The following is a 144179-nucleotide window of genomic DNA, read 5'->3' as shown; positions in this document are numbered from 1 at the left end:
TCCCCGATTCACGCCCGGTATTAGAGACCACCGCCCCAAATCGCCTTCTATATCTGTTACTTAGGGCTCCTGCCCACGGATGCTGCGGTATCTAAGGTGGGTGTCTGCACCGCGGCTCCGCAGCAAATGGCGCCGAACCATACTATGGGGAATCGCCTCTTCCTGCACACGTGCGCAAACCAGTTGCAGTTTCTTAAGCAGAGGAAAAATCGCAGCTCGCTCCATCCTTGTGCGAAGTCAATGGAAGCCGTCCGATCTGCGGCCCTCCTGCAATCACATCGCGGAACGGTCGCGGATTCTGCGTCATCATTAAAGCATGAGTATATATCGGTACCGAGCGTGTCCGCCGGCGCGCTGTGCGCAGAGATGAAGAATGAAAGTAACAGGTATGCGCGGACGCCGCTGCGGGATTCCACATGCGGAGTGCGGCACCGCTGCGTCCAGGCGGCCTTGCTGGGACTGGCACCTTTACAGTCATGGCGGAAATCCTGCGCCATTCAGATTCTGACTGATTCCAGCCTTTCAGAGACAGCCGGGACCTAACGGGAGCGCGTACAGATACTTCAAAGCGCCGCTGGCGTACCAAGGATGTTACTCGCTGCCCAAACCCGAAACCGCTACTGAGCGCTGCCACCTCTGCTGGTCAGGTGATGCAGAAGTGGGCTACCTGTCACATCACCTGACCAGTGGAGGCGGTGGCACTCCGAGTGCAGGCCGTGAGCGGCGCTCTTGGTTAGGCAGCGGCGTTTTAAGTATCGTTAGCTTCTCCTGCCCAGTACTCGCGGTAGCGGGAAGGCTGAAGATTCGCGGCACTGCTGCAGATTTGGATGCCTTTTTAATGTGGAAATGCTGCGGATTTTGCCGTGTAAACGCACCCTGTACTAGTAATTCCACAGCGATACGGAACGCTGCGGCTGCCCGCGCAATTGTACCACGTCCTGCTGAGTCCATCACTTCAGTTGTGCTACTGAGGCGAGGAGCGCACCACCGCGTCTGTTACGGGATTCCCGCCTGGGAGTTGTTAGGTGCGCAGGTTTGCTCGTGTGGGCTCAGGTTTGGCGGTACCAGAAGTTGTGCGGGCACAGGGGGTACTGGCGGGCGATGCCCAGCGGATGTGCTGATAGAGGAGCCTGCTAAGCAATGCTGATGACTGTGTGATCAGGGGCCACGCTGGCAAGGAAGGGAGGTTGATAAGTTATTTGTCTCTTAACCCTTCTGTAGCTGGGTAACCCTGCATCGTTCTACTGCACCCCCCCAAATAAAAACCAGCAGGCCAGCTACCCTGTTTTCCTGAAAATAAGACCTAACATGATTTTCCAGGATTTTTGAGGATGCTTGAAATATAAGCCCTACTCCAAAATTAAGCCCTGCTCACAGTTAATTAAAAAAGGCAATTTAAATAGTGTCCAGGCAGCTCTACATGTGCAAAAGTTAAATCTTTTAGAACAAAAATTCATGTAAGACACTGCCTTATTTTCAGGGAAACCGGGTATGTCACAAATGAAGTTTGATCTGGCCTTCTTCACCTGCGTTACGGTCTGACCGGTGTCTCCTATGCAGGAGGTGAATGGCCCCCATCCCAGAGGATGTCAGCCCGCTTTCCACACACCCTGAAAGGCACGCTGAACGGCTGACATCTGATCGCAGTGCAGATTTGGGCAGCGGCTGCGGTTCTGCATGCAGTAGGTGGCGGGCACTTACCTTGCTCCCAGCCGGATCTCCTGCCAGTCTCTCAGAATTCAAGGTGACTGTTTGGATGTAGATGGGCAGATCTCGCGTCTCCTCCGCTCGCCCCGCACCTTCCGGGCCTTTCCATTGGGGTCTCCATGCAGGAAAGCAATCTGTGCGTTAGAGGAGGCGCTGGCGGAGCAGATATTGGGAGCTGATCGCCCGGCAGGTCTAGGGTAACGCAGATGGGAGATAAGCAGGCTGGTTTCGTCTTCTGACTGAAAGCTTATCTTTTATATCGCTTACACTGGAAGGAGGAGAGGATCTTATCTGGGTTGAAACAGAGGGGAAGAGAAGGGAAAAAGAATCAGAACCAGAACCGCGGGGTCCGGGGGGATCGGATCGCTTCTAACACCCCAGGGCCGGACAGAGTAATCACATGATAAGCTTAGATACCCCAGCTGTATATTATTACATTAGTGGCTGATACTGTGTATTGAATACTGTATCTAATCCTCTTATGTGTGATACTGTGTGCCAAGCTCTAGTATCTAATCCTATCCTGTGTGATACAGTCTGCTGAACCGTGTATCTAATCCTATCCTGTGTGATACTGTCTGCTGAGCTGTGTTTCTAATACTATCATGTGTGATACTGTCTGCTGAGCTGTGTATCTAATCCTATCCTGTGTGATACTGTCTGTTGAGCTGTTGTATCTAATCCTATCCTGTGTGATACAGTCTGCTGAGCTGTGTATCCAATCCTATCATGTGCGATACACACTGCTGAGCTATGTATCTAATCTTATAATGTCTGATACACTCTTCTGAGCTGTGTATCCAATCCTGTCATGTGTGATACACTGTGATGAGCTGTGTATCTAATCATATCCTGGGTGATACACTCTGCTGAGCTGTGTATCCAATCCGATCATGTGTGGTACACTCTGCTGAGCTGTGTATCCAATCCGATCATGTGTGGTACACTCTGCTGAACTGTGTATCCAATCCAGTCATGTGTGATGCACTCTGCTGAGCTATGTATCTAAGCCCACTGAATGTTATACTATCTGCTGAGCTGTGTATCAAATCCCATCATGTGTGATACACTCTTCTGAGCTGTGTATCCAATCCTGTCATGTGTGATACACTCTGCTGAGCTATGTATCTAAGGCCACTGAATGTTATACTATCTGCTGAGCTGCGTATCCAATCCTGTCATGTGCGATACACTCTGCTGAGCTGCGTATCCAATCCTGACATGTGCGATACACTCTGCTGAGCTGCGTATCCAATCCTGACACGTGTGATACACTCTGCTGAGCTGTGTTTCTAATCCTATCCTGTGTAATACACTCTGCTGAGCTGTGTATCCAATCCTATCTCGTGCGATACACACTGCTGAGATATGTATCTAATCTTATCATGTCTGATACACTCTTCTGAGCTGTGTATCCAATCCTGTCATGTGTGATACAGTCCGCTGAGCTGTGTATCTTATCCTATCCTGTGTGATACACTCTGCTGAGCTGTGTATCCAATCCTGTCATCTGTGATACACTCTGCTGAGCTGTGTATCTAATCCTGTCATGTGTGATACTGACTGCTGAGCCTGTATCTAATCCTTCCATGTGTGATACTGTCTGCTGAGCTGTGTATCTAATCCTGTCATGTGTGATACACTCTGCTGAGCTGTGTATCTTATCCTATCCTGTGTGATACACTCTGCTGAGCTGTGTATCTTATCCTATCCTGTGTGATACACTCTGCTGAGCTGTGTATCCAATCCTATCTTGTGTGATATACTCTGCTGGGCCGTGTATCTAATCCCATCATGTGTGATACACTCTGCTGAGCTGTGTATCCAATCCTGTCATGTGTGATACACTCTGCTGAGCTGTGTATCTTATCCTATCATGTGTGATACACTCTGCTGAGCTGTGTATCCAATCCTATCTTGTGTGATATACTCTGCTGAGCCGTGTATCTAATCTTATCATGTCTGATACACTCTGCTGAGCTGTGTATCTAATCCTGTCATGTGTGATACTGACTGCTGAGCTGTGTATCTAAGTCTATAGCCTGTGATACAGGGCTGCACTGCACCCAGTCGGTTTGTAGCGCTGCAGCTGACAGTGATTGTGGCACTGGCTCAGGTGAGGATGATGAGAGTGCTTGTCTGCAAGAACTCCATTTACAGCCTGGTAGTTATTAGTTATGGCGTCGCGGGGACGTTTGCTACATCTGTAGTTCGCGCTCCGGTATGGCGTCCGTCCCGCTTCCGCGTGGTGACAGCGCAGCCTGGATTTTACAAGGGCAGCGGGATTTGTAGAGCGCTGACTCCCGGGTGCCCATCAAAGGCGTCTGTCATTACCGCCCGCAGTTACCTGGAGTTCAGCCTTTAATATTAATGGCCAGTGAAAGCCGAACTGGTTCAGTGCAAGGTGTGAAATGAGTGCGGACAGCGCTGTCACCGGCGGGCGCGGACACGGAGGAGCGCGGGTTACACGTGTCCTGCCAATAGGAGACAAAGTGGAAAGGATACAGCTCTTCATCATATAAATATGTATATCGGCTGGGCGCAGCGGCCGCACCCCGCCGGGCGAGCGCTGTACCCCCATGCATCACACACATATAGGTACACGAAGGACAGCAGGTAAAGCCGCCCGCCGCCTTCTGGACAAATCATCCACTTCTTCTCTTCCATCCGCCGCTTCGGGTCGTATTTTCAGTCATCCAAGATGGCAGACACAATCCTGGGACAACCTAACCCCACAGTGCAGAGATAGTGCAAGACTGCTCTCTGATTGGCCAGAGCCTCTAATGTGATCACCACTAACCAATCAGAGAGCAGCGCAAATCTGCGTTGGATAGTTAGAAAATTGTTGCAGCCATTTTGGATAGCTAAAAATGGAGGTCCGGAGCAGCAGATTGGAGGGCCGACAGAAGAACCCTTGTTTTAATAACCTGTAGATCCTCTTTATCAGCAGTCACATCCACCAAATGTTTCCTGTAGCTACAAATAAGATCTGTACAATGTTGAAGAGGAATTTTGGACCCTTCCTGTAAGTATTTCTGGGATGCCTTGTATGAACAGCCACAACATCCCCGCAGTGATAAGGTCAGGACTCGGCTATTCAAAAACACAAATCACTTTGTTTTCCACCATTCTTCAGTAGATTACTTGTGTGCTTCGGGTTGTTGTCTTGTTGCATCACCCAATGTCTCTTCAGCTTGAGGTGCTGGACGGCCGCCCTCACATCCTCCTGTAAGATGTTATCATCCACTCTAAAAAGGCATTGTTCCCTCAATGATCAAGAGGGTTCGAGGCCCTGAGAAGTAAAGCCAATCCAAACCATAATGCTCCCTCCACCATAGCCCCAAACCATGGAGTCATCTCCACCATAGCCCCAAACCATAGTCATCTCCACCATAGCCCCAAACCATAGAGTCATCCCCACCATAGCCCCAAACCATGGAGTCATCCCCACCATAGCCCCAAACCATAGAGGCATCCCCACCATAGCCCCAAACCATAGATGCATCCCCACCATAGCCCCAAACCATAGAGTCATCCCCACCTTAGCCCCAAACCATGGAGTCATCCCCACCATAGCCCCAAACCATGGAGCCATCCCCACCATAGCTCCAAACCATAGAGTCATCCCCACCATAGCCCCAAACCATAGAGTCATCCCCACCATAGCCCCAAACCATGGAGTCATCCCCACCATAGCCCCAAACCATGGAGTCATCTCCACCATAGCCCCCAAACCATGGAGTCATCTCCACCATAGCCCCAAACCATAGAGTCATCTCCACCATAGCCCCAAACCATAGAGTCATCTCCACCATAGCCCCCAAACCATAGAGTCATCTCCACCATAGCCCCAAACCATGGAGTCATCTCCACCATAGCCCCAAACCATAGAGTCATCCCCACCATAGCCCCCAAACCATAGAGTCATCCCCACCATAGCCCCAAATCATGGAGTCATCCCCACCATAGCCCCAAACCATGGAGTCATCTCCACCATAGCCCCAAACCATGGAGTCATCTTCACTATAGCCCCAAACCATAGAGTCATCCCCACCATAGCCCCAAACCATGGAGTCATCTCCACCATAGCCCCAAACCATGGAGTCTATTAGACAGTTGCGGAGCCGTGCAAGACGTGATGAAGCCTTATTATTGGAGTGATGTTCAGATATTGTTCGCCATGATTAATACATTTCATGGCGTCCAAATGAAATCTGGTAATAAATACAAGGATGACGTGCGGCAGTGATCGCGATATCTATGCGTCTGCGGACCGCTAAAGAAGGGCCATGTGATGAAGTCCGGCTAGATATATACGACCCCCGCAGATATCCTGTATGCAGTAATGACCCTGTTGGTGACGCCGCGTCCCCTGTGTCTCCGCTCTTCGCACTATCATTGTGGAAAACTGTAGATCATCCAACAAGTCGGAGGGGAGAGACAAGTGTGACTGCCCCCCCCCCTCCGCCCCCACCCCGCCGCAGCCCCTGTCCCCCTGTAATGCATCTCCAGGGACCTTTTCAGAAATAAGCCTTCTGGCTCAAGGCGACGGCCTACAAATCACTTCTCAGCCTCTTCCTGTGCCGGCCTGCTGGAGACTCCTGTTGTTGTTGGCAGGGAGCCCTCGGCAGCAAGAATCCCCCCACATGCAGACCCCCCAGCAAATATCTGCCGCCTCCCCAATACAGCCATGAGGACACCTCTGAGAGAAATACCCTGCAGAGCAGAGATTGCTTATCCTGATGGGAGACGCTCTGCAGAGGACGAAGTTATGAGCCTAAAAGAGAGAATGTGCAGAATGAAGATGAAGAGCGAAATCTGCAGGCGGCTATAAACCTGCAGCACGGGAGGAGCAATGCGCCAGTACGAATAGACTGCCCTACTTAATACTACTGAGAATGCCGCCTATCCATCACCGGAGAGCAGCGGTGACATCACTGAGAATGCCGCCTATCCATCACCGGAGAGCAGCGGTGACATCACTGAGAATGCCGCCTATTCATCACCGGACAGCAGCGGTGACATCACTGAGAATGCCGCCTGTCCATCACTGGAGAGCAGCGGTGACATCACTGAGAATGCCGCCTATCCATCATTAGAGAACAGCGGTGACATCACTGAGAATGCCGCCTATCCATCACTATAGAGCAGCGGTGACATCACTGAGAATGCCACCTATCCATCACTAGAGATCAGCGGTGACATCACTGAGAATGCCGCCTATCCATCACTAGAGAACAGCGGTGACATCACTGAGAATGCCGCCTATCCATCACTAGAGAGCAACGGTGACATCACTGAGAATAACGCCTATCCATCACTAGAGAGCAGCGGTGACATCACTGAGAATGCTGCCTATCCATCACTAGAGAACAGCGGTGACATTACTGAGAATGCCGCCTATCCATCACTAGAGAGCAGCGGTGACATCACTGAGAATGCTGCCTATCCATCACTAGAGAACAGCGGTGACATTACTGAGAATGCCGCCTATCCATCACTAGAGAACAGCGGTGACATTACTGAGAATGCCGCCTATCCATCACTAGAGAGCAGCGGTGACATCACTGAGAATGCCGCCTATCCATCACTAGAGAGCAGCGGTGACATCACTGAGAATACCGCCTATTCATCACCGGAGAGCAGCGGTGACATCACTGAGAATGCCGCCTATCCATCACTAGAGAACAGCGGTGACATCACTGAGAATGCCGCCTATCCATCACTAGAGAGCAGCAGCGACATCACTGAGAATGCCGCCTATCCATCACTAAAGAACAGCAGGACATCACTGAGAATGCCACCTATCCATCACTAGAGAGCAGTGGTGACATCACTGAGAATGCCGCCTGTCCATCACTAGAGAGCAGCGGTGACATCACTGAGAATGCTGCCTATCCATCACTAGAGAGCAGCGGTGACATCACTGAGAATGCTGCCTATCCATCACTAGAGAACAGCGGTGACATTACTGAGAATGCCGCCTATCCATCACTAGAGAACAGCGGTGACATTACTGAGAATGCCGCCTATCCATCACTAGAGAGCAGCGGTGACATCACTGAGAATGCCGCCTATCCATCACTAGAGAGCAGCGGTGACATCACTGAGAATACCGCCTATTCATCACCGGAGAGCAGCGGTGACATCACTGAGAATGCCGCCTATCCATCACTAGAGAACAGCGGTGACATCACTGAGAATGCCACCTATCCATCACTAGAGAGCAGCGGTGACATCACTGAGAATGCCGCCTATCCATCACTAGAGAGCAGCAGCGACATCACTGAGAATGCCGCCTATCCATCACTAAAGAACAGCAGGACATCACTGAGAATGCCACCTATCCATCACTAGAGAGCAGTGGTGACATCACTGAGAATGCCGCCTGTCCATCACTAGAGAGCAGCGGTGACATCACTGAAAATGCCACCTATCCATCACTAGAGAGCAGCGGTGACATCACTGAGAATGCCGCCTATCCATCACTAGAGAGCAGCGGTGACATCACTGAGAATGCTGCCTATCCATCACTAGAGAACAGCGGTGACATTACTGAGAATGCCGCCTATCCATCACTAGAGAACAGCGGTGACATTACTGAGAATGCCGCCTATCCATCACTAGAGAGCAGCGGTGACATCACTGAGAATGCCGCCTATCCATCACTAGAGAGCAGCGGTGACATCACTGAGAATACCGCCTATTCATCACCGGAGAGCAGCGGTGACATCACTGAGAATGCCGCCTATCCATCACTAGAGAACAGCGGTGACATCACTGAGAATGCCGCCTATCCATCACTAAAGAACAGCAGGACATCACTGAGAACGCCGCCTGTCCATCACTAGAGAGCAGCGGTGACATTACTGAGAATGCCACCTATCCATCACTAGAGAGCAGCGGTGACATCACTGAGAATGCCGCCTATCCATCACTAGAGAGCAGCGGTGACATCACTGAGAATGCCGCCTATCCATCACTAGAGAGCAGCGGTGACATCACTGAGAATGCTGCCTATCCATCACTAGAGAGCAGCGGTGACATCACTGAGAATGCCGCCTATCCATCACTAGAGAGCAGCGGTGACATCAGTGAGAGACTATTAGATGGGCATTAGGTGGTACTCTCCTTCGTCCCCACCCCCTTGCGGCCTTCAATGCCCCCTGATTTATTGGGTGTATTTGTGGCTGGAGGAAGCTGCGCTGTCTGCTAGTGACAAGCTGTGACACGTCCGCTCCCTCCACACAGTTACCACCTGTGCGGCTGCAGTCAGCACATGATCTGTCAGAGCAGCGCTCCCCTCCAGCATGATGTCACCCCCGGCCTGGTGCTCCTCATATTGGGTATCAGGCTGGCGCTGGGCGGCTTGTACACAGCGGAGATATTTTTACACCCCCCACTTTACTCCGGCGGCCGTTTTTAGAATAGAGATTATGAGAATATCCCAGACGGGGTCACAGAGATATAAATACCCGGGGTTATACACGACGGATCCAAGCATCGTGTGATGGCGGCAGAACAAAGACGTCACATGATGCGGGCAGTCACCAATGGTGCAGCTTATTAGGCTACAGTGAAATCCTTTAATCCGGCATCTGATCATTCAGAAATCCTGATAATTGAATTAGATCAGTAATGGCGGCCGACTTTAGAGTGAGTAATGTCTGCCGAGGGTCATTCAAAAAGCAGAATGAGGGGGACTTGGGGAGCGCCTGACGGCTTACAGCTGTTGGCGGCGCTCAGACGCACAACATCTGGCCTGTCAGACACAAACTAAACATCAGATGATGAATCCAATGGAAGCTTGTGGGGGCAGCGAGATGTCACAATGCTGCTGCCACTTCCTCTGCTAACCCCTCCGCTCCCGGCCTCTGTGAGCGCAGCGGGCGGCGCCCACCTTCCCATGTCATTAGATGGAGTCTCTATGGTGAGAAATTATATATTGCTGCGCGGCTGCTGGGAAGTCATTTGTCAGAGTATTTACTGTACTGGATTCATGCAGCAGAGAAGTGCGGAAGGATTATTCCCTGCAGGGTATGAAATCCAACGCTATGGCAAATATACGGCCCGTGGAACTACATGTCCCATCAGGCCACTAACTGATAGGATCTGCTAGGAGTGCCGAACTAACACTGCCAGAACGTCCCGTTATCTAAAGATATATATTCCTTGCAGCGCACAGATTACATCACTATTCTGTACTGATCCTGCGGTACCTCCTGCATAAAGGCCCGTTTACACGGAATGAATGTCACTCAAACTTCACTCAAACCAAGGAGCGCGCTAATCGTTATGTCTAAATGCGAGCGATCGTGCACTTTTTATGTGTCGCTCAGTTTCAGCCTGCATAAAATCATCACTGGTTTACTCACTTCTCCTAACATTTAAACCCTCCCTGCTGAGTGTCTCATACAGAAACAACTGCGAACAAAATAGCAATCATCTCGCTCCTACACTAATTCAAATGAGAATCAGCTCAAGTAAAAGGGGTATTATACCCCAGAGCTGCACTCACTATTCTGCTGGTGGAGTCACTGTGTACATACATTACTTATCCTGTACTGCTCCTGAGTTACATCCTGTATTATACTCCAGAGCTGCACTCACTATTCTGCTGGTGGAGTCACTGTGTACATACATTACTTATCCTGTACTGCTCCTGAGTTACATCCTGTATTATACCCCAGAGCTGCACTCACTATTCTGCTGGTGGAGTCACTGTGTACATACATTACTTATCCTGAGTTACATCCTGTATTGTACCCCAGAGCTGCACTCACTATTCTGCTGGTGGAGTCACTGTGTACATACATTACGTATCCTGTACTGATCCTGAGTTACATCCTGTATTATACTCCAGAGCTGCACTCACTGTTCTGCTGGTGGAGTCACTGTGTACATACATTACTTAACCTGTACTGCTCCTGAGTTACATCCTGTATTATACTCCAGAGCTGCACTCACTGTTCTGCTGGTGGAGTCACTGTGTACATACATTACTTATCCTGTACTGATCCTGAGTTACATCCTGTATTATACCCCAGAGCTGCACTCACTATTCTGCTGCTGGTGGAGTCACTGTGTACATACATTACTTATCCTGTACTGATCCTGAGTTACAGCCTGTATTATCCTCCAGAGCTGCACTCACTATTCTGCTGGTGGGGTCACTGTGTACATACATTACTTATCCTTTACTGATCCTGAGTTACATCCTGTATTATACTCCAGAGCTGCACTCACTATTCTGCTGGTGGAGTCACTGTGTACATACATTACTTATCCTGTACTGACCCTGAGTTACATCCTGTATTATACTCCAGAGCTGCACTCACTGTTCTGCTGCTGGAGTCACTGTGTACATATATTACTTATCCTGTACTGCTCCTGAGTTGCATTCTGTATTATACTCCAGAGCTGCACTCACTGTTCTGCTGCTGGAGTCACTGCCTACATACCATAAGTAACTGATAAAAGTGTTTGTTCACTGTTAACAATGGCTGAGTAAATCTGGTGGATCTGCAGTCGCTGGTCTCGTCCTCTCTCCTCCTGTCATCGCTGGTCTCGTCCTCTCTCCTCCTGTCATCGCTGGTCTCGTCCTCTCTCCTCCTGTCATCGCTGGTCTCGTCCTCTCTCCTCCTGTCATCGCTGGTCTCGTCCTCTCTCCTCTCGTCATTGCTGGTCTCGTCCTCTCTCCTCCCGTCAGCGCTGGTCTCGTCCTCTCTCCTCTCGTCATCGCTGGTCTCGTCCTCTCTCCTCTCGTCATCGCTGGTCTCGTCCTCTCTCCTCTCGTCATCGCTGGTCTCGTCCTCTCTCCTCCCGTCATCGCTGGTCTCGTCCTCTCTCCTCTCGTCATCGCTGGTCTCGTCCTCTCTCCTCCCGTCCACGCTGGTCTCGTCCTCTCTCCTCCCGTCATCGCTGGTCTCGTCCTCTCTCCTCTCGTCATTGCTGGTCTCATCCTCTTTCCTCCCGTCATTGCTGGTCTCATCCTCTCTCCTCTCGTCATTGCTGGTCTCATCCTCTTTCCTCCCGTCATCGCTGGTCTCGTCCTCTCTCCTCCCGTCATCGCTGGTCTCGTCCTCTCTCCTCTCGTCATCGCTGGTCTCATCCTCTCTCCTCCCGTCATCGCTGGTCTCGTCCTCTCTCCTCCCGTCATCGCTGGTCTCGTCCTCTCTCCTCTTGTCCTCTCTGCTCTCGTCCTCTCTCCTCTTGTCCTCTCTCCTCTCGTCATCGCTGGTCTCGTCCTCTCTCCTCTCGTCATCGCTGGTCTCGTCCTCTCTCCTCTCGTCATCGCTGGTCTCGTCCTCTCTCCTCTCATCATTGCTGGTCTCGTCCTCTCTCCTCTTGTCCTCTCTCCTCTTGTCCTCTCTCCTCTCGTCATCGCTGGTCTCGTCCTCTCTCCTCTCGTCATCGCTGGTCTCGTCCTCTCTCCTCTCGTCATCGCTGGTCTCGTCCTCTCTCCTCTCGTCATCGCTGGTCTCGTCCTCTCTCCTCTCGTCATCGCTGGTCTCGTCCTCTCTCCTCTCGTCATCGCTGGTCTCGTCCTCTCTCCTCTCGTCATCGCTGGTCTCGTCCTCTCTCCTCCCGTCCACGCTGGTCTCGTCATCTCTCCTCTCGTCATCGCTGGTCTCGTCCTCTCTCCTCTCGTCATCGCTGGTCTCGTCCTCTCTCCTCTCGTCATCGCTGGTCTCGTCCTCTCTCCTCTTGTCCTCTCTGCTCTCGTCCTCTCTCCACTTGTCCTCTCTCCTCTCGTCATCGCTGGTCTCATCCTCTCTCCTCCCGTCATCGCTGGTCTCGTCCTCTCTCCTCCCGTCCACGCTGGTCTCGTCCTCTCTCCTCTTGTCATTTGCTGAGGGTAACAAGTGAAACAGAACCAGGTGTTACTTTTTCCCCACGTGTTAAATATGCGTGTGAAGAATGCATCTTTGCGTATCCCAATGCACGTCTCTGGGGTTTATGCAGTCTGTATTAGGCCGCCTGCAGATGGCCGAGTTGGATAGGGAAGCGGACCCGTGCCCCTGCACAGCCCTGTGGCTCACCCGCTCCCGGCATCTCCTTTCTGTGCTGTCTGCTGGCTGCCGGCATGCGCAAAGCGGAGCCGGCCCATCACCACTGACATTTGTGTGCGGACCTCTGCGAGACCGGCACAGAAACAGAACATGCCGTGATTTGTTTTCCGCATGTGTTTCCACACAGACAAATCGCTGTCGTCTGCCTAGGATTGCGTTATCTAATGCAATCCTATGCCGGTGGGCACGGGCGGAAATTCTGCGAGAAATCCCGCCGCGGAACTTCCGCCCGTGTGAAGGGGGCCTTACACTTGTATAAAATACGCAGGTAATATGGATGGCAAATACGCCCATGTGAGCGATCCCTAATCCTGTACATATAGGCCCTTTATTACACACCCTATGATTCCACGTGTCTTGGCAGCAGCCGCCTGGCATTGGTTACTAGAGCTCATCTTTCAATCGACTAATATTTCCTTTTCCTTGTGGGTTTTAAATTGTATCTTTCGCTAGACTGTAACATTGCGGCCCCGCAGTGCAGGCATCATGTGTGGCATGTAGGGGTTAAACAACTGCATTTCTGAGCAGGGGCACCAGGAACTCTGTGCCACATTAAAGATGCATCTGTGTCACAGATAACATTTACATAGGAGATCTGGGCATTTTCCATCAGTAGATCAGTTGACATGTAAATATCTGCACCTCCATCAATCCCTCTGGCTGCAGATCACCGGGGCGGAGGTTTAGTATGAAGCCCGGCCACAGCGGGTCGGGGGCAGATTGTGTTTCTGAGCACTCCTGCAAATCTCTCTCCTGATAGTTGGTTACATTTTATCTGCACTGATACATTGTATCCAGCTGCATCTCTACTTCAATATTTTTGTTTCACTGTTACAAAAGTGCAACACCCAGCATGCCCTGCTGCTGAGAGTCCCAGGTTGGGATCACTGTCCTAGAGGATCAGGGACCGGATGATAAGCAGGTTGGGATGTGTGGAGAGGCTCGGGCACAAGATCCTGTTTCTGTGGGGCCCTTTATTTCCACTGTGACAAAGACTTCTGGGAAATGCATCTGTAGAGATGAGTATTTGTAAGGATTGGTGTTGGAGTCTATGGCTCCTGTTGTGCTTAGTCCTAAAATAGGAGAAAAGTCACTAGAAATCTTGTTTCTATTACGGTAGATGCATCCTGCAGTGTAAAGAATGGAGGTTTTCATTCTGGTTGTTTGTCCAACTGCAGCATCCTGCCTATAGGTATACAGGTAAATACAATGTATTGCCTGGTTAGTGGTCTTCAAACTGACTCTCCAGCTGTCACCACTCCTTAGGGATAGCACCAAGAAGGTGGGTGGGGAGACTTATAAGGCCGTGCAAGCTCCTCTGGGTAATATGCAAATAAGAGAGATGGAACAATAGCTCTGCAGCGCCACCTATTGGATGGCAGCAATCCTGCAAATCAGTGCGTGACCCTTTATATTAGGTCTGTAGAGAAATGATTGGGAATTGAAAGCCACACCAGAATCTATACACAGACAGCTGTTTCGGGATGTTTGCCCCTCAGTGTGCAGTAGGATCCTGGTTTGGCTAGGGAGAGGCCTGTGACATGGCTCGGGAGGGGTAACATCACTCCTTAGGGTATTGTGCCATCTCCAGCTGTCGTGACATCCACATGTTTGGAGCTGAGGTTCTGTAGTAGCGAGTCTGTACTAGAGATACTCCTAATCTGGAGTACAGAGTGGAGGATTGAAAAACAGGGGGATGACTTTCTCATCTACATGTAATGCATGATGACCTGAACAACACCCTCCATTCTTTACACTGCAGGCTGCATCTTGACAACTGTGCAAATTAGAAGCAAGGTTTCCATTCCAACACGTCTTCTCTCCTTTCCTACGGTATATCCGCTTCATGTATAGAAGGTTCGGCCCCCGTTGTTATAAACTGCTCATGGCTGCAGATGTGATCGGCTTGTGTGACGGACATTGTGGATCGACTAGCAGTAAACTGTGTGAAAGAATACGGCCGGGTCTAAGAACTGTTTCAGATTGTTCTTCTTAATGTGCAGCCGAGCCGCAGCCTCTGCCACAGATTTGCAGTTAACTTTATCATGTATCCGCATGCGGATTTGGCCCCTTTGTGTGTGACATCCCCCCACCAGACCCTGTTGTCAGCTCTACACCTGGTGACATCCCCCCACCAGACCCCGTTGTCAGCTCTACACCTGGTGACATCCCCCACCAGACCCCATTGTCGGCTCTACACCTGGTGACATCCCACCACCAGACCCCGTTTCAGCTCTACACCTGGTGACATCCCACCACCAGACCCCGTTTCAGCTCTACACCTGGTGACATCCCCCCACCAGACCCCGTTGCCGGCTCCACACCTGGTGACATCCCCCACCAGACCCCGTTGTTAGCTCTACACCTGGTGACATCCCACCACCAGACCCCGTTGTCGGCTCTACACCCGGTGACATCCCCCCCGCCGGACCCCGTTGTCAGCTCTACACCTGGTGACATCCCACCACCAGAGGGTTTCAGAACAGAAAAAATAGCAGCATCAGATGGTGAATTTAAAACAAATCATCCTTTATTGCTCCATAATTTAAAAAACAGGCAACGTTTCGACTGTAGCAGGTCTTTCTCAGGCTTTGCCAGTATGCCTTGCCTTGGCTGGATACTTTTTGGGGCAGCTACTGGCCGCCCCTCACACAAGTCCTCTCTCAGTTCCCCACTGCATTCAGTATCTGTATGTGAACCTGTATTGGAGAGCGAGGAATCGAGCTGCGACTTGAGGGAGAGCAGCCATTGGCTGGCGCACTTCACATGGCGTAAGAAGTGAGTCATCGCCAGTACGCCGTGCCTTTATATATATAGAGGGTTGACTTCATTAAACTTCCCCACCTCAGAGGCCTCCGGGGGGCGCTCTGCTGCTCCAAATGACATGAAATTTGGACAACAGCCACTTCAGATGATGCGCTTGTCTTTTATGAAATTTTTTTTATAGGTGGCGCTGTAGCGGAACAGGCCCACCATGATGACAGACCGACTTCAGTGTTAGATCTGAGGGACAGCATTCATCAGCATGTTGCAGCGACTGAAGCGGATTCACTGCATTCTGCGATGGAAAACCTGGTTTTGTGAATGGAGAGCGCTGCTGAAAACCAGGGGGCTTACGGGACATTCGTAGCGGGATTTGCGCAGCTGCAGCGCCACCTATCAGTGACTTTTTTTTTACAAAATTTTCATTTTTCAGGAATGGCGAGCGCATCATCTGAAGTATCCGCTGTCCGAATTCTCTTCTGATTTGGAGCAGCAGAGCGCCCCCCGGAGGCCTCCGAAGTTTAATTTCGCCAACCCTATATATTAGTTGGAGGATTATAGACCCTCAGGTACCATCATGTGACAGGCCCAGCCGCTGGCCTATCCTGATACTTGCCCATCTGACCCTGCATTCCTGCGTTCAGGCGCTGGCTTTGTCCCCTGACACACGACTCATACAGACACAGAGGCTGACGGAGGAGGGGGGGCAGCGCCGGCTCCAGAATATCTGGCGCCCTTTTCTCTCTATTCATGAATTGCCAAAAAAATCCTGTCTTGTGTGCGCCTGTACGGGGCGGGAGGGATGAGACCCCTCAAACGAGGGCCAGATGGGGTAAGATCAGGGGATGATCGCTGACGCAGCCGTTAGGGGGTCATTTGCTGTTTGGATTCGCCCGGCTCCTGGGCCGCCTTCCCGGGCTTCGCTCCTCTGCTTCTTTCTAAGAGCCGTGTTCTTCTAAAGACAACAAGGCTGGCAGGAAATCTTCGGGGTCTGGCCGCCTCCCAGGGTCTATTCCCAGCAAGGGATTATCACCTCCACTCAAGGCCAATGGGCAAAACAGATGTTTGTGTGCATGCAGGAGCCGCCGCTGGTGGAGGTGCTGTCAGCGCAGCGAAGGGCGACATTCCTCACATTCCCGGTTAGAATGACACCAAGAAACAAAGCCAAGCCAATCCACCGCACGGCTGCAGCGCAAACTGCCCTTCTGTCATGATGGTTTGTTACAATGTATCAGCGCAGGTAACGCAGCAGCCTGGAATCCAGACTCTCCAATGGAATTGTATTGTGCAGCAGCTGGAGAAGCACAAGTCGGGGAGAGCCGTCATACAGGACAGTCTAGACTAGATACAACAGTAGCAAACCCTCAGCTGGAAGTCGGGATACTTCAGTCAATGCAGAGCCCAGCGCCAGACATTGCAAAAGTAAAAAAAACTATTGTTTAATCCAAAGTCCATAGACCGAGCGCGGCTTACAGCATTTAAAGGGGTTGTTCAGGGAAATGGAACCGTTACCCAGATCTGCAGTGTTGGCACCTTCCCTTCCAGCCCGGATCCAACACCGGGTCACATTCTGTGGACTTCTTCTGTGCCCGGTGTGCCCGTGCCGGGGGCCGCCTGTTCCACTTATCTTAATATCTCACCCATTCTCCAATCAGGGTGTGTTACAGGCTGCTGGCTGAAACAATGTTTCAGTCCACTGACAGCAAGCAGAGACTTTGCAAATGGTCAAGAGTTAAGACACAAGGAGGCATATTTAGCAGCAGAAGCTTCTTTAAGTCCTTTTTGTATCATAGCCAAGACCTGCGCGCTCAGAGGTTGTGCAACAGAGTTAGCAAATAATATGTAACTCTTCTGATAACCTTTTATTACCAAATACCCAACTTTCCAAGACTTCATCATTCTACCGCAATGACTTCCGCGGACTCCACAATCAGCGCAGTTGTGCATTTCTTTACAACTTTTTGAAAAGTCACAAACTATAAAATGCAAACATGTTGGCCATCAAAGCCCCGCCCACTCAGAGATGAAAAAAGTGCGAATAAGGGGGGCTTCACACTTGGGAGGGAATCGCACAATTTCCCAGCGCTGAGAAATTGCAAAATTACGAAGCCAATGGCTCCTTGCACGCGATGCAGCATTAAAACAAAATCGCGGCAGGTCCATTATTTTTGCGATCCCGCCCACTGTTCCCAATGGGGCCGGTGGCAGCAGCGCCAGTCCCTTGAAAATCAATGGGTGAGGATCGTGTTCATCTGCCGCTGCCATGTGACAGTGGTGGCAGGGTACTCTCCGCGGCGAGGATTTTCGTGGGGTGCTTGGAATATAAGCACCCCTGAAAATAATCAATATCAGTAGATATCTTTGTACAGTTATTGATTATTTTCGGGGTAGGGCTTATATTTAAAGCAGCGGGAGAGGATCGCGATCGTGTCTCATTGATTTCAGTGGGGCTGTCACTGCTACCGCCGGCCCCATTGGAATCAATGGGAGGAGATCACTATCTCCAGCCATGACAGCCACGGCAGAAGATTCCTTCAGCCCTACAGGAATGGGAAAAGGATTGCGAGAGCGATATCAGGGCGTCAGTCACCCCCCGATATCGCCCTCACCAGTGTGCAGGAGCCCGATGCTGGGAAAGAAGGTTCACAATAAAAGAAAATGACGCAAAAAAAGGCGCATCCGGTAAATGACCGCAGAAGACAAAGCAGAACTTTACATACGGATAACGAGACAAACTCGAAGCTTATCGCACAGAAGCGGCATTTCAGATGTAACAGACAGGGATCGGCCAGCGTGTCACCGGAAGGGCCAGGAAAAGGACTTCCAGGGCTTCTTCACTGGAGTAGAAGTGCAAAAATGCAGATGACAGCGTGACGTTTTGCGCAGTGAACATCGTGCCATGGCGCATATCTGCCCTTTCTACAGTATCTTTTGCACTGCTGGGGCTGTTCACATTGGCACAGGACACACCCGCGCCGAGGTCTTCTAGGTTGTGCAGCCATAATTAGTCCACGGTGTGTTCATTTCCACGCGAAATTCATTGCGTAGGTGTGGGGTGCACAATCGCACACCCTATTAGACTCCTATGGTGAGAATATCTATGCTGCACAGCAAAATACAGTCTGAGCAAAATGCGTGTGCGAAAGCGACGGTGAGAATGAGCCTCTCTACAACAATTGATTCTATTCTCTGTGTATTATGCATACACTCATGTGAAGAAGCCCCTGCCCTCCGACTATGACAACCAGGGGCGGAACTTGAACCTCCTGGGCCCCAATGCAAAACCTGTAACAGGGCCCCCAACTATAATGCTTTATTCATAGTACTGGGCACCCCATATGGAGAAGAGAGGCCTTATGGGCCCCCTAAGGCTCCTGGGCCCGGGTGCATCCCCTATAGTTACACCCCTGATGACAACCCTAAAACTGCTGGTGAGCCGCATGCACAGGCCCGGTAGTCAGGCAGCAGCACTCTATGTGGGGAGGTCAGCTGCTCAGCAGGCAGTACATGGATTTTTGTTTTCACCTCTGTTCATGTTCTCTGCTGCCACCTAGTGGACAAAATAAAAAATTCTCGCAGGTCTGGTGACAGAATATGACACTTCACATGCGGAGGAGTCCAGAAATGGAGAGGAGCAGCAGAGGGCAGATTTAGGATCTGGAGTTAAAGGCGAGTGCATTATCGCCCGACTAACCATGAAATGAGAATTAGCCTTAGAAATTTCTAAGCAAATGCGATGTGTTTTGCATCGCAGTAAACGGGGTTTTCACACACGTGTTTTTCACATGCATGAAAATTGCATTGTATTCGCATGAAAGTCACATCTACAAGCGAGCGCCATGCAAATAATGGGTAATATGTTATCGCCCAAAAGAATCTATGGCTGGCATCTGACCCGTATGAACTGCAGGAAGGGGAAAGTCAAAGTGCTAAATCCTCTACAATGAAATTATGTACAACTTTATAGTTTCAAGCTCTCTGCTTCCTGTCACTGAATATGAGACTATTCCTCATTTAGGAGCTAAAGGAATCTACCTAATATTTTTCACATCTGAGGAATTGTGATCATTGCATCCAGTCTAGACAATCCTCTGGGAGCCAAACTTTAAGTATAGAAAACCTCTAAAAAGCAGGAAAATGTTAATTACCCCCCCCCCCCCCCAATTCCCCATAAATGATTGAAGAAAGATATTAGCTATTGGGGAAGAACAAGGCATAAAATGGATCTTCTCTTCCAGTAATTGCACGCAGAATTCATGAGTACAAGGCCCTAAACTGCAGTTTAATCCAGACCTCAGAGCCTGATGGATCTGCATCATCGAGTCTTCATGTGATTGCTGCCTCCTAGTGGACAAGATGCTGCATGGCCGGCAGCCAGCACACAGCCATGTGTTTGTCCAGATGCTTGCAAAGTCTATAAATAGTTTGGAAAGTGACCAAGTCAACAGCAATGGCTGCGACCCTGTGAGAGCCGCATGTCAGGATGGGATAAAAGCCCTTTAAAGGACAGGCTTGTAAAATGAGCACAGACAGAGTGTTACATGCACAGCTGCGCCCAGAGACGGATTTTCACTCTCATCCTGTGAAACTAATGCACAGCGTCTGCTATTCCTGCACTCCATGCCAGGCTCGCATCTGGATCTAGACACCTCCATAATGAAGAGGATGGCCCTAGACAGCTGGCCATCAATCTATATAGACTTAGGAGCAAGAGATATTGCCCATATAACTGATTAATTCCCCTCTAGTATCCAATAAAGTCTTAATCACCTTATTATCAGCAACAAAAAATATTGTAAAAGATAGAAAAATCACACTCTTTATAATGAAATATACTATAATACTGCCCCCTATGTACAAGAGTATAACTACTATAATACTGCCCCTATGTACAAGACTATAACTACTATAATACTGCCCCCTATGTACAAGAGTATAACTACTATAATACTGCCCCCTATGTACAAGAATATAACTACTATAATACTGCTCCCTATGTACAAGCATATAACTACTATAATACTGCCCCCTATGTACAAGACTATAACTACTATAATACTGCCCCCTATGTACAAGACTATAACTACTATAATATTGCTCCCTATGTACAAGCATATAACTACTATATTACTGCCCCCTATGCACAAGAATATAACTACTATAATATTGCCCCCTATGTACAAGAATATAACTACTATAATACTGCTCCCTATGTACTAGAATATAACTACTATAATACTGCTCCCTATGTACAAGAATATAACTACTATAATACTGCCTCTATGTACAACAATATAACTACTATAATACTGCCCCTATGTACAGGAATATAACTACTATAATACTGCCCCCTATGTACTAGAATATAACTACTATAATACTGCCCCCTATGTACAAGAATATAACTACTATTATACAGCCCCCTATGTACAAGAATATAACTACTATAATACTGCTCCCTATGTACAAGAATATAACTACTATAATACTGCCCTCTATGTTCAAGAACATAACTACTATAATACTGTCCCCTATGTACAAGAATATAACTACTATAATACTGCCCCCTATGTACTAGAATATAACTACTATAATACTGCCCTCTATGTTCAAGAACATAACTACTATAATACTGTCCCCTATGTACAAGAATATAACTACTATAATACTGCCTCCAATGTACAAGAATATAACTACTATAATACTGCCCCCTATGTACAAGAATATAACTACTATAATACTGCCTCCTATGTACAAGACTATAACTACTATAATATTGCCCCCTATGTTCAAGAACATAACTACTATAATACTGCCCCCTATGTACAAGACTATAACTACTATAATATTGCCTCCTATGTACAAGAATATAACTACTATAATACTGCTCCCTATGTACAAGAATATAACTACTATAATACTGCTCCCTATGTACAAGAATATAACTACAATAATACTGCCCCCTATGTACAAGAATATAACTAGTATAATACTGCCCCCTATGTACAAGAATATTACTACTATAATACTGCTCCTATGTACAAGAATATAACTACTATAATACTGCCCTCTATGTACAAGAATATAACTACTATAATACTGCTCCCTATGTACAAGAATATATCTACTATAATACTGCCCCCTATGTACAAGAATATAACTACTATAATACTGCCCCCTATGTACAAGAATATAACTACTATAATACTGCCCCCTATGTACAAAACTATAACTACTATAATACTGCCCCCTATGTACAAGAATATAACTACTATAATACTGCCTCCTATGTACAAGAATATAACTACTATAATACTGCTTCCTATGTACAAGAATATAACTACTATAATACTGCCCCCTATGTACAAGAATATAACTACTATAATACTGCCCCCTATGTACAAGAATATAACTACTATAATACTGTCCCCTATGAACAAGAATATAACTACTATAATACTGCCTCCTATGTACAAGAATATAACTACTATAATACTGCCCCCTATGTACAAGAATATAACTACTATACTACTGCCCCCTATGTACAAGAATATAACTACTATACTACTGCCCCCTATGTACAAGAATATAACTACTATAATACTGCCCCTATGTACAAGAATATAACTACTATAATACTGCCCCTATGTACAAGAATATAACTACTATAATACTGCCCCCTATGTACAAGGATATAACTACTATAATACTGCCCCCTGTGTACAAGAATATAACTAGTATAATACTGCTCCCTATGTACAAGAATATAACTACTATAATACTGCCCCCTATGTACAAGAATATAACTACTATAGTACTGCCCCCTATGTACAAGAATATAACTACTATAATACTGCCCCCTATGTACAAGAATATAACTACTATAATACTGCTCCCTATATACAAGAATATAACTACTATAATACTGCCCCCTATGTACAGGAATATAACTAGTATAATACTGCTCCCTATATACAAGAATATAACTACTATAATACTGCCCCCTATGTACAAGAATATAACTACTATTATACTGCCCCCTATGTACAAGAATATAACTACTATAATACTGCCCCCTATGTACAAGAATATAACTACTATAATACTGCTCCCTATGTACAAGAATATAACTACAATAATACTGCCCCCTATGTACAAGAATATAACTAGTATAATACTGCCCCCTATGTACAAGAATATAACTAGTATAATACTGCCCCCTATGTACAAGAATATTACTACTATAATACTGCTCCTATGTACAAGAATATAACTACTATAATACTGCCCTCTATGTACAAGAATATAACTACTATAATACTGCTCCCTATGTACAAGAATATATCTACTATAATACTGCCCCCTATGTACAAGAATATAACTACTATAATACTGCCCCCTATGTACAAAACTATAACTACTATAATACTGCCCCCTATGTACAAGGATATAACTACTATAATACTGCCCCCTATGTACAAGAATATAACTACTATAATACTGCCCCCTATGTACAAGAATATAACTACTATAATACTGCCTCCTATGTACAAGAATATAACTACTATAATACTGCTTCCTATGTACAAGAATATAACTACTATAATACTGCCCCCTATGTACAAGAATATAACTACTATAATACTGTCCCCTATGTACAAGAATATAACTACTATAATACTGCCCTCTATGTACAAGAATATAACTACTATAATACTGCTCCCTATATACAAGAATATAACTACTATAATACTGCCCCCTATGTACAAGAATATAACTACTATTATACTGCCCCCTATGTACAAGAATATAACTACTATAATACTGCCCCCTATGTACAAGAATATAACTACTATAGTACTGCCCTCTATGTACAAGAATGTAACTACTATAATACTGCTCCCTATGTACAAGAATATATCTACTATAATACTGCTCCCTATGTACAAGAATATACCTACTATAATACTGCCCCCTATGTACAAGAATATACCTACTATAATACTGCCTCCTATGTACAAGAATATAACTACTATAATACTGCCCCCTATGTACAAGAATATAACTACTATAATACTGCCCCCTATGTACAAGAATATAACTACTATAATACTGCCCCCTATGTACAAGAATATAACTACTATAATACTGCCCCCTATATACAAGAATATAACTACTATAATACTGCCCCCTATGTACAAGAATATAACTACTATAATACTGCCCCCTATGTACAAGAATATAACTACTATAATACTGTCCCCTATGTACAAGAATATAACTACTATAATACTGTCCCCTATGTACAAGAATATAACTACTATAATACTGCCCCCTATGTACAAGACTATAACTACTATAATACTGCCCTCTATGTACAAGAATATAACTACTATAATACTGCCCCCTATGTACAAGAATATACCTACTATAATACTGCCTCCTATGTACAAGAATATAACTACTATAATACGACCCCTATGTACAAGAATATAACTACTATAATACTGCTCCTATGTACAATAATATAACTACTATAATACTGCCCTCTATGTACAAGAATATAACTACTATAATACTGCCCCTATATACAAGAATATAACTACTATAATACTGCTCCCTATATACAAGAATATAACTACTATAATACTGCCCCCTATGTACAAGAATATAACTACTATTATACTGCCCCCTATGTACAAGAATATAACTACTATAATACTGCCCCCTATGTACAAGAATATAACTACTATAATACTGCCCCCTATGTACAAGAATATAACTACTATAGTACTGCCCTCTATGTACAAGAATGTAACTACTATAATACTGCTCCCTATGTACAAGAATATATCTACTATAATACTGCTCCCTATGTACAAGAATATACCTACTATAATACTGCCCTCTATGTACAAGAATATAACTACTATAATACTGCCCTATGTACAAGAATGTAACTACTATAATACTGCTACTATGTACAAGAATATAACTACTATAATACTGCCCCCGATGTACAAGAATATAACTACTATAATACTACCTCCTATGTACAAGAATATAACTACTATAATACTGCCCCCTATGTACAAGAATATAACTACTATAATACTGCTCCCTATGTACAAGAATATAACTACTATAATACTGCCCCCTATGTACAAGAATATAACTACTATAATACTGCCCCCTATGTACAAGAATATAACTACTATAATACTGCTCCCTATGTACAAGAATATAACTACTATAATACTGCCCCCTATGTACAAGAATATAACTACTATAATGCTGCCCCCTATGTACAAGAATATAACTACTATAATACTGCCCCCTATGTACAAGAATATAACTACTATAATACTGCCCCCTATGTACAAGAATATAACTACTATAATACTGCCCCCTATGTACAAGAATATAACTACTATAATACTGCTCCTATGTACAAGAATATAACTACTATAATACTGCCCCCTATGTACAAGAATATAACTACTATAGCTCCTCTCTGTTCACTCACAGTATCTCAGGGGTAAGCATATATTTATATTACACTCAAGTTCGGCACTAACAACCAATCAAGTTGAATCAGGGAACCCAAGCAACCAATGAGGTTCAATCAGACAGGCCAAACAACCAATCAGGTTGCTGGAATTGCTCCATAGTGTCGAACTTGAGTGCAATATAGATATATGCCAGGGGTAACACTGGCATCTCCTGGGTAAAGCAGGCCCAGGGACGGCTGGTGGATACCTCTCAGCCTCTTCCATTCCCACTCACACAGAACTGATGGTGTCTGTGTGGCTCACTTGCAGAACTCCAAACGCTCCTCTGTCTTTTAAAACCAGAACAGACACCTTGCAAACACATATATACAAAGCACGATCACAAGACAAACAACAAGATACATTTTCTAGACATGGTGTCCAAGGAGGCGGCAGCATCAACGGTGGAGAAATTGTAGAAAAAGGTTTTATTGCTCCATAAAATGGCGACGTTTCGACTTTATGGAGCAATAAAACCTTTTTCTACAATCTCTACACCGTTGATGCTGCCGCCTCCTTGGATACCATTGCATTTATTTGGGGTTGGGTTCATGACCCCACAGGTGGCTTGGCATACACAGATTGGAACCTCTGTACTTAGGTGTGCTGCGGGACTTTCCTATTTCTACATTTTCTAGACATGTCACATACCAGTCCGTTAACCCATTCAGTGCTGCAGCTATGCAATACACATCATATTCATGCAACATAGAAGACACTGACGACACATAGGCACAAGACACATGCATGCATACATTATGGAGGGGCCCCGTTGACCACTACACAACCATTACTGGAAGAACACAAGTGGCGGCAGCAGCATTCTGGCTGTGGTGTTCTCTTGGCCGCTCATCCACGTGGAAGGCATTCTGAACCCATCTGGTTAGGGATCCATCCTTGCACATCACATCCACGGGTGGTCCATACATGCGGTTCATCCTCCCCAGGGCAAATGGGACATGTCACACGGCTAGAAATGTCCAACAGTGGTTGGAAGACCCCGACCGAGACCTCCAAGTACTCTCTGCCCCCGAATTCATCAGACATGAAACCAATGAGCCTCTGTAGGATCGCCTCGATCGTTGTGTTCGCACTATGGACCCTCCCCCACGCACCCTCCAGCATAGCAGTCAGCACGGCTCCAGATACTGTGGGAGGACAGCTCGGTAGAGTGCGGGTTGGCGGCAGTCAAAGATGGAAACAGGTTGGTAAAGTCCCAGAGCAGGCGTGACCGGCGCTTATTACAGTCCAGAATAATCAACACAAATGCAGCCTTAGCTTCAGGCAAGAAAACAATAGTCCAGCAATAACAATAGGCAGTCCCTGCCTGTACAGGTCCCGTTCAGCATTAGGATAATAGGCAGTCCCTGCCTGACCAGGTCCCGTTCAGCATTAGGATAATAGGCAGTCCCTGCCTGACCAGGTCACGCTCAGCAGGTGCCCCACACAGCAGGGCTTTTACCACTAGCTGGTATCACAGGCTGCCAGAGTCCAGCAGCCATCTCATTCCCCCCCTGTGTCAGTGCACACTGCTGTTTATATCCACACCTATCCTGGCTCAGCCTCAGCACCTGTGCTGATTGACCTCGCCCACAACCCGGAGTGGAGGAAGTGGAATGGATGGCCCCACTACGAACCTGACATCCATTCCAAAAATCCAGGCCCAACGACTTTTAAAGAAAAGACCTTCAGCAACTACTTGCTGCAGATTACATTGCACTCCTGGCTTTTCATGTCTCAAACAGCGGGACATGAACTTCCTCCAGCCCCACTGGGCATAATAGCGGAACCTAGGGGCGATGTAGCGACCATCCACTATCACGCCACTCAGTACCTCACATACCCTCCCCCTCTGCTCGAACCCGTAGGGGCGAACACTTTTACTAACCAATCAGTGGGTTTGGGACAACGCATCGGCATTTCCTTGTAGCTCACCAGCCCTGTGCTCTACGTCAAATTTAAAGTTTTGTAAAGTAAGGAACCACCTCGTCACCCGAGCGTTTCGCTCTTTGGCCTGACTCATCCAGGTGAGAGGGGAGTGGTCTGTCACCAATCTGAAATGTCGTCCCAGCAGATAGTACCGTAGGGACTCTAAAGCCCACTTTAATCGCCAGACACTCTCGTTCCACAATGCTACCGTGTTTCCCCTAAAATAAGACACCCCCTGAAAGTAAGACATAGTAAGAAATTTGCAGAAGTCCCAAATATAAGGCACATTCCCCCCCCCCCCCCCCCCGATAGTAAGACATAGTAAAATGTGCAGGCAAGTCAAGATGCCTGTCCCCTGCTGCCATCCCCGTTGTCTCCTACCTCCAGATGTATAGGTAGATCTGCAGACAGTCTGCTGTTATCCTGCCCCTGCTGTGCTGTACGAGTGTGCTGTTGTGAGCTCCCCTTGCTGGCTGGAAAAGTCCATACTGTACGTTCTGTTCCTGCTGTACACATCTGCTGTGATGAGCTCCCCCTGGTGGCCAGAAGCTGCAATACCATCCCTGCTTACAAGTGGTACAGGAACTTCTGTCTGCAGCCAGGTACGTTACTTTACAGCCCTTATTTTTTTATGGCTCTGTGTGTGAGTCAGGCAACCTGTGTGATTCTTAAGGCTGGGTTCTCACAGAGCGTATTTCCAGCGGAAATCTCGCAGTTTGGCCACAGCGATAAACAGCGAGATTTCTGCCGGGAAAGCGCTGCTTCAAAACCCACGGCACTTAGCCGCTTGTTTTAAAGTGACCTGGTCACATGTTTTTCCGTTTCTTTGGCCGCGGCAAAATAAGACACCCCCTGAAAATAAGACGTTGCACATATTTGGGAGCAAAAATTAATATAAGACACGTCTTATTTTCGGGGAAACAGGGTATAATTTCTCTCTGCGGGGATATGTTTCCTACTAAGGTAGGTGACTGGGTGCTTCTCGCCTCTAACCACTTGGGAAAGGACAGCCCCCACGCCTACATCAGACACATCTGTCTGTACCACAAATGTTTTGCTGAAGTCGGGAGTAATTAAGACCGGCTCTCTACACAGGGCTGACTTTAACTTCCGAAATGCCTGCTCAGCCTCGTCACTCCACTTGGTCATGGTGGAACTCCTTCCCTTTGTTATCTCTGTCAAGGACGCTGCTATGGTGGCAACGCTAGGGATGAACCTGCGGTAGTAGCCTACAATCCCTAGGAACGCCCTCACCTGTTTCTTGATCAATGGTTGGGGCCAGTTTTGGATGGCCTCTACTTTATTAATTTGGGGCTTGATAACTCCTCGTCCTATTACGTACCCCAAATAACGTGCTTCTTCCACTCCCAACGTACACTTCTTGGGGTTTGCCGTTAACCCTGCATCCCTGAGGGAATCACCTACCGCCTGTACTTTTGCCAAGTGACTCTCCCAGTCATTACTAAATATAATGATGTCATCCAGATAGGCGGAGGCGTACCGGCGGTGCGGTCTCAGGATGATATCCATCATTCTTTGGAACGTAGCTGGGGCCCCATGTAGCCCAAACGGTAGGCAGACATACTGGAAGAGTCCCTCAGGAGTAGAAAAGGCAGTCTTTTCTTTGGCCTCGTCGGTAAGTGGTACCTGCCAATACCCTTTAGTCAGGTCCAAGGTAGAGAAGAACCGAGCACGTCCTAGCCTTTCTATTAGCTCGTCTACTCGTGGCATCGGGTAGGAGTCAAACTTTGAGACTTCGTTCAACTTCCTGAAGTCGTTGCAAACCCTCAGAGTGCCATCGGGCTTAGGAATCAGGACAATGGGACTAGACCATTCACTTTTTGACACCTCAATGACCCCAAGGTCCAACATCTTCTTCACTTCCTCTGATATGGCCTGTCTACGGGCTTCAGGAATCCTGTAGGGTTTCACTCGGACCCGTACGTAGGGTCCTGTGACGATGTCATGTTTGATCACTGACATCCGTGTTTCGAAGCACCAACTCCTTTGCCTTCAGTTTCTGCACCTTAGATAGGGACCCTGAGATAGCCACTTCAGGATCTTTGTCCATGGACTTCACAAAAACCTGGCTGCTCGGCGCATTCACCGCTGCCAGAGACTCTTGTTCTTTCCAGGGTTTAAGCGAATTCACATGGTACACCTGCTCCGGCCTCCTCCTGCCAGGTTGGTACACTTTATAATTGACTTCTATACGCTCCAGCACCTCATAGGGCCCCTGCCATTTGGGTAAGAACTTGCTCTCTACTGTAGGCACCAAAACTAGCACCCTATCTCCCGGGCAAAGGGTTCTGACTTTGACCGACCTGTTATAGACTCGACTCTGTGCCACCTGTGCGTGTTCCAAGTGTTCCTTCACAATGGGCATGACAGCGGCTATCCTGTCCTGCATCACTGAAATAGGTTCTACCACACTTTTGTAGGGGGTGTGTTCACTTTCCCAAGTTTCTTTGACGAGGTCGAGGAGACCGCGGGGGTGTCTACCATACAGCAATTCAAACGGAGAAAAACCCTGTGGGGGATTGGGGAACCTCCCGTATTGTGAACATCAAGGCTGGCAACAAACAATCCCAATCCTTCCCATCTTGGCTGACCACCCTTTTTAACATACTCTTCAAAGTCTTATTAAACCTTTTGACCAGGCCGTCAGTTTGCGGGTGACATACTGAGGTACGCAGTTGTTTAACCTTTAGAAGTTTGCACATCTCTCTCATTACTTTTGACATAAACCGAGTCTCCTTGATCGGTAAGGATCTCTTTGGGAATACCGGTGCGGGGGAACATCTGGAACAGCTCTCGGGCAATGAGTTTGGAGGAGGTGTTTCTCAGGAGAATGGCCTCCAGGTACCGCGTGGCATAGTCTAGAATGACCAGTATATACTGATGTCCCCTAGCGGACTTCACTACTCGACCGACTAAATCCATGGCAATCTGGTCAAAGGGTACCTTGATAACGGGTAAGGGCACCAATGGGCTCCTTAAATGAGGTTTAGGGGCTGTTAATTGACATATAGGGCATGAGGCGCAATACTGCTTAACCTCTTCATGTACCCCGGGCCAATAGAACCGTTGCAACACTCGTTCGCGGGTTTTTTCCGCGCCCAGATGACCTCCAAGTACATGTTTATGAGCCAGGTCGAGAACTACTCGGCGATAGGGTTGGGGTACCACCAGCTGTTCCAGTTCTTCCCCGCGCACCTTATCCACTCGGTACAACCTGTCATTGTTAACAGCCATATAAGGGTACGCTTCACTCCCACCTGGAGTTTGAGGTACCCCGTTTATTTTTCTTACGGCCTCACGGGCCCTGATCAATGTTGGGTCTTTCAGCTGAGCAGACCCCAAATTTTCACGCGACACCTCAATGTCCGGCATGGCAGGAACTTCTGCCGGGCTTTCAGTGTCACCAGCCAGTACAGCTAGGGGACAATCGTCATCATCGATGGTCACCCCGACTGCGGGCCCAGCCGTGTCCGGGTCATACGGCTCAGAGCTTACCTCCTGACACACAACATTATCAGCCACACTCTTATTGTCCAAAGTCCTTTTCCTCCACATGGCCCAGAACAGTGGAAAGTCCCTTCCAATAATAGCCTCATGCATTAGGGCCTTAACGACCCCTACCTCGTGGGTAGCGGTGCCATAAGGGGTAGCCATTTGTACGGTAGCGGTGGGGTATTCCCGAGTGTCACCGTGGATGCACAGTACACCCACTCGGCCTCCCTTGTAAGATGTTGAGCTGACCAACGAGCCATGCCCTAGGGTCACCAGGCTTCCGGAGTCCAACAAAGCCTGTACCAGAAAGCCCCCAATGTTCACTGAACATACCTCTGGCTCATCCCCGGATAGGTTTTCGGCGGCTAGCGTGGGGCGTGCGTACAGGGAGACCCTCCGCCCGGAGCTGCAGTCCATGGGCTCGGAGCCTAGGGGGCAGTGTGGCGCAACATGACCCCGTTCGTGGCACTGCCAGCACTGTAGGCATCCGGGGTCCCACTCTCGAGCGCCCTGATGTGGGCCAACCGCTGGCTCGCCCCCTGAGCCCTGTTCCTTCTTCCACATAGGCCCCCTGGGAGCAGAACATGGTACAGTCTTACTAACTCGACTGGAACCCTTTGCCTCTCTGGCGCGGCCCCGTCTCGTAGAGGCTTGTAACAGTTCCTCCGTGGCACAGTACCTCTCAACCAGATTCACAAGGTGGTTGGCGTCAGTAGGCCCAGCCTGTCCCACCCATCGCTGCACTGCAGGTGGCAAGGAACGGTGGAAGATATCCAGAACGATCCTCTATACCATTTGCGCAGGAGTGCAGTTCTCTGACTGAAGCCCCTTGGAGACAAGGTGTATCAAGTCATGCATTTGGGACCGCAGTGGTAGGCTCTCCGAGTACCTCCAGGCATGTACCCGGCCTGCACGCACCTGTATGGTCACTCCCAGTCGTGCCAGGATTTCGGCCTTCAGTTTGGCGTAGTTTCGGGAGTCCAATTCACTTAGATCGTAATAGACGTTTTGAGGCTCCCCCGCCAGAAAAGGGGCCACAACATCTGCCCATTGGTCCATGGGCAGCCCTTCTCATTCCGCAATCCTCTCGAAGACATTAAGGTAGGCTTCCACGTCATCTGCGGCAGTCATCTTCTGTAGCGAAGCTTGCACCAAGGCCCTTGCGGTTGGTTGTCCTCCTTGGGCCCCCTGTGGGTGGGTGCTCTGACTTGTTGTGATCTCAGGCCGTTGTACCATCACCGCCTCTCGCAGTGTCACAATTTGTTCCATTAGGAGGCGATTGGTTTCTTGCTGCATCTGCCTTGCCTCTGCCCGGGCGACTTGTTGCTGTAGACTAACCTGCACCAGCTGTCGCACCAGGTCCTCCATGGCAGCAGTCGTCTTAGATAGGGCACCAGCGGCTTTTACCCAGGACATACAGCGTTAGCCGCAGGTGTCAATTTCTTGCGTATGTCTTTTTAGGACCGCCTATTCCGTGCCCGCATCCTCCACCATATGTGGGGGGACAGCTCGGTAGAGTGCGGGTTGGCGGCAGTCAAATATGGAAACAAGTTGGTAAAGTCCAAGTGCAGGCGTGACCGGCGCTTATTACAGTCCAGAATAATCAACACAAATTCAGCCTTAGCTTCAGGCAAGAAAACAATAGTCCAGCAATAACAATAGGCAGTCCCTGCCTGACCAGGTCCCGTTCAGCATTAGGATAATAGGCAGTCCCTGCCTGACCAGGTCACGCTCAGCAGGTGCACCACACAGCAGGGCTTTTACCTCTAGCAGGTATCTCAGGCTGCCAGGGTCCAGCAGCCATCTTACTCCCCCCTGTGTCAGTGCACACTGCTATTTATATGCACCTCCTGCTGGCTCAGCCTCAGCACCTGTGCTGATTGACCTCACACATAACCTGGAGTGGAGGAAGTGGAATGGATGGCCCCACTACCAACCTGACATCCATTCCAAAAATCCAGGCCCAACGACTTTTAAAGAAAAGACCTCCAGCAACTACTTGCTGGAGATTACATTGCCCTCCTGGACTTTCATGTCTTAAGCAGCGGGACATGAACTTCCTCCAGCCCCACTAGGCATAATAGCGGAACCTAGGGGCGATGTAGCGACCATCCACTATCACGCCCCTCAGTACCTCACAATACCTTACTGAGCCCCTTCCGCCGTCTAGCTGTATGTGGGCTGTAAGTCTTCAGCATGTCGCGGCGGAGGCGGCTCCCTCCGTAGGACGCTCGGGTTACTTTGTAGCATAACTTTGGCGTAAACCCTCCTAAAGCGGCTTTCTCATCACTTGGCATCTTTCACCAATATCCACATCTAGTTCCTCCTGGCAGCGGCGAGGCGCGCGGCGTCTTCATCACTTCTTCACGTAACTCTCAGCATCTTTTGTCACTTCTCATTACTGTGAGCTCCGACTTCGAATGCCCCGAAGAGCGGCATCCTTGCAGAACGTAAGACTTCTCCAGAGGTCGTCACGCAGTAATAATGGCGGCTTAACTCCCGTGTTATACATTATGTGAATCCATGCCTGGCGCTCTGTCACGCGCCTCACTGCGCCATTCCACACTCTGTATCATTTATATCACGTACACTTTATATCCCGATACGTCATAACCATATTGCACCCGCTTAACCCCTGCAAGGCCTTGCATTCTACCTCAAACTATGGCGCTATAAGCCCAATAACCGCTGCACAGTCCCTTGAATCCTTTCCTCCTCCCTGGTCTGGGATTTTAGCTCGTGTGATCCTGGGGGTTGTAGTCCCCCCACGCTTGTATGAAACGTTCTGCCGGTCCGCTCTCGCTTCGCTCTTTGTTCTCGCTGTTTCCAGATCATGGACCTTTTGAAGGGTTTGTGGCGTCTGTTCTTCTGCGCTGCCACACGGTCTTTAGTAATGCCGGGAGGGAGATTCTCTTCCTTCACGCTGCGGGTTGCTTTACCCCAAGAGTCTGGATGAGCTTCCATCTTTGGGTCCCAGGAACATCGGGCCCCTTAGGGGTTGCTGACTCTTTGGTCAGCTCTCTATGGGGAATTTGCCTGCACTGGGCCCCTCTGAGATAGCCGCCACCACGATACCACTACTGCCCTCTGCTTGTGGGTGCTGCGTCTCCCTGCTCCTCTCTGCCTCGGGGTCTGGAGGTTGGACGCAGCTCCAGCCCCCATATATCAGGTGCCTATCGCGCCTAAACATTGCCTATGCCTGGAAGGTGGGTGATGCCTAGCCCTCTAACTATTCCTACAGGGTCCAGGTCTTCTGGGCGGTGGCACGGTTGCCCCATCGCCACTCGATTCATCACAGTAGGGTGGAATCCCTACAAGAATATAGGTCCCATCCTTGGCACCACCAAACATGGCGCCTCCTTTGCTTCCCTGTCTGGCCGTGCCTCTGGCTGACGGAGGGGAGCTGACAACACAGCGCTGGCACGTGTCATCTGCTGCCTGCTTCCCCATCCCTTTCTCACCTCATCCCGGACTGGGGGTATAGGACTTTCACTTGCTGCCGTTGGCTGTATGCTGGTCTAATTAGTAAGGGGGAATGCTGTAGCATCACCCCTTTACCTGACTGCGGCACTCAGTGGTTACCCTGGGTCTAAGCTGGTGGCCATAATAATAATACTGCCCCCTATGGACAAGAATAGAACTGCAATCCTATGACTGTGTCAGATCACATTGTATGCGTTGCTGTGGATCCCGATGCTCACCCCTGTCCCCGGATTGCCTGCAATTCCTTTTCAGCAGACGGGGTAATTAGTCGGCGACCACCAGATCCAGCCGCTATAATTACCTAGCAGACTAAGCAGGAGCCTTGTGTTCCTGAGTAATTACAGCCGGCGCTCGTTTCCATCCGGTAGAAGTTCTCTGGGATCTGCTCCAAGGTTCCTGCATTGTTCTCGGTCGCTTTATAAATAAACATATTATTCACGCCGGCGCTTTTATTAGTAGTATTTTTGTTCGCTGCGTGCAGTTTGGGGTAATTAGCCACTTACGGGCTGTAATTAGCATCGAACCGCAAAGTTCCCCCCAAGATGGCGGCGCAAACTTTCCTGTTATGGCGGTTTAATTGCTGCAAAAATGGTTCTGCTCGTTTACTTTCTCAGCACCAATCCGTCCCCTCAAATCAACCGTACAGGAAGAGCGTACCGCCACTGTACCTGGTGAGATTAGATACACCACTCAGCAGGTAGTATCACACATGGAAGGATTAGATACACGGCTCAGCAGGCAGTATCACACATGGAAGGATTAGATACACGGCTCAGCAGACAGTATCACACATGGAAGGATTAGATACAGGCTCAGCAGACAGTATCACACATGGAAGGATTAGATACAGGCTCAGCAGACAGTATCACACTAAATAGGATTAGATACACGGCTCAGCAGGCAGTATCACACATGGAAGGATTAGATACACAGCTCAGCAGGCAGTATCACACTAAATAGGATTAGATACACTGCTCAGCAGGCAGTATCACACATGGAAGGATTAGATACACAGCTCAGCAGGCAGTATCACGCATGATGGGGTCAGATACACGGCTCAGCAGGCAGTATCACGCATGATGGGATTAGATACACAGCTCAGCAGACAGTATCACACATGGAAGGATTAGATACAACAGCTCAGCGGACAGTATCACACAGGATAGGATTAGATACACAGCTCAGCAGGCAGTATCACGCATGATGGGATTAGATACACGGCTCAGCAGACAGTATCACACAGGGAAGGATTAGATACAGGCTCAGCAGACAGTATCACACATGGAAGGATTAGATACATGGCTCAGCAGACAGTATCACACAGGATAGGATTAGATACACAGCTCAGCAGACAGTATCACACATGGAAGGATTAGATACATGGCTCAGCAGACAGTATCACACAGGATAGGATTAGATACACAGCTCAGCAGGCAGTATCACACATGATGGGATTAGATACACAGCTCAGCAGACAGTATCACACACGATAGGATTAGATACACAGCTCAGCAGGCAGTATCACACATGATGGAATTAGATACAGGCTCAGCAGATAGTATCACACAGGATAGGATTAGATACACGGCTCAGCAGACAATATCACACATGATGGGATTAGATACACAGCTCAGCAGGCAGTATAACACATGATGGAATTAGATACACGGCTCAGCAGATAGTATCACACATGATGGGATTAGATACACAGCTCAGCAGACAGTATCACACATGATGGAATTAGATACACGGCTCAGCAGATAGTATCACACATGATGGGATTAGATACACGGCTCAGCAGACAGTATCACTTATAATGGGATTAGATACACGGCTCAGCAGATAGTATCACACAGGATAGGATTAGATACAGGGGATCAGTAGACAGTATCACACATGATGGGATTAGATACACAGCTCATCAGGCAGTATAACACATGATGGGATTAGATACATGGCTCAGCAGACAGTATCACACAGAATAGGATTAGATACAGGGGATCAGTAGACAGTATCACACATGATGGGATTAGATACACAGCTCATCAGGCAGTATCACACATGATGGGATTAGATACACAGCTCAGCAGACGGTATCACACATGATGGGATTAGATACACGGCTCTGCAGACAGTATCACACATGATGGGATTAGATACACAGTATCACTCTAGTACTCTGTTTTTTTTTTTATACAATGTATTACATTTTAATATAAATTCTCAGTATGGACATTTTAACCCCTTGTTGTCTGTTTTGTAGGGGCTCAGGTTTTTCCGGTTGCTGCCCTCCCCTGGGATGATGTTACTCAGCACCCTGGAGACCTGCGGGAGCCGCCTGGACTCTGCTGTGTTGTTGTGTTTCCATGGAGCAGGAGAGACGCCAGAGAAGAGGGAGCAGCAGAGTACAAAGCAGACTGACTGCAACCCCCTGCACAGAGCCCCCCAGAGCCTGAGCCCCCCGCTGCACAGAGCCCCCCAGAGCCTGAGCCCCCCGCTGCACAGAGCCCCCCAGAGCCTGAGCCCCCCGCTGCACAGACTGCCAGGATGAACATCGTGCTGTCCAGGTAGGTGGATGCGCTAATATCCAGGTAGCTCTACAATTTGACATTTTTTCCCCTAAATGACGCCTCTGTAGAGCCCACCAAATCCCAGTACAAGTCAATGGGGTTCGTCACACAATGGATGCGACACAGCACTGTGGCTTCTGTTAGATCGGAGGCCGCTCCACTGATATGTGCAGAGCCAAAGCCCACAGAGGATTGTCTAGACTGGGTGCAGTTGTAACAAACCCCCAGCTGTGAGAAGTTTTGGGTCTGTGCTTACTTTCAGTCTTTGGATGTAAAGAAGAATGTTCCCATTCACTGACAGCCAGCAGACGTTTTGAAAATGTAGAGGAATTAAAGCATGAAGTTCACTCCTAACGAGGGTCTTGCTGCTCGGCCATTAACCGTCCCATTAGCTATGCGCCCCTCCAGAGTTCAGCGGCATCAGCGCTTGTCCCTGCTGCATTCTGCAAGATGCATCATATAACCAGACTGCGGCGGCCCGGGGCTGGCGCTGCATGCTGTGTCCTCCGCTGATGATGATTGGATCCCGCTCTCCGGACCTTCCATACCCCTCGTCCGCCATGTGCCAGCGAGGCTTAGAATTTACGATAATGGCTAATAGTTTGTATCTGTGTTTTATCGCGTTCGCCACTAATATGATGATGAAATAATTCTAACTTGTCACCAGCCATGAAGACAGAAATGCAATGACATGCGGGAGCCGGAGCCATCACTGAGGCGCTGCATGCCTCATGCCTCACCCTACAGCTTGGCACTCCCCAGAGCCTTACTATGACCCCTCACCCGTCGCCTAGTCACGGCCGACCTGTCCATATCATGACATCACATGTCACCCGCCATTCCTTCCCTCTCCACAGAGACGCTCAGGTCAAGATCATGGAGAACACGGTGTCCAACGCAGAGCATTACTTCGGACAGTTCTGCTCAGTACTGGCGTCATATACTCGCAAAACGGCCAAACTGCGGGACAAGGCGGACCAGCTGGTCAAGCAACTCATCGACTTTGGAAACACGGAGAACCCTGAACTGAGGAGCGCCATGAAAAACATGGCGGAGGAGTTGGCGAAGATTCAGGACTACAGACACGCACAGGTAGGCATCGCCTCGGGTATCAGGTGGGTTATCACTGCGGGTCCTGATCGGATCAGCTTCTCTCCGTGCCGGCGAGCGTACTTGCGCCTACGGCCGTGTTTTTGGCCTCATAAGGACCTTTTTCTGCACACGTGTGCGCTCAGCCTCAGGCTTATTTCACATGAGTGAATGTGATATCGGGCCGTGAAACTCAGCCTGCTACCGCGCCCGCCACCGCGTGAAATCCCTGCGGATGCAAGCCGTTTTTGTGTAAATAACGCTTCAGGGTGGAAGTGATTTAGTCGCGGCGGACTTTAAATAGGAAGCGTCGTCCGATGCCGTGCCGGCCCCTTTGAGAACAATATGCGATGCGTTCCCAGGGAACGCCCAAACATAGAACGTGCCGCAGTTTTTTCCCGCGTTGCATCGCTCATGTGTGTGACTCCATGCCAAAAAATAGGGTCAATGTTTGTGCAGCTCAGAATGCACAAATCTCACGCGATTTTCACGGCTGCGCGCCCTTAGGCTTCCTACACAAGGCTGAGCGCAATACCGGGCCATGAGGCTCTGCCCGATATCGTGCGTGCGCGATGTACTGGTGGATACAAGGCGTTTTCGTTAAAAACCGCCTCCCAACACTTCGGTGAGTTTGCACATTAACCGTGTCGGAGGATCGACAGCTGTGCGCGGCGCTCGCTGTGCAATGTAATTTGCTGTTCCATTGAAGACAACGGGCGAGGGTTCCGAGGGAACGCCCCAAGGTAAGACCTGCCGCGACTGCGATGCAGGAAAACAATCTCTGATGTAAATGATTGCATTCAAAAGAACGGGATTCGTATTTGTTTGTGCATCTCGCAGCGCGCAAATCTCACGCGATTTTGATGGCTGTGTGAAAGTGGACTTGGGGCAAAAACACATGGATGTATGCGCTAGTACGCTCGCCACCACGTTGGTCCGCGCCGGCGGGAAGATAATGGAAACAAAACCATTGAAATCGTTGCGTTCCGTGATTTTCACAGCCACATAGTGGGAGGAGCACGCCCAACTGTTTAGGCCCTGAGACTGACGGTAGCTGGCACAATTAGGGCTCATTCACATGGGCATACGTGTCCCACATATTAGGGCTTCTACAGACGAGTGTCTGCACATATCTGCACATGACCAAGGTTTAGAGATGGCAATACTCGGACTGATGTGTGCTGCCAGCCCGTAGCAATGTAACTTTTGCGCTCTAAGGCCAGTTCGCACGCGCGTGATCCTCCCTTCCCGTGGAATACAATGGCTAGTTAAAGCCAAACTCGGGCCAGTTGTATTCTTTCCCAGCGTTCTCCGCAGCGTCTCCCTCCTCTTGCTTTTTTACCCTGCCATAGACTTCTATGGCAGCGTTCTGTATAACACACCGAAAGATAGGGCCAGCCAATCCTTTATCGCACGCCGGAAACACGCTCGTGAGAACAAACCCATTGAAACCAATGGCTTAGCTTCATCATGTTTTACAGGCATGAGATTGACGCACGCAAACATTTGCGCAAACACGTTTGTCTGTTTTAAGCCCTTACACATATTTTCCATGCGTGTACAATACGCAGTCCATGAACATGCGTGTGTGCTGCGTACTCCAAGTCTCCGTAGCCTTTATTGCTGCCTATTACACTCCACTAAGGGAAATGCTGTTTCTTTTTTCCCCATGCGTGATACAAAACGCGGGTGCGAGGGGCCCAATAGAAATCAATGGGCTTCTAGCGCCGCATATTACACACATGAAATATCTGCACATATGACACGGCGACATAAACACGCGTGAGCGAGGCCCTAGGGGCAACGGAAAGGTGATGGAACCAATTGTGGACCTGATAATTGGCGCGGTTTCTCCTTTGGTTGGCCATGTCCGTGGGCCTACATGTTGGTTGCTGATTTGCATTTCCGAGTATCGTTATACGGCGGTTGTTATAAAGTGTCGCAGGCCGCGCCATTGCTGAAATTAGTGGTGAAGCTCAAAGCTAAATCCGGTATCAGAGAGCGCTCGCTGCAGCGGTTATGTCTGTGCGAGTCAATTATCAGAGCGCGGCGCTGCGATCGTCTCCCGGCACCGGCGCCTCTCATCTCCATATTCATAGCGCCGTAATCCTCAAAGCCGTAATCTGCATGTAATGATTTTCATCTTCTGCCCGTGGAAAGCTGACCTTTGCCGGCTAATTTGAAACACAGAAGCGCGTTAATGAATGGCGCACGCTGGCAGCTAAATGATCTCTCTACAGGAAGGAGGGATGAGAGTGGAGGTGAGGGCCGCCGCGCAACCTTCTTAATTAGCCACTTTTCCTGGAAACAAGACTGCTGGCAAGCTAATTATTTACTCATTAATTGCTGGCTGCGGATGGCTGGGGAGGCTCCTCCGGCCCGGTCATGTTCACATCCTGTACAAACACATCCACAAAGCCCTTATTCTGCAGCCTGACGGACGGAGTGAAACGCGTTGGTGCCAGCACAGTGCTATAACTATGTACCCCATAGAGATTGACCAGGGGGGCGCTGCTGATGGGGCGATGGGCCAATCTCTGATGGGGATCGGCTGAAGACTGCGAAACGCGTTTCTTGTGGAAACTTCCCACAGACTGCAGTCATTAATCATGGCTCATGGTTGCCTCTCATCATATATACGGCTTTGGGGCGCACGGCTGCAGCGGGCTCCTGAGGTCCTGCGTTGGGCCCCTTTCCAGGCCATTCATAGCTCATGACTTGGGGGTCTCAGCCGCACTTGTGTCCAGGTTGTCCTACCATTTGTGTCTTCTGAGTGTTCTCTGTTGTGTCTGTAGGTGGAGAGACTGGAAACCAAAGTTGTGAACCCACTGAAAATGTACGGACCCTTAATAAAGGAACGGCGGGTAAGAAGAGTGATATTACGTGTGTCCTTATTGTATCACTATCTGTACCCCTATATGTGGTGACGCCAGCGGGACAGGAGATCTCACCTATAGTCGTCTCCCAGCACTCAGATCCCCCGAGGACATAAGGCCATTCAGACACAACAATTCTCACTCAAAAGCCATTTTTTTGAGCAATAATCGTTGCGTGTAAACGCGCGGCCGTTGTGCGCATTTCGCGCTCTTTGCGCTGATCGATGATTTTTAGCTTGCTAACACTCAGCGATCAGCCTTATCAGTGCCGCGCGCTAAGTACTCAGCAGGATACCGCTGATACTATTGATGCAGCTTGTATCCCACTCAGACAACAAGTCACAGGTATGCAGAAGACAAGCACCCCCCCCCCTTCCCCGCTCGGAGCGCTCAGCTATATAACAGCTGAGCGCTCCGAGAAGAGAACAGCTGTATACTGAAGACTGTGGTCCCGCTTGTCTTCTGTATACAGTGTGAGCCTTCAGTTACACACTAATAAGCTTGAAGTAACTAACTAGCTAATTAACAGCTTATGCAAAGTGAACGCTCAAAACTGTCCCTCACTGCCGTTTGGGCGATCATCTTATCCTTATTACATGAATCGCATATCCTTATTACATATTATATAACACTAGTGTACACACAGATGTAGCAGCAGCAGCTTTGGAGGCCGGCATGCTATATTTCTGACATACATTGCCCGGCGTCGCTATTGTGTAGCATGGTTCAGTTTGAATGGCAGCCATACTGTACAAGTAACGAAGCCACACGCCATTGTCTCAGTAGGCCGCTAACGTGAGATGTGTCACTGTGTTACATCTGTACAGTATACTCTTGCCCTGTACACCTATATCCATATCACATCACAGTATACACTAGTTTTATCGATATTTCCACAGTTTAATGTCTCAAATGTTCTTTAAAATGAAAGCAGAGAACAAATAAAGAAGTTAAGATGAATACAAATAATGGAGTAACTTTGTTTGGTACTGGTGTATCTTGTGGACACCGGAAGTGGTGGGTGTCGACAAGGGTAAGGCTGTTTGACAGCCAGGCGAGGCCCCCCGTTTCTGATTGGCTGCATGGCTCGCTCTCTGTCCTAGGCCTATCAGGTGCTGCCCCTCACCACTCCTGGTCTCCCTTCTCTGCTCAGGCCTCAGTCCCATTGTCGGGCTCTTGGATCCTGCCACTCACCACCCGCGGTGTGCCTTCTCCGCCCATGGGTCATAGCTGCTCCTGTCCTCCTACTGTCTGCATGTGTGGATGGAGGCCCTCGGTCCCGGTAATGGCTGGGTAGCTTGGTGTTTGCCGCGGCCATTCCATTTTTTGCCGCCGACCAGCTTCTTGTCTTCTTAAGTAGTCCTGACATAGCCGAGCAGTATGTGTCCCATCATTGTCTTACTGACCAAGTTTTCTCTTTCCTCCCAACATTGGTTGCTGCACAAGTGAGATCTGTTCCCCAAAGCCAGGCCCCCCATAAAACCTGTGGGTTCCTGAATGTCGTTACCATTACCGGGCTTGGTCACATGACCTCCTCATTATTAGCTGTAGATGCAGGAAAGACATTTGAACGGATTCACTTGGGTTATTTAGAAGCTACTTTAGACACTTTGGGTTCTCGGGCCCCATCAGATCTGTGACTCTGACTTTGTATCGGGCACCATCTGCGCGGGTCTTTCATCTGGGTTCCCCTTGGTTGGCAGTCCCCAGTGGCGCTCGCAGGGCTGCCCTCTCGCCTCTCAGTTTTGCTCTCCTTATGGAACCTCTGGCTGAACAGATTAAAACTAATAAAGGCCTCAAAGGGAATAAATGAGAACAAAGTAGGCTCGGTGCCGCCATGTTGGCAGCAGCCGCCCCTGTCTGCTCTGCAGACTCCAATCTGGGCTTCAGGATTTGGGGACAATGTAATTCCATAAAGTGAAGAACACAGAATCTCGATTGCTGGGATGAATGATGAACTGAGCAGCGGCTCATTCATTAGTTCCCATTTGCACGGAATGACCATCCCAGACCTTATTTAGGCCTTCATCTAACGAGCTCCTATACATTTACTAATTACCCTCCGGTGCTTCATCGCACCCTACGACTATTAAATAACTTCCGTAAAGCCTTAACTTCCTGGCGGGAGGGACGGCAGCGGACCAAATGATGGTTGTACCACACATTCTCTCTTAGTGATCCCTACCCCAAATGCTCTCTGTTCCAAAGATCAGACTATTCTCGATCATTTCATATGGAATTAATTCTCTACTCGCGCTAACTCTATGAATTAGGAGGTCTGACGGCCCCCGATGCTAAGGGCTTATTCACACATCCGTATATCGGCTGGGTTTTCACGCCCGGCCGATATACGGCATCCCTTTCTGCAGGAGGAGGAGGCTGGAAGAGGCGGGAGCAGTGCGCTGAGCCCCTCCCCCTCTCCACTCTTTGCAATGGGATGGGCGGGAAGAGGACGGAGCTAAGTCCCGCCCCCTCCTATTGAAAATAGTGCGGAGGCGCGGAGAGGGGGTGGAGAGGGGGGCGGAGCTGAGTGCACTGCTCCCGGCCTGCCTCCACCCCTGCAGAGAGGGACAGCGTATATCAGCCGGCCGATATACGGACATGTGAATAAGCCCCCCCTAAGTCTTATCTTTCGCAGCGATTCTGGATCAAATGAAACACTGATGGACTTTTTGGTCTTTGAGTCGTCCGCCCTAAGAGCTCCTCTGATTTCCCTCCTGGGGATAAAGCCTCCTCCCTGCCGCCTCACACCCTTCTGGCTACACATTTTGGCCCTTGTCCGGCAGCTTTCTGTTTCCTCCTTACTTTCTCTGGTTCTGATCTCGGTCCTTCCTTTACGTTTTTTTGTCCTTCATCCTCACAGATTTTGACTTTCGCACCTTCACACAATCGTTGGGCATTTAAAGGGCGATTTATATGAGAACCCCCTGTATTAGATGCTCAGCGCCCGGCCGCCGGTGGTCTTGCCTTGTGATTGTTCTCAGCAAGAGAAACGACGTAATCCTGTAGATAGGAGACCTTCTAATGGCCAACAGAAATCCATGATGTTACAGCGAGCTCCCGAACCAACGCAGGGCTCTTCTTCTTGCCTTTTTATGACCTCAATATGCTCTTCGCTCCTTGGGTCTTCATAAACCCGTTGTTCCCGGCTCTGCTGGTAACTCTTCTTCACGTCTCCGCGGGCATCTCAGGGCATTTCTATCTTTTATGAGGATCCCCACACAGGCAGCTATGGCAGGATTGGATCAAGGATATCAGTCAGAATGGCGGATGGCATTGGGAATCCCAAAACACGTCTGAGGGGCACTTATCTTCCGTACACGGGGCTCCCATAATGTTTGGTTTTGTTTCTGCTGCCTCTTGTCATTCTGTGGCCCCGGGCCCCCAGCGGCTCTCTGCTTCTTGTCGACAGATTCACTCCCAGCTTTATATTCCCTTTTATCTCCCACATTTTCCTTTTATCTCACCTGGCAAATGTCAAAAAGTGGAAATGCTCGGATGCAGCTTCTCTAAAGGACGTTCTTGATGCCATTAATCTTCCATCCTTATAGATAAGTTACTGCGACGTCTACATTTCCTTCATGGGCTCCTCGCACAGAATACCTCTGGCATCACACATAGTGCCTGCATTGTGGTATGAGGATGAGGAGTTACTGGATTCGGGGCCGCAGGTCACAAGGGACAACATGATTGTTTGACCCTTTTACACGTTTCTTTCGTCATCTTCAGTAGTGGTGGACACCTTACTCTTAATTCTTCGGGCAGGCTTCAGCAAATGAGCATACGTACTACGCAGCAAGATAGTGGATGCCGCCATTTTTTTTTGGCACCCCCCCACCTTCCCCCACCTCCCCCGATGTCTTCTGTGTTCCACTGGGAATGATATATACTGTAGTTAGATGAGATTTCCAATCATTTCATTTTCCACCAGTTTTTGGAGCTTGGGCTTGTCCCACCTGCCCGGCGCGCCCGGAGCCGCGTTATATCACACCCGCTGCTTCCTTTTGCTTTTTTTAAACAAGTTTCCGTTTTTTGTCAGATATTTCTGATATTCTTTTTCTTCCTTTTTCTCTTTCAGGCGGAAATAAAGAAATTCAACACAGTGAGGAACAAGGAGATCAAAGAGCTGCAGAAGTTGGAGAAGTTGAGGCACAGGGCGCCGTCCGACCGTCACATGATTGTATCCTCTTCATTTGCTACAATGTATCATTAATCAGCCTTCTGCGCCATTTACACACGGCGATACAAATAACCCTGAGCGGTAATTGTTCCGTGTGAATACAGACAGTTCTTCGCTGTTGGTTCGGTGGTCGTTATCGCCTGTTTATAGTTATCATGCGAACTATTGCTGGACCGCGGGCTTGTCGTTCCGTGTAAACGCTCCCCACTCAGCGATCCAGCAGTGAAGTCTGTCAGTGTAAACACTCTGCCCGGGCGCCGACGACCCCAGCGGTGACTTCAGCACTCTGCAGTCGTTCAGCCGACTGTCGGCCGTGTAAAAGGGACATTATGCAGAATATTGGAGGTGCGCGACCGTGTTACAATGTGCGGGCCCCGTACTCCGCAGCTGCATGTGAACATCCGGAGGCATCCAGGCTGCATCTTAAGCCAACTTCACACGACGCACGAGATTTGTGCATTGCGAGACGAATATAAACACCATTCTTTTGCATGGAGTCACATACATGAAGCAGGCGGCCTGCGTGAGATACTCTGTCATGCGCAGTACAATGTCGCCACCATACATGGCAGTACGCCGGGGCCCCGACGACTCCAGAGCTGTAAAACGCTGCGTGACCCCAAGTGTTTTCCGCTTACGGCCCTCATACGCACATAGCCCGCCGGCGTATTTATCGCACCCATCCAGCCACCAATATTATGTCCTTCTGTCATCTCCAGGGGTTCTAGACCAGGGGTCCCCAACCTTTTTAGCACCAGGGACCGGCTTCAAGCAAGACCATTTTTACAAGGCCCGGCAGGGTTGGGCGGGACATGGGTGGGGCTTTGGTTATATGGGGCGGGGTTATGAAGGGGGTTGGAGTTTAGTGCATACTTATTTAATTATGACATTTAGAATGTCCTGGCAGTACACACATAGGGCAGCATAATATATCCCCCCCGCCGCCGGGCAGCATATAATTTATTTCCCCCCCCAGCACACACATAGGGCAGCATATAATTTATCTCCCCCCCCAGTAAGAGACAGCCCCCACCCCTCAGTAATAAGCAGCCCCCCCCCGAAATAAGCAGCCTCCCCCCCAGTAATACCCAGCCCCCCCCCAGTGATAGGTAGCCCCCCCTCAGTGATAGGCAGCCCCCACCCCTCAGTAATTAGCAGCCCCCCCAGTAGTAAGCAGCCCCCCCAGTAATAGGGAGCCCCCCCCAGTAACAGGCAGCCCCCCAGTAATAAGCAGCCCCCCCCCCAGTAATAAGCAGGTCCACCCCCAGTAATAAGCAGCCCTCCCCCAGTAATAGGCAGCCCCCCAGTAATCAGCCACCACCCCTCAGAAATAAACAGCCCCCCCTAGTAATAAGCACCCCCCCCCCAACCCACATACTTACCTCCTCGTTGCTGTCAGCGTCGCTCTCTCTCTGTGCTTGCCCTGACGCCAGTGTGTAGCCCGGCACGTTTCCTCCCCGAGTCCTCTCCTGCGGAACTAGTGAGCAGGGGACTCGGGGAGGAGGATCCTGGCTGCACACTGACGTCAGTGTGCGCCAGGATCAGTGCGATTACCAGCGGGGAGCTGCGGCACCCCAGCTGGTAATCGCTTCAGTGGTGAGCGGCGTCAGCACGCCGCGGGCCACATAACACAAGGCAGCGGGCCGGATTTGGAACAAAAGTTCCCGGCGGTGCCGCGGACCGGCGCTAAACTCCTAACGGCCCGGCCGCGGTCCGCGGACCAGTGGTTGGGGACCCCTGCTTTAGACCACCAGGAATGGCATCTGTATTCTAGAGCGAACCCAATCATTACAACAGATGTCATATTGTAGCAGCTTTTGTGTGGCCCCTGGAGAGTTAGGGCCCAGCGCAGGGTGTCTTATGTGAGCGATCAGATGGAAAGAGAATCCTATATTATTATAGGGAAACAAACGTCTTTTCTGCCCAAGGGGTTGTTATACCTCAGGGGTAATATTGTGATGCGCTCCTTAACTCCTCATCCCAGTCCCAGGTGAGTGTCCCCCATCATTCATTAACCACAGAGGAGCAGGTAAGTGACCCGAAAATGGTCAGCTCTTGTGTTCACAGCCACCCTAAAAATCCCAGATGCTATTGGTATAACCTGGGGACCTCCTGCATATAGTTATATATATATAGCTGGTATAGGTTATACATCTCCTGTATATAGAGATATGGAGCATGCTGGTATAACCTGGGTATCTCCTGTATATAATTATATATGTACATCTGGTATAAGTTATACATCTCCTGTATATAGTGATATGGAGCATGCTGGTATAACCTGGGTATCTCCTGTATATAATTATATATGTACAGCTGGTATAAGTTATACATTTCCTGTATATAGTGATATGGAGCATGCTGGTATAACCTGGGGATCTCATGTATATAATTATATATGTACAGCTGGTATAGGTTATACATCTCCTGTATATAGTGATATGGAGCATGCTGGTATAATCTGGGTATCTCCTGTATATAATTATATATGTACAGCTGGTATAACCTGGGGATCTCATGTATATAATTATATATGTACAGCTGGTATAAGTTATACATCTCCAGTATATAGTGATATGGACCATGCTGGTATAACCTGGGTATCTCCTGTATATAATTATATATGTACAGCTGGTATAAGTTATACATCTCCTGTATATAGTAATATGGAGTATGCTGGTATAACCTGGGTATCTCCTGTATATAATTATATATGTACAGCTGGTATAAGTTATACATCCTGTATATAGTGATATGGAGCATGCTGGTATAACCTGGGTATCTCCTGTATATAATTATATATGTACATCTGGTATAAGTTATACATCTCCTGTATATAGTGATATGGAGCATGCTGGTATAACCTGGGTATCTCCTGTATATAATTATATATGTACATCTGGTATAAGTTATACATCTCCTGTATATAGTGATATGGAGCATGCTGGTATAACCTGGGTATCTCCTGTATATAATTATATATGTACAGCTGGTATAAGTTATACATCCCCTGTATATAGTGATATGGAGCATGCTGATATAACCTGTGTATCTCCTGTATATAATTATATATGTACAGCTGGTATAAGTTATACACCCTGTATATAGTGATATGGAGCATGCTGGTATAACCTGGGTATCTTCTGTATATAATTGTATATGTACAGCTGGTATAAGTTATAGATCTCCTTGTATATAGTGATATGGAGCATGCTGATATAACCTGGGTATCTCCTGTATATAATTATATATGTACAGCTGGTATAAGTTATACATCCTGTATATAGTAATATGGACCATGCTGGTATAACCTGGGTATCTCCTGTATATAATTATATATGTACAGCTGGTATAAGTTATACATCTCCAGTATATAGTGATATGGACCATGCTGGTATAACCTGGGTATCTCCTGTATATAATTATATATGTACAGCTGGTATAAGTTATACATCTCCTGTATATAGTAATATGGAGTATGCTGGTATAACCTGGGTATCTCCTGTATATAATTATATATGTACAGCTGGTATAAGTTATACATCCTGTATATAGTGATATGGAGCATGCTGGTATAACCTGGGTATCTCCTGTATATAATTATATATGTACATCTGGTATAAGTTATACATCTCCTGTATATAGTGATATGGAGCATGCTGGTATAACCTGGGTATCTCCTGTATATAATTATATATGTACATCTGGTATAAGTTATACATCTCCTGTATATAGTGATATGGAGCATGCTGGTATAACCTGGGTATCTCCTGTATATAATTATATATGTACAGCTGGTATAAGTTATACATCCCCTGTATATAGTGATATGGAGCATGCTGATATAACCTGTGTATCTCCTGTATATAATTATATATGTACAGCTGGTATAAGTTATACACCCTGTATATAGTGATATGGAGCATGCTGATATAACCTGGGTATCTCCTGTATATAATTATATATGTACAGCTGGTATAAGTTATACATCCTGTATATAGTGATATGGAGCATGCTGGTGTAACCTGGGGATCTCCTGTATATAATTATATATGTACAGCTGGTATAACCTGGGGATCTCCTGTATATAATTATATATGTACAGTTGGTATAAGTTATACACCCTGTATATAGTGATATGGAGCATGCTGATATAACCTGGGTATCTCCTGTATATAATTATATATGTACAGCTGGTATAAGTTATACATCCTGTATATAGTGATATGGAGCATGCTGGTGTAACCTGGGGATCTCCTGTATATAATTATATATGTACAGCTGGTATAAGTTATACATCTCCTGTGTATAGTGATATGGAGCATGCTGGTATAACCTGGGTATCTCCTGTATATAATTATATATGTACAGCTGGTATAACCTGGGGATCTCCTGTATATAATTATATATGTACAGCTGGTATAAGTTATACATCTGCTGTATATAGTGATATGGAGCATGCTGGTGTAACCTGGGGATCTCCTGTATATAATTATATATGTACAGCTGGTATAACTTATACATCTCCTGTATATAGTGATATGGAGCATGCTGGTATAACTTGGGTATCTCCTGTATATAATTATATATGTACAGCTGGTATAAGTTATACATCTCCTGTATATAGTGATATGGAGCATGCTGATATAACCTGGGTATCTCCTGTATATAATTATATATGTACAGCTGGTATAAGTTATACATCCCCTGTATATAGTGATATGGAGCATGCTGGTGTAACCTGGGTATCTCCTGTATATAATTATATATGTACAGCTGGTATAAGTTATACATCCCCTGTATATAGTGATATGGAGCATGCTGGTATAACCTGGGTATCTCCTGTATATAATAATACATTTACATCTGGTAGACATTATACTTCTCCCTGTATATAGTGATATGGACCATGCTGATGTACAATTATATACCGGAGACATGCAGGTTATATGTACAGCTGGTATAACGTGGGTATATAATTATATATATATTGTGCTGGTATAACATGAGCTTAGACCCTTTTCATTACTTTCAGTGCACATGCAGAAAATACAGTTTATTTCGGGTGAATCTTGGTCTTTAATAACATTTCTCGTGTGCGGCTGACCTCGCTGTAGCTGGAACATAAAACCAAACGAGTGAGAATTACCCGATAATAATAGTAAATTATCGCACGCTCCTAATCTCCAACTTGTTACATTTCCATTATCACCCAGTATGACGATACTTCACCCGCAGTATGGGGACGCTCGCTCTGATGAGTCAGATTTAATTTCCCAGCTATTATCGGCCACGCTACTATTCGGAGTACAATATAAACGGCATTTAAAGGGACAGAACATAAATATTACAGCGGCGTATATAATGATCAGGAGAACCACAAAGTCTTCATTGTCAGGATTAACATGTCATTGGTATCAGCCTTATCTCCCTATAGAATGCAGAGCAGCCACATGATGGCGTCGGCCTCGTACTGGGGGCACCAGGGAGGCGCGAGGTACCAGGGACCTCAATTATGCAATCTTGTGCTGACAAGAAATATGTGGGTGTTGCCCCCCACAGCCAATGAAATCCCAACTTTTAATGTTCTAGTTCCTGATTGGTGCCTCTGAGCAACAACTACACAAGACGACAGCGCCGCCCACAGGCTGCAGGAGTTCATTACCGCTGCAGCCCATGATGTTCGGGGGGTTATAATGTAACTGGTTTGTAGTTTTCGCGCTCTCACCTTCTCTATCCTTTTTTGGTTGATTTTTCAGTTTTCCCAAGACATCCAGAGTAAGGTAAACCACTAATGTAGCGTCTGGTATAAGTCACCTACATTACCAGCTCAGGAGTCCATGCCAAGTGTCCAGAGACTAGCCCCCTCATAGGGCGGCAGTGAATAGTCCTTCTCACTGTTGACCTACTATTCAGTATTAGGCACCCCCAAGGGGCGCTGCCAATGTCCAGTTACACCAGGATGGTTGTTGCACCTGTAATGGGTGACTTATTACAGATATTAGATTCTGTCTGCTCTGTAGATATGGGGTCTCCATCCGGTGACTCTCCAGCTGTTCCAGGACTACAACTAAGTAATAGTCTACTAACCTCTGGAGGTCACGGAGGTCGGTGCTTCACCCCTTAGTTGTCATTTTCACAGCATTCCATTATTGTAAATGAAATAGAGAAACATAATATGGCTGCAATTGATTTAGACCGTCCAGAAACCTGGACAAAGGCAGCTGTGAAAATGATGTGCAGGACTATTCCTCCTGCGGCTGTCGGATGATGATAGTTTGGCTGCTTTCTAGATTATTGCTTTTGCTACTTTTTTCCCTTTGCCATGATGCTTATGGAGCTGCAGGTTCAGAGCTCAGAGGGCGTTCCCTGTGAAGCTGTCCCTTCTGCTATCTTGATGCTCCAATCTGTGTCTCCCTCTTCTTCCCTTCTGTCACACACTTGCCTGGATAATCAGTAATACAGCTTTTATTTTCATGACCTGCTTCCTCTGACATGCAGTTTGTATAGCTACAGGCTCAGAGGATGTTGGTTGGGAAACTGTTCCTTCTCTTATCTTCAGGTTTTAACTTGTATCTCCTCCTCTCCTTCTGTCACACAGACATGGCTAGAATATCAGTAATACAACTTTATTTTCATGACCTGCTTCCTCTGACATGTAGCCTGCTGAGCGGCAGGTTCAGAGCTCGGTGGGTGTTCCCTGTGAAGCAGTTTCTTCTCTTCTCGTAGAGCTCTAGTCTGTGTGCCTGGGTCTTCCTCCCTTTCTTCTGTCACACACGGCTGGATTATCTACAATACCACTTTTATGTTCATGACCTACTTCCTCTAACGTGACACTTGTGGAGCTGCAGGTTCAGAGCTCAGTGAGTGTTCCCTGTGAAGCTGCCCCTTCTCTTATCTTGAGGCTCTAACCTGTGTCTCCCCCTCATCCCCCTTCTTTTGTCACACATGGTTGAATTATCAGTAATACAACTTTTATTTTATGAACTGTTGCCTCTGACATGCAGCCTGGTGAGCTGCAGGTTTAGCGCTTAGTGGATGTTTCCCGTGAAGCTGCTCCTTCTTTTATCTTGATTCTTTAATGTCTGAATCCCAACTTTTCCCTTCCAGTTCTTCTGTGAATCAACATGGCTGGACTATCAGTAATATTACTTTTAGTCTCATGACCTGCTTCCTCTGATATGCAGCTTATTCAGTTGCAGATTCGGGGCTCAATCATTGTTCCTTGTGAAGCGATTCCTTCTCTTAATGCTCTAGACTTGTAGCTTGTAGAGCTGCAAGTTCAGAGCTCAGTGGGTGTTCCCTGTGATAGTTTAATGTGATTGTTCTCAGATTGTTCTCAGTATTTTGCTCTACTGGCTAACACGGTACCAGATCTTTGTTTTCTGTGATAGTTTGTAACCATAAGTCCTTCTGGTGCACATAGGTCTGCATAGGTGCTTTGTACAAAGAATGGGTGGAGATTTGTTAAAGGGGTTTTCCTAGACTTTAAAAACATATATAATGCGTTAAAATGAAGAGAAATTGAATACTTCCCTATCCTGGTGGCTCCCCATCCTGTGCTGCAGCCCTGGTGACCACTGCATGGACCATGAAACAAGCAGCAGACCGTTGCATGCTGTTCATTGTGTACGTGACCGCTCATCCTTCAGCTTTGGAGAATCACCCCTGAAGCCTGTGGGTGACCAAGTGGTCATGTACAAAATGGATGGCATGTGACTGCCCATTGCTTCTTCTGGGTTCCATGTGGTTGGCACTTGGGCTGCAGCGCTAGACAGGGAGCCTCCAGATAGGTGAGCATTCAATCTCTTTTCATTTTAACCCTTCATTTTTTAATGTCCCGGAAAATCCTTTTAAATAAAGAATACTAGGAACCCCAGTTAAAGGGGTTGTCCAGGGGTAAACTGTTGGTGATCTGTCCTCCAGCATGGGTCATCAATAATAAATTTGTGAAGGTCCTTTCCCAGAGACACCAACCATTCAACTGCTCTTTGAGCCGGTGCACTTGGCCACTGAGGTGATTTCTGCAGGAAGCAGACAACTCCATTCCCACTGCAGTGGCCAGGCTTAATATTGCAGTTATTGAAATGAATAGGAACTTGGCCTGCAATACCAAGTCTGACCACTGCAGTGGGAACAGAGCTGTCTGCTTCCTGCAGAAATCAGCTCAATGCACAAGCGCATCAGCCCAGAGAACAGCTGATCAGTGAGAATCACAGGTGGCAGACCTTTTCTGATCTACTATCGATGACTTGTCCTGATGATCGGCCATCAATAGTTTAGAACTGGACAACTCCTTCTTAAATTTTTTTATTTTTAAGAAAACCTCTCTTGAGGACTTGGACACCCAGACTTGCATCACACAGTTTTCCAGGGCAGTGAAGATTCACAATGATGTACTTCTACATTCTTGGAGATCCGGCATAACACAGGAAAATAAGCTTGAATACTGCATTCAAATGAGCTGTAAGGAGTCATGGGGGCGGAGCCGCTCCTCAGAAGGGTCATGCTGCCCAATCCCTCTACTGGCTTCATTGATACCCCAGAGGCAGGCTACATAACAAGCCCACTCCGGTGGCATCCAGCACATGTGCAGTGAAGCCAGGGCCTGTGCCCATCACTGCATGTGTGTTGGAGGAGAGGCTCCTCCCCCCGCGAGTCCTTCCGATCATCTGAATGCACGTTCAAGGGGCTTTACCTTCTTTATGCCGAATCCCAGAATATAAAAAAACCACCATTAAAATGTTGCTGGCAGCTCAGGGGCCGAATTCCACATAACCCTTTAAGGCACCGAAGAAAAGAAGAAAGACTACAAAGGTGCACACAGCCTGTATATACATTAGTAGAACAGTGCCCCCTAGTGGTCAGGCTATGATAATCGTGATCCTGGTCGCCCCTCATTGAGAACCGATTCTGCTCTCCTGTAAATGCTGCAAGCCATTAACTTCTGACAAGTTGCAGGTTATTTCTCGGTGTAATCATCTCACACGTACGGCGCCGACCGGCAACAGCCCATACCAAGTAATACTCCAGCTGGCTAACCTAGACCTATACCATGACCGTCATCACCGATACTTATGTCCAAATACATTATGGTCACATGATTAACCCTTATATAACACTAATTATACATATACAGCTAAATAATTATATACAGCTGGTATAACCTGGGGATCTCCTGTATATAATTATATATGTACAGCTGGTATAAGTTATACATCCTGTATATAGTGATATGGAGCATGCTGGTATAACCTGGGTATATACTGTATATATTTATATATGTACAGCTGGTATAAGTTATACATCCTGTATATAGTGATATGGAGCATGCTGGTATAACCTGGGGATCTCCTGTATATAATTATATATGTGCAGCTGGTATAAGTTATACATCCTGTATATAGTGATATGGAGCATGCTGGTATAACCTGGGGATCTCCTGTATATAATTATATATGTGCAGCTGGTATAAGTTATACATCCTGTATATAGTGATATGGAGCATGCTGGTATAACCTGGGGATCTCCTGTATATAATTATATATGTGCAGCTGGTATATGTTATACATCCTGTATATAGTGATATGGAGCATGCTGGTATAACCTGGGTATCTCCTGTATATAATTATATATGTACAGCTGGTATAAGTTATACATCTCCTGTATATAGTGATATGGAGCATGCTGGTATAACCTGGGGATCTCCTGTATATAATTATATATATACAGCTGGTATAAGTTATATATCCCCTGTATATAGTGATATGGAGCATGCTGGTATAACCTGGGCATCTCCGGTATATAATTATATATGTACAGCTGGTATAAGTTATAAATCTCCTGTATATAGTGATATGGAGCATGCTGGTATAACCTGGGTATCTCCTGTATATAATTATATATGTACAGCTGGTATATGTTATACATCCTGTATATAGTAATATGGAGCATGCTGGTATAACCTGGGTATCCCCTGTATATAATTATATATGTACAGCTGGTATAAGTTATACATCTCCCTGTATATAGTGATATGGAGCATGCTGGTATAACCTGGTGATCTCCTGTATATAATTATATATGTACAGCTGGTATAAGTTATACATCCTGTATATAGTGATATGCAGCCTGCTGGTATAACCTGGGTATCTCTAGTATATAATTATATATGTACAGCTGGTATGAGTTATACATACTGTATATAGTGATATGGAGCATGCTGGTATAACCTAGGGATCTCCTGTATATAATTATATATGTACAGCTGGTATAAGTTATACATCTCCTGTATATAGTGATATGGAGCATGCTGGTATAACCTGGGTATCTCCTGTATATAATTATATATGTTCAGCTGGTATAAGTTATATATCTCCTGTATATAGTGATACGGAGCATGCTGGTATAACCTGGGTAACTCCTGTGTATTATTATATATGTACAGCTGGTATAAGTTACACATCTCCTGTATATAGTGATATGGAGCATGCTGGTATAACCTGGGGATCTCTTATATATGATTATATATGTACAGCTTGTATAAGTTACACATCTCCTGTATATAGTGATATGGATCATGCTGGTATAACCTAGGTATCTCCTGTATATAATTATATATGTAAAGCTGGTATGTTATACGTCCTGTATATAGTGATATGGAGCATGCTGGTATAACCTGGGCTTAGCTCTATACAGTGATATGGGGCATGCTGGTATAACCTGGGTATCTCCTGTATATAATTATATATGTACAGCTGGTATAAGTTATACATGTCCTGTATATAGTGATATGGAGCATGCTGGTATAACCTGGGGATCTCCTGTATATAATTATATATGTGCAGCTGGTATAAGTTATTCATCTCCTGTATATAGTGATATAGAGCATCCTGGTGTAACCTGGGTATCTCCTGTATATAATTATATATGTACAGCTGGTATAAGTTATACATCCTGTATATAGTGATATGGAGCATGCTGGTATAACCTGGGGATCTCCTGTATATAATTATATATGTGCAGCTGGTATAAGTTATACATCCTGTATATAGTGATATGGAGCATGCTGGTATAACCTGGGGATCTCCTGTATATAATTATATATGTGCAGCTGGTATATGTTATACATCCTGTATATAGTGATATGGAGCATGCTGGTATAACCTGGGTATCTCCTGTATATAATTATATATGTACAGCTGGTATAAGTTATACATCTCCTGTATATAGTGATATGGAGCATGCTGGTATAACCTGGGGATCTCCTGTATATAATTATATATATACAGCTGGTATAAGTTATATATCCCCTGTATATAGTGATATGGAGCATGCTGGTATAACCTGGGCATCTCCGGTATATAATTATATATGTACAGCTGGTATAAGTTATAAATCTCCTGTATATAGTGATATGGAGCATGCTGGTATAACCTGGGTATCCCCTGTATATAATTATATATGTACAGCTGGTATAAGTTATACATCTCCCTGTATATAGTGATATGGAGCATGCTGGTATAACCTGGTGATCTCCTGTATATAATTATATATGTACAGCTGGTATAAGTTATACATCCTGTATATAGTGATATGCAGCCTGCTGGTATAACCTGGGTATCTCTAGTATATAATTATATATGTACAGCTGGTATGAGTTATACATACTGTATATAGTGATATGGAGCATGCTGGTATAACCTAGGGATCTCCTGTATATAATTATATATGTACAGCTGGTATAAGTTATACATCTCCTGTATATAGTGATATGGAGCATGCTGGTATAACCTGGGTATCTCCTGTATATAATTATATATGTTCAGCTGGTATAAGTTATATATCTCCTGTATATAGTGATACGGAGCATGCTGGTATAACCTGGGTAACTCCTGTGTATTATTATATATGTACAGCTGGTATAAGTTACACATCTCCTGTATATAGTGATATGGAGCATGCTGGTATAACCTGGGGATCTCTTATATATGATTATATATGTACAGCTTGTATAAGTTACACATCTCCTGTATATAGTGATATGGATCATGCTGGTATAACCTAGGTATCTCCTGTATATAATTATATATGTAAAGCTGGTATGTTATACGTCCTGTATATAGTGATATGGAGCATGCTGGTATAACCTGGGCTTAGCTCTATACAGTGATATGGGGCATGCTGGTATAACCTGGGTATCTCCTGTATATAATTATATATGTACAGCTGGTATAAGTTATACATCTCCTGTATATAGTGATATGGAGCATGCTGGTATAACCTGGGTATCTCCTGTATATAATTATATATGTACAGCTGGTATAAGTTATACATCCTGTCTATAGTGATATGGAGCATGCTGGTATAACCTGGGGATCTCCTGTATATAATTATATATGTGCAGCTGGTATAAGTTATTCATCTCCTGTATATAGTGATATAGAGCATCCTGGTGTAACCTGGGTATCTCCTGTATATAATTATATATGTACAGCTGGTATAAGTTATACATCCTGTATATAGTGATATGGAGCATGCTGGTATAACCTGGGTATCTCCTGTATATAATTATATATGTACAGCTGGTATAAGTTATACATCTCCTGTATATAGTCATATGGAGCATGCTGGTATAACCTGGGTATCTCCTGTATATAATTATATATGTACAGCTGGTATAAGTTATACATCTCTTGTATATAGTGATATGGAGCATGCTGGGATAATCTGGGTATCACCTCTATATAATTATATATGTACGGCTGGTATAAGTTATACATCTCCTGTATATAGTCATATGGAGCATGCTGGTATAACCTGGGTATCTCCTGTATATAGTTATATATGTACAGCTGGTATAAGTTATATATCTCCTGTATATATTGATATGGAGCATGCCGGTATAACCTGGGTATCTCCTGTATATAATTATATATGTACAGCTGCTATAAGTTATACATCCCCTGTATATAGTGATATGGATCATGCTGGTATAGCGGTATCTTATTTTTATCCAGAGCGCATATACTAGAGAGATGGACTGTGTAGCTGCTGTGGGGTCCCTGTAGAGAATTGGGGCCCTGCAGTTTTCTCTAGCCTCCTCATTGATGTTGATGTTGCGATTTTAACAATCATAGAAATAGAAACTGTACAAGTTGAGAAAGAGAGCCGAGTATCAGGGCATCAGCTGTGATTGGCCGGCCGTGCGCTGGTATCAGGGCATCAGCTGTGATTGGCTGGCCGTGCGCTGGTATCAGGGCATCAGCTGTGATTGGCCGGCCGTGCGCCGGTATCAGGGCATCAGCTGTGATTGGCTGGCCGTGTGGCATTATCAGGGCATCAGCTGTGATTGGCTGGCCGTGTGGCAGTATCAGGACATCAGCTGTGATTGGCTGGCCGTGCGCCGGTATCAGGGCATCAGCTGTGATTGGCTGGCTGTGCGCCGGTATCAGGGCATCAGCTGTGATTCGCCGGCCGTGCGCCAGTATCAGGGCATCAGCTGTGGTTGGCTGGCCTTGCTCCGGTATCAGGGCATCAGCTGTGGTTGGCTGGCCGTGCGCCGGTGTCAGGCAGCAGATGAAAGCTGTCATATTTTTATCTTTTGCATCCATGCACAGCTGACGGCGCTCTATCCTCTCCCTTTCACAGGCGGAGTCCAGCGTTCAGAAGGCCTCAGTAGACGCGGCTCGCACCACGCAGCAGCTTGAGGAGGTCATCGATAACTTCCAGCAGCACAAAACCAAGGACCTCCAGGTCAGGACGGACAACAGGCGCTGCAGCCTGAGCAGTACTGGCCTGGAGGCGGAGGGCCCACCAACAGAATTCATTCTGGGCCCCTCTAGCTGCTGGCCGGCCCTTACTGTTCCTGTACTGGGGGCCCCCAGCAGCTCTATAAGCCGGGCGTATGGTCCTGCTCCGCCAGGCAGCAGCGAGGGGTTGTATGGTGATTGGGGCCCCAAGGAGGTTACAGAGCGCCTCCCAAGGCTCCCAGATGTCATTGCATAAGATGCGTCCATATAAACTTTCGGGTTGATTAAATGGCTGCGCAGGCGGCTGGGATGCTGTGCTGCTCGCTTGCAGGGTGGTGGCCCCACTGGATTTGTGTGTTCCCCTGTGGTTCAGTCCAAGCCGGCCCCAGAGCTCTCTTAAAACCACTTAATTAGCCCCTCCCCCAGGCCAGAAAGCCGCGTGATCGCTGGGACCCGCTGGTGCGCAAGCTTGACCGCCGCTCTATTGACTTCTATGGGACGGCTGGCGATCTCCCTCCGCCGGATAGAAGTGGTGGTCAGACATGCGCATCGCCGCTGCAGTCACAAGACATTCGGTCTCGGCATCCAGACATTTATTGCCGCTCCTCAGGGCAGGAGATAAATGGTTAATGAGTAGCTACGGCTGACGCTGATCTGCGCCGCAGCGAGGGACCGGCACTGACTGCTGCGCCGCGGAGCGCTCCGGTCCTGATCTGAGGGCGACTCTCTGACCTCGTTCTCACTTTTTGTTTCTTGCACAGAAAATTTTTGCAGATTTCCTGACGATTGAGATGATTTTCCACGCTCGAGCGCTGGAGGTTTATAGCAGCGCCTTCCACCAGCTGCAGGACTGCGACCTGGAGAGAGATCTGGAGGTACGGGCGCCGTGTGAGACGCCGCGCAGTGAGAGAGCTTCACATGCTGCTCTGCTGTGGGCTAACCTTGCAGGCGGGCGCGGTCACGGCCCGATATCGTGTTCGCCAACATGTGAATTCCCTGCGGATGCGAGTTTTTGTAACAAACCCGCTTGCGTCATTTTGGGGCAGAAGCGGCCCCCCGCCGCGGGGAGGTTCACTGAGTTTTTCCCATTGTCTTCAAACCATGAGACCAATGGGCGCTGCAGTGCGAGATAACGCAGAAAGATAGAACGCAACGCAAATTTGCTCACGTGTGACCCCGTTCAAAGGAATGGGGTTTATGTTCGATTTTGTGAAGGCGGTCTTAAGCTATCTTCACAGGGCTGAGTGCGATAGCGGGCCGTGAATCCGGGCCTGACTTCGTGCTCGCCAACATACGATTCTGCTGCGATTTTGTATTAAAACCGCCTTGATCGTCTCCAGTTGTTTTCAGGGGAAGCCCTCGCATCGCCTGCACCTAGCCCGTAGTGCGCAACTGCCGCCGTTCCCACTGAATGCAATGCGCGATGCAAGAGCGCGCTCGATACTAAAACATGTTGTGATTTTTTTCCTGCGCAGCAATGCGGGTAAAAAAAAAATGCCCGTGTGCGCCCCCATCTGTGTGCCGCCAGCCTAACGCTCGATGTTTATACCCTTCAGGATTTTCGGGCAAAGATTCACATAAACACCGGAACACAGGACGCGCGAGCCGTCCCGGCCACCAGCCTGTCCTCCAACACCACCTGGCACATGAGCACTGCGGTAAGATGATGGCAGATAATACTGCGGCGCCTCCTGTGGTAACCGCAGGACTAGGCAGGCTTACCACTTAGGAGCTTGGTAAAGCTGTGTGAGAACCAACATGGCGGCTCCCCTTCCACGCGGTCGGATGTTCGCTGCAGGCACTGAGGAGTTAATAAACCAGGGAAGTGCTGACATTTTCTTGCCTCTTCCCTAAGGACAGCACTAATCCCCGCAGCACCAGCGGCTCGCATGAATCGCCGCGCCGGTAAGTGAGAAGGGCTTCAGGAAATTTAAAAACTTGCTACCAGGAATTGATTCTGTGTCAGGCAGCGCGCAGCGTGAAGGCGGATGAGACAAGACAAAGTCGCAGGACGGCGTTGCGTTCACTGGTCTGGATCCGGCTCGCCTGCTGCTTGTAATTACTGCTCACATGATGAGGGCGAGAGATCAGCAGATGCGTGGAAATTACCGAATCGCTGTCATCCCTGACCGCACTTGTACCGGTTGCACGATTGTACGGCGCCGCAGAACATGAAGGCGATCCTGGGGGCCGGGGTTTGTTTCTTCCAGAAGTTTTCTATGTAATTAACTCCCGTCTGCCTTTTATCTGCTCCAAAGCAACTTGAAAAAGTGAAACCTTTGTTATATCTGCAACTCCTATGGCGACCTATGTGTCACCATGGCAACAGACTACAGCCTAGCGTAGTCGGACTCTGCAGTCCGGTGTTACTCCCCTTCCTCTTGTCCTGTTAATAACCCATTTACATACAGCGATTGGTGTTTGAACCAACAACTTTTTTGCTTTAAAATGTTGAGCGTTTACACGTGAAGATAGTCGTGTGCAATCCTCTCCATTTCCCTCCTTCGCTCTGTAAACTCTGTATATGTTGTCTGCTGCGGTGGGGGGTGTTTATGTGAGGAATCTCAGGCCTGGAGGTTTTCAATTAGTGTGAAGAAATGCATTGCCTTCTGCTGCCAGAGTAAACAAGTAGTCATTGTGTTTAGTGGGGTGAATAATCCCCCCCCCCCCCCCAAGTCCTTTGAAAGACCGAACAACTGAACGAATGCTGTTTAACCCAAACGACAAGCAAACAAACTAATGACTATTTTTATGCCGGCTGTAAGTCAGCGACCAGTGAAGGACTAGTGAAGGAATAGTGCGCGATGCTCGCGTTTACACGTAACAATTATCACTCACTTTCACGCATTTGAACAAATTTTGGGTGGTAATCATTGCGTGTAAACGGGCCTTAACCCTACCCAGCCACAAGGCATTAATGTACCCTGCCCAGGGTGGTAAGAAGCTCCCATGAAGGGGCAAACAGTTACACCCCATGGTTGGTGCAGGCGCAGCTTCTGTGACTGGCAGCCGGCCTCCTGCTGTAATGGGGGTGGGGTGGGGTGAGAATACGATCCACACTGTAAGCCCCTCACATTCTGCAATCAATTATAATTGGCATGTAAGGGGGGGTCAGAGACAGAGGGCGCTCCCTCTGTGACATCATTGGCCCTCCACCCTGTAATCGCAGAGAGCCGATGGGTTGCCATGGCCTGTGATTGCTCTAAGTGATGATGCATTGTGTGCAGAGTGATTCTAGGATCACAAGTTCACGTCCCCTACAGGGACATAAAAAATAGAAGCAAAAAGTAGTTTAAAAAAAATAAAAACACATAAAAGGAAATACTTATTTGATCACTTTCAATCTTTTGTTAAAAAAACCCCTAAAAAACAAATGTTTAGTCCGGTCGTATCCTTCACGATGCATAAACCGTGTCCCATGCAGCGTTTTACCCACTCTTCAACCACATGTGCTGCCGGCAGAGGCGGCGTCCGGCTGCGGATCACACATCCCCTATAAAACACTGCCCAATGTATATCAGATGGGGAACGTATCATACGCAGCCCATACAAGCGTATGGGGCCCACGCGGCACACAGACATAGAGCATGCTGGGATTTATTTCTCTTGCGTATCAATACGCAGTGTCTACACGCTGGTGTGCGTGCAACAACGAAAGCCCACTGACTGCCTTCACCGTGCATCACACACGTGGTGACAACATGGTGGACGTGACCTGAACACGTTCGTCCCGCACGGCCGATCCTGCAGAAAGAAATAGAAGAAACACAATGTTTTTTGTTCATTTCACTTCCCCAAAACCTCAATGACAGGAATGAAAAAGCCGTATTTATCACAAGATAGTACCAATAAGAACTACAGCTCAGCACGAAAACAAAAGCCGCGCCCCTCCCCCAGCAGGCGACTGCATGTGATACAAGGGGGCCGGCAGGAGCACCACAAGCCCCAGCATGCAGACAGCACCGCACAGGTGCTGATGAACCACCGCTCACACCTTCCTTGGGCCACCTGCACACTGGCGATTCCGATTTTTCCCGTCTTTATTCTCCTGATTTTTCAGCGTCTGCGATGCTTCTTCCTGACAGTAATTCTGCTTCACCGCCGGACGCGATTTTCTTGCGCAAAAGTCAATAGGAGTTTCTAATGCTAAAAACGCATCGCACAAAAATCGCAAGTTTGTGCTTTACGCTAAAAAGGAGGGAAACGGGAGATTCATTAAAAAAAAAGAAAAATCGCCGAGAGGTAATCGCACGCCACGGTTTTTTTCTCGCAACATCGTATCAGAAGGCTTTTGTTTCATAATTCTGCTTTTTTCCCTCTCGCATCGCCCGTGTGAAGGCAGCCGTATACCGAGGGGGGCGGCTGCTTACTACTATTCTTGCACAAAAACAGGCATATACAGGATGTTGGGCCACATGGTACGTGTAGTACAGCATGCAGGCTTACAACCTAATGAAACCATATTTCAATCCAGCGGGCCGCCCTGCACCTTGTAGGTGAACCAAATGGGGACCCCCAGCGCTCAAAGCCACACTTCATGTTACTGATAAATACAAGGTATTGGTTAATATTTTGGCCAAGGTACATAAGCTCACAACCCACGTCAAGGGTCCTCGAGTACTTGTTAGTCCCTACATTAACATCCATCAAAATCACAGAAAAGGGAAATATAAAGAGACATTAAAAAAATACAGAAAGCAGCAGCTGTATGCTGGCGTCATTAATAGGTTGTAAGCCTGCATGCTGCACTACACATACCATGTGGCCTGACACCCTGTATATGCCTGTTTTTGTGCAAAAATAGTACTAAGCAGCCGCCCTCCTCAGTATAAGGGAGGTGCGTGAGTGGCGGTTTATCAGTACCTTCACCTGTGCGGTGGCTCCTCCATATAGCAGTCTGGCCGTCTTATCTCAAAAAGGGGTCAAGAAGAGAGTCTGGTAACTACAGGCCGGTAAGTCTCACTACAGTAACTGGAAAAATATTGGAGGGGTTTCTGAGAAACGCCATCCTGGAATACCTCAAGGAGAACAAGGGAATAACTCCTCACCAGCACGGGTTTATGCGGGGTCGATCATGTCAGACCAATCTGATCAGCTTCTACGATGAAGTAAGCTCTAGGCTGGACCTGGGAGAATCTATTGATCTCGTATATCTGGACTTCTCTAAAGCATTTGACACCGTGCCACATAATAGGCTTATATATAAAATGAGAAGCTCGGATTGGGCGAAAACGTGTGTAATTGGGTAAAGAACTGGCTCAGAGATAGAAAGCAGAGGGTGGTAATAAATGGTTCGTACTCTGATTGGGCCCCCATTGCTAGCAGGGGCCACAGGGTTCAGTATTAGGCCCCATTCTGTTCAATATATTTATCAACGACCTGATAGAGGGGCTGCACAGCAAAATATCAGTATTTGTAGATGATGCAAAACTATACAAGATAATCAATACAACGGAGGACAATGTGCGGCTACAAACGGACCTGGATAAGCCGGGGGCTTGGGGGGGGGGATGGAGGTCAGTGCTGATAAATGTAAGGTTCTGCACATGGGCAGGAGAAACGGATGTCACCAATATACACTAGATGGGGTACAGCAAGAGAAAAGACCTGTGGTACTAGTGGGCTGCAGACTTAACTGGAGCAACCAATGCCAGTCAGCTGCTGCAAAAGCTAATAGAGTCTTGGGGTTCAGTAAAAGAGGTATAGGGGCGAGAACATTACCCCCCCACTATATAAGGCACTTGTCAGGCCTCACATGGAATACTGCGCACAGTTCTGGTCACCGGTGCTCAGGAAGGATGTAGCTGCGCTGGAGGGTACAAAGAAGGGCGACTATGGGAGCCGCCGCCGTATATCCGTCAACAGGCAGATCCAGAACTATCTCTTCACCCAGCATATAATAGCAGTCGCGGATTTTGGTTGCACATGTTCTATTTTTTTACAGTGCAACGTTTTTACGTGCCGCCTATTCGCCCTTGTGAACGAATGCATTGGAATCCAATACCTCAGATGGTCGCGTGTTTTGGCCGGGCTACATACCCACGTAAGAACGCTCATGTGACTAAAGCCTTACACACGTGACTGGCGCTCTACGCATCTGAGCCCCCACAGTGCAGCTTTGGATGTGACTGGAGAGGTGACACAACTGTAAAGCAATGTTGTACAATATGAGTCGTTGATTGGAGCTGCGGGTCTGCAGCTTTCTGCGCCTGCTGGGAGTTGTAGTTCCAGCTGTGGTCATTGTGTGGCTTTTGCCTTGCAGAGCCTGGCGAGCAGCGTGCAGCGACAGCGTGCCGTGGAGGAAAGTGATGAAGACTCCGAGGAAGACTACAACTACAGGGAGCCCAGGAGGCAGGAGTATTCCAGAGGGAGGAAACAGACCGCGTAGCGACGCAGTGCGGACGCCGATCCACAACTGCTGCACGGAGCCGAAATCCCAGGACTGACCAAGGACAAGTGCGATGCCAAGACCATGGCTGTTTGTACAGGCAGTCACTGGAAACCGCCAGCGGCCGCTGCAGCAAACAGCAAAACGGATCTGGGGCTAAGGAGTGGTAGCAGCCATTAGACTAAAGGGGGGGGCAGCGATTATATGAATATTATTGAACCAGGCCAGACTTCGTTCTGTATAAGTGACAGACCGCGGAAATCATCATGTCGCCATACTGTAGCGCCCGCTGTCCACGGACCTCACGGATTCCCTGTAAAGGGGATGTCCAGAACTTTAGGCATTGTTGTATTGATGACGGGGGGGGCTAACAGTCCGAGAAGGGAAAAAGAATAAATCAACAGCTTCTCCGATTCTGACGAAAATAGTCCGTGTGTCCATGCGCTGTCCATGAGGAGGGGGGGGGGGGTTGTGTGCTGTCCATGAGGAGGGGGGGGGGGGTGTGCTGTCCATGAGGGGGTCCATGCGCGGGGGGGGGGGGGTCGTGCGCTGTCCATGAGGTGGTCTGAACGCTGTCCATGGGGGGGGGTCCGTGCGCTGTCCATGAGGAGGGGGGGGGGTTGTGTGCTGTCCATGAGGATGGGGGGGGGCGTGCGCTGTCCATGAGGAGGGGGGGGGGGGGGGTTGTGTGCTGTCCATGCGGGGGGGGGGGGTTGTGTGCTGTCCATGAGGAGGGGGGGGGGGCGTGCGCTGTCCATGAGGAGGGGGGGGGGTTGTGTGCTGTCCATGAGGATGGGGGGGGGCGTGCGCTGTCCATGAGGAGGGGGGGGGGGGGTTGTGTGCTGTCCATGAGGAGGGGGGGGGGGGTTGTGTGCTGTCCATGAGGTGGTCCGTGCACTGTCCATGAGGGGGTCCATGCGCGGGGGGGGGGGGGAGGGGTTGTCGTGCGCTGTCCATGGGGGGGTCCATGCGCTGTCCATGGGGGGGGGGGGGGTGCGCTGTCCATGAGGTGGTCTGAACGCTGTCCATGGGGGGGGGTCCGTGCAAGTTGTGCCTGGGTAGTTGAGGCGCAACACTTACTCTATCGAGTGCATGCAGCCTGGGGGGACGTTCACACGTTGGAACCGCTGCAGATTTTCCACCAATTCTGTGTCGGAGACCGCACAATGCTGCGGAGTGCAGCCCACACCGGCAACCGCTGCTAAGCACCGCCGCTGGTCAGGTGATGTGCAAGTAGTCTGCCTGTCACCAAGGAAAAGATGGCGGCACTCAGGGAGGTTGGCGGGTGACGCTGTACTGTTGTGCGCGCTGCAATCAGCTGCAGAGCCCCGTTTTTTGATGTGGTGTTGATGCAGATTGCACCGTGTGAACGCGCCCTTCAGCAACACGACCGCCAGGAAAACTGCCTCATTAACCCCTCATAATAAACTCCCCCATTGGCTATTAGAACGCCTCATTGTGCGCTGTGGCAGGGCGATGGCCGGCCAATACATCTGTAATAAACACGTGTTACCGCCGCGCCGTTCACTGCTAATAGCCGAGGAGGAGGTCACATTGCAGCGGGTTTAGTTTCTGTCCACATCTATATTGTAGCTGACCGCGTCTGCGCTACGATTAACACTTTTACTCTTCAGTCACAGCCCAAGCGGATACTGCGCTTCTCCGGGCTGCAACCTCGATGCTGAAACACTGCACAGGATCTGCAGCAGCTTTGGCTGTGAACGGAGTACAAGGGAAAGTCCTGCATCAGATCTGTACAATGTTGCCGTTTTCTGAACATTATCTGTAAATTCACCTATAAATCTATTAAAGCCGAGTGATTTAGTGGTGGTACAAGTGATGCCCCGTCCTGCCATGTGTGAACATCGCCGCAGGGATCCGGCCGTCTGCGCTCAGAACTGGCGCCAGTAAGTCACTCGCAGAGGAACAGAGGGGGATTTATTTTCAGAGGGACGGGGAAGCCTCTTGTAGGCGCACTGTGTATTTTTCTAGTCTGGGATGGAGACGTTGTGGCCGCCGTACCGGATTGTGTCTTCTGGCCCCTCAAGAGACGGGGCGGCGCTTTAAGGTTAGCGCTCAAACATCACGTTTCTGTCTGTCTTGACACGTCGCAGCGGAGGCGAGGGAGTCGTGGCCGGAGGGAGCAATCAGGAAAGTGAATGAAGGTCCAACACAAAAGGCGTTTATTCCTCACATTTCATTTTTATATAATTGGTGCAAAAATAGATTTATTGTATTAAATGAATTACAAAGTAGAAAATGACAAAATTACAGTCCAGGCGACGCGGCCGGTCTGATGGCGGGCGCCGCCCCTCATATCAGGAAGCTTTCCTCCACCATCGTCTGCGCAGACAGGTTCTTCTTCCCAAATTCTGATCGTAAAATCTTCACAAACTGCAAAGGAGAAAGAAAAGAATCGCCGTGAGAATGACGGAAAGGCAAAGACTCCGCCACGAGAATGAAGGGAAGGCGAAGACTCCGCCACGAGAATGAAGGGAAGGCGAAGACTCCGCCACGAGAATGAAGGGAAGGCGAAGACTCCGCCACGAGAATGAAGGGAAGGCGAAGACTCCGCCACGAGAATGAAGGGAAGGCGAAGACTCCGCCACGAGAATGAAGGGAAGACGAAGACTCCGCCACGAGAATGAAGGGAAGACGAAGACTCTGCCACGAGAATGAAGGGAAGACGAAGACTCCGCCACGAGAATGAAGGGAAGACGAAGACTCTGCCACGAGAATGAAGGGAAGGCGAAGACTCCGCCACGAGAATGAAGGGAAGGCGAAGACTCTGCCACGAGAATGAAGGGAAGGCGAAGACTCTGCCACAAGTATGAGGGGAAGGACGCGGGTTCCGGCATCCGGCTCTTTTATGGCGCTCTGTGTAAATGAGATTTTTATCAGTCGGCGATTGAGGTAAATGCAGTGGTCAAAAACTGGAAGGGAATCCCAGGAGATCTGAGGCCAGCGCCACTTTACTTGTAGTCATAAAAAGTCATCTAGCTTGGATACGCCTCCTGGTCCGGAGCCCAGTCACCTTGTGTACCCCCATCAACTGGTCCCAACATCCCCTAACAGTCTGGTCAGACGCTTCTCTCTACTGACGGTCTGTAGGGGGCGTCCTGAGCCCAGTCACCCTGTGTGCCCTCACACATTTACTGGTCCCAACACCCCCTAACAGTCTGGTCAGACGCTCCTCTCTACTGGTGGTCTGTAGGGGGGGTCCTGAGCGTGGTCACCTTGTGTGCCCCCATCCACTGGTCCGAACACCCCCTAACAGTCTGGTCAGCAGCTCATCTCTACTGGTGGTCTGTAGGGGGCATCCTGAGCCCGGTCACCCTGTGTGCCCCCATCCACTGGTCCTAACACCTCCTAATAGTCTGGTCAGACGCTCCTCTCTACTGGTGGTCTGTAGGGGGCGTCCTGAGCCCGGTCACCTCGTGTGCCCCCATCCACTGGTCCCAACACCTCCTAACAGTCTGGTCAGACACTCCTCTCTACTGGTGGTCTGTAGGGGGCGTCCTGAGTCCGGTCACCTTGTGTGCCCTCACACATCCACTAGTCCCAACATCCCCTAACAGTCTGGTCAGACGCTTCCCTCTACTGGTGGTCCGTAGGGTGTCCTGAGCCCGGTCACCTTGTGTGCCCTCACACATCCACTGGTCCCAACACCCCCTAACAGTCTGGTCAGACGCTCCTCCCTACTGGTGTTCCGTAGGGGGCGTCCTGAGCCCGGTCACCTCGTGTGCCCCCATCCACTGGTCCCAACACCTCCTAACAGTCTGGTCAGACACTCCTCTCTACTGGTGGTCTGTAGGGGGCGTCCTGAGCCCGGTCACCTTGTGTGCCCCCATCCACTGGTCCCAACACCTCCTAACAGCCTGGTCAGACGCTCCTCTCTACTGGTGGTCTGTAGGGGGCGTCCTGAGCCTAGTCACCTTGTGTGCTCACATCCACTGGTCCCAACACCTCCTAACAGTCTGGTCAGATGCTCTTCTCTACTGGTGTTCTGTAGGGGGCGTCTTGAGCCCAGTCACCTTGTGTGCCCCCATCCACTGGTCCCAACACCCCCTAACAGTCTGGTCAGACGCTTCTCTTTACTGGTGTTCCGTAGGGTGTCCTGAGCCCGGTCACCTTGTGTGCCCCCATCCACTGGTCCCAACACCTCCTAACAGTCTGGTCAGACACTCCTCTCTACTGGTGGTCTGTAGGGGGCGTCCTGAGCCCGGTCACCTTGTGTGCCACCATCCACTGGTCCCAACACCTCCTAACAGTCTGGTCAGATGCTCCTCTCTACTGGTGGTCTGTAGGGGGCGTCCTGAGCCCGGTCACCTTGTATGCCCTCATCCACTGGTCCCAACACCTCCTAACAGCCTGGTAAGACGCTCCACTCTACTGGTGGTCTGTAGGGGGCGTCCTGAGCCTAGTCACCTTGTGTGCTCACATCCACTGGTCCCAACACCTCCTAACAGTTTGGTCAGACGTTCCTCTTTCCTGGTGGTCTGTAGGGGGCGTCCTGAGCCTGGTTACCTTGTGTGCCCCATCCACTGGTCCCAACATCCCCTAACAGTCTGGTCAGACGCTCCTCTCTGCTGGTGGTCTGTAGGGGGCATCCTGAGCCCAGTCACCTTGTGTGCCCCCATCCACTGGTCCCAACATCCCCTAACAGTCTGGTCAGACGCTCCTCTCTGCTGGTGGTCTGTAGGGGGCATCCTGAGCCCGATCACCTTGTGTGCCCCCATCCACTGGTCCCAACACCTTCTAACAGTCTCGTCAGATGCTCCTCTCTACTGGTGGTCTGTAGGGGGTCCTGATCCCGGTCACCTCGTGTGCCCCATCCACTGGTCCCAACACCCCCTAACAGTCTGGTCAGACACTCCTCTCTACTGCTGTTCTGTAGGGGGCGTCCTGAGCCCGGTCACCTTGTGTGCTCACATCCACTGGTCCCAACACCCCCTAACAGTCTGGTCAGACGCTTCTCTCTACTGGTGGTCCGTAGGGTGTCCTGAGCCCGGTCACCTTGTGTGCCCTCACACATCCACTGGTCCCAACACCCCCTAACAGTCTGGTCAGACGCTCCTCCCTACTGGTGTTCCGTAGGGTGTCCTGAGCCCGGTCACCTCGTGTGCCCCCATCCACTGGTCCGAACACCTCCTAACAGTCTGGTCAGACACTCCTCTCTACTGGTGGTCTGTAGGGGGCGTCCTGAGCCCGGTCACCTTGTGTGCCCCCATCCACTGGTCCCAACACCTCCTAACAGTCTGGTCAGATGCTCCTCTCTACTGGTGGTCTGTAGGGGGCGTCCTGAGCCCGGTCACCTTGTATGCCCTCATCCACTGGTCCCAACACCTCCTAACAGCCTGGTCATACGCTCCTCTCTACTGGTGGTCTGTAGGGGGCATCCTGAGCCCGGTCACCTTGTGTGCCCTCACACATCCACTGGTTCCAACACCCCCTAACAGTCTGGTCAGACACTCCCCTCTACTGGTGGTCTGTAGGGGGCGTCCTGAGCCCAGTCACCTTGTGTGCCCCCATCCACTGGTCCCAACACCCCCTAACAGTCTGGTCAGAGGCTCATCTCTGCTGGTGGTCTGTAGGGGGCGTCCTGAGCCCAGTCACCTTGTGTGCCCCCATCCACTGGTCCCAACATCCCCTAACAGTCTGGTCAGACGCTTCTCTCTACTGACCGTCTGTAGGGGGCGTCCTGAGCCCGGTCACCTTGTGTGCTCACATCCACTGGTCCCAACACCCCCTAACAGTCTGGTCAGATGCTTCTCTCTACTGGTGGTCCGTAGGGTGTCCTGAGCCCGGTCACCTTGTGTGCCCTCACACATCCACTGGTCCCAACACCCCCTAACAGTCTGGTCAGACGCTCCTCCCTACTGGTGTTCCGTAGGGTGTCCTGAGCCCGGTCACCTCGTGTGCCCCCATCCACTGGTCCGAACACCTCCTAACAGTCTGGTCAGACACTCCTCTCTACTGGTGGTCTGTAGGGGGCGTCCTGAGCCCGGTCACCTTGTGTGCCCCCATCCACTGGTCCCAACACCTCCTAACAATCTGGTCAGATGCTCCTCTCTACTGGTGGTCTGTAGGCGGCGTCCTGAGCCCGGTCACCTTGTATGCCCTCATCCACTGGTCCCAACACCTCCTAACAGCCTGGTCAGACGCTCATCTCTACTGGTGGTCTGTAGGGGGCATCCTGAGCCCGGTCACCTTGTGTGCCCTCACACATCCACTGGTTCCAACACCCCCTAACAGTCTGGTCAGACACTCCCCTCTACTGGTGGTCTGTAGGGGGCGTCCTGAGCCCAGTCACCTTGTGTGCCCCCATCCACTGGTCCCAACACCTCCTAACAGTTTGGTCAGACGTTCCTCTTTCCTGGTGGTCTGTAGGGGGCGTCCTGAGCCTGGTTACCTTGTGTGCCCCATCCACTGGTCCCAACATCCCCTAACAGTCTGGTCAGACGCTCCTCTCTGCTGGTGGTCTGTAGGGGGCATCCTGAGCCCAGTCACCTTGTGTGCCCCCATCCACTGGTCCCAACATCCCCTAACAGTCTGGTCAGACGCTCCTCTCTGCTGGTGGTCTGTAGGGGGCATCCTGAGCCCGATCACCTTGTGTGCCCCCATCCACTGGTCCCAACACCTTCTAACAGTCTCGTCAGATGCTCCTCTCTACTGGTGGTCTGTAGGGGGTCCTGATCCCGGTCACCTCGTGTGCCCCATCCACTGGTCCCAACACCCCCTAACAGTCTGGTCAGACACTCCTCTCTACTGCTGTTCTGTAGGGGGCGTCCTGAGCCCGGTCACCTTGTGTGCTCACATCCACTGGTCCCAACACCCCCTAACAGTCTGGTCAGACGCTTCTCTCTACTGGTGGTCCGTAGGGTGTCCTGAGCCCGGTCACCTTGTGTGCCCTCACACATCCACTGGTCCCAACACCCCCTAACAGTCTGGTCAGACGCTCCTCCCTACTGGTGTTCCGTAGGGTGTCCTGAGCCCGGTCACCTCGTGTGCCCCCATCCACTGGTCCGAACACCTCCTAACAGTCTGGTCAGACACTCCTCTCTACTGGTGGTCTGTAGGGGGCGTCCTGAGCCCGGTCACCTTGTGTGCCCCCATCCACTGGTCCCAACACCTCCTAACAGTCTGGTCAGATGCTCCTCTCTACTGGTGGTCTGTAGGGGGCGTCCTGAGTCCGGTCACCTTGTATGCCCTCATCCACTGGTCCCAACACCTCCTAACAGCCTGGTCATACGCTCCTCTCTACTGGTGGTCTGTAGGGGGCATCCTGAGCCCGGTCACCTTGTGTGCCCTCACACATCCACTGGTTCCAACACCCCCTAACAGTCTGGTCAGACACTCCCCTCTACTGGTGGTCTGTAGGGGGCGTCCTGAGCCCAGTCACCTTGTGTGCCCCCATCCACTGGTCCCAACACCCCCTAACAGTCTGGTCAGAGGCTCATCTCTGCTGGTGGTCTGTAGGGGGCGTCCTGAGCCCAGTCACCTTGTGTGCCCCCATCCACTGGTCCCAACATCCCCTAACAGTCTGGTCAGACGCTTCTCTCTACTGACCGTCTGTAGGGGGCGTCCTGAGCCCGGTCACCTTGTGTGCTCACATCCACTGGTCCCAACACCCCCTAACAGTCTGGTCAGATGCTTCTCTCTACTGGTGGTCCGTAGGGTGTCCTGAGCCCGGTCACCTTGTGTGCCCTCACACATCCACTGGTCCCAACACCCCCTAACAGTCTGGTCAGACGCTCCTCCCTACTGGTGTTCCGTAGGGTGTCCTGAGCCCGGTCACCTCGTGTGCCCCCATCCACTGGTCCGAACACCTCCTAACAGTCTGGTCAGACACTCCTCTCTACTGGTGGTCTGTAGGGGGCGTCCTGAGCCCGGTCACCTTGTGTGCCCCCATCCACTGGTCCCAACACCTCCTAACAATCTGGTCAGATGCTCCTCTCTACTGGTGGTCTGTAGGCGGCGTCCTGAACCCAGTCACCTTGTATGCCCTCATCCACTGGTCCCAACACCTCCTAACAGCCTGGTCAGACGCTCATCTCTACTGGTGGTCTGTAGGGGGCATCCTGAGCCCGGTCACCTTGTGTGCCCTCACACATCCACTGGTTCCAACACCCCCTAACAGTCTGGTCAGACACTCCCCTCTACTGGTGGTCTGTAGGGGGCGTCCTGAGCCCAGTCACCTTGTGTGCCCCCATCCACTGGTCCCAACACCCCCTAACAGTCTGGTCAGAGGCTCATCTCTGCTGGTGGTCTGTAGGCAGCGTCCTGAGCCCAGTCACCTTGTGTGCCCCCATCCACTGGTCCCAACATCCCCTAACAGTCTGGTCAGACGCTTCTCTCTACTGACCGTCTGTAGGGGGCGTCCTGAGCCCAGTCACCCTGTGTGCCCTCACACATCCACTGGTCCCAACACCCCCTAACAGTCTAGTCAGACGCTTCTCTCTACTGGTGGTCTGTAGGGGGTCCTGATCCCGGGGTCACCTTGTGTGCCCCCATCCACTGGTCCCAACACCTTCTAACAGTCTCGTCAGACGCTCCTCTCTACTGGTGGTCTGTAGGGGGTCCTGATCCCGGTCACCTTGTGTGCCCCCATCCACTGGTCCCAACACCCCCTAACAGTCTGGTCAGCAGCTCATCTCTACTGGAGGTCTGTAGGGGGCGTCCTGAGCCCGGTCACCCTGTGTGCCCTCACACATCCACTGGTCCCAACAGCCCCTAACAGTCTGGTAAGACGCTCCTCTCTACTGGTGGTCTGTAGCGGGCATCCTGAGCCCGGTCACCTTGTGTGCCCCCATCCACTGGTCCCAACACCCCCTAACAGTCTGGTCAGAGGCTTCTCTCTACTGACCGTCTGTAGGGGGCGTCCTGAGCCCAGTCACCCTGTGTGCCCCCATCCACTGGTCCCAACATCCCCTAACAGTCTGGTCAGACGCTTCTCTCTACTGACCGTCTGTAGGGGGCGTCCTGAGCCCAGTCACCCTGTGTGCCCTCACACATCCACTGGTCCCAACACCCCCTAACAGTCTAGTCAGACGCTTCTCTCTACTGGTGGTCTGTAGGGGGTCCTGATCCCGGGGTCACCTTGTGTGCCCCCATCCACTGGTCCCAACACCTTCTAACAGTCTCGTCAAACGCTCCTCTCTACTGGTGGTCTGTAGGGGGTCCTGATCCCGGTCACCTTGTGTGCCCCCATCCACTGGTCCCAACACCCCCTAACAGTCTGGTCAGCAGCTCATCTCTACTGGTGGTCTGTAGGGGGCGTCCTGAGCCCGGTCACCCTGTGTGCCCTCACACATCCACTGGTCCCAACAGCCCCTAACAGTCTGGTCAGACGCTCCTCTCTACTGGTGGTCTGTAGGGGGCATCCTGAGCCCGGTCACCCTGTGTGCCCCCATCTACTGGTCACAACACCCCCTAACAGTCCTAATACGTCTATTAGTTATTGTATGGCAGGAGAGCTAGAATTTAAGTTAATCAAAAATCTGGGAAAACCCCTTTAATATTGGGGTCTCATTTAGGGGTCTACCTATGTTCTTGGGCTCTTGTCTGTATTAGCTTTGGGTGTCTTGTTCAGGCCTCGCTTTAGGAGTCTGTTCAGAACTGCCTGTGGGGTCCGCTTCTCCATTTAGGGGTCTGTATGTATTTTTGCGGTCTTGTCTGGATTTAGGGGTCTTGTGCTGCAGGATCCGCTCCCTTCCCCCTGATATTTTCAGACCTTCATCAATGTACAGCTTTATAGCAGCCTCTGCATTGTCAGTTCGGCCCTGATACTCTTGTCCGCAGCGGGGTCGCACAATCTCGCTATGTTACCAGGATCGGCCTGGAAGCCATGTTGAGATCTGACCGTTGGCCGATGACAAGCCACATACCTGCAGTACTTACCATCTGCACCACGAAGGTTAGAATTGTTGCCAACACGAAATTCTGTGTCCCCAAATCAATGACAGAAAAGAGGAGGGTGTCGAAGAGGAGCAGCACGAGCTCGTTGCCATAGAAGAGAGCGCGGCTGAAGCGATAGCGGTCGTCTGGAAGAGGAAACGAGGCAATTATCAGGAGAGGAAGCCTCAACAGGTGAGATGACACAGGTAAGGGGTGCGGTCTCCTATGCTGCCATTTTGTTGTCACCTGCAGATAAGTACTCGGGGGTCCGGCACACAAGGTTGTGCAAAACTACAACTCCCAGCATGTTGTGGCATTTTACCACCGTCCGAGGATGCTGGCGTCACGCGAGTCGGAGTCACAGGCCGCAACTCCCACACTCCGGAATAGTAAATCTGCATCGAGGACGGATGTTGTCAGACTGGACAGATATGGAGTCGGGGTAAGCTGGGTGACTGACCGTGAGGGAGCTGAAGCCGGAGCCATGTTGGTTGTCCCCCCGCTCTCCCAGACACGGACCACTCACCGCTATATAATATGGACCTCTCAATGGGCAGTTGGAACTCGATGTCCAGGACGCTCTCCAGGAACAGCTTGTCCTTCACCATGTAATCCATGTCCTTGTAGACCTGCAGAACATTCGGGGTGGAATAGACCGGATTCACAACCTCCTCCTCGGCTCATTACGGGCGGCCGCGTACTTTACACCCCTTGTACCGCGACGAGTTCACTAAATGCAGAATACACCGAGATCTACTAACCCGAACGCTCCAGAATACCGCCGGCGCATTAACTGTGCACTAAAGACGCTTGTCGCGCCTCCCTGAATGAGGGGGTGTGGCTTACGTTGTGCCAACCTGCGCCAAAACATTACTGTAAATTGGCCAATCTATACCTGGTGCAGAGTTAGACAAAAGCGGCCCGGATGCGACACATTTATCCTCCAGGCTGACCACTGCCGCAGATCTCGCAGATTCGAAGCCCCCGGAACATCAGAGGTTTCTTTTCATCCATCTGTAGGGCGTTGGGAAAAACAAACGGACTCCGCACGGACCGCATGCAGCGCGAGGTCATACAGACACGGACTATGAGAGAAACACTCATTGTGCGCCATTCTGATCTGTATTACGGGTGAGACTCGGCCATTCACATCAATGGGGAAAGAAAAGACCAGTCGGCGCAGAGGCCGTTCGCGCGCTTCCGCAGTTTTTAAAGGATGCGGGAAAAAGAATTGGGATAGTGGCAGTTTTTTTCTGGGGACGTGAAAAACGCACGGCATACCGAGAAAAACCCCGACACGCGGACCGCAGACCGAGGTCGCCCGGAGCGGCACACGTACAAAGACAGGCCTGTTCTCTTGCGGACGTAACGCAGGTGTGAACATGCCGCGTGTTACGCAGTGAATAAAAACAGCAATTTCAATGGTTTTTTCACAATTGCGTATTTTTCATGCGGATTTTGGTTGTGTGAAAAAATACGCAGCGCGTTCTGTTGGGGTGCAAACTACACGCCGCAGGAGGCCATAGCAGTGACCGCGCCAATATGCACGGAGTATGCAAGAAACGTGTGTATTCACTGCATATTGGCGCAGCAAACACGGGCGCTTCTGTGTATTTTTGGGCCTGCAAATGCACTGCATATTTACGTGCGCAAAATCTCACAGAAGGTTCTAAATACGCAGGAAATAGGCTTTTTCGGTCCGTGAATACACCTGTGTGAACGAGCCCTAGACTGTTCGTCCAACCACAAGGATATGCGCGGACGGCCGCCTCCAACGATGCCTTTTTCTGCGGTGGATCCGCGGGCGGAATACCAATCAGAAGATCACTTTCCTCATCAAGAAGTCACATGACAGAGACCTATCCAAAGTATTTATTCATGGGGTCACGCTGCTTTTCGTCCCCCTCCAGCAGCTGAAGACGCCCCCCAGGGGTGCATGGAAAGCGCTCTAGATCTCTGCGTCCGGGCGGAGATGAAAAGCAGTGCAGACGGCCGAGGGGCGCAGCGCTCAGGTGGACACAGCAGAACCCTCATCTAGCAATCAGCAGGGGTCTCAGCAGCGGGACCACCACCAATCAGATACTGATGGCCCATCATGTGAAGAGAGAGGGCCGACTCACGTGATCCAGGAAGCCAGACAGGAAGCGGTTAATGGTGTAATAGGTTTTAACCCTCTGCTGTAATATGGGGTTCTTCTCAATTCCACCTTTTGGGACCCTGGGAGCCTGAAACACAGAAAGCGAGAGGATGTAGGCCGGCGCCCGACCACCAGGGACCGAGCGATCGGCTGTAAAACCCCTTTAACCCCTTAGTGACACCACCTATTTTGGTTCTAAGGGCGCAAAGATTTTTTGGGGATTTTCATCACCGTTTTTCAAAAGCCATCATGTTTGTATTTTCCTGTCACCATGGCGACACGACGCGCTTTAGTGTTTATCGGCACCATATAATGTATTGTAGAACTTCTATGATTTTGTTTTTGTTGAGGGCAGCGAGAAAAACACCAAAGAATATTCAGCCATCTTTCCCCCACACATCAGCCGCCCCCTTCTCCGCGGCGCCGGAGGGTTACGACTATAAAAAAAGGATTTGTTAGGTTTTTAACAATAAAACCCCCTTTTTTCCCTTTAAATAGCATATATTTTGCATCGCTGCATCCAAAGCCCCATGACTCTTATTCTCCCACGGACGGAGCGCTGCGGATGCTTCCTGTGTGACGAGCGGTTTTAGCGGTACCATTTTGGGGTACATATGGCTTTTTTGATCACTTTTATTACATTTTTGGGGGGGGGGGGGGGGGGACAAATTTTCTAGCTTTTTTTAAAGTACTGTTTGCAGGATAAAAGAGGTGTCAAATTATTGTGCAGGTTGTCATGGATACGCGGAGACTAAACAAGACGAGCGCCGTTATTTATCTTTTTCCCTACTATTGTTATGTCCCTATAGGGGACTTGTGATGCTAGGATCGCAGTAATAATACACTGCAGCACTTCTGTACTGCAGTGCATCATCGCTTATCATATCAATCGTAGTCCATGGTGCCCCATCGGCCCTTGCATGGTGGAGGGCTGATGATGTGACAGAGACTGCCTTTCCTTTGACCCGGCTTGTCAGTCAGTCAGATTCTGAGCCCACATCAGCCATAGGGCGTATCTGCAGGAACCCCCTCCCACCCAGTATATATATATATATATGCCTGCGGCGGGAAGGGTTTAATCTCGCTTTCAATACTTAAGAAATTCTGATAATAAGAACAGAACTGTGGCCTAATCCGGAATCCCATGAAACCAAATGCGGGGCAGAGAGAAGCCATTTGTGGAGTGATGACATCATGGTGACCCGTTCTCCTGTAATCGTGCTATGGGCCCTTTACCTCCGCCAGCGGCTGGACGATCTTCTGGTACTGCTCCCGCACGCGCTCGCCCAGCAGCACCTCGAAGGTCTGCAGCTCAGAGCCCGGCTCCAGGCCTCGCAGGGGACACAAGTTGTCCTGCACAAGAGAGAAGAAGAAAAAAAGGTCAACAAAAGGGTTAAACCCAAGTGTTACAATCTGTCTGATAAACAGTAACAATATGCAACCAAGCGCCACATCCTGCAACATTGGATGATCGGATCACATGACATGTATGATGGCGCTTACCTCCTCTTTGCGCATGTTGTCCAGCAGGGTCTCCATACCGACATCCGCCTGCCCGTGGACCGACCGCCCGTGAATATAATATCCGTAACACTTGTGCGTCAAGATGAAAACGGAGACCTGCCGGAATATCAAGTCATCCTCTGACAATCACCGACACTTCATAGGGTTCATCTACGCAGCGGCACTGCAGCTCTGGTGCAACTACAACTCCCAGCATGCGGCCGCTGGGACAAAATTGAAGCTGTGTTTTTGCAACAGGCAGAGGGGCGCAGGTTGGAGGGCGCTGCTTCACGGGCAAACATAATGAGTTTTACCACCACAGACATTGACCCCCATCCAAAGGATAGGAGATAACTGTCTGGTCTCTGAGGGTCCAACTGCTGGGACCCCCAACAATCCTGACACTGGCGCAGCCGAATGCCACATACAAGTGGGGGTGATGTGAAGGTTCGACCGCCGCTCCATTCACTTCTACGGGATGATTGATCTCCTCCCATCCCATATAAGTGAATGGAGCGGTGATCGCGGGTCTCAGGGGGTCCCTGCAGTTGAAACCCCTGTGACCACCTTCAACGAACATTTCGACAACTTTCTAATGCATTTTGTATTTTAGTTTGTCACTGCTTTCATTCTCTCTGCTTGCTGTCAGTGACTGGAAACATTCGTTGTTAACAGCCAGAGGCAGAAAACCCATCCTGACCTCTTACTATTCAGACAGCCGTCAGCTTGTTCAGGGGTATTAGCCAATGCTCACTGCTCGGGTCTACACGGATACATTAGATCAAGCTGGGCCCCCTACCCTCCTCTTCCCCTTGCTGTTGCGGTCCCCAAGAGTTCGGTCCTCAGCCCCCTCCCCTCCTCTTCCCTCTTACTGTTGGGGTTCCCCAAGGCTTGGTCCTCGGCCCCTTCTCTCCTCTTCCCCTTGCTGTGGGGGTCCCCAAGGGCTCGGTCCTCGGCCCCCTCCTTTCCTTTCCATCTTGTTGTTAGGGTCCCCAAGGGCTCGGTCCTCGGCTGCCTCCTTATCCCCTTGCTGTTGGGGTCTCCAAGGGCTCGGTCCTTGGCCCACTCCCAAATCCGCTCTTTTCTCACCATGGGCACGCTAAAAATGCTCACTGTCTCCCTCATCAACTCTCGGCTGGATTACTGCAACTTGCTGCTGATTGCCCACCCCCACCCCCACCAGACTCTTCCCCTCTCCAATCCATCCTGAATGCGGCAGCCAGGCTCATCTTCCTGTCCAGCCGCTCCTCAGACGCCTCTGCCCTGTGCCAGTCACTGCCAGGCTGCCCATCAAATACAGAATACAATTCACACTCACCACCCTCATCCATAAAGCCTCCACCGCGCCACCCTACATTGTATCCCTCATCCACAGCACCGCCCTACATTGTATCCCTCATCCACAGCACCGCCCTACATTGTATCCCTCATCCACAGCGCAGCGCCCCCCGTATATTGTATCCCTCATCCACAGCACTGCACCCCCCTACATTGTATCCCTCATCCACAGCACCGCACCACCCTACATTGTATCCCTCATCCACAGCGCCGCGCCGCCCTACATTGTATCCCTCATCCACAGCACCGCCCTACATTGAATCCCTCATCCACAGCACCGCCCTACATTGTATCCCTCATCCACAGCACTGTGCCGCCCTACATTGTATCCCTCATCCACAGCGCCGCGCCGCCCTACATTGTATCCCTCATCCACAGCACCGCCCTACATTGTATCCCTCATCCACAGCACCGCCCTACATTGTATCCCTCATCCACAGCACTGTGCCGCCCTACATTGTATCCCTTATTCACAGCGCAGCGCCCCCCGTATATTGTATCCCTCATCCACAGCACTGCACCCCCCTACATTGTATCCCTCATCCACAGCACCGCACCACCCTACATTGTATCCCTCATCCACAGCGCTGCACCGCCCTACATTGTATCCCTTATCCACAGCGCAGCGCCCCCCCTATATTGTATCCCTCATCCACAGCGCAGCGCCCCCCCTATATTGTATCCCTTATCCACAGCGCAGCACCCCCCCTATATTGTATCCCTTATCCACAGCGCAGCACCCCCCCTATATTGTATCCCTCATCCACAGCACTGCACCCCCCTACACTGTATCCCTCATCCACAGCACCGCGCCGCCCTACATTGTATCCCTCATCCACAGCACCGCCCTATATTGTATCCCTCATCCACAGCACCGCACTGCCCTACATTGTATCCCTCATCCACAGCACCGTCCTACATTGTATCCCTCATCCACAGCACTGCACCACCCTACATTGTATCCCTCATCCACAGCACCGCCCTACATTGTATCCCTCATCCACAGCACTGCGCTGCACTACATTGTATCACTCATCCACAGCACCGCGCCGCCCTACATTGTATCTATCATGCACAGCACCGCGCCGCCCTACATTGTATCCCTCATCCACAGCACTGCGCTGCACTAGATTGTATCCCTCATCCACAGCACCGCGCCATCCTACATTGTATCCCTCATCCACAGCACCGCGCCGCCCTACATTGTATCCCTCATCCACAGCACCGCGCCGCCCTACATTGTATCCCTCATCCACAGCACCACCCTACATTGTATCCCTCATCCGCAGCACCGCGCTGCCCTACATTGTATCCCTCATCCACCGCACTGCGCCATCCTACATTGTATCCCTCATCCACAGCACCGCGCCGCCCTACATTGTATCCATCATGCACAGCACCGCGCTGCCCTACATTGTATCCCTCATCCACAGCACCGTGCCGCCCTACATTGTATCCATCATGCACAGCACCGTGCTGCCCTACATTGTATCCCTCATCCACAGCACAGTGTCGGCCTACATTGTATCCCTCATCCACAGCACCACGCCGCCCTACATTGTATCCCTCATCCACAGCACCACGCCGCCCTACATTGTATCCCTCATCCACAGCACCGTGCCGCCCTGCATTGTATCCTTCATCCACAGCACCGCGCCGCCCTACATTGTATCCCTCATCCACAGCACCGCGCCACCCTACATTGTATCCCTCATCCACAGCACTGCGCCGCCCTACATTGTATCCCTCATCTACGGCACTGCGCTGCCCGACATTGTATCCCTCATCCACAGCACTGCGCCGCCCTACATTGTATCCCTCATCCACAGCACTGCGCCGCCCTACATTGTATCCCTCATCCACAGCACTGCGCCGCCCTACATTGTATCTCTCATCCACAGCACCGCGCTGCACTACATTGTATCCCTCATCCACAGCACCGTGCTGCACTACATTGTATCCATCATGCACAGCACCGCGCCGCCCTACATTGTATCCCTCATCCACAGCACCGCACCGCCCTACATTGTATCCCTCATCTACAGCACCACGCCGCCCTACATTGTGTCCCTCATCCACAGCACCGCGCCACCCTACATTGTATCCATCATGCACAGCACCGCGCCGCCCTACATTGTATCCCTCATCCACAGCACCGCACCGCCCTACATTGTATCCCTCATCTACAGCACCACGCCGCCCTACATGGTATCCCTCATCCACAGCCCAGCGCCGCCCTACATTGTATCCCTCATCCACAGCCCAGCGCCACCCTACATTGTATCCCTCATCCACAGCACTGCGCCGCCCTACATTGTATCCCTCATCCACAGCACTGCGCCGCCCTACATTGTATCTCTCATCCACAGCACCGCGCTGCACTACATTGTATCCCTCATCCACAGCACCGTGCTGCACTACATTGTATCCCTCATCCACAGCACCGCGCCACCCTACATTGTATCCATCATGCACAGCACCGCGCCGCCCTACATTGTATCCCTCATCCACAGCACCGCACCGCCCTACATTGTATCCCTCATCTACAGCACCACGCCGCCCTACATTGTGTCCCTCATCCACAGCACTGCGCCGCCCTACATTGTATCCCTCATCCACAGCACCGTGCCGCCCTACATTGTATCCCTCAATCACAGCACCGCGCTGCCCTACATTGTATCCCTCATCCACAGCACCGCCCTACATTGTATCCCTCATTCACAGCACTGGACCGCCCTATATTGTATCCCTCATCCACAGCGCCGCGCCGCCCTACATTGTATCCCTCATCCACAGCGCAGCACCCCCCCTATATTGTATCCCTCATCCACAACACCGCGCCGCCCTACATTGTATCCCTCATCCACAGCCCAGCGCCGCCCTACATTGTATCCCTCATCCACAGCCCAGCGCCGCCCTACATTGTATCCCTCATCCACAGCCCAGCGCCACCCTACATTGTATCCCTCATCCACAGCACTGCGCCGCCCTACATTGTATCCCTCATCCACAGCACCGTGCCGCCCTACATTGTATCCTTCATCCACAGCACCGCGCCGCCCTACATTGTATCCCTCATCCACAGCACCGCGCCACCCTACATTGTATCCCTCATCCACAGCACTGCGCCGCCCTACATTGTATCCCTCATCCACAGCACCGCGCCACCCTACATTGTATCCCTCATCCACAGCACCGCGCCACCCTACATTGTATCCCTCATCCACAGCACTGCGCCGCCCTACATTGTATCCCTCATCCACAGCACTGCGCCGCCCTACATTGTATCCCTCATCCACAGCACTGCGCCGCCCTACATTGTATCCCTCATCCACAGCACCGTGCCGCCCTACATTGTATCCTTCATCCACAGCACCGCGCCGCCCTACATTGTATCCCTCATCCACAGCACCGCGCCACCCTACATTGTATCCCTCATCCACAGCACCGCGCCACCCTACATTGTATCCCTCATCCACAGCACCGCGCCGCCCTACATTGTATCCCTCATCCACAGCACCGCGCCACCCTACATTGTATCCCTCATCCACAGCACTGGATCGCCCTACAATGTATCCCTTATCCACAGCAACGTGCCGCCCTACATTGTATCCCTCATCCACAGCACTGCGCCGCCCTACATTGTATCCCTCATCCACAGCACTGCGCCGCCCTACATTTTATTCCTCATGCACAGCACCGCGCCGCCCTACATTGTATCCCTCATCCACAGCACTGCACCGCCCTATATTGTATCCCTCATCCACAGCACTGCGTCGTCCTACATTGTATCCATCATGCACAGCACCCTGCCGCCCTACATTGCATCCCTCATCCACAGCACCGTGCCGCCCTACATTGTATCCTTCATCCACAGCACCGCGCCGCCCTACATTGTATCCCTCATCCACAGCACCGCGCCACCCTACATTGTATCCCTCATCCACAGCACCGGAACACCCTACATTGTATCCCTCATCCACAGCACCGCACCACCCTACATTGTATCCCTCATCCACAGCAACGTGCCGCCCTACATTGTATCCCTCATCCACAGCACTGCGCCACCCTACATTTTATCCCTCATCCACAGCACCGCGCCACCCTAGATTGTATCCCTCATCCACAGCACCGCGCCGCCCTACATTGTATCCCTCATCCACAGCACTGCTATCCCTCATCCACAGCACTGCGCCGCCCTACATTGTATCCTTCATCCACAGCACTGCGCCGCCCTACATTGTATCCTTCATCCACAGCACTGGACCGCCCTACATTGTATCCCTCATCCACAGCACTGCGCCGCCCTACATTGTATCCCTCATCCACAGCACTGCGCCGCCCTACATTGTATCCCTCATCCACAGCACTGCGCCGCCCTACATTTTATTCCTCATGCACAGCACCGCGCCGCGCTACATTGTATCCCTCATCCACAGCATTGCACCGCCCTATATTGTATCCATCATGCACAGCACCATGCCGCCCTACATTGTATCCTTCATCCACAGCGCCGCACCGCCCTACATTGTATCCTTCATCCACAGCACCGCGCCGCCCTACATTGTATCCCTCATCCACAGCACCGCGCCACCCTACATTGTATCCCTCATCCACAGCACCGGAACACCCTACATTGTATTCCTCATCCACAGCACCGCACCACCCTACATTGTATCCCTTATCCACAGCAACGTGCCGCCCTACATTGTATCCCTCATCCACAGCACTGCGCCGCCCTACACTGTATCCCTCATCCACAGCACCGTGCCGCCCTACATTGTATCCCTCATCCACAGCACTGCTATCCCTCATCCACAGCACTGCGCCGCCCTACAATGTATCCCTCATCCACAGCACTGCGCCGCCCTACATTGTATCCTTCATCCACAGCACTGCGCCGCCCTACATTATATCCCTCATCCACAGCACTGCACCGCCCTACATTGTATTCCTCATGCACAGCACCGCGCCGCCCTACATTGTATCCCTCATCCACAGCACTGCACCGCCCTACATTGTGTCCCTCATCCACAGCACCGCGCCGCCCTACATTGTATCCCTCATCCACAGCACCGCGCCGCCCTACATTGTACCCTTCATCCACAGCACCGCGCCGCCCTACATTGTATCCCTCATCCACAGCACCGCACCGCCCTACATTGTATCCCTCATCCACAGCACTGGACCGCCCTACATTGTATCCCTTATCCACAGCAATGTGCCGCCCTACATTGTATCCCTCATCCACAGCACTGCGCCGCCCTACATTGTATCCCTCATCCACAGCACTGCGCCGCCCTACATTTTATTCCTCATGCACAGCACCGCGCCGCCCTACATTGTATCCCTCATCCACAGCACTGCACCGCCCTATATTGTATCCCTCATCCACAGCACTGCATCGTCCTACATTGTATCCATCATGCACAGCACTGTGCCGCCCTACATTGTATCCCTCATCCACAGCACCGTGCCGCCCTACATTGTATCCTTCATCCACAGCACCGCGCCGCCCTACATTGTATCCTTCATCCACAGCACCGCGCCGCCCTACATTGTATCCTTCATCCACAGCACCGCGCCGCCCTACATTGTATCCCTCATCCACAGCACCGCGCCACCCTACATTGTATCCCTCATCCACAGCATCGGAACACCCTACATTGTATCCCTCATCCACAGCACCGCACCACCCTACATTGTATCCCTTATCCACAGCAACGTGCCGTCCTACATTGTATCCCTCATCCACAGCACTGCGCCGCCCTACATTGTATCCCTCATCCACAGCACCGCGCCACCCTAGATTGTATCCCTCATCCACAGCACCGCGCCGCCCTACATTGTATCCCTCATCCACAGCACTGCTATCCCTCATCCACAGCACTGCCCCGCCCTTTATTGTATCCCTCATCCACAGCACTGCGCCGCCCTACAATGTATCCTTCATCCACAGCACTGCACCGCCCTACATTGTATCCTTCATCCACAGCACTGGACCGCCCTACATTGTATCCCTCATCCACAGCACTGCGCCGCCCTACATTGTATCCCTCATCCACAGCACTGCGCCGCCCTACATTGTATCCCTCATCCACAGCACTGCGCCGCCCTACATTGTATCCCTCATCCACAGCACTGCGCCGCCCTACATTTTATTCCTCATTCACAGCACCGCGCCACCCTACATTGTATCCCTCATCCACAGCATCGGAACACCCTACATTGTATCCCTCATCCACAGCACCGCACCACCCTACATTGTATCCCTTATCCACAGCAACGTGCCGTCCTACATTGTATCCCTCATCCACAGCACTGCGCCGCCCTACATTGTATCCCTCATCCACAGCACCGCGCCACCCTAGATTGTATCCCTCATCCACAGCACCGCGCCGCCCTACATTGTATCCCTCATCCACAGCACTGCACCGCCCTACATTGTATCCCTTATCCACAGCAACGTGCCGCCCTACATTGTATCCCTCATCCACAGCACTGCGCCGCCCTACACTGTATCCCTCATCCACAGCACCGCGCCGCCCTACATTGTATCCCTCATCCACAGCACTGCTATCCCTCATCCACAGCACTGCGCCGCCCTACAATGTATCCCTCATCCACAGCACTGCGCCGCCCTACATTGTATCCTTCATCCACAGCAGTGCGCCGCCCTACATTGTATCCCTCATCCACAGCACTGCACCGCCCTACATTGTATTCCTCATGCACAACACCGCGCCGCCCTACATTGTATCCCTCATCCACAGCACTGCACTGCCCTACATTGTGTCCCTCATCCACAGCACCGCGCCGCCCTACATTGTATTCATCATGCACAGCACCACGCTGCCCTACATTGTATCCCTCATCCACAGCACCGCGCCGCCCTACATTGTATCCTTCATCCACAGCACCGCGCCGCCCTACATTGTATCCCTCATCCACAGCACCGCGCCACCCTACATTGTATCCCTCATCCACAGCATCGGAACACCCTACATTGTATCCCTCATCCACAGCACCGCACCACCCTACATTGTATCCCTTATCCACAGCACCGCACCGCCCTACATTGTATCCCTTATCCACAGCAACGTGCCGCCCTACATTGTATCCCTCATCCACAGCACTGCGCCGCCCTACACTGTATCCCTCATCCACAGCACCGCGCCGCCCTACATTGTATCCCTCATCCACAGCACTGCTATCCCTCATCCACAGCACTGCGCCGCCCTACAATGTATCCCTCATCCACAGCACTGCGCCGCCCTACATTGTATCCTTCATCCACAGCAGTGCGCCGCCCTACATTGTATCCCTCATCCACAGCACTGCACCGCCCTACATTGTATTCCTCATGCACAACACCGCGCCGCCCTACATTGTATCCCTCATCCACAGCACTGCACTGCCCTACATTGTGTCCCTCATCCACAGCACCGCGCCGCCCTACATTGTATCCATCATGCACAGCACCACGCTGCCCTACATTGTATCCCTCATCCACAGCACTGGACCGCCCTACATTGTATCCCTATCCAAAGCAGCGCGCCACCCTACATTGTATCCATCCACAGCACCGCGCCGCCTTACAGTGTATCCCTCATCCACAGCATCGCACCACCCTACATTGTATCCCTCATCCACAGCATCGCACCGCCCTACATTGTATCCCTCATCCACAGCACCGCCCTACATTGTATCCCTCATCCACAGCACCGCCCTACATTGTATCCCTCATCCACATCAGCGCGCCGCCCTACATTGTATCCATCCACAGCACCGCGCCGCCCTACATTGTATCCCTCATCCACAGCATCGCACCGCCCTACATTGTATCCCTCATCCACAGCATCGCACCGCCCTACATTGTATCCCTCATCCACAGCATCGCACCGCCCTACATTGTATACCTTCATCCACAGCACCGCCCCGCCCTACATTGTATCCCTCATCCACAGCACCGCTCTACATTGCTTCCTTCATCTCAATTCACCACTCAGTGCGCACTCTCAACTCTGCTAATGAAATCAAACTAAGTGCCCCTTTACTTCGAACCTCTCATTCCCGCCTCCAAGATTTCTCCAGAGCAGCACCAGCACTCTGGAACGCACTACCAAAAAATATCCAGGCAATCAGACACACTAAACTTAAGGCGTGCTCTAAAAACGCACCTCTTCAGGCAGGCATACCATATTCCCTAAACAAACCCCTCTGTACGCCGCCTGATAACATGCTCCCTGACCTACTGACTGCAATCCCTGCTAGCTGTAATCAACCACCCCTGCAGTCTTCCTGATTCCGCCACTATATGGCTTGACTATTGTCTATGTGTATAGTATCCCCCACTCTCCCCCCCCATACCGTGCACATCTCTAGCTTGACATACTGTGCACATCTCCACCCCACTATACCGCGCACATCTCCAGCCCTTTACCTTCTGTATCCCCCATTATCTGTAGTATGTAAGCTGGTTGGAGCCCCGCACCCCTACTGTCTCCATCAGCTGATTACTACATGGGACGGGCTTTTCTATCTGTTTTCCCTGTAAGTGCTGCGGAGTATGTTGGCGATATAGAAATACAGATTGTTATTATGTCACAAGCGCTCATCGCTGATGTAAGTGTTCTATGAGCCTTAATTTACCCAGCTGCGTTATATGAAGCGTAAACAGCCTCCGCCGCTGGCTGTGACAGTATCATAGTGGTACCTGCAGCCCCCTGTATATACAGATATATACCAGAGTTCATACTAGCTATAAAAAACCATATGACATTAGCTCCCTCTAGTGGTGGCTGTATGTACTGATCACCCGATAGTGATGATGTATAAATATGTGTGTGTATTATATATATATTATACACACACCACTAGAGGGAGCTTGCTGTATGTGTGTATGATTTGTTATATATACACATACACACATATCTATTCAGTGGGCTCCCCCTAGTGGTGGCTGTGTATATCTCTCTTCAGTGGGCTCCTCCTAGTGGTGGCTGTGTATATCTCTCTTCAGTGAGCTTCCCCTAGTGGTGGCTGTGTATATCTCTCTTCAGTGGGCTCCCCCTAGTGGTGATTGTGTATATCTCTCTTCAGTGGGCTCCCCCTAGTGGTGGCTGTGTATATCTCTCTTCAGTGAGCTCCCCTAGTGGTGGCTGTGTATATCTCTCTTCAGTAAGCTCCCCTAGTGGTGGCTGTGTATATCTCTCTTCAGTGGGCTCCCCCTAGTGGTGGCTGTGTATATCTCTCTTCAGTGAGCTCCCCCTAGTGGTGGCTGTGCATATCTCTCTTCAGTGAGCTCCCCCTAGTGGTGGCTGTGTATATCTCTCTTCAGTGAGCTCCCCCTAGTGGTGGCTGTGTATATCTCTCTTCAGTGAGCTCCCCCTAGTGGTGGCTGTGTATATCTCTCTTCAGTGAGCTCCCCCTAGTGGTGGCTGTGTATATCTCTCTTCAGTGAGCTCCCCCTAGTGGTGGCTGTGTATATCTCTCTTCAGTGAGCTCCCCCTAGTGGTGGCTGTGTATATCTCTCTTCAGTGAGCTCCCCTAGTGGTGGCTGTGTATATCTCTCTTCAGTGAGCTCCCCTAGTGGTGGCTGTGTATATCTCTCTTCAGTGAGCTCCCCCTAGTGGTGGCTGTGTATATCTCTCTTCAGTGAGCTCCCCCTAGTGGTGGCTGTGTATATCTCTCTTCAGTGAGCTCCCCCTAGTGGTGGCTGTGTATATCTCTCTTCAGTGAGCTCCCCCTAGTGGTGGCTGTGTATATCTCTCTTCAGTGAGCTCCCCCTAGTGGTGGCTGTGTATATCTCTCTTCAGTGAGCTCCCCCTAGTGGTGGCTGTGTATACGTCTCTTCAGTGACCTCCCCCTTGTGGTGGCTGTGTATACCTCTCTTCAGTGAGCTCCCCCTAGTGGTGGCTGTGTATATCTCTCTTCAGTGAGCTCCCCTAGTGGTGGCTGTGTATATCTCTCTTCAGTGAGCTCCCCTAGTGGTGGCTGTGTATATCTCTCTTCAGTGGGCTTCCCTAGTGGTGGCTGTGTATATCTCTCTTCAGTGAGCTCCCCCTAGTGGTGGCTGTGTATATCTCTTCAGTGAGCTTCCCCTAGTGGTGACTGTGTATATCTCTCTTCAGTGAGCTCCCCCTAGTGGTGGCTGTGTATATCTCTCTTCAGTGAGCTCCCCCTAGTGGTGGCTGTGTATATCTCTCTTCAGTGAGCTCCCCCTAGTGGTGGCTGTGTATATCTCTCTTCAGTGAGCTCCCCCTAGTGGTGGCTGTGTATATCTCTCTTCAGTGAGCTCCCCCTAGTGGTGGCTGTGTAGACGTCTCTTCAGTGAGCTCCCCCTAGTGGTGGCTGTGTATACCTCTCTTCAGTGAGCTCCCCCTAGTGGTGGCTGTGTATACCTCTCTTCAGTGAGCTCCCCCTAGTGGTGGCTGTGTATACCTCTCTTCAGTGAGCTCCCCCTAGTGGTGGCTGTGTATATCTCTCTTCAGTGAGCTCCCCTAGTGGTGGCTGTGTATACCTCTCTCCAGTGAGCTCCCCCTAGTGGTGGTTGTGTATACCTCTCTTCAGTGAGCTCCCCCTAGTGGTGGCTGTGTATGCCTCTCTTCAGTGAGCTCCCCCTAGTGGTGGCTGTGTATATCTCTCTTCAGTGAGCTCCCGCTAGTGGTGACTGTGTATATCTCTCTTCAGTGAGCTCCCCCTAGTGGTGGCTGTGTATATCTCTCTTCAGTGAGCTCCCCCTAGTGGTGGCTGTGTATACCTCTCTTCAGTGAGCTCCCCCTAGTGGTGGCTGTGTATATCTCTCTTCAGTGAGCTCCCCCTAGTGGTGGCTATGTATATCTCTCTTCAGTGAGCTCCCCCTAGTGGTGGCTGTGTCTATTTCTTTTCAGTGAGCTCCCCCTAGTGATGGCTGTGTATATCTCTCTTCAGTGAGCTCCCCCTAGTGGTGGCTGTGTATATCTCTCTCCAGTGAGCTCCTCCTCTTGTACAGTTATGTTATAACATTTATCAGCTCAGACTTTCCAATATAAAAGCTGTACATTAGATACGAACTCTAATAACGGTGGGGTGTGAGGGGCGGAGCTCTGCGGGGCCCCAAGGTGTCCTCGACACAACACAGTGACTAATGAAAGACTCACGTTGCTGAGAGAACACAAATCCACAAACTGTTTAATCTTATCTTCAAAGAACCTCTCATAGATGAAGATGAAGAACAGAACCTGAAACACAGAGAGAGACGTGCTGACCGCCATCCTGCGCCGGAGCGTTACCTACAGTCCCACAATGCACTTCTTGCTCACCTGCACGAGACCGACAGCCAACCACATGGAGGCTGACATACCAAACCTAAGAATAATGCTCATGGGCGCCTGATAGCCCCCGGCAGATGGGCTCAGCTCCAGGTTTAGGTCCTTGGTGGCGATGTTTTTCAGGCCCACAACCTGGAGGGTGGAGACAGGGAAAAAAATGTGAAAAACAACTGTTTTTTCCCAATTTCAATTCCTGTTCATTCGGGTAAATCAGCATTTTATGTGCAGGTTGGTGGCGGCCAAAACAACATAACTGACTGTGCTGGTGACAAGACGGTGATACGTGTAGAGGTGGGCGGGCCCATGTCTGGATCCTCCCACCCGTAACGCTATATGGCAGTGATCACATGATCAGAACGTTACTTCACCTCCAGCAGTAGTAGCACCGAGAAGAGCTGCAGCAGAGGACTGAGCTTCCGCTGTGCCTGGATTTCATTCCACTCGTTGGCCACCAGGATTGTCCTCCAGAAGCTGACGTTGGGTCTTCCTAGAAAACATGGTGGTAAGAAAGAGCTTACAATCTATTTTCAGCAGCAAGTGCCCCTCATTCTGGGCTTAGAAGTCTAATGGGTGGCCCCAATTAATGATAGGCACTACCTATTGGACGAAGAAGGCTGTCGATCACTGATTAGGACCGCCCACTGGGCTTCTGCAGACTGCTCCCTCGCCCAGCTCTGTAACGGGCTGCCTAATTGAAAGATGGGCACATTTACACCCAATGTGTAAATTCGGCAATTTCAGTTCAGCATGAAATCCATCATTCAGCAGAAGAGTTGATAGTACGGACCGCACGCTGTGTTCTGCCCGGAGACTGCTGATAACAGCTGATTACATTGTCTCAGCTGTCAGCCCCATAGCAGAACAAAGGGAATGTATCCAGAGAACAGCGGGTGGTCTGTTCCCTGACTACAGCTCCCAACGGTTCACATGCTACTAATTGGTACTAACATGCATTAGTACCAATTAGTAGTTTATGTAAAATCATCACTTAATAACCATCTTATGAGCGATCATCTTTGTGTCTAGATGCACCCTTAGATAAGGACGGCCTGGAGGTTTATATGTGGTCTATGGGCGGTCCTGAAGTGCTTAAAAGGTCGTGATAAGAAAGCCCAGGAACAGTGAGGTGAGCCAACCTTGTGCATTAGATGGGGTTCGGCCTTTTGCTTTTTCACAGTCGATCAGGAAGATGTTGCATGTGAGCTGTGAGATGAGCAAGTGGATGAGCTCCAGCGCCTGCAAAGGAAGGCAGCGAGGGTCAAGACGAGAGGGTGAGGAGGTGCAAATCTTATAGACGTCAACATACAACACCCATCACCTTCAAAGAGAACGCCACACATAAGTAGATGACGAAGTCTGTCTCCACCTGCCCCCCAGCGGGAGGTAAGGTGACGCTGACCGCCGAATACTGACCCTGCAAAACGTAACGAGTAATGAGAAGTATAAAATCAGTATTATAGTAGTTACGTAGTTATATTCTTGCACATAGGGGGCAGTATTATAGTAGTTATATTCTTGCACATAGGGGGCAGTATTATAGTAGTTATATTCTTGTACATAGGGAGCAGTATTATAGTAGTTATATTCTTGTACATAGGGGGTAGTATTATAGTAGTTATATTCTTGTACATAGGGAGCAGTATTATAGTAGTTATATTCTTGTACATAGGGAGCAGTATTATAGTAGTTATATTCTTGTACATAGGGAGCAGTATTATAGTAGTTATATTCTTGTACATAGGAGGCAGTATTATAGTAGTTATATTCTTGTACATAGGAGGCAGTATTATAGTAGTTATATTCTTGTACATAGGGAGCAGTATTATAGTAGTTATATTCTTGTACATAGGGAGCAGTATTATAGTAGTTATATTCTTGTACATAGGGGGTAGTATTATAGTAGTTATATTCTTGTACATAGGGAGCAGTATTATAGTAGTTATATTCTTGTACATAGGGAGCAGTATTATAGTAGTTATATTCTTGTACATAGGGAGCAGTATTATAGTAGTTATATTCTTGTACATAGGAGGCAGTATTATAGTAGTTATATTCTTGTATATAGGAGGCAGTATTATAGTAGTTATATTCTTGTACATAGGGAGCAGTATTATAGTAGTTATATTCTTGTACATAGGAGGCAGTATTATAGTAGTTATATTCTTGTACATAGGAGGCAGTATTATAGTAGTTATATTCTTGTACATAGGGAGCAGTATTATAGTAGTTATATTCTTGTACATAGGGAGCAGTATTATAGTAGTTATATTCTTGTACATAGGGGGTAGTATTATAGTAGTTATATTCTTGTACATAGGGAGCAGTATTATAGTAGTTATATTCTTGTACATAGGGAGCAGTATTATAGTAGTTATATTCTTGTACATAGGGAGCAGTATTATAGTAGTTATATTCTTGTACATAGGAGGCAGTATTATAGTAGTTATATTCTTGTATATAGGAGGCAGTATTATAGTAGTTATATTCTTGTACATAGGGAGCAGTATTATAGTAGTTATATTCTTGTACATAGGAGGCAGTATTATAGTAGTTATATTCTTGTACATAGGAGGCAGTATTATAGTAGTTATATTCTTGTACATAGGAGGCAGTATTATAGTAGTTATATTCTTGTATATAGGAGGCAGTATTATAGTAGTTATATTCTTGTACATAGGGAGCAGTATTATAGTAGTTATATTCTTGTACATAGGGAGCAGTATTATAGTAGTTATATTCTTGTACATAGGAGGCAGTATTATAGTAGTTATATTCTTGTACATAGGAGGCAGTATTATAGTAGTTATATTCTTGTACATAGGGGGCAGTATTATAGTAGTTATATTCTTGTATATAGGGGGCAGTATTATAGTAGTTATATTCTTGTACATAGGAGCAGTATTATAGTAGTTATATTCTTGTACATAGGGGACAGTATTATAGTAGTTATATTCTTGTACATAGGGGGCAGTATTATAGTAGTTATATTCTTGTACATAGGGAGCAGTATTATAGTAGTTATATTCTTGTACATAGGGGGCAGTATTATAGCAGTTATATTCTTGTACATAGCAGGCAGTATTATAGTAGTTATATTCTTGTGCATAGGGGGCAGTATTATAGTAGTTATATTCTTGTACATAGCAGGCAGTATTATAGTAGTTATATTCTTGTACATAGGCAGCAGTATTATAGTAGTTATATTCTAGTACATAAGGGGCAGTATTATAGTAGTTATATTCTTGTATATAGGGGCAGTATTATAGTAGTTATATTCTTGTATACAGGGGGCAGTATTATAGTAGTTATATTCTTGTACATAGGGGGCAGTATTATAGTAGTTATATTCTTGTACATAGGCGGCAGTATTATAGTAGTTATATTCTTGTACATAGGGGGCAGTATTATAGTAGTTATATTCTTGTACATAGGAGGCAGTATTATAGTAGTTATATTCTTGTACATAGGAGGCAGTATTATAGTAGTTATATTCTTGTACATAGGGGGCAGTATTATAGTAGTTATATTCTTGTACATAGGCGGCAGTATTATAGTAGTTATATTCTTGTACATAGGGGGCAGTATTATAGTAGTTATATTCTTGTACATAGGAGGCAGTATTATAGCAGTTATATTCTTGTACATAGGGAGCAGTATTATAGTAGTTATATTCTTGTACATAGGGGGCAGTATTATAGTAGTTATATTCTTGTACATAGGAGGCAGTATTATAGTAGTTATATTCTTGTACATAGGGAGCAGTATTATAGTAGTTATATTCTTGTACATAGGCAGCAGTATTATAGTAGTTATATTCTTGTACATAGGGGGTAGTAATATAGTAGTTATATTCTTGTACATAGGGGGTAGTATTATAGTAGTTATATTCTTGTACATAGGGGGCAGTATTATAGTAGTTATATTCTTGTATATAGGGGGCAGTATTATAGTAGTTATATTCTTGTACATAGGGGGTAGTATTATAGTAGTTATATTCTTGTACATAGGGGGCAGTATTATAGTAGTTATATTCTTGTATATAGGGGGCAGTATTATAGTAGTTATATTCTTGTATATAGGGGGCAGTATTATAGTAGTTATATTCTTGTACATAGGAGGCAGTATTATAGTAGTTATATTCTTGTACATAGGGGGTAGTATTATAGTAGTTATATTCTTGTACATAGGGGGCAGTATTATAGTAGTTATATTCTTGTACATAGGGGGCAGTATTATAGTAGTTATATTCTTGTATATAGGGGGCAGTATTATAGTAGTTATATTCTTGTATATAGGGGGCAGTATTATAGTAGTTATATTCTTGTACATAGGGGGTAGTAATATAGTAGTTATATTCTTGTACATAGGGGGTAGTATTATAGTAGTTATATCCTTGTACATAGGAGGCAGTATTATAGTAGTTATATTCTTGTACATAGGGGGCAGTATTATAGTAGTTATATTCTTGTACATAGGAGGCAGTATTATAGTAGTTATATTCTTCTACATAGGGAGCAGTATTATAGTAGTTATATTCTTGTACATAGGCAGCAGTATTATAGTAGTTATATTCTTGTACATAGGGGGTAGTAATATAGTAGTTATATTCTTGTACATAGGGGGTAGTATTATAGTAGTTATATTCTTGTACATAGGGGGCAGTATTATAGTAGTTATATTATTGTATATAGGGAGCAGTATTAAAGTAGTTATATTCTTGTACATAGGAGCAGTATTATAGTAGTTATATTCTAGTACATAGGGGGCAGTATTATAGTAGTTATATTCTTGTATATAGGGGCAGTATTATAGTAGTTATATTCTTGTATACAGGGGGCAGTATTATAGCAGTTATATTCTTGTACATAGGGAGCAGTATTATAGTAGTTATATTCTTGTACATAGGAGGTAGTATTATAGTAGTTATATTCTTGTACATAGGAGGCAGTATTATAGTAGTTATATTCTTGTATATAGGGAGCAGTATTATAGTAGTTATATTCTTGTACATAGGAGGCAGTATTATAGTAGTTATATTCTTGTATATAGGGAGCAGTATTATATTAGTTATATTCTTGTACATAGGGAGCAGTATTATAGTAGTTATATTCTTGTACATAGGAGGCAGTATTATAGTAGTTATATTCTTGTATATAGGGAGCAGTATTATAGTAGTTATATTCTTGTACATAGGAGGCAGTATTATAGTAGTTATATTCTTGTATATAGGGAGCAGTATTATATTAGTTATATTCTTGTACATAGGGAGCAGTATTATAGTAGTTATTCTTGTACATAGTGGCAGTATTATAGTAGATATATTCTTGTACATAGGGGGCAGTATTATAGTAGTTATATTCTTGTACATAGGGGCAGTATTATAGTAGTTATATTCTTGTACATAGGGGGCAGTATTATAATAGTTATATTCTTGTACATAGGGAGCAGTATTATATTAGTTATATTCTTGTACATAGGGAGCAGTATTATAGTAGTTATATTCTTGTACATAGGGGCAGTATTATAGTAGATATATTCTTGTACATAGGGGGCAGTATTATAGTAGTTATATTCTTGTACATAGGGGCAGTATTATAGTAGTTATATTCTTGTACATAGGAGCAGTATTATAGTAGTTATATTCTTGTATATAGGGGGCAGTATTATAGTAGTTATATTCTTGTATATAGGGAGCAGTATTATAGTAGTTATATTCTTGTATATAGGGAGCAGTATTATAGTAGTTATATTCTTGTACATAGGGGGCAGTATTATAGTAGTTATATTCTTGTACATAGGAGCAGTATTATAGTAGTTATATTCTTGTACATAGGGGACAGTATTATAGTAGTTATATTCTTATACATAGGGGGCAGTATTATAGTAGTTATATTCTTGTACATAGGGAGCAGTATTATAGTAGTTATATTCTTGTACATAGGGGCAGTATTATAGTAGTTATATTCTTGTACATAGCAGTATTATAGTAGTTATATTCTTGTACATAGGGGGCAGTATTATAGTAGTTATATTCTTGTACATAGGAGGCAGTATTATAGTAGTTATATTCTTGTACATAGGGGGCAGTATTATAGTAGTTATATTCTTGTATATAGGGAGCAGTATTATAGTAGTTATATGCTTGTACATAGGGAGCAGTATTATAGTAGTTATATTCTTGTACATAGGAGGCAGTATTATAGTAGTTATATTCTTGTATATAGGGGCAGTATTATAGTAGTTATATTCTTGTACATAGGGGCAGTATTATAGTAGTTATATTCTTGTACATAGGGGGCAGTATTATAATAGTTATATTCTTGTACATAGGGAGCAGTATTATATTAGTTATATTCTTGTACATAGGGAGCAGTATTATAGTAGTTATATTCTTGTACATAGGGGCAGTATTATAGTAGATATATTCTTGTACATAGGGGGCAGTATTATAGTAGTTATATTCTTGTACATAGGGGCAGTATTATAGTAGTTATATTCTTGTACATAGGAGCAGTATTATAGTAGTTATATTCTTGTATATAGGGGGCAGTATTATAGTAGTTATATTCTTGTATATAGGGAGCAGTATTATAGTAGTTATATTCTTGTATATAGGGAGCAGTATTATAGTAGTTATATTCTTGTACATAGGGGGCAGTATTATAGTAGTTATATTCTTGTACATAGGAGCAGTATTATAGTAGTTATATTCTTGTACATAGGGGACAGTATTATAGTAGTTATATTCTTATACATAGGGGGCAGTATTATAGTAGTTATATTCTTGTACATAGGGAGCAGTATTATAGTAGTTATATTCTTGTACATAGGGGCAGTATTATAGTAGTTATATTCTTGTACATAGCAGTATTATAGTAGTTATATTCTTGTACATAGGGGGCAGTATTATAGTAGTTATATTCTTGTACATAGGAGGCAGTATTATAGTAGTTATATTCTTGTACATAGGGGGCAGTATTATAGTAGTTATATTCTTGTATATAGGGAGCAGTATTATAGTAGTTATATTCTTGTACATAGGGAGCAGTATTATAGTAGTTATATTCTTGTACATAGGAGGCAGTATTATAGTAGTTATATTCTTGTATATAGGGGCAGTATTATAGTAGTTATATTCTTGTATACAGGGGGCAGTATTATAGCAGTTATATTCTTGTACATAGGGAGCAGTATTATAGTAGTTATATTCTTGTACATAGGAGGCAGTATTATAGTAGTTATATTCTTGTACATAGGAGGCAGTATTATAGTAGTTATATTCTTGTATATAGGGAGCAGTATTATAGTAGTTATATTCTTGTACATAGGGAGCAGTATTATAGTAGTTATATTCTTGTACATAGGAGGCAGTATTATAGTAGTTATATTCTTGTATATAGGGAGCAGTATTATAGTAGTTATATTCTTGTACATAGGAGGCAGTATTATAGTAGTTATATTCTTGTATATAGGGAGCAGTATTATATTAGTTATATTCTTGTACATAGGGAGCAGTATTATAGTAGTTATTCTTGTACATAGTGGCAGTATTATAGTAGATATATTCTTGTACATAGGGGGCAGTATTATAGTAGTTATATTCTTGTACATAGGGGCAGTATTATAGTAGTTATATTCTTGTACATAGGGGGCAGTATTATAATAGTTATATTCTTGTACATAGGGAGCAGTATTATATTAGTTATATTCTTGTACATAGGGAGCAGTATTATAGTAGTTATATTCTTGTACATAGGGGCAGTATTATAGTAGATATATTCTTGTACATAGGGGGCAGTATTATAGTAGTTATATTCTTGTACATAGGAGGCAGTATTATAGTAGTTATATTCTTGCATATAGGGGCAGTATTATAGTAGTTATATTCTTGTATACAGGGGGCAGTATTATAGCAGTTATATTCTTGTACATAGGGAGCAGTATTATAGTAGTTATATTCTTGTACATAGGGGCAGTATTATAGTAGTTATATTCTTGTACATAGGGGCAGTATTATAGTAGTTATATTCTTGTACATAGGAGCAGTATTATAGTAGTTATATTCTTGTATATAGGGGGCAGTATTATAGTAGTTATATTCTTGTATATAGGGAGCAGTATTATAGTAGTTATATTCTTGTATATAGGGAGCAGTATTATAGTAGTTATATTCTTGTACATAGGAGGCAGTATTATAGTAGTTATATTCTTGTATATAGGGAGCAGTATTATATTAGTTATATTCTTGTACATAGGGAGCAGTATTATAGTAGTTATTCTTGTACATAGTGGCAGTATTATAGTAGATATATTCTTGTACATAGGGGGCAGTATTATAGTAGTTATATTCTTGTACATAGGGGCAGTATTATAGTAGTTATATTCTTGTACATAGGGGGCAGTATTATAATAGTTATATTCTTGTACATAGGGAGCAGTATTATATTAGTTATACTCTTGTACATAGGGGGCAGTATTATAGTAGTTATATTCTTGTATATAGGGAGCAGTATTATAGTAGTTATATTCTTGTATATAGGGAGCAGTATTATAGTAGTTATATTCTTGTATACAGGGGGCAGTATTATAGCAGTTATATTCTTGTACATAGGGAGCAGTATTATAGTAGTTATATTCTTGTACATAGGGGCAGTATTATAGTAGTTATATTCTTGTACATAGGGGCAGTATTATAGTAGTTATATTCTTGTACATAGGAGCAGTATTATAGTAGTTATATTCTTGTATATAGGGGGCAGTATTATAGTAGTTATATTCTTGTATATAGGGAGCAGTATTATAGTAGTTATATTCTTGTATATAGGGAGCAGTATTATAGTAGTTATATTCTTGTACATAGGAGGCAGTATTATAGTAGTTATATTCTTGTATATAGGGAGCAGTATTATATTAGTTATATTCTTGTACATAGGGAGCAGTATTATAGTAGTTATTCTTGTACATAGTGGCAGTATTATAGTAGATATATTCTTGTACATAGGGGGCAGTATTATAGTAGTTATATTCTTGTACATAGGGGCAGTATTATAGTAGTTATATTCTTGTACATAGGGGGCAGTATTATAATAGTTATATTCTTGTACATAGGGAGCAGTATTATATTAGTTATACTCTTGTACATAGGGAGCAGTATTATAGTAGTTATATTCTTGTACATAGGGGCAGTATTATAGTAGATATATTCTTGTACATAGGGGGCAGTATTATAGTAGTTATATTCTTGTACATAGGGGCAGTATTATAGTAGTTATATTCTTGTACATAGGAGCAGTATTATAGTAGTTATATTCTTGTATATAGGGGGCAGTATTATAGTAGTTATATTCTTGTATATAGGGAGCAGTATTATAGTAGTTATATTCTTGTATATAGGGAGCAGTATTATAGTAGTTATATTCTTGTACATAGGGGGCAGTATTATAGTAGTTATATTCTTGTACATAGGGAGCAGTATTATAGTAGTTATATTCTTGTACATAGGGGGCAGTATTATAGTAGTTATATTCTTGTACATAGGAGGCAGTATTATAGTAGTTATATTCTTGTACATAGGAGGCAGTATTATAGTAGTTATATTCTTGTATATAGGGAGCAGTATTATATTAGTTATATTCTTGTACATAGGGAGCAGTATTATAGTAGTTATTCTTGTACATAGTGGCAGTATTATAGTAGATATATTCTTGTACATAGGGGGCAGTATTATAGTAGTTATATTCTTGTACATAGGGGCAGTATTATAGTAGTTATATTCTTGTACATAGGGGGCAGTATTATAATAGTTATATTCTTGTACATAGGGAGCAGTATTATATTAGTTATATTCTTGTACATAGGGAGCAGTATTATAGTAGTTATATTCTTGTACATAGGGAGCAGTATTATAGTAGTTATATTCTTGTACATAGGGGCAGTATTATAGTAGATATATTCTTGTACATAGGGGGCAGTATTATAGTAGTTATATTCTTGTACATAGGGGCAGTATTATAGTAGTTATATTCTTGTACATAGGAGCAGTATTATAGTAGTTATATTCTTGTATATAGGGGGCAGTATTATAGTAGTTATATTCTTGTATATAGGGAGCAGTATTATAGTAGTTATATTCTTGTATATAGGGAGCAGTATTATAGTAGTTATATTCTTGTACATAGGGGGCAGTATTATAGTAGTTATATTCTTGTACATAGGAGCAGTATTATAGTAGTTATATTCTTGTACATAGGGGACAGTATTATAGTAGTTATATTCTTATACATAGGGGGCAGTATTATAGTAGTTATATTCTTGTACATAGGGAGCAGTATTATAGTAGTTATATTCTTGTACATAGGGGCAGTATTATAGTAGTTATATTCTTGTACATAGCAGTATTATAGTAGTTATATTCTTGTACATAGGGGGCAGTATTATAGTAGTTATATTCTTGTACATAGGAGGTAGTATTATAGTAGTTATATTCTTGTACATAGGGGCAGTATTATAGTAGTTATATTCTTGTACATAGGGGGCAGTATTATAATAGTTATATTCTTGTACATAGGGAGCAGTATTATATTAGTTATATTCTTGTACATAGGGAGCAGTATTATAGTAGTTATATTCTTGTACATAGGGAGCAGTATTATAGTAGTTATATTCTTGTACATAGGGGCAGTATTATAGTAGATATATTCTTGTACATAGGGGGCAGTATTATAGTAGTTATATTCTTGTACATAGGGGCAGTATTATAGTAGTTATATTCTTGTACATAGGAGCAGTATTATAGTAGTTATATTCTTGTACATAGGGGCAGTATTATAGTAGTTATATTCTTGTACATAGCAGTATTATAGTAGTTATATTCTTGTACATAGGGGGCAGTATTATAGTAGTTATATTCTTGTACATAGGAGCAGTATTATAGTAGTTATATCCCTGTACATAGGAGCAGTATTATAGTAGTTATATTCTTGTATATAGGAGCAGTATTATAGTAGTTATATTCTTGTACATAGGGGGCTTTATTATAGTAGTTATATTCTTGCACATAGGAGGCAGTATTATAGTAGTTATATCCTTGTACATAGGGGACAGTATTATAGTAGTTATATTCTTGTACATAGGAGCAGTATTATAGTAGTTATATTCTCACACATAGGAGGTAGTATTATAGTAGTTGTATTCTTGTACATAGGAGGCAGTATTATAATAGTTATATCCTTGTACATAGGGGGCAGTATTATAGTAGTTATATTATTGTACATAGGGGGCAGTATTATAGTAGTTATATTCTTGTACATAGGAGGCAGTATTATAGTAGTTATATTCTTGTACATAGGAGGTAGTATTATAGTAGTTATACTCTTGCACATAGGGGGCAGTATTATAGTAGTTATATTCTTGTACATAGGGAGCAGTATTATAGTAGTTATATTCTTGTACATAGGAGGTAGTATTATAGTAGTTATATTCTTGTACATAGGGGGCAGTATTATAGTAGTTATATTCTTGTACATAGGAGGTAGTATTATAGTAGTTATATTCTTGTACATAGGAGGTAGTATTATAGTAGTTATATTCTTGTACATATGGGGCAGTATTATAGTAGTTATATTCTTGTACATAGGGGGCAGTATTATAGTAGTTATATTCTTGTACATAGGAGGTAGTATTATAGTAGTTATATTCTTGTACATAGGGGGCAGTATTATAGAAGTTATATTCTTGTACATAGGGGGCAGTATTATAGAAGTTATATTCTTGTACATAGGGGACAGTATTATAGTAGTTATATTCTTGTACATAGGGAGCAGTATTATAGTAGTTATATTCTTGTACATACGGGGCAGTATTATAGTAGTTATATTCTTGTACATAGGGGGCAGTATTATAGTAGTTATATTCTTGTACACAGGGGCAGTATTATAGTAGTTATATTCTTGTACATAGCAGGCAGTATTATAGTAGTTATATTCTTGTACATAGGGGGCAGTATTACAGTAGTTATATTCTTGTACATAGGGGGCAGTATTATAGTAGTTATATTCTTGTACATATGGGAGCAGTATTATAGTAGTTATATTCTTGTACATAGGAGCAGTATTATAGTAGTTATATTCTTGTACATAGGGGGCAGTATTATAGTAGTTATATTCTTGTACATAGAGGGCAGTATTATAGAAGTTATATTCTTGTACATAGGGGGCAGTATTATAGTAGTTATATTCTTGTACATAGGGAGCAGTATTATAGTAGTTATATTCTTGTACATAGGAGGTAGTATTATAGTAGTTATATTCTTGTACATAGGGGGCAGTATTATAGTAGTTATATTCTTGTACATAGGAGGTAGTATTATAGTAGTTATATTCTTGTACATAGGAGGTAGTATTATAGTAGTTATATTCTTGTACATATGGGGCAGTATTATAGTAGTTATATTCTTGTACATAGGGGGCAGTATTATAGTAGTTATATTCTTGTACATAGGAGGTAGTATTATAGTAGTTATATTCTTGTACATAGGGGGCAGTATTATAGAAGTTATATTCTTGTACATAGGGGGCAGTATTATAGAAGTTATATTCTTGTACATAGGGGGCAGTATTATAGTAGTTATATTCTTGTACATAGGAGGCAGTATTATAGTAGTTATATTCTTGTACATAGGGGGCAGTATTATAGAAGTTATATTCTTGTACATAGGGGGCAGTATTATAGTAGTTTTATTCCTGTACATAGGGAGCAGTATTATAGTAGTTATATTCTTGTACATAGGGGACAGTATTATAGTAGTTATATCCTTGTACATAGGGGACAGTATTATAGTAGTTATATTCTTGTACATAGGAGGCAGTATTATAGTAGTTATATTCTTGTACATAGGGGGGCAGTATTATAGTAGTTATATTCTTGTACATAGGGGGGCAGTATTATAGTAGTTATATTCTTGTACATAGGGGGGCAGTATTATAGTAGTTATATTCTTGTACATAGGAGCAGTATTATAGTAGTTATATTCTTGTACATAGGGGGGCAGTATTATAGTAGTTATAGTCTTGTACATAGGGGGCAGTATTATAGTAGTTATATTCTTGTGCATAGGAGGCAGTATTATAGTAGTTATATTCTTGTACATAGGAGCAGTATTATAGTAGTTATATTCTTGTACATAGGGGGCAGTATTATAGAAGTTATATTCTTGTACATAGGGGGTAGTATTATAGTAGTTATATTCTTGTACATAGGGGGCAGTATTATAGTAGTTATATTCTTCTACATAGGGGGCAGTATTATAGCAGTTATATTCTTGTACTTAGGGAGTAGTATTATAGTAGTTATATTCTTGTACATAGGAGGCAGTATTATAGTAGTTATATTCTTGTAAATAGGGGGCAGTGTTATAGTAGTTATATTCTTGTACATAGGAGCAGTATTATAGTAGTTATATTCTTGTGCATAGGGGGCAGTATTATAGTAGTTATATTCTTGTCCATAGGGGGCAGTATTATAGTAGATATATTCTTGTACATAGGGGACAGTATTATAGTAGTTATATTCTTGTACATAGGGAGCAGTATTATAGTAGTTATATTCTTGTACATAGGAGCAGTATTATAGTAGTTATATTCTTGTACATAGGGGGCAGTATTATAGTAGTTAAATTCTTGTACATAGGGGGGCAGTGTTATAGTAGTTATATTCCTGTACACAGGGAGCAGTATTATAGTTGTTATATTCTTGTACATAGGGGACAGTATTATAGTAGTTATATTCTTGTACATAGGGAGCAGTATTATAGTAGTTATATTCTTGTACATACGGGGCAGTATTATAGTAGTTATATTCTTGTACATAGGGGGCAGTATTATAGTAGTTATATTCTTGTACACAGGGGCAGTATTATAGTAGTTATATTCTTGTACATAGCAGGCAGTATTATAGTAGTTATATTCTTGTACATAGGGGGCAGTATTACAGTAGTTATATTCTTGTACATAGGGGGCAGTATTATAGTAGTTATATTCTTGTACATATGGGAGCAGTATTATAGTAGTTATATTCTTGTACATAGGAGCAGTATTATAGTAGTTATATTCTTGTACATAGGGGGCAGTATTATAGTAGTTATATTCTTGTACATAGAGGGCAGTATTATAGAAGTTATATTCTTGTACATAGGGGGCAGTATTATAGTAGTTATATTCTTGTACATAGGGAGCAGTATTATAGTAGTTATATTCTTGTACATAGAGGCAATATTATAGAAGTTATATTCCTGTACATAGGGGGCAGTATTATAGTTGTTATATTCTTGTACATAGGGGGCAGTATTATAGTAGTTATATTCTTGTACACAGGGGCAGTATTATAGTAGTTATATTCTTGTACATAGCAGGCAGTATTATAGTAGTTATATTCTAGTACATAGGGAGCAGTATTATAGTAGTTATATTCCTGTACATATGAGCAGTATTATAGTAGTTATATTCTTGTACATAGGGGGCAGTATTATAGCAGTTATATTCTTGTACATAGGGGGCAGTATTCTAGTAGTTATATTCTTGTACATAGAAGCAGTATTATAGTAGTTATATTCTTGTACATATGGAGCAGTATTATAGTAGTTATATTCTTGTACATAGGGGGCAGTATTATAGTAGTTATATTCTTGTACATAGGTAGCAGTATTACAGTAGTTATATTCTTGTACATAGGTAGCAGTATTATAGTAGTTATATTCTTGTACATAGGGGGCAGTATTATAGTAGTTATATTCTTGTACATATGTAGCAGTATTATAGTAGTTATATTCTTGTACATAGGTAGCAGTATTATAGTAGTTTTATTCTTGTTCATAGTAGGCAGTATTATAGTAGTTAGATTCTTGTACATAGGGAGCAGTATTATAGTAGTTATATTCTTGTACATAGGAGGCAGTATTATAGTAGTTATATTCTTGTACATAGGGGGCAGTATTATAGTAGTTATATTCTTGTACATAGGGGGCAGTATTATAGTAGTTATATTCTTGTACATAGGGAGCAGTATTATAGTAGTTATATTCCTGTACATAGGGGGCAGTATTATAGTAGTTATATTCTTGTACATAGGGAGCAGTATTATAGTAGTTATATTCCTGTACATAGGGGGCAGTATTATAGTAGTTATATTCTTGTACATAGGAGCAGTATTATAGTAGTTATATTCTTGTACACAGGAGGCAGTATTATAGTAGTTATATTCTTGTACATAGGGGGCAGTATTATGGTAGTTATATTCTTGTACATAGGGGGCAGTATTATAGTAGTTATATTCTTGTACACAGGAGCAGTATTATAGTAGTTATATTCTTGTACATAGGGGGCAGTATTATAGTAGTTATATTCTTGTACATAGGGAGCACTATTATAGTAGTTATATTCTTGTACATAGGGGGCAGTATTATAGTAGTTATATTCTTGTACACAGGAGCAGTATTATAGTAGTTATATTCTTGTACACAGGAGCAGTATTATAGTAGTTATATTCTTGTACATAGGGGGCAGTATTATAGTAGTTATATTCTTGTACATAGGGGGCAGTATTATAGTAGTTATATTCTTGTACATAGGGGGCAGTATTATAGTAGTTATATTCTTGTACATAGGGGTCAGTATTATAGTAGTTATATTCTTGTACATAGGAGCAGTATTATAGTAGTTATATTCTTGTACATAGGGAGCACTATTATAGTAGTTATATTCTTGTACATAGGGGGCAGTATTATAGTAGTTAGATTCTTGTACATAGGGGTCAGTATTATAGTAGTTATATTCTTGTACATAGGGAGCAGTATTATAGTAGTTATATTCTTGTACATAGGGAGCACTATTATAGTAGTTATATTCTTGTACATAGGGGGCAGTATTATAGTAGTTATATTCTTGTACACAGGAGCAGTATTATAGTAGTTATATTCTTGTACATAGGAGGCAGTATTATAGTAGTTATATTCTTGTACATAGGGGCAGTATTATAGTAGTTATATTCTTGTACATAGGGGGCAGTATTATAGTAGTTATATTCTTGTACATAGGGAGCACTATTATAGTAGTTATATTCTTGTACATAGGGGGCAGTATTATAGTAGTTATATTCTTGTACATAGGGGTCAGTATTATAGTAGTTATATTCTTGTACATAGGAGCAGTATTATAGTAGTTATATTCTTGTACATAGGGGGCAGTATTATAGTAGTTATATTCTTGTACATAGGGGGCAGTATTATAGTAGTTATATTCTTGTACATAGGGGGTAGGTATTATAGTAGTTATATTCTTGTACATAGGGGGCAGTATTATATTAGTTATATTCTTGTACATAGGGGGCAGTATTATAGTAGTTATATTCTTGTACATAGGGGGCAGTATTATAGTAGTTATATTCTTGTATATACGGAGCAGTATTATAGTAGTTATATTCTTGTACATAGGGGGCAGTATTATAGTAGTTATATTCTTGTACATAGGGGTCAGTATTATAGTAGTTATATTCTTGTACATAGGGGGCAGTATTATAGTAGTTATATTCTTGTACATAGGGGGCAGTATTATAGTAGTTATATTCTTGTACATAGGGGGCAGTATTATAGTAGTTATATTCTTGTACACAGGAGCAGTATTATAGTAGTTATATTCTTGTACACAGGAGCAGTATTATAGTAGTTATATTCTTGTACATAGGGGGCAGTATTATAGTAGTTATATTCTTGTACATAGGGGGCAGTATTATAGTAGTTATATTCTTGTACATAGGGGGCAGTATTATAGTAGTTATATTCTTGTACATAGGGGTCAGTATTATAGTAGTTATATTCTTGTACATAGGAGCAGTATTATAGTAGTTATATTCTTGTACATAGGGAGCACTATTATAGTAGTTATATTCTTGTACATAGGGGGCAGTATTATAGTAGTTAGATTCTTGTACATAGGGGTCAGTATTATAGTAGTTATATTCTTGTACATAGGGAGCAGTATTATAGTAGTTATATTCTTGTACATAGGGAGCACTATTATAGTAGTTATATTCTTGTACATAGGGGGCAGTATTATAGTAGTTATATTCTTGTACACTGGAGCAGTATTATAGTAGTTATATTCTTGTACATAGGAGGCAGTATTATAGTAGTTATATTCTTGTACATAGGGGGCAGTATTATAGTAGTTATATTCTTGTACATAGGGGGCAGTATTATAGTAGTTATATTCTTGTACATAGGGAGCACTATTATAGTAGTTATATTCTTGTACATAGGGGGCAGTATTATAGTAGTTATATTCTTGTACATAGGGGTCAGTATTATAGTAGTTATATTCTTGTACATAGGAGCAGTATTATAGTAGTTATATTCTTGTACATAGGGGGCAGTATTATAGTAGTTATATTCTTGTACATAGGGGGCAGTATTATAGTAGTTATATTCTTGTACATAGGGGGTAGGTATTATAGTAGTTATATTCTTGTACATAGGGGGCAGTATTATAGTAGTTATATTCTTGTACATAGGGGGCAGTATTATAGTAGTTATATTCTTGTACATAGGGGGCAGTATTATAGTAGTTATATTCTTGTATATACGGAGCAGTATTATAGTAGTTATATTCTTGTACATAGGGGGCAGTATTATAGTAGTTATATTCTTGTACATAGGGGTCAGTATTATAGTAGTTATATTCTTGTACATAGGAGCAGTATTATAGTAGTTATATTCTTGTACATAGGGGGCAGTATTATAGTAGTTATATTCTTGTACATAGGGGGCAGTATTATAGTAGTTATATTCTTGTACATAGGGGGTAGGTATTATAGTAGTTATATTCTTGTACATAGGGGGCAGTATTATAGTAGTTATATTCTTGTACATAGGGGGCAGTATTATAGTAGTTATATTCTTGTACATAGGAGCAGTATTATAGTAGTTATATTCTTGTACATAGGGGGCAGTATTATAGTAGTTAGATTCTTGTACATAGGGAGCAGTATTATAATTGAAATCTATGGAAATAATAAGGATTTTTTACTTTCACAGGTTTCTCTGTTTTACCTTAAATGCAATCAGCCAGTAGATCGCAATCCCATACGTCACAAGGGAAAAAGCGTTTGCCAGGGTACCGCTTAGGAATGCAAGGAATTTAATAATCACCTAAAGTAATAAGATTTTATAAGACAACAGAAAGTACATATAAAGATGTATCATCAGTCTGAGCAGCTACGGGTCGTGTTATTAAGCCAACAGCAAAGAGAATGAAAAACTAGATTCTGTAGGGAATTCACCATAAAATCCCTCTCGTCATGTTTATTGGGGGACACAGCAAGACCTTGGGTATATAGCAGCCGCTGACTGGAGGCGGGCACTAAGCAGATGAGTTGGCTCCTCCCACTTGCTATATACCCTCAGCAGGTACTCAGCTTTACACAAGCAGTAGGAGCGCCCCAGTGGGGGTCGTTACAGAATGGCAGTGCTTAGTGCGACCATAGACAAACAAAGACCCCCTATGGGGGGCGCCGTGTCCCCAATGAAGATGATGAGAAAGATATATTATGGTAAGTTCCCTATAAAATCTAGTTTTCCTTCTGTCATTGGGGGACACAGCTTTGACCTTGGGACGTTGCAGAGCAGTAGGCAGGGAGTGGGAAAATATAAGCAGCCGCTCGTGTAAAGAAGCGTCATCAGCCTCTTCACCGCGACCAGCGTTAATGGGTGCCCGGGCATCCGGCCTGCTCAGAGACGGAGCTTAAAGGGGCCTGAGAAAACGGACCAGCAGGAAAAAGCTTCCCACGAGGCACCCCCTGACCAAGATATACGTGCCCTAACACCGCCTGAACATACGATGTCTCTGGTAACCACGCACTACCGCGAAGCTGCGCCGGTGCGAGGAGCCCTTTTCGGGAACCCAAGGATTTACTAGTGTCTTCGGGAGACAAGAGAGCCAGGGCGACTGAAGAATGCCGCTAGAGAGGTAAGCTTGTGAATTACGACTGAGCCCACTTGTGACCTTCCCATCCCATGGGACTAGACTTCATCAACGCAGGCCAAGATGCCACATGCAGGGAGGTAACATGCGACAGGGCGATAACGACCCTCTTGTTGATGAAGAAACTTCCGCCTGGTAGCACCTCCCGCTTAGAAGAGAGACGAGTGGACTGGGCGAGCTGGACGTGACGTCAGCTCCATCAGAAAGGGGGGTGAAACGTAAAAGACCTGGGGCCTCTAGCAGGCAACCTAGCTGAACGTCGGGGTCCGCTGGAGTCCAGACTGTAAACACCCGGCTAGGCAGGCTATAGTAACGACAGCACCGCTGCTGAAGGGTTAGCAGGAAGCACCCCAGGTGAATGCATGGGCGCTACCGCTAGCAGAGGGAGATGGAGACACATCCAAAATACCATTAGCATCAGCCCTCTGAGACTGACAGTGGCCACAGCCTCCACCTTCTGCATGAAGCCCACGGACCCTGAAGACGTCTGGGCCTAGGGAAAAGGCATCTAAGTGGTCAAGCCAGGGTGGCCGCCTACCAGGATGCCACCGCATGACTCCCACCAGGCACCATAAATGTGGCGTAACTGCCCAACTAACCCCGGACGTGAGACTCGTTGGTCCCTTTGTGGGACCCTCTGGAGGGAGGGCGAGCGCTAAGAATTGAAATCAGTATTAGCGTATACCGTTTCACGGTCTCCTGCGAGCAATGCAGCGGGAGGAAATAGTGCAGAAGGATTGCGGCGAAATACTGACGCCGTCTGATTAAATGCTTGTCTCCCGGACGGCGCTCGTACCTGCGTAGGAACACGGAGGAACGCTGTAGGAGCGAAATCGTAGACCGCTCTGACTACAGAGAACTCCTGAGGGCAGCAACCCAGACATCCCTATAGGGGAGACTGCGAGGGCCGTTCTGTCACCAAAACCTTGGGTCAACGACAGACTCTGCCTACACAGGACCATCCATGCATCCCCGACGACATAAGTGAGCCACGTCCGCATGGCCACGGCTGGCAGAGCCCGCAGCACAGTCCTCCTAGAAAGAAACAAATGCTGGTCTGGTTCCGAGGCCACTGGAGAGGGAGCGGACCCCTAGGGGCTCCGCATGTCTGAGCTGACCGGAGGGGGAGCTAGTAGACAGATCTACTGCCCCCTGTTGGAGGGCGGACCCCTAAGGGCTCTGCATGTCAGAGCTGACCGGAGGGAGCTAGTAGACAGATCTACCGCTCCCAGGCCCCCTGTCGGAGGGCGGACCCCTAGGGGCTCCGCATGTCAGAGCTGACCGGAGGGAGCTAGTAGACGGATCTACCGCCCCCAGGCCCCCTGTCGGAGGGCGGACCCCTAGTGGCTCCACATGTCTGAGCTGACCGGAGGGAGCTAGTAGACAGATCTACCGCCCCCAGGCCCCCTGTCGGAGGGCGGACCCCTAGTGGCTCCGCATGTCAGAGCTGACCGGAGGGGGAGCTAGTAGACGGATCTACTGCCCCCAGGCCCCCTGTCGGAGGACGGACCCCTAGGGGCTCCGCATGTCAGAGCTGACCGGAGGGGAGCTAATAGATGGATCTACCGCCCCCAGGCCCCCTGTCGGAGGGCGGACCTCTAAGGGCTCTGCATGTCAGAGCTGACCGGAGGGGGAGCTAGTAGACGATCTACCGCCCCCAGGCCCCCTGGACTACCACTATACCGAGATATTCTGACGGATTGGATGTACATTCCACATAGTATGCGGCTCTGGGCGGCCCCACGTCTCATCCTGTAAGCGGGGAAAGCACTAAAGTTGCCCACAAGGACACTGCACGCGGCCACCATAGGGGAGCTGGCCGTTAGGTAAGGCTCCCCCGTTCTGTAGCAGAGAAGAGGAGCAATGTGTCCGTAGATCTTCTGTGCACAGTACTCCTTCCATATGGGAGGAACTACAGATGTCAGCAAGCCCGGAGTACTGCTGATCACCAGTCTGAACATGGCTGGATGCAATCTTGTACTGCATGTAGAGCGCACAGGGCACGTGTCTCTCAAGCGGGAGGAGCCAACTCGTTGTCTGCTTAGTGTTAGCAGCTGCTATATACCCCAAGGTTAAAGCTGTGTCCCCCAATGATACAGACGAGAAAGGACTTCTCTTTCTGCAGTCATCACTATGGAGAGCGTATTGGGGACAGATTGGGCTGTATATATCTGTATAGAGTGAGCTCCCCCTAGTGGTGGCTGTATATATCTGTATAGAGTGAGCTCCCCCTAGTGGTGACTGTATATATCTGTAAGCATATTTCGTATTTCCGCCGCACTTCAGTAGCAGTGAGCGATTCCAGCGACCTGATTGGTTGTTGGGTACACACCCCCTTTGGAGATGTGCATGAGTGGCCGGCCCGTTAAATAAGCAGCAGCAGGGCTGTAGGAGGGTCGGCAACTAACCCTAACCCCAACCCTAAACCTTAACCGTTAACCCTAACCCTAAACCCAAACCCTAACCCCTAAACGCCAACCCTAAACCCCAGTGGGTCTCGTGAAGTAGCACTGGTGCACATCTCCAAAGGGGGATGTGTACCAAACAACCAATGAGGTCGCTGGAATCGCATACCGCTACTAAAGTGCGGCTGAAATACAATATATGCTATATGTATAGAGTGAACTCCGCCTAGTGGTGACTGTATATATATCTGTATAGAACGAGCTTTCCCTAATGGTAGCTGTATATATCTGTATGTAGTGAGCTCCCCCTAGTGGTGACTGTATATATCTGTATGTAGTGAGCTCCCCCTAGTGGTGGCTGTATATATCTGTATAGAGCGAGCTCCCCTTGTGGTGACTGTATATATATCTGTATAGAACGAGCTTTCCCTAATGGTAGCTGTATATATCTGTATGTAGTGCGCTCCCCCTAGTGGTGGCTGTATATATCTGTATACAGTGAGCTCCTCCTAGTGGTGGCTGTATATATCTGTATACACTGAGCTCCCCCTAGTGGTGGCTGTATATATCTGTATGTAGTGAGCTCCCCCTAGTGGTGGCTGTATATATCTGTATGTAGTGAGCTCCCCCTAGTGGTGGCTGCATATATCTGTATGTAGTGAGCATCCCCCTACTGATGGCTGCATATATCTGTATGTAGTGAGCATCCCCCTACTGATGGCTGCATATATCTGTATGTAGTGAGCATCCCCCTACTGATGGCTGTATATATCTGTATGTAGTGAGCATCCCCCTACTGATGGCTGTATATATCTGTATGTACTGAGCTCTCCCTAATGGTAGCTGTATATATCTGTATGTAGTGAGCTCCCCCTAGTGGTGGCTGTATATATCTGTATAGAGCGAGCTCCCCTTGTGGTAGCTGTATATAACAGTATAGAGCGAGCTCCCCTTGTCGTAGCTGTATATATCTGTATGTAGTGAGCTCCCCCTAGTGGTGGCTGTATATATCTGTATACAGTGAGCTCCCTCTAGTGGTGGCTGTATATATCTGTATAGACTGAGCTCCCTCTAGTGGTGGCTGTATATATCTGTATAGAGTGTCCTAGTCCTAGTGGTGACTGTATATATCTGTATAGAGTGAGCTCCCCCTAGTGGTGGCTGTATATATTTGTATGTAGTGAGCTTTGGCTAGTGGTGGCTGTATATATCTGTATGTAGTGAGCTCCCCCTAGTGGTGGCTGTATATATCTGTATGTAGTGAGCTCCGCCTAGTGGTGGCTGTATATATCTGCATGTAGTGAGCTCCCCCTAGTGGTGACTGTATATATCTGTATGTAGTGAGCTCCCCCTAGTGGTGACTGTATATGTCTGTATAGAGTGAGCTCCCTCTAGTGGTGGCTGTATATATCTGTATGTAGTGAGCTTCCCCTAGTGGTGGCTGTATATATCTGCATGTAGTGAGATTCCCTTAGTGGTGGATGTATATATCTGTATGTAGTGAGCTCCCCCTAGTGGTGGCTGTATATATCTGTATAGAGCGAGCTCCCCTTAGTGGTGGCTGTATATATCTGTATAGAGTGAGCACCGCTAGTGGTGGCTGTATATATCTGTATAGACTGAGCTCCCCCTAGTGGTGGCTGTATATATTTGTATAGAGCGAGCTCCCCCTAGTGGTGGCTGTATATATCTGTATAGAGTGAGCACCGCTAGTGGTGGCTGTATATATCTGTATAGAGTGTCCTAGTCCTAGTGGTGACTGTATATATCTGTATAGAGTGAGCTCCCCCTAGTGGTGGCTGTATATATCTGTATGTAGTGATCTCCCCCTAGTGGTGGCTGTATATATCTGTATGTAGTGAGCTCCGCCTAGTGGTGGCTGTATATATCTGCATGTAGTGAGCTCCCCCTAGTGGTGGCTGTATATATCTGTATGTAGTGAGCTTCCCCTAGTGGTGGCTGTATATATCTGCATGTAGTGAGCTCCCCCTAGTGGTGGCTGTATATATCTGTATGTAGTGAGCTCCCCCTAGTGGTGGCTGTATATATCTGTATGTAGTGAGCTCCGCCTAGTGGTGGCTGTATATATCTGTATGTAGTGAGCTCCCCCTAGTGGTGGCTGTATATATCTGTATATAGTGAGCTCCCCCTAGTGGTGGCTGTATATATCTGTATGTAGTGAGCTCCTCTAGTGGTGGCTGTATATATCTGTATGTAGTGATCTTCCCCTAGTGGTGGCTGTATATATCTGCATGTAGTGAGATTCCCTTAGTGGTGGATGTATATATCTGTATGTAGTGAGCTTCCCCTAGTGGTGGCTGTATATATCTGCATGTAGTGAGATTCCCTTAGTGGTGGATGTATATATCTGTATGTAGTGAGCTCCCCCTAGTGGTGGCTGTATATATCTGTATGTAGTGAGATTCCCTTAGTGGTGGATGTATATATCTGTATGCAGTGATCTTCCCCTAGTGGTGGCTGTATATATCTGTATGTAGTGAGCTCCCCCTAGTGATGTCTGTATATATCTGTATGTAGTGAGCTCCTCTAGTGGTGGCTGTATATATCTGTATGTAGTGAGCTCCCCCTAGTGGTGGCTGTATATATCTGTATGTAGTGAGCTCCCCCTAGTGATGTCTGTATATATCTGTATGTAGTGAGCTCCTCTAGTGGTGGCTGTATATATCTGTATGTAGTGAGCTCCCCCTAGTGGTGGCTGTATATATCTGTATGTAGTGAGATTCCCTTAGTGGTGGATGTATATATCTGTATGTAGTGAGCTCCCCCTAGTGGTGGCTGTATATATCTGTATGTAGTGAGATTCCCTTAGTGGTGGATCTACATATCTGTATGTAGTGATCTTCCCCTAGTGGTGGCTGTATATATCTGCATGCAGTGATCTTCCCCTAGTGGTGGCTGTATATATCTGCATGTAGTGAGCTCCCCCTAGTGGTGGCTGTATATATCTGCATGTAGTGAGCTCCCCCTAGTGGTGGCTGTATATATCTGTATGTAGTGAGCTCCCCCTAGTGGTGGCTGTCTATATCTGTATGTAGTGAGCTCCCTCTAGTGGTGGCTGTATATATCTGTATAGAGTGTCCTAGTGCTAGTGGTGGCTGTATATATCTGTATAGAGTAAGCTCCCCCTAGTGGTGGCTGTATATATCTGTATGTAGTGAGCTCCCCCTAGTGATGTCTGTATATATCTGTATGTAGTGAGCTCCCCCTAGTGGTGGCTGTATATATCTGTATGTAGTGAGCTCCCCCTAGTGGTGGCTGTATATATCTGTATAGAGTGAGCTCCCCCCTAGTGGTGGCTGTATATATATCTGTATGTAGTGAGCTCCTCTAGTGGTGGCTGTATATATCTGTATACAGTGAGCTCTACCTAGTGGTGGCTGTATATATATCTGTATGTAGGGAGCTCCCCCTAGTGGTGGCTGTATATATCTGTATGTAGTGTGCTCCCCCTAGTGATGGCTGTATATATCTATATGTAGTGAGCTCCCCTTAGTGGTGGCTGTATATATATCTGTATGTAGTGAGCTCCCCCTAGTGGTGGCTGTATATATCTGTATGTAGTGTGCTCCCCCTAGTGATGGCTGTATATATCTATATGTAGTGAGCTTCCCCTAGTGGTGGCTGTATATATCTGTATAGAGTGAGCTCCCCCTAGTGGTGGCTGTATATATCTGTATGTAGTGAGCTCCCTCTAGTGGTGGCTATATATATCTGTATGTAGTGAGCTTCCCCTAGTGGTGGCTGTATATATCTGTATGTAGTGAGCTCCTCCTAGTGGTGGCTGTATATATCTGTATGTAGTGAGCTCCCCCTAGTGGTGACTGTATATATCTGTATGTAGGGAGCTCCCCCTAGTGGTGACTGTATATATCTGTATGTAGTGAGCTCCCTCTAGTGGTGGCTGTATATATCTGTATGTAGTGAGCTTCCCCTAGTGGTGGCTGTATATATCTGTATGTAGTGAGCTCCCCCTAGTGGTGGCTGTATATATCTGTATGTAGTGAGCTCCCCCTAGTGGTGGCTGTATATATCTGTATGTAGTGAGCTTCCCCTAGTGGTGGCTGTATATATCTGTATAGAGTGAGCTCCCCCTAGTGGTGGCTGTATATATCTGTATGTAGTGAGCTCCCCCTAGTGGTGACTGTATATATCTGTGTAGCGTGAGCTCCCTCTAGTGGTGGCTGTATATATCTGTATAGAGTGAGCTCCCCCTAGTGGTCGGTGGGATGCCGTAGAGATACATTATGGAATTAATGTACACAAACCTTTAGAACTGAACATATCCGATGCTTCTACACAGGAAAGCTCATGGCTAGTGAATGGAGGTGGAGCGATCCGGGGATCATTCTAGCCGCCTCGTCCATTCACTGTTCATACTGGCTGCTTACAGCGGCCGATTATTCATTAGGTGCAGCAACTGAACAACCAACTAATTCATCGACCGATCACTGACTCAACTGCACAGTGAAGGCAGAGCTGACAGGTAGCAGAGGTAGTGCTGCTGAGTCAGTCTAGAATCCGAGGGCTGTCAGCAGCGGCTCTACACTTACCAGAATGCCAATGTTCTGCTGCCCAGACCTCCGCAGCCAACTGCTGGTCTCTAAAATGGCCAGTAAGGCGGCCAAGGAGCCCAACACCCCGATGGCGATCTGAGGAAGACGAGTCAGAGGGACACAAACAGAATGAAAGGTTTCACATTGTAGGATTCTTTGGGATTAGTGCAGATTATGGCTGCAACCAAACGTGTACAGTAACTCTGCTTGCTCTCAATGAATATTTACATCCAGAGGCTGAAAATCTAACATTTCTCCCAGCTGAGGGTTTGTTACAATGCATCCAGTCTGGACAATCCTCTGTGATACAAAGCTCCTGGACTCCAGAATGATACATTGTAACAAACAGAAGGGACATGGCAACCTGACAGATCATAGTGCAACAAACCCTCAGCTGGGAGAATGACTAGGCCAGGACAGGTCTCCAGCCTCTGGATGTAAGGAAGAATGCTGCCATTCACTGACAGCAAGCAACGATCAAAGTAGATTATACAACAAATTGGGATTTTAGTTTTCACGAAAAAAACAAACTCTGGATAGAAGTTATGAAGCTCCCGGCGGGGGCCGACGCAGCGAACGGAGGCGCACGCTTCTGCGCACATCAGGGGCCTCCGGGGCCGCGCGAGCGCCTACACGAGGATCTACAACTAGGAGCTGCGCTAGATTTCTGACATCCTTTATTTCGACTGTCGGGCCGCTGCGCCCTTGTAACCCCCACAAGCCACGCCCACTGCATTAAACTTAAAAAAGGTGCAACTTGTTCACCCCAGTGGAGCACCAAAACGTGGGCTGTATTAACCCCTCGAGGACCAGGCACTTTTCATGGATTTCCCCATCTGGTGGTTCTACGGCCCCATTTTGCTTCCTACTAATGCCATTTTTGTGGCGTTTCTTCTGCGGCGCACAGGGCCATTTTTTTAGATCTTTTTCACTGACTTTTTTTCCTTTTTTGGGAGGTTAAAAACGTAAAAAAAAAGTTTTCTTAAAATTAGTATATTTACGTTAACATGAAATATGGGAGGGGCTTCTCATGTTGATATATAACTTGTACGGCTTTGGGTCATTTTCCTCTTTTTGTATATATTTTTACTTTATTCTGTAGTTTTTTTTACCTATTTTTGTTACCATCTATGACGTCATCGAAGGCCTCTGGGGGTCGCTCGCTCACCTGGGCTTTTTTCCCCACTTTTCTACTGTATCTGGAGCATTCATAGGAGCCCCCAGTAGTGACTGATTGGGGTCTGCAGGGACCCTGCAGCTCTGCTGTGACAGGGGGCTTCCGGGGGTCTCGTGATCGCCGGGTCACATAGGGGAAGTAATACCTGCACTTTTTAGAGCTTCTCCCTTCTCCTCCGGGTCCCGGCTGTGTCTGACAGCTGAAGGCCCGACCTGTTCCTGCTTGATTGCAGCAGCGGAGGCTTTAATCCTGCGCCGTACATCCGCTATCAGCAGGGGTTAAAGCCCCGGACCGAGCGCCGTATATATACCGCACTTGGTCCTTAAGGGGTTAACAGCAGTTTCAGCCTCATAAATTCCCTCCCGTCTTTGTGTTCTGTAAAGATGGCGTCACTTACCACCGTGTCCAGTTTATTCGTCCCCTCGCCCTGCGCGTACGTGACGGCAAAGGAAACCTGATGGGAATCAAGCACAAAGGCCGCGGTCAGAACACCATAAGAAAGTCAGTAGAGATATCGGAGCCCCCTGGATGAACTCTTCTACTCCGATCACAGCCAGAGCTGCAGGCAGAATGTTATAATACATGACCCGCTGGGGCGCACGGTGGGAGTTGTAGTGCTGTATATTTCATGCATAAGCACTACATCACCCAGCATGCTTCTGTCACAGTACTGGTCAGATGCAGCTCTGGATGTGATTGGAGTACAAGATGTAACTTAGGAACATACAAGTCAAAAAGTTGGGGAGTAAAATGAGGGCTCAGAGCAAAGCATTATGGGAAGTGGCACCTTGTACCTGGGCTGCTGCCTGCAGACTCCGCCTCTCGTATTGTACAGTCAGCTGTATGGGGGGCTCACTGCTGGGGGGGCTGAGCGGTAGGTACACGCTGTAAGGGAGAGGTCATGTGATTAGTGCTGGCGGCGGGCGCAGCTCTTTCGGGGCGCTTGTCATGATATCACCTCAGGGTCAGGCTGGTGGCGACGGTCACATAGGTGGGGTCACTGGAGAGGTTTGCCCCTCTGTAGGAGATGCCGTCAACCAAGAAGAATCTCCGCAGGGCGCTGGCACCGAGAGTCCCTGGGAGAGCAGATGATGTTAGCGGAATACCGCCGGCCGCCATGTTGTGTATGTCACCAGACTGATTGTAGCAGCATACCCCCGGTGCCTCTGATGTTGGCATTCCACACGGGCACCGGCCAGAGCAAGGTGGCACCGCTGCCAGCGCTGTACTGCAGGAACAACTCGTAAAACACGGGCTCCGGAACCTTCCGGAAGAGATCGGCCACCGGCAGCGAACACTGCGGACGACATGAAGCAGCAACGTTAGCGGTCAGCTCTGCCACAGAGACCTCGCTGCTCTCTCTACTGTAGCTGAATGCAATCTATTCTCCTCTGTTATCAGCCACTTCAGGCCAGGAAGAGACTATGTAAGCTATTGTTCCCTGTTACCAGCCATCTCAGGCTGCTGACTACGGGCCCTTGTACATGGGAGACTGTCGGACACTTAAGCGATGAGCGATCCGGTCCTTTAACCCTCTCCAAACCAATTTCCCTGACCCCCATTCTATTTATTCGGGGCGCGCGTTGTGGAATAACTGAACACAAACACATAAAGATGGCCGTCAGGATGATTAGTAACAAAACTGGAGGGGAGTTCAGGGGGTTCCACATCATTTGGGATAATCCTGGAATTCTAAGTATATGATATAACACTATGATACAATGCTATACAGAGGCACCCGATTACTGCATGCAGCGTGTGCGCCCCACACTAAGCAGAAGAGAGCTCTGACGTGGGAGTGCTGTCCTGCATAGTGTAATATATATATACAGAACAGCCTCTGGCATCGGAGCGCTGTCCTGCATTGTGTAATATATATATACAGAACAGCCTCTGGCATCGGAGCGCTGTCCTGCATAGTGTAATATATATATATACACAGAACAGCCTCTGGCATCGGAGCGCTGTCCTGCATAGTGTAATATATATATATATATACAGAACAGCCTCTGGCATCGGAGCGCTGTCCTGCATAGTGTAATATATATATATATATACAGAACAGCCTCTGGCATCGGAGCGCTGTCCTGCATAGTGTAATATATATATACAGAACAGCCTCTGGCATCGGAGCGCTGTCCTGCATAGTGTAATATATATATACAGAACAGCCTCTGGCATCGGAGCGCTGTCCTGCATAGTGTAATATATATATACAGAACAGCCTCTGGCATCGGAGCACTGTCCTGCATTGTGTAATATATATACAGAACAGCCTCTGGCATTGGAGCGCTGTCCTGCATTGTGTAATATATATATACAGAACAGCCTCTGGCATCGGAGCGCTGTCCTGCATTGTGTAATATATATACAGAACAGCCTCTGGCATCGGAGCGCTGTCCTGCATTGTGCAATATATATATACAGAACAGCCTCTGGCATCGGAGCGCTGTCCTGCATTGTGTAATATATATACAGAACAGCCTCTGGCATCGGAGCGCTGTCCTGCATTGTGTAATATATATACAGAACAGCCTCTGGCATCGGAGCACTGTCCTGCATTGTGCAATATATATACAGAACAGCCTCTGGCATCGGAGCGCTGTCCTGCATTGTGTAATATATATATACAGAACAGCCTCTGGCATCGGAGCGCTGTCCTGCATAGTGTAATATATATATATAGAACAGCCTCTGGCATCGGAGCGCTGTCCTGCATTGTGTAATATATATACAGAACAGCCTCTGGCATCGGAGCGCTGTCCTGCATAGTGTAATATATATATATAGAACAGCCTCTGGCATCGGAGCGCTGTCCTGCATTGTGTAATATATATACAGAACAGCCTCTGGCATCGGAGCGCTGTCCTGCATTGTGTAATATATATATATATATACAGAACAGCCTCTGGCATCGGAGCGCTGTCCTGCATTGTGTAATATATATATATATACAGAACAGCCTCTGGCATCGGAGCGCTGTCCTGCATTGTGTAATATATGTATACAGAACAGCCTCTGGCATCGGAGCGCTGTCCTGCATTGTGTAATATATATACAGAACAGCCTCTGGCATCGGAGCGCTGTCCTGCATAGTGTAATATATATATATAGAACAGCCTCTGGCATCGGAGCGCTGTCCTGCATTGTGTAATATATATACAGAACAGCCTCTGGCATCGGAGCGCTGTCCTGCATTGTGTAATATATATATATACAGAACAGCCTCTGGCATCGGAGCGCTGTCCTGCATTGTGTAATATATGTATACAGAACAGCCTCTGGCATCGGAGCGCTGTCCTGCATTGTGTAATATATATATATATACAGAACAGCCTCTGGCATCGGAGCGCTGTCCTGCATAGTGTAATATATATATATATACAGAACAGCCTCTGGCATCGGAGCGCTGTCCTGCATAGTGTAATATATATATACAGAACAGCCTCTGGCATCGGAGCGCTGTCCTGCATTGTGTAATATATATATACAGAACAGCCTCTGGCATCGGAGCGCTGTCCTGCATTGTGTAATATATATATATATATATACAGAACAGCCTCTGGCATCGGAGCACTGTCCTGCATTGTGTAATATATATATATATACAGAACAGCCTCTGGCATCGGAGCGCTGTCCTGCATTGTGTAATATATATATATACAGAACAGCCTCTGGCATCGGAGCGCTGTCCTGCATTGTGTAATATATATATACAGAACAGCCTCTGGCATCGGAGCGCTGTCCTGCATAGTGTAATATATATATATATACAGAACAGCCTCTGGCATCGGAGCGCTGTCCTGCATAGTGTAATATATATATATATACAGAACAGCCTCTGGCATCGGAGCGCTGTCCTGCATAGTGTAATATATATATACAGAACAGCCTCTGGCATCGGAGCGCTGTCCTGCATAGTGTAATATATATATACAGAACAGCCTCTGGCATCGGAGCACTGTCCTGCATTGTGTAATATATATACAGAACAGCCTCTGGCATTGGAGCGCTGTCCTGCATTGTGTAATATATATATACAGAACAGCCTCTGGCATCGGAGCGCTGTCCTGCATTGTGCAATATATATATACAGAACAGCCTCTGGCATCGGAGCGCTGTCCTGCATTGTGTAATATATATACAGAACAGCCTCTGGCATCGGAGCGCTGTCCTGCATTGTGTAATATATATACAGAACAGCCTCTGGCATCGGAGCACTGTCCTGCATTGTGCAATATATATATACAGAACAGCCTCTGGCATCGGAGCGCTGTCCTGCATAGTGTAATATATATATATAGAACAGCCTCTGGCATCGGAGCGCTGTCCTGCATTGTGTAATATATATACAGAACAGCCTCTGGCATCGGAGCGCTGTCCTGCATTGTGTAATATATATACAGTACAGCCTCTGGCATCGGAGCGCTGTCCTGCATTGTGTAATATATATATATATATACAGAACAGCCTCTGGCATCGGAGCGCTGTCCTGCATTGTGTAATATATATATATATACAGAACAGCCTCTGGCATCGGAGCGCTGTCCTGCATTGTGTAATATATATACAGAACAGCCTCTGGCATCGGAGCGCTGTCCTGCATTGTGTAATATATATACAGAACAGCCTCTGGCATCGGAGCGCTGTCCTGCATAGTGTAATATATATATATAGAACAGCCTCTGGCATCGGAGCGCTGTCCTGCATTGTGTAATATATATACAGAACAGCCTCTGGCATCGGAGCGCTGTCCTGCATTGTGTAATATATATATATACAGAACAGCCTCTGGCATCGGAGCGCTGTCCTGCATTGTGTAATATATGTATACAGAACAGCCTCTGGCATCGGAGCGCTGTCCTGCATTGTGTAATATATATATATATACAGAACAGCCTCTGGCATCGGAGCGCTGTCCTGCATAGTGTAATATATATATATATATATATATACAGAACAGCCTCTGGCATCGGAGCGCTGTCCTGCATAGTGTAATATATATATATATATACAGAACAGCCTCTGGCATCGGAGCGCTGTCCTGCATAGTGTAATATATATATATATATACAGAACAGCCTCTGGCATCGGAGCGCTGTCCTGCATAGTGTAATATATATATACAGAACAGCCTCTGGCATCGGAGCGCTGTCCTGCATTGTGTAATATATATATACAGAACAGCCTCTGGCATCGGAGCGCTGTCCTGCATTGTGTAATATATATATATATATACAGAACAGCCTCTGGCATCGGAGCACTGTCCTGCATTGTGTAATATATATATATATATACAGAACAGCCTCTGGCATCGGAGCGCTGTCCTGCATTGTGTAATATATATATATATACAGAACAGCCTCTGGCATCGGAGCGCTGTCCTGCATTGTGTAATATATATATACAGAACAGCCTCTGGCATCGGAGCGCTGTCCTGCATAGTGTAATATATATATATATACAGAACAGCCTCTGGCATCGGAGCGCTGTCCTGCATAGTGTAATATATATATATATACAGAACAGCCTCTGGCATCGGAGCGCTGTCCTGCATAGTGTAATATATATATACAGAACAGCCTCTGGCATCGGAGCGCTGTCCTGCATAGTGTAATATATATATACAGAACAGCCTCTGTCATCGGAGCGCTGTCCTGCATTGTGTAGTATATATATACAGAACAGCCTCTGTCATCGGAGCGCTGTCCTGCATTGTGTAATATATATACAGAACAGCCTCTGGCATTGGAGCGCTGTCCTGCATAGTGTAATATATATATATATACAGAACAGCCTCTGGCATCGGAGCGCTGTCCTGCATTGTGTAATATATATATACAGAACAGCCTCTGGCATCGGAGCGCTGTCCTGCATAGTGTAATATATATATATACAGAACAGCCTCTGGCATCGGAGCGCTGTCCTGCATTGTGTAATATATATATACAGAACAGCCTCTGGCATCGGAGCGCTGTCCTGCATTGTGTAATATATATACAGAACAGCCTCTGGCATCGGAGCACTGTCCTGCATTGTGCAATATATATATATACAGAACAGCCTCTGGCATCGGAGCACTGTCCTGCATTGTGTAATATATATACAGAACAGCCTCTGGCATCGGAGCGCTGTCCTGCATTGTGTAATATATATACAGAACAGCCTCTGGCATCGGAGCACTGTCCTGCATTGTGCAATATATATATATACAGAACAGCCTCTGGCATCGGAGCGCTGTCCTGCATAGTGTAATATATACATATAGAACAGCCTCTGGCATCGGAGCGCTGTCCTGCATTGTGTAATATATATACAGAACAGCCTCTGGCATCGGAGCGCTGTCCTGCATTGTGTAATATATATATATACAGAACAGCCTCTGGCATCGGAGCGCTGTCCTGCATTGTGTAATATATGTATACAGAACAGCCTCTGGCATCGGAGCGCTGTCCTGCATTGTGTAATATATATATATACAGAACAGCCTCTGGCATCGGAGCGCTATCCTGCATAGTGTAATATATATATATATACAGAACAGCCTCTGGCATCAGAGCGCTGTCCTGCATAGTGTAATATATATATACAGAACAGCCTCTGGCATCGGAGCGCTGTCCTGCATTGTGTAATATATATATACAGAACAGCCTCTGGCATCGGAGCGCTGTCCTGCATTGTGTAATATATATATATGTATATATACAGAACAGCCTCTGGCATCGGAGCGCTGTCCTGCATTGTGTAATATATATATATATACAGAACAGCCTCTGGCATCGGAGCGCTGTCCTGCATTGTGTAATATATATACAGAACAGCCTCTGGCATCGGAGCGCTGTCCTGCATTGTGTAATATATATACAGAACAGCCTCTGGCATCGGAGCACTGTCCTGCATTGTGTAATATATATACAGAACAGCCTCTGGCATCGGAGCACTGTCCTGCATTGTGTAATATATATACAGAACAGCCTCTGGCATCGGAGCGCTGTCCTGCATTGTGTAATATATATACAGAACAGCCTCTGGCATCGGAGCGCTGTCCTGCATTGTGTAATATATATATACAGAACAGCCTCTGGCATCGGAGCGCTGTCCTGCATAGTGTAATATATATATATACAGAACAGCCTCTGGCATCGGAGCGCTGTCCTGCATTGTGTAATATATATATACAGAACAGCCTCTGGCATCGGAGCGCTGTCCTGCATTGTGTAATATATATACAGAACAGCCTCTGGCATCGGAGCACTGTCCTGCATTGTGCAATATATATATATACAGAACAGCCTCTGGCATCGGAGCGCTGTCCTGCATTGTGTAATATATATACAGAACAGCCTCTGGCATCGGAGCGCTGTCCTGCATTGTGTAATATATATACAGAACAGCCTCTGGCATCGGAGCACTGTCCTGCATTGTGCAATATATATATATACAGAACAGCCTCTGGCATCGGAGCGCTGTCCTGCATAGTGTAATATATATATATAGAACAGCCTCTGGCATCGGAGCGCTGTCCTGCATTGTGTAATATATATACAGAACAGCCTCTGGCATCGGAGCGCTGTCCTGCATTGTGTAATATATATATATACAGAACAGCCTCTGGCATCGGAGCGCTGTCCTGCATTGTGTAATATATGTATACAGAACAGCCTCTGGCATCGGAGCGCTGTCCTGCATTGTGTAATATATATATATACAGAACAGCCTCTGGCATCGGAGCGCTATCCTGCATAGTGTAATATATATATATATACAGAACAGCCTCTGGCATCAGAGCGCTGTCCTGCATAGTGTAATATATATATACAGAACAGCCTCTGGCATCGGAGCGCTGTCCTGCATTGTGTAATATATATATACAGAACAGCCTCTGGCATCGGAGCGCTGTCCTGCATTGTGTAATATATATATATATATATATACAGAACAGCCTCTGGCATCGGAGCGCTGTCCTGCATTGTGTAATATATATATATATATACAGAACAGCCTCTGGCATCGGAGCGCTGTCCTGCATTGTGTAATATATATACAGAACAGCCTCTGGCATCGGAGCGCTGTCCTGCATTGTGTAATATATATACAGAACAGCCTCTGGCATCGGAGCACTGTCCTGCATTGTGTAATATATATACAGAACAGCCTCTGGCATCGGAGCACTGTCCTGCATTGTGTAATATATATACAGAACAGCCTCTGGCATCGGAGCGCTGTCCTGCATTGTGTAATATATATACAGAACAGCCTCTGGCATCGGAGCGCTGTCCTGCATTGTGTAATATATATATACAGAACAGCCTCTGGCATCGGAGCGCTGTCCTGCATTGTGTAATATATATATACAGAACAGCCTCTGGCATCGGAGCACTGTCCTGCATTGTGTAATATATATATATATATACAGAACAGCCTCTGGCATCGGAGCGCTGTCCTGCATTGTGTAATATATATATATATATATATACAGAACAGCCTCTGGCATCGGAGCGCTGTCCTGCATTGTGTAATATATATATATACAGAACAGCCTCTGGCATCGGAGCGCTGTCCTGCATTGTGTAATATATATACAGAACAGCCTCTGGCATCGGAGCGCTGTCCTGCATAGTGTAATATATATACAGAACAGCCTCTGGCATCGGAGCGCTGTCCTGCATAGTGTAATATATATATATATATACAGAACAGCCTCTGGCATCGGAGCGCTGTCCTGCATTGTGTAATATATATATATATATATATATACAGAACAGCCTCTGGCATCGGAGCACTGTCCTGCATTGTGTAATATATAGTTATGGGGAATAATGTCATCCAATCGCCATTGTACTTTTTTGGAAACCTGCCGATACAATGTATCCAGTCGGCTCGCCGCTAACCTGCTTCATAAAAAGAACAAAAGTGATTGCACAACTATTTGGCCCTGGCCGTTACACACCGCGCTGACGGACACTAACGGCGCAGGTCTTGAAGCTGCATTCCTGCCCGTTAATTCAGTCAGCATCTGATTGGTTGGAGGCGACTTACCTGCTGCGAGGTCTAACTCACCGACAAGTTGTAAAATGTTCCAAATGTAAAGGCAGCATCCAAGATGTCCTGCGAAGACGGACAGAGCTGCGGGAGGGAAGAGGGGAGGGGTCAGTCATAGCCATGTCCACTGGGGGGCTCCACTGCAGTGCCGCCTGCGACTCACCTGTAATGTGCCCCCTTTAAGAACCTCCCAGTCCAAAAACTTTCCACGGACGTCGTACCTCGCCAACCAGAAATGGATCTGCCAGGGATAGAAACCAGAGCCAACATGACTGGACGCACAATGAACATCACCACTCCTGCTACCTCTGCTTGCTGGCAGTGCATGGAAATGTTTTACAGTTCGTATGTTTGCCTCCAGAGGCTGCAGCCCTGCGGGTGCGCTCACACAGGCGGGATCCACATCCAACATCTGACCAACTGATATATTAACACTATAAGCACTGTTTATATCTCACCCGGGCGTTCTTCTGGTAGGACAGGTTGGCCGGCGCGGTGCTGCCCAGCGGGGTCACTGGGCTGTAAATCACAGGTGGGAGGAACACCCCGGGAGGACTGCAGAGAAGAAGCAACACCGAGTCAGGAGGTGCCCCCCACACTATATTACTGGGGGTACGGCAGGTAGCCCCCTCACTCACCGGATGGCGCTGTAGAGCTCGTAGGCTTTGCTGCTGCTGGAGAAGACGTTCATGATCACCATATTAGCGAGGACCTGGCAGGCGGTCGCGTTATTGTAGTCCTGAGAAGATCAGGGGGATTACTCACCGCAGGCCACTCTATACCCTAAATGTCCGCCCCCCCAACATATATACTCAGGAGGGTCCCTCTGAATGTGCGGCGGACCCATGAGAGATCACGGAATTATATCACTCACCCGACACACCACATAACTGGGGTAGAGGTACAGAGACTCCCACAGCGTCACCGGCGCGAGGTCCTGCGGATACAGCGGCAGATACCGGTTAGCTCGCACTTCCTCTAAGCTGAGGTGCAAAAGCTAAATAACTGGATAATGATCCCTTCTGATTTTGTCTCTCCCTTTCTCATCATTTACAGTATTTGCTTGCTGTCAGTGACTGGAAACATTCAATGTTTATACAGATAAGACCCAATACGTCTCACAGCTGCGGGTTGTTACAATGTATCGGGAGAGCTGAGATATGCGTTGCCGTTGCGAACACGAGCGATGTGTCGCCTCCCGGCTGCGCTATTTATTTCTGATAGAATGATGGCCACCGAGACAGAAAGAGAAGCCGTTGCAGGCGATGGGTCAGCGGGGTGCTCACGGGGTCGGAGATATGCGAATGCGGCGTGCGGTTATTAGCGCCTTTTTGTTTGGTGACAAAACAGAAAAATAGGCCAATTTAAGAAAAATGCAAGAGGAGCCGCGGCGCAGATACAGACATGTGACATCACGCACAAGCTGGGTGCGGATACAGACATGTGACATCACACACAAGCTGCGGCGCAGATACAGACATGTGACATCACGCACAAGCTGGGTGCGGATACAGACATGTGACATCACGCACAAGCTGGGTGCGGATACAGACATGTGACATCACGCACAAGCTGGGTGCGGATACAGACATGTGACATCACGCACAAGCTGCGGCGCGGATACAGACATGTGACATCACGCACAAGCTGCGGCGCGGATACAGACATGTGACATCACGCACAAGCTGGGTGCGGATACAGACGTGACATCACGCACAAGCTGGGTGCGCATACAGACATGTGACATCACGCACAAGCTGCGGCGCGGATACAGACATGTGACATCACACACAAGCTGCGGCGCGGATACAGACATGTGACATCACACACAAGCTGCGGCGCGGATACAGACATGTGACATCACGCACAAGCTGCGGCGCGGATACAGACATGTGACATCACGCACAAGCTGCAACACGGATACAGACATGTGACATCACACACAAGCTGCGGCGCGGATACAGACATGTGACATCACGCACAAGCTGCAGCGCGGATACGGACATGTGACATCACGCACAAGCTGCGGCGCGGATACAGACATGTGACATCACGCACAAGCTGGGTGCGGATACAGACATGTGACATCACGCACAAGCTGCGGCGCGGATACAGACATGTGACATCACGCACAAGCTGCGGCGCGGATACAGACATGTGACATCACGCACAAGCTGCGGCGCGGATACAGACATGTGACATCACGCACAAGCTGCAACACGGATACAGACATGTGACATCACGCACAAGCTGCGGCGCGGATACAGACATGTGACATCACGCACAATCTGCGGCGCGGATACAGACATGTGACATCACACACAAGCTGCGGCGCAGAAAAGGACATGTGACATCACGCACAAACTGCGCCGCAGACACAGACATGTGACATCACGCACAAGCCGCGGCGCAGATACAGATATGTGACATCACGCACGAGCCTCGGCGCAGATACAGACATGTGACATCACACACGAGCCTCGGCGCAGATACAGACATGTGACATCACGCACAAGCTGCGGAGCAGATACAGACATGTGACATCACGCACGAGCTGCGGAGCAGATACAGACATGTGACATCACGCATGAGCAGCGGCGCTGCATCGTCCTCGTGTGTAAATATCGCATTACCTGTTTGGGGACGGGAAGACAGAGGCCTCCGCTCTGCAGAGAGATGAAGGAGGAGTCAGTAGAGGCGGCGGCCCTGCGGACGGCATCGTATGAGGACACTTACCTGCTGGTTGGCAGGGCAGCTGCAGTTACTGCCGTAGGTCGGCGGACATAGTTCACAGCTGGAAGAAAGACAATGTGATACATTGTAACCACTGATGTCCTGTGAAGCACGCTGACGGCCGGCGTTATGGGAACTTACCGGTCTCCGGCTGCGCTCGGCCGCGTCCCTCCCCCGCACACCACGCACCGCGACGTTTTATCTACTAGGTTTTCCTCTAAAAGAAAAATGTAAAAATAAAACCTATAAAAACAGGTAAAAATCTGCGGGTGATCCGGGAGTAGAGGCGGTCAGTCCCACCGACCTACCTCTAGCTTCACCACTGCTACAGCTGCAGCGGCCACCATCACACCGCAGGCAGGTCCGCCGGTCCACCGAGACCACCTCGTGCTACGGAAGGAAACGCAGTGATAACTACCTGAGGGGTCCGCCATCGGCCGCGGGCAGCGTGTCAGCGCTGGGGGCGGACCTCTTCCTAGAGAGGCTCTTTACTTCCTGGGACAGCTGGGTGACAACATGCAGGAGGGCGCCGGTCACCCAGGTCGCACTGCAGACATACAGCGTATGCCACACGAGGCGCGGGTACTTACAGGTTGGCACTGACTGCAGTTGACTTGGGGAGATCCCAGGTCCTCGACGGCAAAACCAGCCGGACAGGAGCAACGGAGACCTAAAACCGGAAGAGACAGCTGAGGCAGCGAACGGCAGTCACAAGACCTAAGACGAACCGCGAGCGGCGATGTGGGGACGCTCCACCAGCACCTTGATGTCTGCTCCTCAGTAGGTAGTGGAGCCAGGAGAGCGCCCCCCGATGATGGCAAATACAGCTGACAGGTACAGGTCACAGCGGTTGGCACCTCCTGGCTGGGGCAATACGGGGCATGCTGGGAGTTGCAGTCCTGCTGGGGTCGCTCTAAGGGGCATGCTGAAAGTTGTAGTCCTGCTGGGGTCACTCTACGGGGCATGCTGGAAGTCGTACTCCTGCTGGGGTCGCTCTACGGAGCATGCTGGAAGTTGTAGTCCTGCTAGGGTCGCTCTACTGTGCATGCTAGGAGTTGTACTCCTGCTGGGGTCGCTCTACGGGGCATGCTGGAAGTTGTAGTCCTGCTGCGGTCGCTCTACGGGGCATGCTGGAAGTTGTAGTCCTGCTGGGGTCGCTCTACTGTGCATGCTGGGAGTTGTACTCCTGCTGGGGTCGCTCTACGGGGCATGCTGGGACTTGTAGTCCTGCTGGGGTCGCTCTAAGGGGCATGCTGGAAGTTGTAGTCCTGCTGGGGTCGCTCTACGGGGCATGCTGGAAGTCGTACTCCTGCTGGGGTCGCTCTACGGAGCATGCTGGGAGTTGTAGTCCTGCTAGGGTCGCTCTACTGTGCATGCTAGGAGTTGTACTCCTGCTGGGGTCGCTCTACGGGGCATGCTGGAAGTTGTAGTCCTGCTGGGGTCGCTCTACGGGGCATGCTGGAAGTTGTAGTCCTGCTGGGGTCGCTCTACTGTGCATGCTGGGAGTTGTACTCCTGCTGGGGTCGCTCTACGGGGCATGCTGGGAGTTGTAGTCCTTCTAGGGTCGCTCTAAAGGGCATACTGGGAGTTGTACTCCTGCTGGGGTCGCTCTACGGGGCATGCTGGGAGTTGTAGTCTTCCTGAGGTCACTCTACGGGGCATGCTGGGAGTTGTAGTCTTGCTGGGGTCGCTCTACAGGGCATGCTGGGAGTTGTAGTCCTGCTGGGGGTCGCTCTACGGGGCATGCTGGGAGTTGTAGTCCTGCTGGGGTCACTGTACGGGGCATGCTGGAAGTTGTAGTCCTGCTGGGGTCACTCTACGGGGCATGCTGGAAGTTGTAGTCCTGCTAGGGTCGCTCTACGGAGCATGCTGGGAGTTGTAGTCCTGCTAGGGTCACTCTACTGTGCATGCTAGGAGTTGTACTCCTGCTGGGGTCGCTCTACGGGGCATGCTGGGAGTTGTAGTCCTTCTAGGGTCGCTCTATAGGGCATACTGGGAGTTGTAGTCCTGCTGGGGTCAATATACGGGGCATGCTGGGAGTTGTACTCCTGCTGGGGTCGCTCTACGGGGCATGCTGGCAGTTGTAGTCTTGCTGGGGTCGCTCTACGGGGCATGCTGGGAGTTGCAGTCTTGCTGGGGTCGCTCTACGGGGCATGCTGGGAGTTGTAGTCCTGCTGGGGGTCGCTCTATGGGGCATGCTGGGAGTTGTAGTCCTGCTGGGGGTCGCTCTACGGGGCATGCTGGGAGTTGTAGTCCTGCTAAGGTCGCTCTACAGTGCATGCTGGGAGTTGTAGTCCTGCTAAGGTCGCTCTACAGTGCATGCTGGGAGTTGTAGTCCTGCTGGGGTCGCTCTATGGGGCATGCTGGGAGTTGTAGTCTTGCTGGGGTCGCTCTACGGGGCATGCTGGGAGTTGCAGTCTTGCTGGGGTCGCTCTACGGGGCATGCTGGGAGTTGTAGGCCTGCTGGGGGTCGCTCTACGAGGCATGCTGGGAGTTGTAGTCCTGCTGGGGGGTCGCTCTACGGGGCATGCTGGGAGTTGTAGTCCTGCTGGGGTCACTGTACGGGGCATGCTGGGAGTTGTAGTCCTGCTGGGGTCAATATACGGGGCATGCTGGGAGTTGTAGTCCTGCTAGGGTCGCTCTACGGGGCATGCTGGGAGTTGTAGTCCTGCTGGGGTCGCTCTACAAGGCATGCTGGGAGTTGTAGTCCTGCTGGGGTCGCTCTACAGGGCATGCTGGGAGTTGTAGTCCTGCTGGGGTCGCTCTACAGGGCATGCTGGAAGTTTTAGTCCTGCTGCGGTTGCTCTACGGGGCATGCTGGGAGTTGTAGTCCTGCTGGGGTCGCTCTACGGGGCATGCTGGGAGTTGTAGTCCTGCTGCGATTGCTCTACGGGGCATGCTGGGAGTTGTAGTCCTGCTGGGCCTCTATACGGGGCATGCTGGGAGTTGTAGTCCTGCTGGGGTCACTCTTCGGGGCATGCTGGGAGTTGTAGTCCTGCTGGGGTCGCTCTACGGGGCATGCTGGGAGTTGTAGTCCTGCTGGGGTCACTCTACGGGGCATGCTGGGAGTTGTAGTCCTGCTGGGCCTCTGTACGGGGCATGCTGGGAGTTGTAGTCCTGCTGGGGTCGCTCTACAGGGCATGCTGGGAGTTGTAGTCCTGCTGCGGTTGCTCTACGGGGCATGCTGGGAGTTGTAGTCCTGCTGGGGTCGCTCTACGGGGCATGCTGGGAGTTGTAGTCCTGCTAGGGTCGCTCTACGCGGCATGCTGGGAGTTGTAGTCCTGCTGTGGTCGCTCTACGGGGCATGCTGGGAGTTGTAGTCCTGCTGGGGTCACTCTTCGGGGCATGCTGGGAGTTGTAGTCCTGCTGGGGTCGCTCTACGGGGCATGCTGGGAGTTGTAGTCCTGCTGGGGTCACTCTACGGGGCATGCTGGGAGTTGTAGTCCTGCTGGGCCTCTGTACGGGGCATGCTGGGAGTTGTAGTCCTGCTGGGGTCGCTCTACAGGGCATGCTGGGAGTTGTAGTCCTGCTGCGGTTGCTCTACGGGGCATGCTGGGAGTTGTAGTCCTGCTGGGGTCGCTCTACGGGGCATGCTGGGAGTTGTAGTCCTGCTAGGGTCGCTCTACGGGGCATGCTGGGAGTTGTAGTCCTGCTAGGGTCGCTCTACGGGGCATGCTGGGAGTTGTAGTCCTGCTGGGGTCACTCTACGGGGCATGCTGGGAGTTGTAGTCCTGCTGGGGTCACTCTACAGGGCATGCTGGGAGTTGTAGTCCTGCTGGGGTCACTCTACAGGGCATGCTGGGAGTTGTAGTCCTGCTGGGCCTCTATACGGGGCATGCTGGGAGTTGTAGTCCTGCTGGGGTCGCTCTACAGGGCATGCTGGGAGTTGTAGTCCTGCTGGGGTCGCTCTACGGGGCATGCTGGGAGTTGTAGTCCTGCTGGGGTCGCTCTACAGGGCATGCTGGGAGTTGTAGTCCTGCTGGGGTCGCTCTACGGTGCATGCTGGGAGTTGTAGTCCTGCTAGGGTCGCTCTACGGGGCATGCTGGGAGTTGTAGTCCTGCTGGGGTCGCTCTACTGTGCATGCTAGGAGTTGTACTCCTGCTGGGGTCGCTCTACGGGGCATGCTGGAAGTTGTAGTCCTGCTGCGGTCGCTCTACGGGGCATGCTGGAAGTTGTAGTCCTGCTGGGGTCGCTCTACTGTGCATGCTGGGAGTTGTACTCCTGCTGGGGTCGCTCTACGGGGCATGCTGGGACTTGTAGTCCTGCTGGGGTCGCTCTAAGGGGCATGCTGGAAGTTGTAGTCCTGCTGGGGTCGCTCTACGGGGCATGCTGGAAGTCGTACTCCTGCTGGGGTCGCTCTACGGAGCATGCTGGGAGTTGTAGTCCTGCTAGGGTCGCTCTACTGTGCATGCTAGGAGTTGTACTCCTGCTGGGGTCGCTCTACGGGGCATGCTGGAAGTTGTAGTCCTGCTGGGGTCGCTCTACGGGGCATGCTGGAAGTTGTAGTCCTGCTGGGGTCGCTCTACTGTGCATGCTGGGAGTTGTACTCCTGCTGGGGTCGCTCTACGGGGCATGCTGGGAGTTGTAGTCCTTCTAGGGTCGCTCTAAAGGGCATACTGGGAGTTGTACTCCTGCTGGGGTCGCTCTACGGGGCATGCTGGGAGTTGTAGTCTTCCTGAGGTCGCTCTACGGGGCATGCTGGGAGTTGTAGTCTTGCTGGGGTCGCTCTACAGGGCATGCTGGGAGTTGTAGTCCTGCTGGGGGTCGCTCTACGGGGCATGCTGGGAGTTGTAGTCCTGCTTGGGTCACTGTACGGGGCATGCTGGAAGTTGTAGTCCTGCTGGGGTCACTCTACGGGGCATGCTGGAAGTTGTAGTCCTGCTAGGGTCGCTCTACGGAGCATGCTGGGAGTTGTAGTCCTGCTAGGGTCACTCTACTGTGCATGCTAGGAGTTGTACTCCTGCTGGGGTCGCTCTACGGGGCATGCTGGGAGTTGTAGTCCTTCTAGGGTCGCTCTATAGGGCATACTGGGAGTTGTAGTCCTGCTGGGGTCAATATACGGGGCATGCTGGGAGTTGTACTCCTGCTGGGGTCGCTCTACGGGGCATGCTGGCAGTTGTAGTCTTGCTGGGGTCGCTCTACGGGGCATGCTGGGAGTTGCAGTCTTGCTGGGGTCGCTCTACGGGGCATGCTGGGAGTTGTAGTCCTGCTGGGGGTCGCTCTACGGGGCATGCTGGGAGTTGTAGTCCTGCTGGGGGTCGCTCTACGGGGCATGCTGGGAGTTGTAGTCCTGCTAAGGTCGCTCTACAGTGCATGCTGGGAGTTGTAGTCCTGCTAAGGTCGCTCTACAGTGCATGCTGGGAGTTGTAGTCCTGCTGGGGTCGCTCTATGGGGCATGCTGGGAGTTGTAGTCTTGCTGGGGTCGCTCTACGGGGCATGCTGGGAGTTGCAGTCTTGCTGGGGTCGCTCTACGGGGCATGCTGGGAGTTGTAGGCCTGCTGGGGGTCGCTCTACGAGGCATGCTGGGAGTTGTAGTCCTGCTGGGGGGTCGCTCTACGGGGCATGCTGGGAGTTGTAGTCCTGCTGGGGTCACTGTACGGGGCATGCTGGGAGTTGTAGTCCTGCTGGGGTCAATATACGGGGCATGCTGGGAGTTGTAGTCCTGCTAGGGTCGCTCTATGGGGCATGCTGGGAGTTGTAGTCCTGCTGGGGTCGCTCTACAAGGCATGCTGGGAGTTGTAGTCCTGCTGGGGTCGCTCTACAGGGCATGCTGGGAGTTGTAGTCCTGCTGGGGTCGCTCTACAGGGCATGCTGGAAGTTTTAGTCCTGCTGCGGTTGCTCTACGGGGCATGCTGGGAGTTGTAGTCCTGCTGGGGTCGCTCTACGGGGCATGCTGGGAGTTGTAGTCCTGCTGCGATTGCTCTACGGGGCATGCTGGGAGTTGTAGTCCTGCTGGGCCTCTATACGGGGCATGCTGGGAGTTGTAGTCCTGCTGGGGTCGCTCTACAGGGCATGCTGGGAGTTGTAGTCCTGCTGTGGTCGCTCTACGGGGCATGCTGGGAGTTGTAGTCCTGCTGGGGTCACTCTTCGGGGCATGCTGGGAGTTGTAGTCCTGCTGGGGTCGCTCTACGGGGCATGCTGGGAGTTGTAGTCCTGCTGGGGTCACTCTACGGGGCATGCTGGGAGTTGTAGTCCTGCTGGGCCTCTGTACGGGGCATGCTGGGAGTTGTAGTCCTGCTGGGGTCGCTCTACAGGGCATGCTGGGAGTTGTAGTCCTGCTGCGGTTGCTCTACGGGGCATGCTGGGAGTTGTAGTCCTGCTGGGGTCGCTCTACGGGGCATGCTGGGAGTTGTAGTCCTGCTAGGGTCGCTCTACGGGGCATGCTGGGAGTTGTAGTCCTGCTAGGGTCGCTCTACGGGGCATGCTGGGAGTTGTAGTCCTGCTGGGGTCACTCTACGGGGCATGCTGGGAGTTGTAGTCCTGCTGGGGTCACTCTACAGGACATGCTGGGAGTTGTAGTCCTGCTGGGGTCACTCTACAGGGCATGCTGGGAGTTGTAGTCCTGCTGGGCCTCTATACGGGGCATGCTGGGAGTTGCAGTCCTGCTGGGGTCGCTCTACAGGGCATGCTGGGAGTTGTAGTCCTGCTGGGGTCGCTCTACGGGGCATGCTGGGAGTTGTAGTCCTGCTGGGGTCGCTCTACAGGGCATGCTGGGAGTTGTAGTCCTGCTGCGGATGCTCTACGGGGCATGCTGGGAGTTGTAGTCCTGCTGGGGTCGCTCTACGGTGCATGCTGGGAGTTGTAGTCCTGCTAGGGTCGCTCTACGGGGCATGCTGGGAGTTGTAGTCCTGCTGGGGTCACTCTACGGGGCATGCTGGGAGTTGTAGTCCTGCTCGGGTCGCTCTACAGGGCATGCTGGGAGTTGTAGTCCTGCTGGGGTCGCTCTACGGGGCATGCTGGGAGTTGTAGTCCTGCTGGGGTCGCTCTACGGGGCATGCTGGGAGTTGTAGTCCTGCTGGGGTGGCTCTACAGGGCATGCTGGGAGTTGTAGTCCTGCTGGGGTCGCTCTACAGGGCATGCTGGGAGTTGTAGTCCTGCTGGGCCTCTATACGGGGCATGCTGGGAGTTGTAGTCCTGCTGGGGTCGCTCTACGGGGCATGCTGGGAGTTGTAGTCCTGCTGGGGTCGCTCTACGGGGCATGCTGGGAGTTGTAGTCCTGCTGGGGTTCGCTCTACGGGGCATGCTGGGAGTTGTAGTCTTGCAGGGGTCGCTCTACGGGGCATGCTGGAAGTTGTAGTCCTGCTGGGGTCGCTCTACGGGGCATGCTGGGAGTTGCAGTCTTGCTGGGGTCGCTCTACGGGGCATGCTGGGAGTTGTAGTCCTGCTGGGGTCGCGCTACAAGGCATGCTGGGAGTTGTAGTCCTGCTGGGGTCGCTCTACAGGGCATGCTGGGAGTTGTAGTCCTGCTGGGGTCGCTCTACAGGGCATGCTGGGAGTTGTAGTCCTGCTGGGGTCGCTCTACGGGGCATGCTGGGAGTTGTAGTCCTGCTGGGGTCGCTCTACGGGGCATGCTGGGAGTTGTAGTCCTGCTGGGGTCGCTCTACGGGGCATGCTGGGAGTTGTAGTCCTGCTGGGGTCACTCTACGGGGCATGCTGGGAGTTGTAGTCCTGCTCGGGTCGCTCTACGGGGCATGCTGGGAGTTGTAGTCCTGCTGGGGTCGCTCTACGGGGCATGCTGGGAGTTGTAGTCCTGCTGGGGTCGCTCTACGGGGCATGCTGGGAGTTGTAGTCCTGCTGGGGTCGCTCTACGGGGCATGCTGGGAGTTGTAGTCTTGCAGGGGTCGCTCTACGGGGCATGCTGGGAGTTGTAGTCTTGCAGGGGTCGCTCTACGGGGCATGCTGGGAGTTATAGTCTTGCAGGGGTCGCTCTACGGGGCATGCTGGGAGTTGTAGTCCTGCTGGGGTCGCTCTGCAGTGCATGCTGGGAGTTGTAGTCCTGCTGGGGGTCGCTCTACGGGGCATGCTGGGAGTTGTAGTCTTGCAGGGGTCGCTCTACGGGGCATGCTGGGAGTTGTAGTCCTGCTGGGGTCGCTCTACGGGGCATGCTGGGAGTTGTAGTCCTGCTGGGGTCGCTCTAAGGGGCATGCTGGGAGTTGTAGTCCTGCTGGGGTCACTCTACGGGGCATGCTGGGAGTTGTAGTCCTGCTGGGGTCACTCTACGGGGCATGCTGGGAGTTGTAGTCCTGCTGGGGTCACTCTACGGGGCATGCTGGGAGTTGTAGTCCTGCTGGGGTCGCTCTACGGGGCATGCTGGGAGTTGTAGTCCTGCTAGGGTCGCTCTAAGGGGCATGCTGGGAGTTGTAGTCCTGCTGGGGTCACTCTACGGGGCATGCTGGGAGTTGTAGTCCTGCTGGGCCTCTGTACGGGGCATGCTGGGAGTTGTAGTCCTGCTGGGGTCGCTCTACGGAGTATGCTGGGAGTTGTAGTCCTGCTGGGGTCAATATACGGGGCATGCTGGGAGTTGTAGTCCTGCTGGGGTCAATATACGGGGCATGCTGGGAGTTGTAGTCCAGCTGGAGTCGCTCTACGGAGCATGCTGGGAGTTGTAGTCCTGCTGGGGTCGCTCTACTGTGCATGCTGGGAGTTGTAGTCCTGCTGGGGTCGCTCTACTGTGCATGCTGGGAGTTGTAGTCCTGCTGGGGTCGCTCTACGGGGCATGCTGGGAGTTGTAGTCCTGCTGGGCCTCTATACGGGGCATGCTGGGAGTTGTAGTCTTGCTGGGGTCACTCTACGGGGCATGCTGGGAGTTGTAGTCCTGCTGGGGTCGCTCTACAGGGCATGCTGGGAGTTGTAGTCCTGCTGGGGTCGCTCTACAGGGCATGCTGGGAGTTGTAGTCCTGCTGGGCCTCTGTACGGGGCATGCTGGGAGTTGTAGTCCTGCTGGGGTCGCTCTACGGAGTATGCTGGGAGTTGTAGTCCTGCTGGGGTCAATATACGGGGCATGCTGGGAGTTGTAGTCCTGCTGGGGTCAATATACGGGGCATGCTGGGAGTTGTAGTCCAGCTGGAGTCGCTCTACGGAGCATGCTGGGAGTTGTAGTCCTGCTGGGGTCGCTCTACTGTGCATGCTGGGAGTTGTAGTCCTGCTGGGGTCGCTCTACTGTGCATGCTGGGAGTTGTAGTCCTGCTGGGGTCGCTCTACGGGGCATGCTGGGAGTTGTAGTCCTGCTGGGCCTCTATACGGGGCATGCTGGGAGTTGTAGTCTTGCTGGGGTCACTCTACGGGGCATGCTGGGAGTTGTAGTCCTGCTGGGGTCGCTCTACAGGGCATGCTGGGAGTTGTAGTCCTGCTGGGGTCGCTCTACAGGGCATGCTGGGAGTTGTAGTCCTGCTGGGCCTCTGTACGGGGCATGCTGGGAGTTGTAGTCCTGCTGCGGTCGGTATACGTGGGTCGGCTGCGCCTTGCAGTCCCCCCGCTGTCCGCACTCACCGTCGGGGGCGCTCTGGCCGGAGCCGCAGCTGCTGCACGAGTAGCGGGCCGGGTTGTAGAAGCCTCCGCAGCTGCCCGGCCGGATGAGCGAGATGGAGGTGCCGGTCTGCGGCCGGGAGAGGCGGGTGAGGCCGAGGAGCAGCACGAGCAGCGGGCCGCGGGACGCCATGAGCCACAACTACCGTCTCCATAGTAACCGCTCCCCTGGCAACCACGTGACGCCCAACCGCCGCTGCTGGGGCTTGTAGTCCTCCTCGGAGTCTCTGACACAGAACGGGGATGAAGCGGCTGATAACAGAGAACTGACTGAGAGATAATGGATGCGGCTGACCAATCAGGGGGCGACGTAACACCCCGTCAGAGTGAGGACTACTACTCCCAGCATCCAGACAAGGGATTATAACTGTGAGCACCAGGGGGCGACATAACACCCATTCAGAGGAAAGACTACTACTCCCAGCATCCAGACGAGTGATTCCAACTGTGAGCACCAGGAGGCGACATAATATCCATTCAGAGGAAGGACTACTACTCCCAGCATCCAGACGAGTGATCCCACCTGTGAACACCAGGGGACGACATAACACCCATTCAGAGGAAGGACTACTACTCCCAGCATCCAGACGAGTGATCCCACCTGCGAGGACAAGGGGGCGACATAACGCCCCGTCAGAGGAAGGACTACTACTCCCAGCATCCAGATGAGGAAACTACCCTGTGAGCACCAGGGGGCGACATAACACCCCGTCAGAAGAAGGACTACTACTCCCAGCATCCAGGTGAGGAAACTACCCTGTGAGCACCAGGGGGCGACGTAACACCCTGTCGGAAGGACTACTACTCCAGGCGAAGGATTCCAACTGCTAGCACAAAGGGACGACGTAACACCCCGGCAGAAGAAGGACTACTACTGCCAGCGCCTAGGCGAGGGTTCTCATCTGCGACCGACGTAACACCCTGTCAGAGGGAGGACTACTACCCCCAGTATCCAGATGAGGGATCCCACTGGCGGACACCAGGGGGCGACATAACACACCGTCAGAGAAAGGACTACTACTCCCTGTATGTAGACGAGGGATCCCACCTGCGAGCACCAGGGAGCGATGTAACACCCTCTCAGAGGAAGGACTACTACTCCCAGCATCCAGGTGAGGAATCCCACCTGTGAGCACCAGGGGGCGACGTAACACCCCGTCAGAGGGAGGACTACTGCTACACCTGCGATCGACGTAACACCTCGTCAGAGAAAGGACTACTACTCCCAGCATCCAGGCGAGGGATCCCACCTGCGAACACCAGGGGGCGACGTACCACCCCGTCAGAGAAAGGACTACTACTCCCAGCGTCCAGACGAGGGATCCCACCTGCGAACACCAGGGGGCGACGTAACACCCCGTCAGAGGAAGGACTACGACTCCCAGCATCCAGACGAGGGATCCCACCTGCGAACACCAGGGGGCGACGTAACACCCCGTCAGTGGGAGGACTACCACTCCCAGCATCCAGACGAGGGATCCCACCTGCGAACACCAGGGGGCGACGTAACACCCCGTCAGAGGGAGGACTACTACTCCCAGCATCCAGACGAGGGATCCCACCTGCGAACACCAGGGGGCGACGTAACACCCCGTCAGAGGGAGGACTACTACTCCCAGCATCCAGATGAGGGATCCTCCCTGCGACGAAACAATATTATACAGGAATAAAAATAAAATAAATCCCAGCCTTTTTTTACCCAGAAGTCCCTTTTCTATAAGCGGATCTCGTTTCGCCGCTCTTCCCGCTGCACAGCGTATTTCCCGCCCCTGGCGCCGTGTGATGTATCCTCTTGTATCCCCCGGCGCCGTGTGATGTATCCTCTTGTATCCCCCGGCGCCGTGTGATGTACCCTCTTGTATCCCCCGGCGCCGTGTGATGTACCCTCTTGTATTCCCCGGCGCCGTGTGATGTACCCTCTTGTATCCCCCGGCGCCGTGTGATGTATCCTCTTGTATCCCCCGGCGCCGTGTGATGTATCCTCTTGTATCCCCCGGCGCCGTGTGATGTATCCTCTTGTATCCCCCGGCGCCGTGTGATGTATCCTCTTTTATCCCCCGGCGCCGTGTGATGTATCCTCTTGTATCCCCCGGCGCCGTGTGATGTACCCTCTTGTATCCCCCGGCGCCGTGTGATGTACCCTCTTGTATCCCCCGGCGCCGTGTGATGTATCCTCTTGTATCCCCCGGCGCCGTGTGATGTATCCTCTTGTATCCCCCGGCGCCGTGTGATGTACCCTCTTGTATCCCCCGGCGCCGTGTGATGTACCCTCTTGTATCCCCCGGCGCCGTGTGATGTATCCTCTTGTATCCCCCGGCGCCGTGTGATGTATCCTCTTGTATCCCCCGGCGCCGTGTGATGTACCCTCTTGTATCCCCCGGCGCCGTGTGATGGCGCGTCGTGTCGCGCTCCGAGACGTAGGTTTCCTTGTATCTTTTTTAGGGTTCAGATGTTTTTTCATCACTTTTTTCCGTTTTCTTAAGGATGGAGCCGCCGGCGCTGCGCTTCATCATTCTGCTCTTCAGCGGCGCCGGCGGACACGTTACCGCGGATAGCAGATGTCTGCGCAGTGTGTTACGCGGCTGGCGGGGCCGAATAGCAGGACAGAGATGGCAGACATGGTGGTCTTCAATGAGCCCCCGGCTGCTCGGGCAGCACATCACACAATCGTGTCGCGGCGCCTCGTCTAGCTGCTTGTACCGTGGTTACTGTTGCCTGCAGCATCCAAGAGGATCCGTGAACAGCAGGGCGGCGCCGAGTGCTACACAAATCACACCCTGCATTGGACCCAGAAGTGGACGGGCCTCTCGGGGAACCAGCGAATCCCTTGGGGGGCACCCAATCACTCCTTAACGAAGCCTCCATTGTATTTAAATAAGAGCCATGTGCCACCCTGACGCTGTTGGCACACAAACCTGGCTGCATCTCTTGGAGTGCAGGGCCCCGGAGAACCTGTTCCCTGACACAGAGGGCCCCGCCTCCAGAACAAACCCCACCACAAGGTCACGCAGCACTGTTGGGTTGCCACGGCCATCAGATGCCAGTCAACAGTATCTGGGCCTCCCATGACCTATCATAGCATGAAGTAATAATAATACACTGCAATGCAGAATTACTGCAGTGTATCATTTGAGTGATCTTGAGATTGCAGGTTCAAGTCCCCTCCAGGGACATCAAAAAAGTGTAATGCTTCTGCAGCGCCAACTATTGGAAGGCAGCATTCCTGCAGGTCAATGTTAGACTCTTTATACAAGCCTTGTAACAATGGCTGGGAATTGAAAGCCGAGCCAGACTCCATCCACAGCCAGCTGTTTCGGGTTGTTCGCCCCTCATCAGCGTGCAGTAGGCTTCCGGCTTGGCTGGTGAGGGGCCTGGGACGCGGTTCAGGAACGCCATCTTCTGTGTACGCTGTGGCGCTGTATGCCGCCGGTATAATATGCTCCGCGGACCCACAAACCACCAATAAGGAAAACGCACATCCTGATGGCACACGGACCAGCGGGGCACGCAACCCATTATTACCCACTGTCAGAGAAGAGTAGGGCGTCCAGTGTGTGGGGCTCCATGAGCAGCGCCCTCTGCTGGCTGGGGTTGTGTCCGAATATGCGGCACGTCGTCAAATGTCAGTTCTCGTTTATCCCTGTTCTTTGTAACCTCCAAAAGATGCGGCGCTGGCACATTCTTGTTGGCGTAGCCGTGCCCATCTTTAACCCCTAAGGCGCTGCCCTTACTTCCCCATGCAGTGTAGCGGGCGGAGGGCTTGTTGTGTTTTTCATGACGAGTCGTAGATTTCAGTGATGTTATGTACTGAAAAGTGTAAAAAAAAGATTCTAAGTGGAGGGAAATGCAGAAATAACGCAATCGCTCCATCTCTGGGGTGGTGTGCGCCCTGCAGCAGTGACTGTCCGGTGCCATCACTGCCACACCAAATGTATGGGGGGGGGGGGGGGGGCTAGCTTACTACTGTTAAAAACCAACATCTTCTGCCGCTGGAATCCATTGTATTGCTCTGTCAGTCTGGTTGTGCGAGGCTCGTTGTGTTGCAGGACATGCAGGTTATACCGGCACCCTGAGAAGGACGGGCACATTCTGCATCACTTTTTATAAAAAGGAACTACTGGGTCCTGAGAATCAGCGTGCTTCTGTGAGCAGTAGTGGAAGGTGGAGTGATCTTGTATATACGCACTAAGCTCAGCTCCAGTACCGTATCTATGTCGGAACCTTGGTATGGATGCTGTAACCTGTATACGGGTGGGAATAGAGGCTTTAGTAACCTGTTGTACCACCTCTAGCTTAGATACAAGATGTGATACGGACGGTCATTGAGGCTCTAATACCCAGTTGTACCGCCTCTAGCTTAGATACCAGATGTAATACGAGGGAGGAAGGAACCGCATGGAGGCTCTAGTACCCTGTTCTACCACTTCTAGCTTAGATACAAGATGTGATACAGGCATGGAGGCTATAGTACCCTCTTGTATCCAAGCTAGAGGCGGTACAACAAAGTACTAGAGCCTCTATATCCCCTGTATCACATCTTGTATCCAAGCTAGAGGCGGTACAACAGAGTACTAGAGCCTCCATGCCCACCTGTATCACATCTTGTATCCAAGCTAGAGGCGGTACAACAGAGTA

General features: G+C 48.4%; 3 protein-coding genes across 3 annotated transcripts; 1 reads left to right on the top strand and 2 right to left on the bottom strand.

The window, feature by feature from the left end:
- Nucleotides 1-4804: 4804 nt before the first annotated feature.
- On the bottom strand, nucleotides 4805-12762 carry LOC136582654 (protein starmaker-like). The gene is made up of 4 exons (XM_066583828.1): nucleotides 12750-12762; nucleotides 11169-12559; nucleotides 6423-6484; nucleotides 4805-4955 (listed from the first exon to the last, which is right to left on the bottom strand). Exons 1-4 carry the CDS (start codon nucleotides 12760-12762, stop codon nucleotides 4805-4807), a joined length of 1617 nt encoding a protein of 538 aa, XP_066439925.1.
- A 23628-nt stretch (nucleotides 12763-36390) lies between these two features.
- CIBAR2 (CBY1 interacting BAR domain containing 2) lies at nucleotides 36391-65299 on the top strand. The gene is made up of 9 exons (XM_066582458.1): nucleotides 36391-36585; nucleotides 37446-37680; nucleotides 40473-40541; nucleotides 44632-44733; nucleotides 46718-46762; nucleotides 58384-58488; nucleotides 59246-59359; nucleotides 60041-60142; nucleotides 64747-65299. Exons 1-9 carry the CDS (start codon nucleotides 36566-36568, stop codon nucleotides 64870-64872), a joined length of 918 nt encoding a protein of 305 aa, XP_066438555.1. The 5' UTR covers nucleotides 36391-36565; the 3' UTR covers nucleotides 64873-65299.
- Nucleotides 65300-67032: 1733 nt separating this feature from the next.
- On the bottom strand, nucleotides 67033-139800 carry LOC136581653 (meckelin-like). The gene is made up of 28 exons (XM_066582276.1): nucleotides 139509-139800; nucleotides 130609-130688; nucleotides 130327-130408; nucleotides 130160-130235; nucleotides 130022-130079; nucleotides 129919-129951; nucleotides 128160-128222; nucleotides 127924-128024; nucleotides 127744-127840; nucleotides 127449-127526; nucleotides 127304-127369; nucleotides 119399-119540; nucleotides 119202-119319; nucleotides 119038-119128; nucleotides 118641-118697; nucleotides 117064-117162; nucleotides 109157-109255; nucleotides 92378-92473; nucleotides 92196-92295; nucleotides 91428-91546; nucleotides 91051-91191; nucleotides 90889-90969; nucleotides 78410-78526; nucleotides 78143-78259; nucleotides 76890-76994; nucleotides 75296-75398; nucleotides 74773-74915; nucleotides 67033-67266 (listed from the first exon to the last, which is right to left on the bottom strand). Exons 1-28 carry the CDS (start codon nucleotides 139675-139677, stop codon nucleotides 67186-67188), a joined length of 2712 nt encoding a protein of 903 aa, XP_066438373.1. The 5' UTR covers nucleotides 139678-139800; the 3' UTR covers nucleotides 67033-67185.
- Nucleotides 139801-144179: the final 4379 nt, after the last annotated feature.

The sequence above is a fragment of the Eleutherodactylus coqui genome, chromosome 11 (genome assembly GCF_035609145.1).
Source record: "Eleutherodactylus coqui strain aEleCoq1 chromosome 11, aEleCoq1.hap1, whole genome shotgun sequence".
NCBI classification, from domain to species: Eukaryota; Metazoa; Chordata; class Amphibia; order Anura; family Eleutherodactylidae; genus Eleutherodactylus; species Eleutherodactylus coqui.
Note: the sequence above shows the minus strand (reverse complement) of the source record. Positions and strands in the feature narration are given on the sequence as shown.

Excerpts from the sequence above, each read along its gene's own strand:
- LOC136582654 (XM_066583828.1), bottom strand. Across the intron at positions 6,485-11,168 it reads ACTTTTATCAGTTACTTATG|GCTCATAACTTCGTCCTCTG; the intron begins GTATGTAGGCAG and ends TCTCTCTTTTAG. Across the intron at positions 4,956-6,422 it reads AGCAATCTCTGCTCTGCAGG|AGTGGATGATAACATCTTAC; the intron begins GTATTTCTCTCA and ends ATGCCTTTTTAG.
- LOC136581653 (XM_066582276.1), bottom strand. The coding sequence starts at position 139,677 with ATGGCGTCCCGCGGCCCGCTGCTCGTGCTGCTCCTCGGCCTCACCCGC. Across the intron at positions 91,547-92,195 it reads AACCCCATCTAATGCACAAG|GAAGACCCAACGTCAGCTTC; the intron begins GTTGGCTCACCT and ends CATGTTTTCTAG. Across the intron at positions 78,260-78,409 it reads ACAACATGCGCAAAGAGGAG|GACAACTTGTGTCCCCTGCG; the intron begins GTAAGCGCCATC and ends TCTCTTGTGCAG.
- CIBAR2 (XM_066582458.1), top strand. The coding sequence starts at position 36,566 with ATGAACATCGTGCTGTCCAG. Across the intron at positions 44,734-46,717 it reads CGTCCGACCGTCACATGATT|TCCCAGGTGAGTGTCCCCCA; the intron begins GTATCCTCTTCA and ends TCCTCATCCCAG. Across the intron at positions 58,489-59,245 it reads ACAAAACCAAGGACCTCCAG|AAAATTTTTGCAGATTTCCT; the intron begins GTCAGGACGGAC and ends TTTCTTGCACAG.